This window comes from Anopheles arabiensis, chromosome 3, assembly GCF_016920715.1.
Source record: "Anopheles arabiensis isolate DONGOLA chromosome 3, AaraD3, whole genome shotgun sequence".
Taxonomy (NCBI): domain Eukaryota; kingdom Metazoa; phylum Arthropoda; class Insecta; order Diptera; family Culicidae; genus Anopheles; species Anopheles arabiensis.
The window spans coordinates 51,433,606-51,577,784 of NC_053518.1; the positions used below are offsets into that span (position 1 = coordinate 51,433,606).

General features: G+C 40.7%; 5 protein-coding genes and 2 long non-coding RNA genes across 12 annotated transcripts in view; 5 read left to right on the forward strand and 2 right to left on the reverse strand.

Moving 5' to 3' along the window:
* The first annotated feature begins 6,445 nt into the window (after window positions 1-6,445).
* Window positions 6,446-9,188, forward strand: LOC120904901 (tigger transposable element-derived protein 1-like). The gene has a single exon (XM_040315374.1). It carries the CDS (start codon window positions 6,644-6,646, stop codon window positions 7,634-7,636), a length of 993 nt encoding a protein of 330 aa, XP_040171308.1. The 5' UTR covers window positions 6,446-6,643; the 3' UTR covers window positions 7,637-9,188.
* Window positions 9,189-10,809: 1,621 nt separating this feature from the next.
* LOC120904902 lies at window positions 10,810-11,887 on the forward strand. Its single transcript, XR_005739844.1, has 3 exons — window positions 10,810-11,081; window positions 11,190-11,280; window positions 11,346-11,887. It is a non-coding gene; the product is annotated as an uncharacterized LOC120904902 (long non-coding RNA).
* Window positions 11,888-13,163: 1,276 nt separating this feature from the next.
* LOC120904903 lies at window positions 13,164-17,760 on the forward strand. The gene is made up of 3 exons (XR_005739845.1): window positions 13,164-13,979; window positions 14,069-15,271; window positions 15,415-17,760. It is a non-coding gene; the product is annotated as an uncharacterized LOC120904903 (long non-coding RNA).
* Window positions 17,761-20,947: 3,187 nt separating this feature from the next.
* Window positions 20,948-101,148, reverse strand: LOC120901741 (protein Malvolio). Of its 2 annotated transcripts, none has more exons than XM_040309908.1 (12): window positions 100,632-101,148; window positions 57,544-57,728; window positions 56,579-56,743; window positions 23,028-23,166; window positions 22,794-22,949; window positions 22,565-22,723; window positions 22,226-22,438; window positions 21,974-22,169; window positions 21,515-21,545; window positions 21,328-21,443; window positions 21,158-21,249; window positions 20,948-21,073 (listed from the first exon to the last, which is right to left on the reverse strand). In XM_040309908.1, exons 1-12 carry the CDS (start codon window positions 100,827-100,829, stop codon window positions 21,008-21,010), a joined length of 1,716 nt encoding a protein of 571 aa, XP_040165842.1. In that variant the 5' UTR covers window positions 100,830-101,148; the 3' UTR covers window positions 20,948-21,007. The 2 variants fall into 2 exon arrangements, with proteins under 2 accessions (XP_040165842.1, XP_040165843.1); XM_040309909.1 differs by having other exon boundaries at window positions 57,544-57,748; window positions 100,632-100,738.
* A 1,673-nt stretch (window positions 101,149-102,821) lies between these two features.
* On the forward strand, window positions 102,822-105,571 carry LOC120902939 (ER degradation-enhancing alpha-mannosidase-like protein 2). The gene is made up of 2 exons (XM_040312036.1): window positions 102,822-103,121; window positions 103,196-105,571. The coding sequence occupies exons 1-2, from the start codon at window positions 102,952-102,954 to the stop codon at window positions 105,441-105,443; spliced, it is 2,418 nt and encodes an 805-aa protein (XP_040167970.1). The 5' UTR covers window positions 102,822-102,951; the 3' UTR covers window positions 105,444-105,571.
* Window positions 105,572-122,419: 16,848 nt separating this feature from the next.
* Window positions 122,420-123,154, forward strand: LOC120904517 (polyprenol reductase-like). Its single transcript, XM_040314549.1, has one exon. The coding sequence runs from the start codon at window positions 122,672-122,674 to the stop codon at window positions 122,966-122,968; it is 297 nt and encodes a 98-aa protein (XP_040170483.1). The 5' UTR covers window positions 122,420-122,671; the 3' UTR covers window positions 122,969-123,154.
* Window positions 123,155-138,852: 15,698 nt separating this feature from the next.
* Window positions 138,853-144,179, reverse strand: part of LOC120902973 — a 7,133-nt gene continuing 1,806 nt past the window's right edge. For 2 of the 5 annotated variants that reach the window (XM_040312102.1, XM_040312101.1), the window contains 3 exons: window positions 143,601-143,802; window positions 143,229-143,536; window positions 142,387-143,163 (listed from right to left, as the gene is read on the reverse strand). In XM_040312102.1, the coding sequence (XP_040168036.1) occupies window positions 142,754-143,163; window positions 143,229-143,536; window positions 143,601-143,802 (920 nt within the window). In that variant the 3' untranslated portion in view covers window positions 142,387-142,753. Of the gene's footprint in view, window positions 138,965-139,042; window positions 143,164-143,228; window positions 144,007-144,179 lie in introns of those variants that run through there. The other 3 variants (XR_005739515.1, XM_040312105.1, XM_040312104.1) reach the window with 3 other exon arrangements.

A 144,179-nucleotide genomic window follows, 5' to 3' on the forward strand; every position in this document is an offset into this window, starting at 1 on the left:
TTTTTTTTCATGAATGAAAAACATGTTTTTTTCGTGCAGTTTTGAAATGTTCGGGTAAGACGGACACCTGATATGGGAAAGATGGACACCATGAAGGGTAAGATGGACACCTGTAGAAAAGGTTAGAAAGTAAAGAGTTTTACAGTATTTTAACAAATTCTATCGCTTTCCACGTCCTGGTGCGCTTATAAACCAATTCTTGGCCTATTGCAACGACGATTCATTCAGCCATGAATTTAGGAATTGTAAACAGCGCTTGTAATATATCGTAGAATGCAGCATCTAAAGCATTATTGACATATCGCGCACTTACAGCTGAAGTTGCTCCAGCTTACAGAACAACAGTCTAGAACTTCCTTTTAGGAAATTACTCCGCAAAAAGTCCACGACCCCAGTATTTATGAGGGACTTGTTAATAGTTTAAGCTATTTTCCACCATGTCAAAATTCAACATTTGATTTTTGTAATCCCATAGAATTTCTCATCTATTCCTGAACAATGTCCTATAAATGCCTCATCTTTTTATTGCTTAAAGATGTCCAAGTCTTGAGAAGATATTGGATTTCGTGAAGCGCCTCATCAGCGTCGAGTGAGTAATAGCATAACGAATGACTACTATTTTGACCGATGTTTCATTTCTCGCTTATTTCAATACTTTCTTTAGTTACTGATTGATTTATAGCATCGGAATACCCTTATTTAAGGTATTTGAAGAAATCCATTCATCACCAATTGATATAAGAAGTAAAAAATCAATAAATTCGGTGTCCATCTTTCCCTACAACAAGGTGTCCGTCTTTCCCGCTTTGGTGTCAGAATGTTTAAACCACCAGAAAACAATATTTTGTATTGCTTTTATCCTCGTTTTTGTTTTACGTTTTGTTTACCTTTACCTTTTTTTTATGTGTTTTACCTTCAGTTTGGATTCTACATTGTTGAATTACTCGAAAATTACCTTTTTCATGCATTTATGAGAAGTGTCCATCTTACCCGCAGTGTCCATCTTACCCGCAGTGTCCGTCTTTACCTACCTTCCCCTACTTAACAAAAGCGTCGAAAACTTCCGCCTTTGATTTCAGCACGTACACTGCTGTAAAATGCGTGTAATCATCAATAAAGGTAACGAACATCTTCTTACCATCCAAGGAAGCTGGTGTGAACGGCCCACAAACATCGGAATGGATCAATTCCAATGGTCGCGATGATCGAGGTCGAGAAACTGTTTCAAATAGTAGCCTTGTTTGTTTTCCCATCATACACGATTCACAGACTCCTGTGTGCGGTTTCACATTTCCACAGTTGTCGATTCCTTCAACCATTTCAGCTTGGATGAGCTTCACTAGACCCGTGTTTCCAATATGACCATACCGACGATGCCATATTGTCAGCAAATCTTCAGAATCAGTAACCATGGCAGATTCGATATTTGGTGTTAAAATATCCAATTCATATACAGTCCAAGGTGGAATGTATAATGAGGTGTAGTTATAGCGGTTTTGGCGATCCCCCCCCCCTGGGCTCCTATTTTGACAGATGGTTTTCCGCTTGTATATCATCCAGTTATCATTAAAACATAAACTCTCACTCCAAACGTCACTGTGACTGGTCGAAGATTCTCTGCGCTCCGACTATTTTCAATATTATTCCGAGAAAACCTGTATCTTTGCTGAACTTGTTGCTGGTGTAGGTGACTTCATTGCCTGGTTTTGTTTAACAACTGGATTATTCACCGTCAATCACCTGGAAACGTTTTCCGGCCCACAATCATTACGTCGCTTCAACATCACAATCAATCGCTCATCCACAAAGCAATGGCTGGTATTTGTTCCGCCTGCGCTAACGACATCGTAGCTGCTGATCGCATTGTGAAATGCCAGGGTTGGTGCAACTATGAGTTTCACTTCTCATGCAGCGGACTTTCTGAGGAACTTTCCGCTACTATAGAGTCCTGTGCACAACTTTTTTGGGCCTGTAAAGCCTGTGTAAAGTTTCACAAGGATCCGCGTACGGCCGTGTTGAGGTCATCCACCCCGTACACTCACACTTCTGTCGACCTACTGTCCAGCATAGCCGACCTTAAAGCGGGCCTCCGTAGTGAGCTGTCACAGCATACCACAGCTATTAAGTTAGAGCTTCTGGAAGTTTTAAAGGCGGAGATCCGTTCCTGCTTGCGATCGACGCATGCCGCCACCGATTTACCGTCTCAACGGCCCATTCATCACAATTCAGCGCCTAAATTGTTTAATTCAGTGGTCAAAAATATCCCCGGTACTATTACACCCACACTACAACAGTATCCATCATTAGCCGCTTCTCTTAGTGTGAGTGCGAACGAACCGTCATCCTTCACCAATATGCCACCAGTTTACAACCCGCAAACACCACTACTCAGAGGATCGGGATCGCCGCTCGATTCTGACACACTAGACACCATCCCACACACCGATACGCGAATGTGGCTATTCTTTACGCGTTTCTCCCCATCGGTTACCACTGAGCAGATTTCTCTCATGGTACAAGTACGGCTAGCACTCGATAAGCGGGATGTGTTTGTACACCGTTTGACGAAGCTTGGTGCCGACACTAGTACACTCTCATTTATCTCATTTAAGGTGGGCATACCAGCCACTTTACGCAACAAGGCTCTCTCACCTAACACATGGCCCTCTGCTCTTACCTACCGAGAGTTCCGTGACTATCGGACCAATAATTATAACACTAATACCTGTGCAACAACTGAAACAAATTCGATGCTCGATCAAAACGTTACTCCCGCTACCGACACTTATCATAATCCTCTCTCACATTCTGGAGGGAGTGCCGCGATGCCAACTACTACAACAGATACGCTCGCACAGCCCGTTACGATTTCCTCACCTGCCATGACCACTACAGACGCAGCTTTGTTTACAAACGAACCACATCTTGACCTTAATGAGCGAATGCTTGTTACTACCACACCTACTAGGTCACCTCCCGAATGCTTAGCCGCTCCTAAAAAACGACCGAAGCGAAACGCTAAACGGACTGATGAATCTGCTGACGCTGGCCCGTCGGATGAATAGCAATCTTGCACCGCATCCGGCGATGCACCTCGTTCAGCTCATCCCAGTCTCTCTATCTACTACCAAAATGTACGTGGTCTACGAACGAAAACTACAAATCTTCGCCTGGCGCTATCAGAATCAGAATATGATTTTATCATTCTTACCGAGACTTGGCTTACTCAGTCAATACCTTCCTCGCTCCTCACTGACGATCATTATCATATCTACAGGTGCGATAGGAATCTTTCCAACAGTGCCCTCTCACGCGGTGGGGGTGTTTTAATTGCAAGTTCCTCTTCAATACCGACATGTGAAATCGCATCGCCTAATACCATACTGGAACAACTTTGGATCAAAACATTGCTGCCAGGTGTCTCTGTTTACATCGGCGTTGTTTACATTCCGCCTAGTCATGCGAATGACCCCGCAGTGATGAACGCTTTACATGATAGTGTACGTGAAATTTCAAGCCGCATCAAAGAGAGCGATTTATTATACGTCTTCGGAGATTTCAATAAACCTGATATCAGATGGGAGCTGACTAATACATCAGAAGCCACCGATTGCTCTCCATGTTATTCTGTCATGCATTATGCGCCTTTATGCAATTCCGTGGCTAATACCGATTTCGTTGATGGGTTGCATAGTACCGGATTATTTCAGTTGAGTGGTATTGCAAATCAATCTGGGCGTCAATTGGATCTGGTCTTCGCAAACCTTGCCGCAACCAATATTTTGTGCGACTCAATCACACCTCTGCACTCTGTGAATGGTACTTCGGCTCTAGAGAACTTCCTCCCATACGTAACACACTGTAGTATTCCACTTCTCAGTGAGGACTTTCATCATCCTTCATTGGATATGATGATTTATTATCCCGTACAACTATCCCACACCACCAACAGTCACACTCGCAGTACAGTCAATAGAAATTTCTTCAAAACGAATGTGGAACGTATGAATGCCCTTATTGTGTCGTTTGACCGTAATTTTGACTGCTCCAACTTTTCCACTATCGACGAAGCCACCGATTGCTTTAGCGTTTTTATGCGCTCAGCGATTAATTCCTGCGTTCCTGTTGCTCAACGAAAGCCTGGCCCCGATTGGTCTAATGCATCTTTAAGACGGTTGAAAAAATAAAATCAAAAGCCTACGCGGATTACAGTAGAACGAGATCATCGCTGCATAGGAGAATTTTTTCGATGCACTGAACAATTATCGTCGACATAATCGTGTGCTCTACCGCTCCTTCATTCGCCGTACTGAAAGGCAGCTATTTTCCAAGCCGACACGGTTCTGGAGCTTCTGGAACAAACGGCGCAATATAAGAAGTATCCCTCCGTCAATGAGCTACAATGGCCAAACTAGTATCGATACATCCGATATTTGCAACACTTTCGCCAATCGTTTCGCTGATGCATTCACCCTTCCTGTTCACAATCCTAACACACTAGCTGAGGCCACTTGCAATACTCCATCGGATGCTATCGATTTTATTATACCCACAATTGACGAAGCATTAATTGCGCGCACACTCAACGATATAAAACCATCTACATCATCTGGACCTGACAATATTCCCGCATACATATTGAAGCACTGCCGTCAATCACTTGCACCCATTCTTGCCAAAATATTTAATGATTCCCTTATGCGTGGCAGGTATCCTGAGTCCTGGAAACACGCACGAATGATTCCTATCCATAAAAAAGGCAGTCGACTTCATGCTAGTAATTATCGTGGCATTGTATCCCTATGCGCTTGTGCAAAGGTGTTTGAGCTCATTCTATACAATCCGCTACTCACAGCAGTTCAAAACTATATGAGCCCTAGTCAGCATGGATTTCTCCCAAGGAGATCTTCCACCACAAATCTTGCTGAATTTGTTGGCTACTGCTTCGACAACATGGATCGTGGTACTCAAGTTGATGCAGTATATATCGACTTCAGGGCTGCGTTCGATAGTATTTCTCATGATATTCTACTTTCGAAGCTAAAAAAACTCGGTTTCCTCGACTGGCACATCACCTGGCTGCGTTCATATTTAACTGGTCGTTCGTACTACATAAGTATAGGATCTCATCGTTCTCACTCTTTCACCAGCTCCTCCGGTGTGCCTCAAGGGAGTAATTTGGGACCGCTACTCTTCCTCATCTATATAAATGATCTATCTTTCGTTTTACCGCCAGGCCAACACCTAATGTACGCCGACGATGTAAAAATATTCGCTCCAGTTAGAAACGACAGTGACTGTGTACGCCTTCAAACGATCCTTGAGAATCTGGATAGCTGGTGCAGCAGAAACGCTCTCCAAGTGTGTGCTGATAAATGCCAGTGTATATCATTTAGCAGAGCCCGTCACCCCATCACGTTTACATACACTATGCTCAACACGGCTTTGGCTCGCACGACATGTATCCGTGATCTGGGGGTGCTACTCGATCAGAAGATGTCATTTCGCCCTCACATTGATAGCGTTGTTGCGAAGGGAAATCAGCTACTTGGTTTAATTACGCGGACCTGTAGCGAGTTTACCGATCCCATGTGCGTCAAGTCGATCTTCTGTGCCATCGTAAGGTCGTGCCTGGAGTACTGCTGTCCGATCTGGTGCCCGCTTGGCGTTGGTGACATCAATCGCCTCGAAGCCATTCAACGGAGACTCACCAGGTACGCGGTTCGACTCCTTCCATGGCAATCCCACCACGCTCGGCCCACCTACCATCAGCGGTGTCTGCTTCTCGGACTTGAACCACTCTGCTCTCGACGTAAAAACGCCCAATGCCTTTTCATATTTCGGCTCCTTAACGGAGAGATCGATTCCCCGGCATTACTAGCCAGCATCAATTTGTTCGCTCCCTGTCGGATTCTTAGATCCAACTTCCATCTCCGTGTACCGCGTACCCGCAACAACCATAGCCAGGGACACCCTATTATACGTATGTCCCTCGAGTTCAATGAAGTGTTAGATTTGTTCGATTTTAGTATGTCTACTTCCACGTTCAAGGAGAAATTGCGTCTACGTCACATGTAATGTTTGCTTATAACTAGATGTTTATTTATATGCTCCTTAATTTAATTATAAGGTTGCCGATTAGACACGATGGTCCGTCGGTTTATATATGAAATAAATAAATAAATAAATAAATAAATAAATAAATAAATAAATATGTATTGATGGATTGTTTACGTTTTGCATGGTTAATATTTGGTGGAGATCAATTTGGGTGAATATTTTAGTTTATTAGAACACTGCCCGTGATTTAAAATGGAAATTTTCCTTCGAGAACTTGAAGCGTTCGCCAAACGCGGAAAACTAACTGTCAGTTTTCTTCGTCGATTCTTCTTCCACCTAGCTGTCAAAACGGGCTTATAACTTGACCTGATATCTTTACGGTCCTTGATACAGTCTTTCCCCGAGTTACGCGTCACTCGAGTTACGCGAATTCGAGTTACGCGAGTTTTGAAATTTTGACAGTTCGCTGAGTTTATGATGCACACTTTAATTGTCAAATCAAACTTCACTTGTCATTTGCATAATTTCATATCGTCATTTCACTCCATTCAAAACAAATCAGAATCATTTTCAGCGAGTAAAGATGTCGTCTATTCGAAAAAATACCGTAAAAAGAAAGAAAAATGTGATAACTTTTGCTGAGAAGCTCGAGATAGTGAAGTTATTCGAGAGTGGGAAAGGTTTCACTGCCATCGCCCGTGCTACAAATCGTCCCGAGTCGACAATAAGGACCATTGTGAAAACAAAGGAGCGTTTCCTGGAATCCGTGAAAAGCAATGCGCTGATGCAGGGTACAATCGTAACGCCGTATCGTGATGAAACGATATTGAAAATGGAGAGTTTATTGTTAATTTGGATAGAGGATCTAACAGCTAAAAAAATTCCCTTATGTTTAAAAAGTATAAAAGAGAAGGCTGTATCGTTATATCACGATATTAAACGTAAATCCAATAAGGAGAATATTGAAGAACAATCATTCAAATCAAGCAATGGGTGGTTTTCACGCTTTAAAAAACGAACCAATTTACGAAACGTAAAATTTCATGGAGAAGCGTCTAGTGCTGATGATGACGCCGCTAGCTATTTTCATGATGTTTTTGCCAAAATTGTTGAAAAAAATTCTTATATTCCAGAACAATTTTTTAACGTGGACGAGACAGCGCTTTTCTGGAAAAAAATGCCCACCCGAAGCTATATTTCTAAAGAAATGGATACAATGCCAGGTTATAAGGTAGCTAAAGATAGAATAACTATAATGATTGGTGGTAATTTAGCAGGTGATTTAAAGTTAAAGCCACTAGCCGTTTATCGGTCGCAAAGGCCACGAGCTTTTAAAAGCATAAATATTAACAATCTGCCGGTCTATTGGAAATCTAATACAAAAGGATGGGTTACTCGCTGTATTTTCGTTGAATGGTTCAATGAATGTTTTGTGCCAGAAGTGAAACAGTACTGCGAAAAAAAGGAAATATCATTTAAAGTGCTATTGTTGCTTGACATTAGCATCTTGGAAAGAAGTGAAACAAGCGACAATGCAAGCGGCATGGAAAAAGATTTACCCTCATTTTTTTGCTAGCAATGAACCACCAGACAGTAGTCAGGAACCTATATCAACTGTGTTAAGTGAATGTGTTTCCTTGGCACACTTTCTTGAAATAGAAGTTAACTATGAGGAAATGGAGGAGCTCGTTAATTGTGCGGGAGAGCCTTTATCTAATGAAGAGCTTATTAAAATGCAATCCCTAGAAATACTCGAAGAGTACTTAGAGGACGATAGTGAGGGCATGGAAGAGGAAAACAAATGTTTCTCAACAAAAGGTTTAGCTGAAGCATCCAGCAATTTGGAATTGGCATTATCAACCATCGAAGCGATGGACAGTGATGAGGAAAGATTTGCAAGAGTGAGCAACAGTGTACGCGAAAATATGAAAATTTATCTACAAATTTGGGAAGACAAAAAAAAATCTACAAAACAATTAACGATGGACAACTTTCTTATTACTTTGTAAATAAAAAATATGAATAATGAATTTGTGATCGAATAAAATTCGAATGTGATCGAATAAAATGGACTAAATAATTGGAGGACTTAAATTTGTGTGTCATTTTTCATGTTTTTTTAACGGTGATATTAAATATTCGATCTCTTAATACTAGGTATAAACCATGTGTCAAGCAGAACTCGACTTACGCGAAAATCCGAGTTACGCGAATGTCTCCGGAACGCATTATTCGCGTAACTCGGGGAAAGACTGTAATCGACCTTTTCGACTTGCAGTGCACAAAACTTTAGATCCACGCATGATTTTTGCACCATTTTTGCTGAATTTTACTTCCATTCCTCGTTCAACGACACGTTTCACGGAGAACAAATTCGCAAAAAGTCCAGGTACATACAATACATCGTGTACTGTATATGGCAACTGCTTGTCTTGAGTTTTCACAAATATCTTCAAATCTCCAATTACATCACTGGTTAGTGATACTCCCGACTTGGCCACATTTATAAAAATCGGTGAATTCAGTTTTCGAATATTCTGCAGATACTTTTTGTTGTTTACCATATGTTCCGATGCACCACTATCGAGTATCCATTGGAAATTTTCATCTAAATTCACATCACCAGTTATAAACGCCATGTCGTCTTGGTTTTCCGCATACCTAATGCCCGCTTGGCAAAGAGTAACTCATTTTGATTCCTCTGGCTACCCCTGGCCCTAGCTTTGAAGGAATCATGCGACACACTCGCACTCCACTACCCCATCCCATGGAAAAACGCTCCCACCATCGAGGTGTTGACCAAAATTTCGCTGTGTGCATGAGACACACACTCGCACTCCTCCACCCCTCCATAGCCGATCGCTCCCACCGTTGCGAAGTTGCAAGAATTTTTGCTCTGAGCGTGAGACCCTGAAGGACAAGAGATGACACTACAGTCAGTCTAAAAAGTATTCGTCTGGCTGAACATTTTAAAGAAAAAGGCGAATTATGGCCGCAATGCGTATGGGGCGATAAAACTAATGATGAGGTTTGATAAAGAGACCATCAATACACACGTACTGTTAAAAATGCGCATTAAAATAGTGCAATAACAACTAAATTATTTACAAAACAAAAAAAAGTCGTTTTATGGGCGCGCAAAAAGTATTCGTCCATCTAGCTTTTTAATTATTTACGCAGGACAAATACTACGTAGACGTGAATTAAATGTATTATTATCAATCTACTGGTGACTTCCTTCTAAAATAATGCATTTCTGTTGACTCAATTACACTTCAAGCGGTCAGAGAGGCACTAAAAGCGGGGGAGTTAAATGATTGGAGCATGAAAGCGCAAATCGTATCTTAATCCTATGCAAAACCTATCTTACCCATTTTTTAAGGTTACAAAATGTGTGGGAGGCCTCGTTCCTTCATTTGATCAATGTTTGGCCATTTTCTGACACTAATTGTGTGACAAACTGCCATGTAAGCAGCCATCCTTGACGGTTAATCTAACGAAAGAAGCGGTTTAATGTCCAAAAAATCAAATTTTACCATGGACTCAGTGCATTTTGTGATGGCCAATAAGAAAAGGGAAAGATATGGGTCACGTTTGGTTGATGGGTCATGCTGCATTTCATCGTAGCTGGTCATGTAATAGCTTGAATGAGTGAGTTGTTACAAACATGTTTTGTTTGAATAATACCGTACCCAGAAAGTGGCCAAATCTGTTAAGATGCATCAAATAAATCAGAAATTTGTTTCAAATTAGGCTGTACTAACATATTAAAACATGTTTAAATCGCCAAGGTCATACGGCCGACGTCTACTGTAGTGAAAACAGTCTACTAAGATGCAGCAACAAAATCTCGTGTAACGGTAGCACCATGGTGTCATTATACCAGGGCTCATGGAGGAAAGGTGAGCTAGAAAAATGATTCAAATTGATAGGAGACGAGATGGAGAAATATATTCTTGCAGTTTTTAAGTACTTTGGGTGCCAGTTCTGAGAAATTGTACTATAAAAATACCACATGTTTCAAGAACAGTCAAGCTGGAGAACATACAGAGCATTTTCATTTGCCCGAAACACCAAACCAGCTGAAACCAAACTGATGAAAATGAATTAATAGACTCTCAATATGATAGCAGTTGCCATTTTTTCAATGGAACTTGGCCACATGGCCCGGAAATGCAATCTCTCTACCAGCGAATAATTGGAACAAGTCTTGGAGGATGTGTGGGTCAAAACTACGCCTTTTTAAAGGTTCAAATGTGTTCTTGCGTTGTGCAAGCAGTAACCAATAGTCATAAATGCAATAAGAAACAAGATCAGGACATTTTTTGACTCCATAACCTTTGTTTTCTTACGCATATTACGCCAAAAGTCTGATGGACGAATACTTTTTGCGCACCCATCAAACGACTTTTTTTAGTTTTTTATGTATTTTGGTTGATATAGTACTATTTAAATGCTTATTTTTTAGCAAAACGTGTTTATTGATGGTCCCTTTATCAAACCCTATGATTACTTTTACCACCCAATGCCTATTGCGGCCATAATTCGCCTTTTTATGCAAAATATTCAGCAAGACGAATACTTTTTGGACTGACTGTATGTGTAAAGACGATCATAATTCGATATGGTCAAAATGCGTCGATTAGCGTTTCATTTATCTGGTAATGATGTTTTCACTTCATCAAAATTTTAAACATAATCAACTAGGCTGATAACAATAGTTGAAATTTCAATCAGAATAAAATCAATTCATTTGAAGTAAAATAAATTACATTATACTCTATTTTGACCATATGATCAACACTTGTACATAGTGCCATTTATTTTGTGTTCTTCACTCTCGCGCTGTGTTGTGATCGTTCGAAACTCATTGCCAGAACGAATGCAAATTTCATTTGGGAAGGATTGGTGCTGGAAGATGCAGCGAAAATCATGAAATGTTAATAGAAAAGTGGTTAAGTAAATCGTGAAAGATGTCAACGCAGGCGTAAATGCAGTATGTTTTGTTACATGATCTACGGGTAAGTGTATGCATAAGAAGAAGAATCTTCCAAATGATGTTTGTGTTCCAACAATCATACTGCTTTTAATGTTTGTTTAATCTTCTATTATTTTCCAATCACACGTAGCTATTTCATCACCAAAGCTCCTGATAACAGATCAAAGCAGGTGGATAGGGCATACAGAGTCGCCGTTTAATTTTAAATATCTTCGTGATCGGTAAGTTTTAAATAGTACTAGTTTTGTTCACCATTCTAATACTCGATTTATCTTTTATTCCTCAGGCAAACGCATCAAACAGCAAGGGTTTTTTTTCCAACACCACGCACCATCGGTGGAGCAAGCAGCCAACGTTTTGTTCGCCCAGCGCGCACCATCATGAATTGAAATATTCCCGAGTAGCTTTGTGAATAAAAAACTACACACTTACTGTCCGAATTTCCTGGAATTTTTTGGTCGGTCTACGCTCGCGGGAATGGTGGGTTCGTTGAGGAGAAGGAAAGAAAGGGTGGGAGCGAGGATTAACCAAAAACGCGTCATTGAGAATGAGGGGAGGTGCGCTCAGTGCTCACGCTGGGACACTCACGATGCTTGAAATACAGTGGAGCGCCGTTTATCCGGGTACCTTTTATCCGGATTTCCGTCTATCCGTGCTGTTGAGAAATGACAGTTCAATACAAAGGTGACATTGCGTTATGAGGAGGGTATTTAAAAAAGCGGTTGTAAGAGCACATCATAATAACAAAAAACACTATAAATCATGGCAAATTTCAAATATTCTAATGGAAAAAACATGAAGTTAATAAAAACTGGGTTATTTTTATCAAAAAATAGGAATTTTTTAAAGAACTAATCAGAAATTAATGAAATATATCATTTGACTCATTATTCGTGTTATTCGCTTATCCGGTCAAGTCCCGAGAAGCCCGGATAAACGGCGCTCCACTGTAAAATGTTAACAAGCATCGATTTCAAGCATGCATGTCGCGCGAAATTTTGCCAAGCGGTTGTGCCGTGCTTTTCTTCTTCTGATTTTCCGCTTTTACGTGCCTTTCATTTCCTTTGTTTTCCGGACAATTTATACGCTTATGACCAGGTTTTCCGCAAGCATGACATTTGAAAACAAATCTTCCAGTATTTCCAGGTTTTCCAACTCTTCCAGAAAAGGCTGTGCTGGTTTCGACTGTTTCCACGTTGAATTGTCGTTTAACGGCTTCATTCAGCAAACGTGCTTTGACAAATTCCATCGAGCACTGTTCAACCGGCAACGTTTCCAATACCGTAATCAGATGTTCAAATGATTTCGGCATCGATTGTAGCAAAAAGAATACTAATACCGACTTATCCAACTTGATGTTAGCCGATTCAAGTTCCCTGACGAGCTTTTAAAATGATAAAATATATTCTTGCAATGTTCGCTTTTCATCGAACTTCATCGTAGATAGCTGTTTCAGCAAGTAAAACACTCCGGAAACTCCTTTCTTCTCGAAATTTTCCTTTAACGTCAACCAAATTGCTCTTGGAGATGTTTTTCCTCGAACATATTCCAGTTGATTATCGGATATTTTATGAATTAAAAGCGATTTACATTTCGCATCTAGTTGCTTCCGTTTTAGCCGTTTTTCGGCATTAAACGGTTCAATTTCTGCCGTCGGATTCACTTGAAAAAAATCTTCTTCTTCCAGAGTCTTTTCGATACAATGGAGTAACCCCAATTCTTCCAGGTATAATTCCATACGAAAACTCCAATTCGAAAAATTCGTTCCATCAAAAAGATACACGCGTTGCATTCGTTCTTCCTCCATGTTGGTTTTTCCAGAGTACTTCAATAATATCGACCGGAATGAACACGACCACGAACAATAAAATTATCTTCAATGAATCCCTTTTACAGGGTTTACCAAGTCACTTTGCGATGTGAGCTGCACAATTCATCTCACTTGAGACGTATTTCTATTCTGACGTGCTACTTCATTTGGCCCGAAATAATTTTCTATTCCGCCGCATTCATTTTCATCCATTATATGAAGTCTTTTCACAGGGGATGTTAGCTGGAGCCGTCCGCGATGTTTACATTTTTTTTCAAAAATAAATTTTTGGGCTTTTAGTGCTGAATTGTGATACAACTATGTTGTTTAACAAAGAATAGAGGTTTATCTTTGCTCCGCTGTAGCATTCTAGCCGAAAAATGGATTATTCGTTGAGATATTAGCAGTTGAACCTGCACAGTCAAATCTGCTAATAACTCAATGAATAACCCATGTTTCGGCTAGAATGCTACAGCGGAGCAAAGATAAACCTCTATTCTTTGTTAAACAACATAGTTGTATCACAAATCAGCACTAAAAGCCCAAAAATTTATTTTTGAAAAAAAATGTAAACATCGCGGACGGCTCCAGCTAACATCCCCTGTGAAAAGACTTCATATAATGGATGAAAATGAATGCGGCGGAATAGAAAATTATTTCGGGCCAAATGAAGTAGCACGTCAGAATAGAAATACGTCTCAAGTGAGATGAATTGTGCAGCTCACATCGCAAAGTGACTTGGTAAACCCTGTATATCCGCGACACACTAGTTAGAGACGTGGAGAGCCCATAACCTAATGAGTTTAAAATGTGTCTCTACAGTTTATTATACTAAACTACTACATAACTGAAGCTCGCTGCTTCTTTTATACCCGTCGTATATCCTATGGTCTACTTTGTTTTTCCAACAGGTGGGACTAAGCTGGACTTCATTGCTTCAACGGCAGCTGTGAGGGCGGCTTGAAAGCCAACTTGCATACCCGTACACTTAAACACTTTGCTTCACGGATTACCAATCGCATTATTACACGCAATGCAACTCCAGTGCAGCGAAGGCATCCTTTTCACTTCGTCGATCACTGATATGGGCACTTTCGTGCACGCCAGATGGTAAGTACCCTCACAATACAGGCAGGTAATTGAGCCTTCAATCGGGCCCAGTGCATCAGAACATGCAAGACACACGTCCTCCATTTTAGATGCAAGCTGCGGATGAACGTCGAAGGAGCCACGAATAGCCGAAAATATCGTTAACACAGTAGTTATCGTCAGGAAAGCAATACTAGGATCGCGGAAACTGCACTTATGGACTCAGCAAAACTAGAATCAGTTAGAACGAAAACCGATTACACGGGGAAAATCGTGGATAAATTCGGAGCGTTAGCAGTAAACACACTAAGTTGGCAGCTGTCAGACTTGACTTGACTTGACTTGAGAAGAAACTATAAACACTACAACGCATGTAAAAGCTGCCAAGGAGCAGATGGTCTGGTTGTCGACAGCACGAGTTTTAGTGTGCAATGAACATGGCGAGGATGATTGCTAGAGCATTTTTAGATCAAGGATCCCAGTCAAATTTTATCAGTGAACAATTAGTGCAGCAGTTGAGACTGAGAAAACGACGACTTGCAAGACCATTATCGGGAATCGCAGCGGTAGAAGTAAGGGCTGTATCCGTTGTGACAGCAATCGTGAAGTCACGTGTAACTGAGTTACACGTACTACTGGTGGTAACTACTGGTTGATTGGTTGGTACTACGAAAGGTGACATCGGATTTTCCTTTCCGTACGAAAAACACGGAAAGGTGGAATATGCCGGTAGGAGTAACGTTAGCGGATCCAGCGTTTTTCCGTAGTGATATGATTGATATGTTGATTGGAGGAGAGCTGTTTGCTGAGCTGTTACAACAAGGGCAGTTACGTATTGCCCCACATTTGCCTAAGTTACTGGAGACGAGCTTTGGCTGGATAGTCAGCGGTAAAGAAGAGAATCAGCATGATACCAGCATGAGCAACCAGATGGCATAGTTCCTTCATCAATGAAGAAGAAGACTTGAGCAGCTTGTTGGAGAAACTGGTGAGTTTGGAAGCTATACCTGAAGATCGAATTCTTTCCAGCGATGACCAGGAATGGGAGAGATGGTACCAAGAATCTACCAAACGAACAGAAGAGGGAAGATACATCGTTTAGCTTCAAAAGTCAACTGAGGTGAAGTATTGCCAAGATATACGATCCATTAGGTTTTGTGGACCCTATAAAGATGGTGGCAAAACTTTTTATGCAACGGTTGTGGACGTTGAAGGAGGCAGACGGGACAATGTGGCCATGGGACAAGGAGTTACCAGGAGTATTGCAGAAGCAATGGGGAACGTTTTGCAGCCACTTGGGAGAGTTGAATAACGTAAGTGTTCCACGATTTACCAATCCTACGATGAGCGACGATTTACAATACCACATTTTCTGTGATGCGTCGGAGAAGGGATATGGGGCATGTGCATATTTGAGACAGAAGAAGTATGTGTGGCTAATCTGCTTGTATCTAAGTCCAAGGTGGCACCACTCGCGAAACGACTTACAATTGCAAGACTGGAGCTTTGTGCAGCATTTTTGGCGAGCAACTTATACAATTTTATTAGGAAAGCAAGATTGCCGGAAGCACCATGCTATCTGTGGACGGATTCGATGACCACATGGTATTGGATCACCTCACCTCATCAAGGTTGGAAAACGTTTGTGGCAAATAGGACGGCCAAAATCCAGACTCTTACTAATGGATGCCAGTGGAGGTAAGTCCCAGGCATTGAAAATCCCGCAGATTTGGTATCGAGAGGATGTCAGCCAGCAGCCTTAGTGGAGTGCCAGCTATGGTGGTCGGGGCCATCGTGGTTAGTAAAAAATGAAGATGGGTGGCCAAGATCAGCATTTACTAAACCAGCAGAGGCGACAAGAGAAGAGAGGGCTTGTGATTGAACGTCTCACTAGCGAGGAAATACAAGGGTCAGAAAAGATGCTGTGTAGAATGGCACAAATGGATGGATTTTCCCAAGAGATGAAGGAGTTGAAGGCCGGAAGGGGAGTGGCCCGTTCCTCGGCAGTACGAGTGTTGCTGCGAATCGTAAACAAATAGAGAACGGTCACCGCGGCTGACAGCAAAACATTCAGCATTTGCGATCGCGGAAGGTTCTACACTCTCACGTACAGAGGGCACTGTAACGGGTTCGGATACAGGGAAGGCGAATGACCTCAGGATCGAGAATCGGGTTCCTCGCCATCGCGATTGCATCAGCAGCATCACGACAGCGAGCGAATATAGTTGAAAAACTTTTTAAAGGTATACAAAAACTGCGATTCAATAAAGTTTCCACCCAAAGCGAAACTCAGCGTTTTAAGTATTTTTTGATTCCTACGAAGAAGTGAATACTATATCGCCACGCGATTAGTTCGGGAGCTAACAACGAGTATGTGATCCATGGATTGATGAGGAAGGTTTGATGCGCGTGAATGGCAGACTACGGCATGCGGAAACAAGCCATTCGATGAAGTACCCGATAATCATTCCGAAAGGACATATGTTGGCGAAATTGCTGGCATATTATTGCCACATAAAGTTTCATCATGCAGGCCCACAAATGATGCTATCTACATTGCGTCAGGAATTTTGGATCATCGGTGCAAGGTCAGAGGTCAAGACGATTTATAATCGGTGCATTAGATGTTGTAGGTGCAACCCGAAATCTACTGAACAACCGATGGGAGATTTGCCGAAATGTAGAGTTTCCCAAGCAAAGCCGTTTGCAGTATCTGGTGTCGACTATTGTGGTCGAGTTTTCTTGAAGGGGAGCCATCGGCGAGCAGCTCCAGTTTATTGCAGTGTTTGTGTGTTTTGTTACACGCGCAGTGCACCTGGAATTGGTGTCCGACCTAAGCACACCAGCGTTTCTGGCAGCATTACGGAGATTTATTGCTAGAAGAGGAACGGTAACGGAAATTCATTCTGACAATGGTACCAACTTCAAGGGAGCAGCGAATGAGTTGAACAAATTATATGAGCTATTCAACTCTACTGATCATCAGCAAAGTATTTGGGCTTGGACAGCTGAACAGCAGATCAGATGGAAGTTTATCCCGCCTCGCGTGCCACACTTTGGAGGCTTGTTGGAAGCAGCAGTAAAATCAATGAAGCTTCATTTACTGCGTGTGTTGGGCACATCATCGGTGTCACACGAAGACATGGTGACACTATTGGCCGAGGTTGAGTGTTGTTTGAATTCCCGTCCGATTTCACCATTGTCGGACAGTCCAAATGATTACGAAGTACTAACGCCAGGTCATTTTCTCACAGGTTCAAATATGCAACATTTAGCGGAAGTAGACGTAAAAAACATCCCCGAGAACCGCTTGAACCATTGGAGACACGTTCAACATCGACTACAGCATTTTTGGAAGCGTTGGCATGTGGAATATCTTCAACAACTGCAGACTAGCCCCAATTGAAAAGGCCCAGTACGACTGATCTGCCCTGGAATGATGGTAATCGTACGAGAAGATAATGTGCCACCGCTAAAATGGCCATTAGCGAGAATAATCGATGTACACCTAGGACCAGACGGCACCGTAAGAGCCCTACAGGCAAAGAGAGCGATATTTACAGGCGAGGGGCATGTAGAAACAGGGGGAAGGGGTTCGGTCGATTTTGTATTGGCCGCCATAGTCGAGCCGCAGTGATTTTTTTCCGAATTGAGAGTAAGCGCGCGCAGCGCTCTCTCGCATGCCTTCAAATTACACGGGGCGCTCTCGCTATACAAAACAGCTGATCAGCTGATACCCCCTCCCTCCCGTTTCTTTCCTCTCGCGATGCGCGGATCAGCTGTTCTTGCTCTCTCGCGTTTCTTTCGGTTTGCGCTGCGCTGTTGCCGCACTTGCGCGCTGCGCTGAACACCCCCTCCCGTGCGTTCTTTTCGGTTTGCGCTGCGCTGTTGCCGCACTTTGCGCGTAGCGCTGGACACCCCCTCCCCCACGTTTCTTACGTTGCGCGTTGTGCGCTGTGCGCTTTCGTTCACTTTGATTTGAAGCGTAATAAAATCGCATGCATCGCGCTGCAACTTAAACACATCAAACTCGTTTGATATTTTAACACTTTATTGAAAATTAAGGCACAGTTCCACACATCGCTAGCCACAATCTTGCCACAAAGCCACACATTTTTTATTATAAATAATAAAATAAAATCGTCACTTCAAGCACCCGATTTACTGCCTGTATGTTGTTCTTGTTGAATACTGTAAAAAAAGCATTGAAATAAAGCAGCGTAATTTACATATTCACGTTGAATTATGAAAGATTATCGCAGCTTTATTTCAATGCGCACAACACTTCATCAATTGAAAATACGGCCGAGGCCGTAATAATGTGAATTGAAATAAACAACACTTCAACACTTCAACACTTCACTTCAAATTACATCGAGCGCCCAGGACTTAGGCTAAAACGCGCGCGGCCTCACACTGCGAAGGCTTGAGTTGTACTGACGATTTTGTGTGGTAGCAAGAAAGGGAACGCACGAGGAACACTCGCTGCACTAGTGCGAGCGAGACACCGACACCAGCAAGCCGCTGCGAGAAAACCAAACTGAGCGCACTGGCTGAAAGTGAACGCACACATTCACACATGTGTGATTGTGTGAGTGCGAAAACTGTGTAGAAAGCAAAACACGCTCTCGCCGCCGCGTAATTCCGCGTATTTCCAACCGTCTCCCCCTGCTTCTACATGCCCCTCGCCTGAAAGACGCACACTTTTACATTCTCATTGCTAGTAGGGAGTAGTCACGTTACGTACACCACAAGCAAAAAAACTAAAACGGCCAGTTAGTAGAGTTTGCGTACTACCGTTGGAAGACAATGAACATTATACGATGAAAGGAAACACATGAACTGAGGCGAAAATCTCGTGCTACAGTTTTTTTGTCGAGTTAAACATTTGGTTAGTTTTTGTCGAGTTAAATTTTTTTTGTTTTTTTTTTTTTGCATATAATCTACGAAAGTGAGGAGCAAAATCTATTATAAAATATTATCTATTGTATTATATGAAGTATTATGAATTATGAAGCATGTTGTATGAAATCGAATGTGGCTCATAAATAGCACAGTGTTGATCATAGAAGTGAAGTACTTAAGGGATTGAATTATGTTGACGTGAATTGTAAAATTTTCAATTTTGGTGGTCGGGAAATGTTGGCGCTTAGATGTATGCAGAAAAGTAATAGCATACAAGTAGCCATAAATTTAGTCCATAACGATTAGAGTAAGTGTTAGTGAGAACGCGTACGTCTATCGAAATGATGAAATAAATGTTAGAGTCTAAGTTGAACCACCGTACAGAACACATCGGTTTTTGATTGAGCTATTGAACATTGATAGAAACCGTTCGACACCCTTGGCGTTTGAACACCCCTGACGAGACGAAAGTCATACAGGGCGAACGTCAAGAGAATCGCAGCGAAACGGGAGAAGCAATCCAACAAGCGAGGAGTAAGGAGCAGATACAAAGCCGTAAGAGTAACATGGATTAATAAGTAAGCGTTAATATTCAGATAAGTAAAGGGACGAGAAAAGTAAATGAAAAAATGAAATCAAATGTGTAGATCGTGTAGATTATACTATGTTTGAAATATAGTTTCAGAACCGTGTCAAAGGCGGTTAGCGAAAATTCATCCCAACAAAAAACAAAAAACAAAAAACAAAAAACAAAAAACAAAAAACAAAAAACAAAAAACAAAAAACAAAAAACAAAAAACAAAAAACAAAAAACAAAAAACAAAAAACAAAAAACAAAAAACAAAAAACAAAAAACAAAAAACAAAAACAAAAACCAAAAACCAAAAACAAAAACAAAAACAAAAACAAAAACAAAAACAAAAACAAAAACAAAAACAAAAACAAAAACAAAAACAAAAACAAAAACAAAAACAAAAACAAAAACAAAAACAAAAACAAAAACAAAAACAAAAACAAAAACAAAAACAAAAACAAAAACAAAAACAAAAACAAAAACAAAAACAAAAACAAAAACAAAAACAAAAACAAAAACAAAAACAAAAAAAAAAACAAAAACAAAAAACAAAAAACAAAAACAAAAACAAAAAACAAAAAACAAAAACAAAAACAAAAACAAAAACAAAAACAAAAACAAAAACAAAAACAAAAAACAAAAAAACAATCATTCCTTGAATCGAGGATCATTCATTTCATTAAACGAGAAATTAATAATTACAATTACAATTACAGTTGAATGTACCTATTGAAGCACTCACGACGATAACAAACTTACCTTAAAAAAATACGAGGATACATCAGAGTAGAGAAACTTCTTTTAGTAGAGAAACTTCTGGACAAACTGACTATTCCTAACACCCGGATGAGCGGGATAACAGAAAAAATAGGGCAGATCGAGATCGATGCGTAGATGGACCAGCGGAATCCACTTGAAGATGCATGTGAGCGTGTTGAAAGATACAGGTTTCCTCTTCACCTGTATTTCGTTATGCATTAATTTTTTGTCATGCTACACAAGCGGCGTTTTGCCGTCCAAAATCTAGTTGAAAAGACATGCTCTCTCGTTTTGGCACATTTTCCAATAACTTCCTTTTGTTGATTGGGTAAAGGACAACTACAGTTGATGAACGATGGAAACGTTAAATTATGTTTTATTTTATTAACAGTTTATAATTCAAAACTAATTTATTTGAATGGATAACCCAATACGTTTTACTTTCAGTTGCTGTATATATTTTAGGGCCGGTCTGGTGGTACAGTCGTCAATTCGTACGCCTTAACAACATGCCTGTCATGGGTTCAAGCCCCGAATAGACCGTGCCCCCATGCGTAGAACTGACTATCCTGCTATGGTAACAAGAAGTCACTGAAAACCAAGCTCATGTCACTGGTGGGTACAGGCAGGCCTTGACCGACAACGGTTGTTGTGCCAGAGAAGAAGAATATACGTTATGAATCCATTAAAAAACATAACACGAAAAAAAAAATCATAACTGTAACTACTTAGGCGCAATATCTCACATCAGTACGGTTTCTACTCACATCTAGTACATTCTGTTTATTGCAAAAAAAATATTCCTTTATTATTACATTCCATTGCCATTCAGATTTGAAAACAAATGGCTATTATCCAAAACAAACCGCTTTATAGCCTAAAAAAGAAAAAAAAAGTTTTTCTTTTTTTATTCAGGAGGAAGTATATCTTATATAATATATGACGAAATAATGAAACTTACCCAATTTGAAGCTACTGCTTTATTTCCTAAATTTACCATCATATGCAATAGAAGATACAAATTAAAAGCTATGTAAAACGTACCGAACAAAACTGGAACAAACGCAAGAAATTTGTCTGTGTTAATATGTCTGTGTTAAAGTTAGATCATTCAAGCATTGATTAACTTACCAACGCCAAAGATCATCAAAGGTGTTAAATTTACTTGCTCTAAATTGGCTACAATAAAATAAAGGTTTATACCAATAACAGTAAAACTGAGTGTGATAGAGATAATTTTTTCAAGTCTGCAAAAGGGAAAGGTATACAAATATGTTATATCATAATTAACAACATAAGGTGTAATATATAAGCTTACCTGCCATTCACAAAGTCTGCTTTCATCAATGCTATTGATATATAGAAAAGAGATAGCAATCATTAAGTAAAGATATATTACATGTTCGAGACGGATAATTCGTAGTGGAATCGTGGAAAAAACAGAGTGCGACTCCGTATCAAAACCGAATTGATTCCGCAACAAAGATACAGAATCCGATTGTGTCCGATTGTCTCCGATCTGGAATCTTCCTTCCCGATCAGTCCCCCCTCCCCCGATATTTATGTTATAAAAAATTTCTCATACGAGCTCAATCGACGTTTTATCGTGGACTCAATGAGTCCGATGCATGCCCAACCCTCTCCCCACTCAAAATAGCCAGAGTCACTTCGAATTGGATCAATTCGACTAAGCCCGGAATCGGATCAATCCGACGCCTAAAAAAACGGACCCATAACTATTACATATTTGGAAAATATTATTCATAAAACAACATACCTAAACTTGAAGAAAAGGCGACTGTAGGTATCGCAGCGAATGGAAGCTGTAAAGCCATCACGGCATTCAATATATCGTTCATTTTAGTTAAATCTTCCAATCTACTGAAGAAAGCAACATAAAACGCAGGCATGATTGCCACTGTTCTGGTGAACAATACACGCTTCCAACGTGCCCATTGCAGGTTAAGAAAACCCTGTAAAATAATGTCGTGTCAGATTAATAAATTCTTTGTACGATCACCAAGTTTACCTCCATAGCAAATTGTCCTGCGTATGTGCCAGTCATAGTAGAACTTTGTCCAGCTGCTAGTATACCAATAGCCCACACGTACATTGATAGTCCACCATAAAAACATCCAAGTACTAATCCGCCTTTATAAATGTTGATATCGGCTGTATAATTATTTGCTATAAATGCAGATATAATGTCATCCGCAAATGATGAATTACTGCAAGCGTCAATCTATAAAGTTATTTAAAATTTTAGAACTGCATCATGTACTGGGTACTAAATTATCAACTACTGCTTTTATTTTTTACTAAGTTTTAAAGCACCCGCCTTTCGAAAGTTTAGTAGCAGTCTACTTACCACGTCTTGATTAGTCTTTCCATACACATCATGAGCGAACACGGACACTACAAACACGTTAATGACAAAGGATACAGCAAGGGCAATCGATGCTTCTATAAAGTAATAACGATTTGCCTTTTTCACTTCTTTAACATTGTTTCGATTGATTGTACGAGACTAAAAAGAAAAAAAACTCTACCATTATTTCAAATCTTTCGTCGGGCAGCACTGAATCTATATGTTTTACCTTTACAAGCGCTGAATGTAAATATAAGTTGTGCGGCATGATAACGGCACCGATTATACCCACAGCCTGCAGCAATGTACCGGGGCGGTAATCAGAAGACCAAGGAAGGAACATTCCTTCAATTACATTGATTTGCGGTATATCAGTAACGATGTACTATGGCACAAAAAAAATCATGTGATTTACGTTTTACGTATGTTCCATTTTCTTTTATACGCATTGAAAAATGATTACCTGATAACCAAACGATACAGCCATTGTAGTGATCAAAAATCCAAACAATAGTTCCAGGCGTCTCAGTTTGTACTTATCCAAAAACAAGAAGGAAAGTGTATCTAATACAGTTATCAAAACCCCTATGTATAATGGTATTCTAGAAAAAAAAAAAAACAAAATTTGTTATTATTATTTTATTTGATAATTATCAATAGTTTATCGTTAGAGGTTTACAATTGTTGTTCTTCTCTTCTTCTTCGGCACTATAATTAATGCCGGTCAAGGCCTGCCTGTGCCCACGAGTGAAGTAGGCATGGCTTTCAGTGACTTTTTGTTACCATAGCAGAATAGTCAGTATGGGGACGTATGGGGACACGGTATATTCGTTGCTTGAACCCTTGACGGACATGTTGTTCTTACAACTACATGTTGTTACATTTCGAGGAATAGCGTAGCGGCGTACTAGTTCTGTTGGAAGTGTTATAGCAATGGTTCGCCGATACAGGGTGGATCCGAATCATCTAGAAGGTTATCATAGGCTCTCCATCCCCTACTCCTACTCAATACGACTCCGTCGTACAGAACGCTAATATGTCGCTCAATTATCCAAACTTGAATACACGGGGAAACACAAGCCCTTGGGCGGATGGGTTGCATGGATAAATTGAGTGGTGAGGTAGATGATTGATCCTCATGACTCTACTTGAGAGTGACTGTTCTCCATGTTAAGTTCGATTAAGATGTGGTGCTCAGCGCCATCTACATGTGAAACGCCATAGTTCAATAATTCACCTAACTATATTAGGCTACGTTATAGCGTTACTATAAGTCACTGTAGGTGTAATATGAGTCCGCACAAACTTTAAGGGTCATCTACTCCTGGAGCTAGCACCAATGTCGCACCAGGAAACGATGACCCTTTGGAGAGAGGTGTCTGCGGCCCTTGATGGCAAAGCAAAATGCCGTCCGCAGACACCCTCAGTGCGGGTGAACTGCACCAACATTCCGCCTGGCACTTCGTCCGAAGAAATTTCTTTGGAAATGAGTGCCGCGCTGGGCGTTGAAATTTTCAGCGACCAGATCACGACCGTAAAAACGCATTACGGTACGTTGGTCGCATTTTTCGACTGCCCAGCAATAGCGGTGACCGACCAGGCCCTGGCAAGGCAATACACGGTCGGTTTCAGCAAATGCTGCAGGCTTCGGCTTTTGGAGCGTCGGCGGCAATGCTACCGGTGCTACGAATACGGGCATACTGCTGCCCGTTGCCGTGGCAAGGACCGCAGTAGCAAATGCCATCGCTGCGCGGAAGATAAGCACGAGGGACCGTGCACTAGGGAGCGGAAGTGCTTGGGATGCGAGGGCCCGGATGCAATCGGGCATTCGCTGGGCCAGCGCAGTTGCCGCTACTTTGGAAAGGTAACCCCACAGCCCAGTCATGATTAGAGTGTTCCAACAGAACCTCAATCATGACCAAACGGCACAAGACTTGCTTTTGCAAAGTGCTCGTGCCGAGGGTTGTGATATTCTGATTATCTCGGACCCCTATTGGGTGCCGAATAATAACAGCAATTGGGTTACCGATACCACTGGTCGGGTAGCAGTGGTATCAGTTGGGGATTATCCTTTTCAGCGCATCATTGACAACCAACGCGAGGACTTCGTTGTGGTCGAGATGCGGGGAATCGTTTTTTGTTCTGTCTACCTACCACCCGTGGGTTCCGATTTGACTGTCGAGGAGTACAAACGCAAATGGACCGAAATCGTGTCTGTACTTCCACGGAATCGGGACACCGTGATCGGGGGTGATGTAAACGCCTGGTCAGGTGCATGGGGGATGGAGCGGAGGCCAAACGACGGGGAAAGGGTATCTAGGGGGGGAGTTGTGATGGATGCGGCGGCTGCTCTGGGATTGGTTCTCCTGAACCAGGGCAACCAGAGCACTTGGATTGGGGCAAATGGTCGCAACTCCATCGTGGACGTATCCTTTTGCAGCCCCTCCTTGGTAGGGGACAACAATTGGCGCGTGTGTGACGAAACCCCAAGTGACCACAATACTATCAAGTTTGTGGTCGGCAGGGTTCCGAGACAGCGCGCCAACAACGAGGTACACTCAGCAGCGAATGGGGGAAGGTGGTCCACAAGATTCTTCGACAAGGATTTGTTCGTTGAAATCTTGAGGGACCAGGACATTTTGGGCATGTTGCTACGCCAGAGGAGCTTACCCAGGCCATCACGGTGGCCTGTGATGGCACCATGCCTAGGCAACCCCCAAGGCGACAGGGCCGGCGGCCAGTTTATTGGTGGACGTCCGAGATTGATCGGTTGCGCAGCCATTATCACGGAATGAAACGGCGGTTCAACCGGGCCCGGACCGAGGAGCAGCGCGAGGAAAGGCGTCAAATGAAGTCGGACGCACGCGCTGCCCTGGAACGGGCCATCAAGCTCAGCAAGGACCAACACAAGCAGGATCTGCCGGAACAATTGGAACCGCACGGCTTTGGCCCTGCTTACCAAATCCGCAAGCAGCAGTGGGAAGGAGCTCGGGTTCCGATGGAACGGGATGCCAATAAGCTCCAGTTCATCGTGAATGAGCTCTTTCCCGATCGTCCCCCGATGGAGTGGCCCGAGACGGAAGTAGGTGAGGATCCACAGGATCCGGTCTCGGAGGAGGAGTTGGCGGAAGAGTTGAAGGAAATTGCCCGCTCACTCAACCCCAAGAAAGCTCCGGGGGACGACAATATTCCAAATATGGCTGGAGCTGCGGCAATTCTGGCTTTTCCGGAAGTTTTTGCCAAAAGCTACAAGCAGCTACTGGAGGCAGGCACTTTTCCCGACGCACGGAAGCGGCAACAACTGGTGCTGCTTACCAAGTCGGGAAAACCACCTGGGGAGCCCTCGTCATACCGGCCAATTTGTTTGCTGAGTGTGCTGGGGAAAATTTTAGAGCGGTTTATTCAGCGGAGGCTGACAACCCATCTGGAGTCGACCGGGGGACTTTCGGACGCCCAGTACGGTTTCCGTAAAGGGCGTTCAACCGTTGATGCCATCACTCGGGTGATGGACAATGGTAAAGTCGCTCTAGACAAAAAGCGAAAGGGGGATCGTCTCTGTGCGGTGGTAACGGTGGACGTCCGGAATGCCTTTAACTCGGCAAACTGGACAGCGATCGGCCAAGCTCTGCAGCGTAAAAACACTCCGCCTTATTTGCAGGCGTTGCTGCGGAACTATTTCATTGGCCGAACGCTCCACTACGATACGGATGAAGGAATAGTGTCGAGGACTGTATCTGCTGGCGTTCCTCAGGGTTCGGTTCTAGGACCGACACTTTGGAACGTCATGTACGACGACCTACTCCGCTTGCCGCTCGAGGGACTACGAGCGGACATCATCGGGTTTGCTGACGACGTGGCCTTCACATTTTTGGGAAGGACCACGGAACAGGTCAGCGCATTAGCAACGGCTAATCTGGAGAGGATCGAGCGGTGGCTGCAAGGAGTCGGTTTGGAACTTGCCCACCAAAAGACCGGGTTCATGATCTTTTGTACCCATCATGTCCCGCAGCTCGCAGAGCTTCAAGCGGGCGGTCACTCGATCCAATCCACGGAAACGCTGAAGTACCTGGGAGTGGACCTCTGCCGCAAACAGCACCACAGCCGGCATCTGGAGAAGGTGGTTAATAAGGCTTCACGGATTACGAACGCCTTGACCTGCCTAATGCCGAATAAGCGTGGTCCTAAGAGCCGCAGTAGGAGACAGCTCGTAAACGTTGGCAACAGTATCATCCGATACGGAGTTGCCACCTGGGGGCGATGGGTGCTCGACAAGGAGACCCATCGCAAATCGGTCCAAAGGGCGCATCGACCGGGGACTCTCCGAGTCGCCAGCGCCTTCCAGACCGTGTCTTATGATGCCGCTTCCGTTGTCGCCAACACCACCCCGTTAGTCCTCCTCATGCAGGAGGATATCCGCTGCCACGACGAAAAGGTAGCGAGTGGTGGTGTTCAATCAGACATACGAAAGCGGCAACGGGAGGAGACGATGAGGCGCTGGCAGGACCAGTGGACAACGGGTGCAGGGCAACCAGGAGCACCAGGACTGAAGACGAGGAAGCTGATTCCAGACATTAATCTCTGGGTCAGCCGCAAGCATTGGGAAGTCGACTTTTTCCTCACCCAGCTCCTCACGGGGCACGGGTTCTTGCGCTCCTATTTCGTCGAGAAAGGCATCCTGGAAGGCTCGCCCAACTGCCCCGAATGTGGGGACGCCGTGGAAGACGTTGAACACGTGATGTTCCACTGTCCACGGTTCGATCGGATCCGGAACGAGATGCAGCAGCGGTGCCATTCCCGAGTAACAATGGATAACATCGTCTCGGAAATGTGCACCCGCAGCGAAACGTGGGAGGCCGTCCGCGCCGCCGCCAGGACAATCTTCTCCACTCTCCAAGCGAGATGGGATGTTGAGCGTCCACCAACGGCAAGGCGACGCAGGCGGGCCAGACGGCGGGCGAGGGACGCAAATGGTGGTCCCTCAGGCCCTGCGGCACGGCAACAACCCGCGCCGCAAGGGCCACCATAAGCTGGAAAGTTACTAATCTTTTATCTCTTTTCTTTTCGTTTCTTCCAGCTTTCTTTTTCTCTTCTCTCATCTATTTTCAGCTTTCTTCTATCTCTTTCTCCTTTTTCTTGTTTCCTCTATCAAATTTCGTTTCAGGAGAACTGCCTTACGGGCTTGGAGTGGTGACCAACGATGCAGACCCCCCATTGCCCACCAGAAGCGTGGGCGATAGGACCAAAGGGACCGCGTCGCACCACAGAAAGCAGCGTAATAAGCAGAATCATCAGACCAGATCGCCGCAGAAGATGCGTGCGTGCACCCAGGGTGCAACCGCACACACGACTCCGCATGAAGTAATACGCACCACAAGCGTACCGGCCGAGTTAGGGGAGTCGGAGAGGGGGATGGAATATGCTCACTCTTCGTTAAAAAAAAAAAAAAAAAAAAAAAAAAAAAAAAAAAAAAAAAAAAAAAAAAAAAAAAAAAAAAAAAAAAAAAGGTGTAATATGAGTGCCAGGCTGAACTGTCCGTTCAGAATCCGTCCGAGGATCTGAATAAATATAATTTAAATTCTCAACTATACCTGGAGTATTACATTGGTGTCCCCGACGTGATTTCGCGTAAAAAGTGTGTAAGTGCAAAGTGCAGCTTAACAGAGGAAATCACCCCGAAATAGTGAACGCAGAAGCAAAATAGATTTTTAACCTCACTGGGCGTCCCCTAACGTAAAGCACAGCATCGTACTCACACCGAACACACGTTCGCCGCCCGTTGTGCGACGGAAGAAATCATGATGTTCGGAGAATTTTTCTTTCTTGGATCTTTATTCAATATCAAATCAATTAATTTATTTAGTGACTATAACTTCTGATTAAATGTTACATTACACGAACATTTTCTATATTTTGATTCAAAACTGCGTGATTCGACTTCCGAAATTAGAGATACAGGCGGTCCCCGAGATACACGGGACCTCTTATACGCGGATTCGGAGATACGCGGATTTCCAAATTTGACAGTTTTTTGAGCAAATTGTACTGATTTGACACATTTATTGTGAAATACCAAATAATTTCCGTATTGATCGAACGTGAAATACCATTTGAAAAGGTTTAAAACTGTTTAATTCAGTACAAACATCTCAAATAATTAATTTGGTGGTTAAATCATCCCCTACTTGCAAAATTGCACGAAAATTAATGATATTTTGGCTGGAAATCGTGAGATTCGGCTTACGCGGAAATTCGAGATACACGGTAATTTGCGGCCGTTTTCGGTCCCCATTAACCGTGTGTATCTCGGGGACCGCCTGTACTGGTTTTCGATAGCACTGATACTGGCCCAAAGGAACAAAAGTAGAAAGCTTGGAACAAAATAATCGTTTTTCTCCCTCTATCCTCTATCTTGCGCTTGCTTGCACTCATGCGCGAGCGCTCGAGTATATTCTCTCACAATCGAGTATTCGCAGTTCAAACCGTGCAGTGAGAATATATGTGTTAATGTGCAGCGAAATTTGTTTCTGTATTTCATTCTCCCTCTACGTACAACACAATACATGTTGCGAAATGAAAACCAACGCGGTGTAAATTCTTTGCCGAAACGATTTATTGTTCTACATTTGCCAAAAAATTTGTCTTCGATTCCCGTTTTTGGTTTAGAGACCTTCTCCGTGTCCTGTCGACCTTTTTATCCTTTGCTTGCCAAACCGAACGTGATCGGTTGAAACCCGAACCAATATTTTACATATTTCAAAACGCGCGTTTACGGCAGGTCGTTGGGTGCCTTGCGAAAAGGTTCCAACAATACAAAAAGTCGTTTTAACTGCGCGCACTGATCAAAGTCGCGATGGTTCAATCGGAACACCGACACTCCAAGTCACAGACTTGGTGTGAAGAAAAAGTTTTTCTGACCAAATCGACAACATACACGCGACGACACACATCGTCACATCGACCGCCGACATCGAGTGAGAGGGGGGGGGGGGGGGGCGTAGAACAGAACGTAAGCGTGAGTGAGTCGTCGCGTGTGTGAGTGTGTGTTGTACACTCTCGATAACTCATTTTTTTGCTCTTTCCTGGAACCCACATGTTCTACATTTTTCTGACTCTAAGCAACCAAAGTAGCGTTTTGAATCGCTTGGGGGACAGCCTCTAATTTCAATCGCAAACCCAATTCCAATCGCAATCAGAATCCCAATCACAATCCCAATCAGAATCAAAATCATTCCAATCTTTCGAATCCCAATCGAATCGCAATCCCAACCTCAATCAGTATCCCAATCGAATCGCAAACGAATCCCAATCAAAATCCCAATCGAATCCCAAACGAATCCCAGTCCCAATCGAATCGCAATCCCAATCCTAATCAGAATCCCAATCGAATCCCAAACGAATCCCAATCCCAATCGAATCGCAATCCCAATCAGAATCCAAATCGAATCGCAAACGAATCCCAATCCCAATAAAATTGCAATCAAATCCCAATTGCTAAGGAATCTTTTAGGGATTCAAATCCTACAAACGGGATCTGATCCGATCGCATCTTTCTAGGGATTGAATCTTCGAATCTTCAGAATCCTGAATCTCCTAACACTAGTACAAATGACTAAGCTTTTGCTTTCGTATGTAGTAGATTACACAGATATGCTGAGCCTTCTACGCATGGGTGTGAGTGTGCGTGTGTGTGCAACACTTTCGCCAAAGTGTTTTCTTCCGGAATGTTATGATCCATCGGTCAAAGAAAGGAAGGTGTTCATGACAGTGGTGGATTGGGGGAAGCGGGGGCCCTAGGCGGAAAGACGAGTTGAGGCCCCTGTAAATGGTAGCTGATGACCGGGAGGAAAGGATACTGGCACACAGCTGTTGGGAGATTGAACAGTATACGTTAATTGTCAGCGGAGGGAGGGAGGTGGGGTGGGCTTCGGCCATGGGATCCCTACGATCATCGGTCACAGGCCCTAAAACTATTGCCGGCATGAGGAGGGTGGGGGGGGGCAAATGGTTCTCCAGCCACGGGAACCTAAAGAACATCTTTCCGGGGGCCGTTGTCGCTAATACTCTGTCCAATTGTAGACATACGGCATACTACAGACTAGAGATCTTCGGCGATCGCCTAGTCCGCCTACCGTTATTGATGACGGTCCGCCGCTTGTTGATGACGGGGTTTTTTTTAACGTGGAGGTGCATCCTTCCCCCTGCCTGCGTATGCATCGAGCAGGAGACAGTGTGGCAGTATGCAAGTTGCACGTAGGATAGGAGCGGTTCCGCGGCACCGTCATCATTCCTCGCATCTTCATGCCCGTCATGGGTTCTAATCGCGTATGAACCGTTCGCCGTAGCAAGGGCTGACTATCCGGCTACCTGGTACTCAAGTCCTGAAAAGACCTGCACGGTCGCGTAGGCCGTAATGACAAGAATAATAATAAGCAAAGAAACTTGAGGCGCCATCCGTATCGGGGACGACTTTATCTTGACTTTGTTGCTGCTGGGTCTACCGCCGTGGCGTGACAAATGCACGGAATACACTTGACCAAAGGACATGATCCTACCGAGCTATACCCATTCCAAGGCATTGCCGGTCAATCGGCGTCATGATACCGACACTAAGCCAACAAGCCGCCAGATTCTGGACGGACAGGTGCAGCACCATACGCGCACCGTAATAAACAAATCTAGAATCCTCTTTTGTATGGATTCAATTCAAAATGTTGTTTCCACTTGCGTCTGCTAGCTGAATTAGAAATAAATGTGCAACAAATCACACGCACGTTTGCTTAGATCATGTGTCTTTTTAATACCCCCAACAGCAGAGCCGGTCGCAAAAATGGTAGTGCCAATGGTTGTGTTGTCTCTCAGGTAGCGAGATCGAAAATGCATGGACTTTGTAGCCGCAGTGGATGAAAATGTACGCATAAGAATCAAATAGTTTTGGAGTTTCCGCACAAAGAGACACACACACACACACACACACACACACACACACACACACACACACACACACACACACACACACACACACACACACACACACACACACACACACACACACACACACACACACACACACACACACACACACACACACACACACACACACAAACATTCGACCGGACGAAAAAATGGGCGCCAATATTTTAAATTTTTTTGACCGTTTTTTTGCTCCGCCGCCTAAAATAGTTCGTCCTTTTCGCCAAAAAAAGATGCCAAATCTGCGCAGGTTTGGCATCTTTTTTTGGCAGGAAACTGCTTGAATTTGCGCAGCAGGTAGCGGGGACGTTCCTGCTCGCTTATTCGATCGGTTTCGGCGGAAAGCGAACTAAAAACCGAGTTCAAAAACTGATCGATTTTGTAGTGCGGGCGGTGTTAAGTGCGGTTTACACTAGCGTTGAATATCCACATAACAAATTCGAGCAGTTTACGACCTCGCATGAGGCCTCGCCATCGCAATAGCTTTATAGCGCCAGTGACCTCGCATGAAAGCGGGTTTTAAGGATAAGCAGTTTTTTCGGCCATAGTTTTAGCAGTTAGAATTAGAGCATCCCGCAAACATTTCTTACAGCGCAAATTATAACTGGTTGGAGACTTAAAATGATATATTTTTTCTTGCAAATGCAAAGAGGATGTTATCATTTCAACAAATCACTGTGAAGAAAAAAGATTCTTTAAATAAAAAATAAAAAAGCTTAAAGTAAAATACAGTGAACCCTCTCTTATTTGACACCTCTCCAATTTGAAAAACCTCTCTTATTTGAACATTTTGCACAGTCCCTTGATTTCCAGTACATTTTTGTTCCTCTAATTTGGAAAACCTCTGAAATCTGTGTCCCTCTTATTTGTGTATGGTGTTGCCATGGTTATTGAATGATGTATGCTCAAATTGGCAATCCTGTTCGCAGTTTCCTATAGCAACAGTTAAGGCTGCATACTAAATGTTCTGTCTCTTTCTTGTTTGGATGGACCTTTCATTCACTTTCCACCTCTGTAATTTGAAAACCCCTCTTATTCGACAGTCCCATCGCCTCTCAAATAAGAGAGGGTTCACTGTAAATGTCGAGCAGGACGGACATACTTTTCGCAAACTTCGCCATGTTCAGCTGAAACCCTTGCGGTGTACGATGCTGTCACAAACATTCCAAGTGACAAAGCAGAGATGGTATGTTGGGCAGACGTATTTGCACAATATATTAATAATTACAGAGCCTTCACAATACAAAATAATAGGATCGAGTTTATTCACGTCTTAACGCTGATGATAGTTCAAAGCAAGTGAGAGAAAAAAGGAAGAAGAAAATGATGTGCACTTTAGGCGCGTCACACCGCATTGTTTATCTGTAAAACAGATGATGTTGGCAGCTCTGTTATGGCAATCAGGATTATGGCAAAGATCAGTTGATGTTTCAACACTCCTTCTCAATCGATAGTGCCATGTTTTTCCGATAGCCCTAACATTCCTGAAAACTTCCGTTGCTTTGTAGCTCCTAAAGGCTTTGTGAGGATGTCAGCTACCATGTCTTCTGTTGGACAAAATTCGAGTTTCAAAACTCCACGGTCAAACAAATCCTTCACAAAATGTCCCCTTGTTTCGATATGTTTTGATCGACGACTGGATCTTTCAGAGCCTACAAACGTTATGCAGCTCTGATTATCTTCTAACATACGAGTAGGTTTATCTTGGGGATTGTCCATCTCTTCTAGCAAACCACGTAGCCAGACAAGTTCTTGGCTTGCCTCGCTTAGAGCCACGTATTCTGCCTCCATTGATGACGAAGTCACACATGTCTGCTTTCGGCTGGCCCATGAAATTGCTCCTCCTCCATAAAGGAATACAAATCCAGATGTGGATTTTCTGGTACTAGTGTCGCCAGCCCAGTCAGCATCCGTGTAGCCGGTTAAACCGCTATCAGATTTGTCGTATAACAAACACCAATCGCGTGTCGATTTTAGATATCGTATGACACGTTTAGCTGCCACGTAGTCCGCTTGCGTTGGAGCTTCAACCTTCCTACCTAATATCGCTGCACTAACGGCAATATCTGGGCGTGCACAGACAGCGATATAAAGGAGTACACCTACAATACTTCTGTACTTAGATCCATCGGATAGAGCTTCGTTGTTGTCTTGAACTTTGATGTACCCGCTATCCATAGGCGTTCTTGTTCCTTTAGCATCACGAAGGCCAAACTTGTCCAACACATGGTCAATGTAACTGCTAAGACACAGGTTGTTGATCATGTCGAATTTCTTTTTCAGTGTGTCGTACGCTTCATCGATGATTTTCTCATCTTTTGCGCCAACCACGATGTCGTTAACATATACTAGCAAGTATATTTTATTAGTACTTTCGCCTTTCATATATAGGCAAAGATCAGCGCTGCTTTGCTCGAAACATATTTCTTGGAGAATACCACCCAGTTTGTGATTCCAGCAACGTGCTGACTGTTTTAGCCCATATATGCTCTTGTTTAGTCTGCACACGTAGTGTTCTTTGTCTTTTTCTTCGTAGCCAGGAGGCTGCTTCATGAACAACTCTTGATCATGATCGCCATATAGGTAAGCCGTTTTTACATCGAAATGTTTGAGCTTCATATTGTCATGAGAAGCCAGAGCCAGCAACAAACGGAGTGTAGTATAGCTCATAACCGGTGCAAAAACCTCGTCATAATCTTGACCGTACTTCTGTGAATATCCTTGAACAACAAGTCGCGCCTTGTATTTTAACAGTTGCTCTGTCGAATCACGTTTTATTTTATATACCCATCTGCAACCCACCGCCTTCCGGTCTGATGGCATCTCGACTAAATCCCACGTCCCATTGTCCGAGTGAGATTTTAATTCATCTAACATAGCAGCTTTCCACTGCGAATGGCTTGGGCATTAAATGGCTTCGTGAAAACTCCTTTGTTCACGCTCTTCTTCAAGGGCATTTCCGATTATGTACGCTTCCTCTATCAAACGAACCGGAGGAATTCCTTTGGTTGGGCGCTGAGAACGTCGTACATCTTCATCATCATGAGAATCACTGGAGTAATCTTCTCCTTCAGATGCACTGTCGTACGGCTCCGATTCTGAGTTTTCATTTGATATCGGTGGCGAACTTGAAAACAAATCATTGTTCTCTTCGGTAGTTGGTGGTAACACGAGCGGCACATGAAAATTATCACCAGATTCTGTGTGTACCTGTTTGACAGCTTCCTTGAAATTACAAAGCTCCAAAAACTTAGCATTCCTGCTTATCGTGATGTGACCTGTCATAGGATTTAAAAAAACGATAAGCTTTACGTCCATCGGCGTAACCTACAAAAATGAGTTTCTCAGATTTCATGTCAAGTTTTCGCCTTTTCTCCTATGAAATGCGCCGTCGATCCGAAGATGCGGAGATGTGCATATGACGGTTTCTTTTTATGTCATAGTTCAAAAGGGGTACAGTTCACTGTTGATGAAGGCAAAAGATTCTGCAGATAAACCGCCGTGCTGATCGCTTCGCCCCAGTATTTCTTTTCCATTTCAGATTCCGACATCATGCAACAAACGGATTCTACTGCATAACGGTTCCTCCGTTCAGCAACACCATTCTGTTGCGGTGAGTATGGGGCCGATTGCTCATGAATGATGCCGTTATCTACAAAAAACCTTTTCAGTGAAAGATTCGAATACTCACCGCCACCACCCGATCTAATCTTCTTTGTATAGTATCCAAATTGATTCTTCATGAGGTTACAATATTCACGTATCTTTTCCGCTGCGTCCGACTTATGCTGCAACAGGTACACCGTCGTAAAACGGCTGTAGTCGTCAACCATCATGACGTAAAAACGATTGCCTCGAGGTGTCGCAACCTCCATGGGACCGCCAAGATCGGTGTGAACAAGTTCCCCAACAGCAGTGCTTCGATTTGTAGACGTCTTTGGAAATGGGCCCCGGCTCATTTTTCCTTGGCAGCAAGACACACACACAGATTCCATGTCACAGTGGTCTAGCTTGAGTCCATGGCCAGGTTCGTCGCTCACGACTTTCATCACAGCATTCAGGTCCCGATGCCCAAGTCGACGGTGCCATAAATGCACACACGAAACACTGTGTTTTATTCCTATAAGCAGCACTTGCTCAGAAAAATGTTTTAGATTATAAAGGTTACCTGAGCGTTCTCCAACCAGCATAACATTTTCTCCTTTCACAACACGGCAGCCTTTGCTATCAAAAACGACTTCGAAACCTAAGTCGGTTATTTTGCTTACTGACAGCAAATTTGTAGTGAGCAAAGGTACATGATACACATTTCCCAGTGTCACGTTTACACGAGTACCTTTTCCGTTTACAGAAACTATTTTTGTGTTTCCCACACCAGCCGAGTTGATCGACTGTCCATTAGCTAAACTAATTGTTCATCTTTTCGTTTCATCAATATTTACCAGAATGGACGCATCGCTTGTCATGTGGGCAGTTGCTCCTGAATCAAAACACCACAATCGTTTATCAGGTGTTTTTCCGGTAAACAGACACAAGTCTTCGCTATTGATTGCACAATTTGCGTTTTGGTTAGTTGTGGATGTGTTGTTTCTTTTATCGGCCATTAATTTACGACATTCTTTACGGATGTGTCCATCCTTTTTACAATAGTGACACTGCTTTCGTTTGTTCTTTTCACGTTTGTTCCTGTCATTGCCAGACAGTAGCGCCTTCTCCTCATCTGAACCATCCGCACGACGTCGTCCTTCGTCGAGCAGTTTTCCCTTTACGAAATCCACTGTAAGGTCAGCATCCGGCCTACTCTCCAACGCAACGATCAAACCGTCGTACGATCTTGGCAGGCTGGATAGCATCAAAGCAACAAAAGAAGGATCCTTCATTTCCTCACCCAATGCGATCAGTCGGAGCCGCAACGTTGATAACTCTTTCAAGTGCTCGTCTATGTTTCCACCTTCCGGCATCTTGGTAGCAAACATTTGGCGCATGACATGGATCTTGCTTCAAAGGGAGGATCGCTCGTGGTAGCTCTTCAGTGCGTCCCACATTTCTTTTGCCGTAGTCGTCTGCATCACATGAATGAGTTGGCTGTCGTTCAAAGATAGGCCAATCAGTGCTCTTGCCTTTTCGTCTTCGGCGAGCCATGCCGCAGTAGGTGCTTCGGGCTTTGCTTCAGTCAACACAGACTTTACTTTCTCCCGTGACAACAGAAGTTCCATTTTGAACTTCCATATGGAGTAGTTCTTATCATTCAGCTTTTCCAAAGACACATGCGATTCCGCCATTGTGCTTTTTCTTTCTCCAAAGCACGCTCAACGCGGACAAATCGATTTCGCAATCTCGGACACTCGCCTTTCTTTATCAAGGAACCTCTAGACAATTGCGTCACCAAAGCCCTGGGCCCATAACCTGTTGGGCAGAGGTATTTGCACAATATATTAATAATTACAGAGCGTTCACAATACAAAATAATAGGATCGAGTTTATTCACGTCTTAACGCTGATGATAGTTCAAAGCAAGTGAGAGAAAAAAGGAAGAAGAAAATGATGCGCACTTTAGGCGCGTCACACCGCATTGTTTATCTGTAAAACAGATGATGTTGGCAGCTCTGTTATGGCAATCAGGATTATGGCAAATATCAGTTGATGTTTCAATATGGTATACTTTAATTATTTAGGAATAATGAATACTACAACCGATATGCAATTTTGCTTTGGCAAATTTGCAGTTTTACGTTCCAAAACAAGCACATATGCTTGCTTAGATATTGGTAATATAAGATACAGCTCACATTTTTGTTTACTGAAGTTTTCCGTTCAGCTTGCAAGTGTTAACGATATTTTTCGTTACGGTGTTTTTTACGGTCTGTCTGGCATATACTGTATCTATTCTATGCTATTCTATTTATATACAGAGGAGCGCCGTTTTCCCGAGTTTTTAGGGACCCGACCTCGCCCGGGTACTCGAATAACATGGATAGTAAATCAAAGTATATTTTTTATTACAAATTCTGGAGTTTTTTTTTTAAATTTGTATTTTTGTTTGGTAAAAACTAGCCAGTTTTATTAACTTCATCCTTTTCTAAAAAGAATATTTAAAATGTGTTATGAATTAGAGCGATTTATGTTATGACAATATGCTCTTAAATCTGTGTTTTTCAAATATCTTCCTCAGCACTCAATGTCACTTTTGTATTGAACTGTCACTTTTCAACAGTACGAATAAACGAAGAACCGGATAAAAGGTATCCGGATAAACGGCGCTCCCCTGCACGAGATTTGTATTAGAGATCAATTTAAGTTAATAAAAGAGAATAATTTTGGTCCATTCTGTAAACCGTTGCTTTACAAAAGATTATGTGCAAAATGTGTCATTATCATTGTTTTATTTCCCTTCCCCTTCCCCCTACGCGACGATTGAATCGAAATGGAGAACAAATTTACAGCCCAGGGCAAAACACTGTATGGGGTACGTCAATGATATGAATTAGTGTTGGGTAAAAGAGCACAATTAGGTGTGCTGTGCGCACACGCACGCACATCTCAGTGTGCGGTGCACATTTCGCACTGTGCGCGCACTCCGCACTGTGCGCGCACTCCGCACTGTGCGCGCACTCCGCAGTTTTCGCACGCTTCGCACAGTGCGCGCACTTTTCGGCTAAGGTCAATATGCTGAACAGGATTTTAACTCTTCGATTGATTACATTCATTTACTTACATCACTGCACTTCAACTTCAGCAATATTATTAGTCTATAAACTATGCACTGACCAGCGAAATGGAGAGATCATTCGCAAGTAAACAAACACACATATACACATATTACACATGAATGTTTTACAACAAACCAACTTAAACACACACGTTTAATTGTTTCCTTTGCACAATTAAATCACATTTTATCACAGGTGAAACATGTTGAGCAAATAAATTTCCCGAGCATAATAACTGACTTAAACAACATTGAAGTGGCTGCTTCTGTAGCCGTGTGGCTTAACCCACCAAACTGATAGTTTTTTAGCTTTGTTTGATGGAACTGGATTTTTAGTACAAGAAATTGGTGGCGTTTTCGGTATCTTGGTTATATGGGTATTCTTGAACATACAGTACCGAGAAAAGCCGTAGCACGAAAACCTCCCTGGGCAAATCGTTTACTTAGGCAGATGAAAAGACATGAAAAAACAGCGCTACAACGGTATCAACGATGAAAAAACAAGGCTAATCGCAATTCATATCACACTGCTTCCCGACGTTACCGAACTGATAACTGAATGCTTCACGATAATTACGTTGCCTTACGAGTTCAATCCAGTCTCAGAAGGAGCCCTAAATCATTTTGGGCTTATGTAAAAACAAAACAGAAAAACAAGCAAACGATTTGTAAATTTCATAAGTCACAAGTTCACAAGTGTTTTCTATCCGAATCTTCAATGTAGATCAAAGTGGGTAGAAAGGAGGGTGTCGTCATGTCATCCACACTCCATAAATCGGCATTTTACACGTTATAATGCTGCTGCTGCCTGTAAACAAATATCGACGGCTGTTGTCAAAATGAATCTCAAAATGGCAACATGCCAAACGCTAAGAAGACACCTCCTCTATATTCCACCTTGATGTAGATCAGCTTTTCCAAGGACCGTAAAGATATCAGGTCAAGTTATAAGCCCGTTTTGACAGCTAGGTGGAAGAAGAATCGACGAAGAAAACTGACAGTTAGTTTTCCGCGTTTGGCGAACGTTTCAAGTTCTCCTAGGAAAATTTTCATTGGAAATCACGGGCTGTGTTCTAATAAACTAAACTATTCATCCAAATTGATCTCCACCAAATATTGACCATGCAAAACGTAAAAAATCCATCAATACATCTACAAGCGGAAAACCATCTGTCAAAATCGGAGCCCAGGGGGGGATCGCCAAAAGCGCTATAACTACACCTCATTATACATTCCACCTTGAGCTTTTCTTTATTTTACTTTTTTGACAGTTCATATGACATTTTACATCAAGGTTGTTCGAACGAAACGGTAATATTTTAAGACGGTACTTAAACTAAAGGTATGATCTCTGCCAAGGTGGGCATATTATACAGATGTGATTTTGTATATTCTACAGATTAGAGAAATATCTTAAAATGATACTACAGCAACTACAGAACAGGGCTTCAGTGAAATTTACGCAACTTTTTTTCGCGATGCCTTGCAACCTCGTAAATATGATCAGACCAGAATAGAAGAAGCAATTTGCAACACTACCTATAATATTACAGTGTTTCACTAGCCAGCTCAACATTGTAAGCTTCATTACCAAACCGTAAAACTCCTATTCAACATTGTATAATGAATGTCGTGCATATTCCGAGCAACCAATGACAGATCATTTGAGTTTACTTTGTTATTGTTGAAATGTATTTTACGGGATTTAATTTTTCGTTTCCAATGTTGAGCTGGCTAGAAAAACCCTGTATTGATTTACCATTGTTTAACATCGATACCAATACAGTGCAATTTACGTTGTCTAAATCCAAGGCCAACATTCACACCTTCCCACAGTAAGGCACGTTTTCGCCACTCCTCATTTCACCTAGTTAAATACTTGGTTATCGCGATCGAATGCTATTATTCTGAATCAGAACACATACGTTAAGAGCGTTTCACACTCTACCCGATATTCTTACGTGGATACAATTGTTCACTGCATTACTTTCAAGTGAATTGTGCATCGTATTTACGCAGTTATTGAGGCGGTTTCTAATGACCGATCGATGACGACCGATAGTTCATTCTGTGCAATGATTCAACGATGAAGGTTTTTGGTTCATTTTTAGCCAAAGTTTGTCCACTGGGGGACCGTTGAAATTCATTTTCATTCAGAGTCATTATAACTCAACTATCGATCATCATCGATCGTTGGTCAGAAAGGGCTCCATTGACTCGGAGTGCGTTGTCATGGCGGACCTGTGTCTATCGTGTGTACGTGCCGCCGCTTCCGAAGATCCCATCTACATATGTGACAGCTTCTGCAAGCGATGGGTCCATAGTTCGTGTCTAGTGGTTGTGTTCACAGTGCTCCGCTCATCGTCGCGACTGCAGTTCCGTAGCGATCATGGATATGACAACAGCGCGGGATGACCTTAAGGCCCAACTGATTTCAGAGATTGCTTCTCGCCTTGAAGCAGCATCTGAATCAATGAAACGGGCTCTAATTTCACCGTTCGATCAAGTTAAAGATGTTCGCACCAACACACATTCTTCTTGGGCCAACCTTCGAACATCACACACACCATTTTCAACAAATACTCCTATAGCTGAACTCACCAATCCAGCGAAACGTCGCTTAGTCGACCGCTCTCCCACGTCTAACGCAACATCCTCTCCACTTCTCTCTGGTACAGTACCCATCGCAACACCATCTCAGGCCGCTTTGTCCCTGCCTCCCGAAACGTCAAAATTCTGACTGCATCTATCGCGCTGTCGGTCGTCTGTTACTGTATCGGATGTTTTGACTTTCGTCAAAGAACAAATTGGCGTCGCGATGTTAGAACGAAGCTTACAGATTTGAAACTCTTTCTTTCCATTGCCTCTCACGACATTATAATACTCACTGTAACGTGGTTAGACGATACCATACCTTCCTCGCTCTTCGCGGACGACAAATATTCTATATATCGCTGTGATCCTTCATCCGTTAATAGTACGTTCACTCGCGAAGGTACTATATTATAGTACTAATACTATAAGCTATAAGCTATTCCCTCTATGTCGGTGTTATCTATTTACCCCCCGGCATTAGCACCGATACTGACACTCTCGATTTGCTTTTTAGTGCTATAGCTGATGTACAGAAACGAATGAAGGAGATGTTTTTATGCAGTGACTCCCTGCAAAGAGACAGGTCCTGAGCGCCCAGTAATCACCGACGCACGCGCTCTGTTTTTCATCGCAGAGTATTCAAATAGGCGGCAAAGGCCTTCCGTATCTACAACCGTGCGCAATATAATCTATACCTTGGCAGACTTCCACTCTTACTTCATTTCCATCCAAAATATTTCTGATCCTATGTAAATAGTTGCAGAAAATGCTCCCTTTATCCTTCTATAATGACACTCGGAGCAGCCACCGCTAACTCGGAAGCCGATATCTGTTCGCTTTTTGGTCAACACTTCTCGAGTAATTTTTCTGTGGCTATTAGTCATACGAATTTATCATTACCATTATATTCGCATTCATCTTCTGCCACTAGTACGGCCTTTTTTCTAAATTCTATGGATTTGGAATCGGTCCTTAGTGCTCTAAACGCTTTAAAATTTTCACATAAACCTGGTCCCGACGGTATTCCGGCCTCATGACTAAAAAAATGTCGTCACACATTTGCTCCGTTGCTTGTAAAACTATTTCGTTTATTCATTTGTTCTTCGTCTTATCCTTCTATGTGGAAACAAGTTTGGCTTGTACCTATCTGCAAAAAGGAAATTCCGCGTGTATTACCAATTACCGTGGTATAGCTCTTTTATGTGCCACTGTGAAAGTGTTTGGGCCGGTCTGGTGGTACAGTCGTCAATTCGTACGACGTAACAACATGCCCGTCATGGGTTCAAGTCCCCAATAGACCGTGCCCCCATATGTAGGACTGACTATCCTGCTATGGTAACAATAAGTCACTGAAAGCCAAGCTCACATCACTAGTGGGGACAGGCAGGCCTTGACCGACAGCGGTTGTTGTGCCAAAGAAGAAGAAGAAGTGAAAGTGTTTGAGTCCATCGTTCATTCCTTTCTCCTTTCTAGTTCCCGTTCAGTTAATCCCTCAAAAACACGGTTTTGTCTCTAAAAGATCTACTTCATCAAACCTCATGTGTTTTACTTCTTTTGTCTCGTCCAATTTGGAAAATTCATTACAAGTCGATGCAGTCTACACCGACTTCAAATCAGCATTCGATCGTATTTCCCATTCTTGCTCATAAACAAACTATCCCGTTTGAGCATTCATCCCTCCAGTATTTCTTGGTTATATTCTTTCTTGTCTAATCGCTCCTATCGTGTTAAGTTTAATAATCTTTTCTAAGCTCCTTTATCCGCTTATGCTGGTGTCCCTCAAGGTAGCGTTTTAAGCCCTTTGTTGTTCGTCTTATTCGTTAATGACGTTATCACTGTTCTTACTCCTGAATGTTTATTTGTGTTATGCTGATGACCTTTAAAATATTCTACCCTATCTATTCTCCAGACGATCTGTGCCCTGGTCAGGCCACTACTTGAGTATTGCTCAGTAATTTGGACACCTTCCGGCAGGGTCCATATTGACCGTCTAGAACGGCTGCAGAAATCGTTTACTAGGTTCACTCTTAGTAAATCCCTCGAAGTCGGTTACTCGGCACTGCCTCCTTAAGTAGACAGATGTCGGTTGCTTGGCCTGCCTTCTATTGAAGCACACCGTTTGAATGCGCAAAGAATTTTCATAGCAAATATTCTTATGCACATCACTGATGCGCATGAGTTGCTATCCTCGATACTTCTCTACGTTCCTTCTAGTTCCCTCCGCACTCGTCCTCCCCTATATATTCCCCCTCGCCGTACAGCTGTCGGTCGTAATGATCCACTGCTGCGCGCAATACGCATTTTCAATTCCTCGTCTAACCTATTCGTCTTCCACCTATCACCCTCCTCCATCCGTTCTCGTCTATCCTTCCTCTCCATTATCCCTTCTCCTTGAGGTCTAGCTTTGAGGTGTAGCAATAGTATATAAGAATTTAATTTTGTTAATCCATACGGCGAACAATTATAATTTTTTTTATTCAGGAGTAACGGTCCAAAAAGGCCGTATTGCTTAAACAATTATAATTAATAAAGATAAACATAAACACAAACATAGTCCTGGGCCCGACGGAATCCCATCAGCAGTTTTGAAGAAATGTGTCTCTTCTCTTGCACCGTGTTAAGCTCAGCTTGTCCGGCTTCCATATTCTCCTGGGACAGTGCCAAAATTTTGGAAGACTACGTGGAGGACGCAGCTGTCAAAAAAAGGCGATCATTTGCTAGGATCCAGTTAGTGGAGAATAACCTCGATGTGTTCATCCGCTAAAGTGTTGGAAATCATTCTGCAGGATAAGCTACTGGACGCATCCCAACGATACATTAGTTCGGTACAGCACAGGTTCATGCCGAAGCGTTTAATTTTCACAAATTTGGTTGAATTTATTTCGGATTGTCTTAGCTTCATGAATGTAGGTCAACAAATGGACTGTGTTTACACAAATCTTAAAGCTGCTTTCGATAGTATATCGCACGATATACTGCTAGCAAAGCTTAAAAACTCGGTTTGCCAGAAAGCTTCTTTGTGTGGTTTAGATCATACCCCGTCCGGCAAAATGAGTGTATTTTTTGAGTGATTTGAGTGACGCTAGCGAAATACAGTAGCCGGCATCGCGAATAAATGAACACATTTTAACAGTCGTTTAAAGTTCATTTTGGTTTAACCGAGTTCATTTGTTGTTCATTCCTGTTAAAATAAACGATCGCCAAAACAGTTAACGACTGCTCGATATTGCATACAGGCAAACACGGGGAAAAAATTGAGCAGTATAATTAAACGACTGTTAATTTACATCGCATACTCTCTTGACAGTTTGTTTAACGGCGGCATATGACCAGTCTTTAAAATAACAAATGAACTCAATGCGTTCGCGATGCCAAATTTTAGCAATTTTAAACGACTCTGGTTAATTTTTAACGACTGTTAATTTTAAACCAATTCTTTCGCGATGCCAGCTAATGAGACCCCAAATTTTGAGTGATTCAGGCCGAGGGGTATGATGAAGCTTGAGGAAGCAAGGAGAAACGCGCTGCGATGAGAGTTCGCATTCTGTTTTACATGCGCGCTTCACTAGCACCAATACAAATACCGTGCTTTGACGAGCCGTCTGTGAATGTGTGTGTCTTCTTTCAGCGAGCTCAACAACTTGGATCTGCTCGTCACATCGTGTTGTCTCGCTTACCCGGCGCTCTGGCACTAATCGAACACGACATCGAACATCAAAAATGTATGGGATTTAACATGTTTGTATTGTTTGTTTGTTTATGTCTGACAGTGCACCTCCATATGATTATATGGGTTTGTTCGTGTCGGATGTCGTGTTCGATTGCTGCTAGAGCGCCGCCTTAGGCGCCAGTATCAGTGTACTGGTGATGTGACCTTCAAGAGCTTAGCTGCAAGTATTGCAATGCAAATATCTGCCCGTCTTGAGGTGGCACGGAATGAAAATTTTGGTCACGGAATGGCGAGACTAGATACAAGGGCCCCAGCCTTTTGGAAAGTGGCCAAGGTTTTGAAGAACAGGCCCAAGCCCGTTCCTCCTTTGGTTCGTCCCTCTAATAACCTGATCTTGGTCACACCCGTAGCGAAAGCAAATGCTCTTGCAGAGCAGTTTGCCAGTGCACACATGCTGGGCTTAAATATGCCAACCCCCTTTGAGGCTGAAGTAGATGACAGCTTGTCCGTTGTTGATGAGACACAATCATCGATTCCTCGAGATAGTAGAGTCACGACTGGGAAGATCCATTCAGCGTTGAGGCGGCTGAACAACATGAAGACCCCGGGGTTTGATGGGATCTTTAACATACTTCTAAAGCATCTACAGAATAAGGCCATTTGCCTACTAACAAACATCTTCCAGAGATTTCTTGAGCTGGGTTACTTCCCGAGTGCATGGAAGTGTGCAAAGGTGGTGCCCATTCTCAAACCTGGAAAAGATCCGACAAACCCCGTGAGCTATCGCCCAATCCGCCTGCTTCCATCGCTGGGAAAACTTTTTGAGGGGGTTGTATGCGGGCTTTTACAGGCTTCTGTTGAAGATCGAGAACTTTTCCCTTCAGATCAATTTCGTTTTCTGGTCATCAATTTTCTGGTCACTCTACTGTACATCAGTTGCTTAGGTTAAAACATTATTTCGAACAAAATAAGAGGGTGAGCAAATCCATCATGGTCGCAATGTTGGATGTTGAAAAGGCATTTGACAATGTTTGGCATGATGGACTTGTTCATAACCTTGTCACCTTTGGCATTCCTATGTATCTGGTAAAATTTATTTCGAGCTATCTGCAGCAGAGAACTTTCAGGGTAGCGCTTTGCTCGACATTATCGGACTCCCATCCAGTCTCGGCTGGTGTGCCTCAGGGTAGTTTATTGGGACCGCTATTGTACATATTGTACACTGCGGATATTCCGATGCTCCCTGATGGTAGCCCGATGTTCTTGTTTGCTGATGATACTGCTATCGCGGCAAAAGGTAGGTCTCTGGTGGAAATGAGAAGACGAGTACAGTCCTGCTTGTACACCTTTGTGCAGTATGCTGCTAACTGGAAGATTCGTGTTAATGTGGCTAAGACTCAAGCCATGGTTGTGCCACATCGACTAAAACAATCCTTGATCCCAACATGGTAAACCAGATTGATGATCAATGGTTTTCCGACTGAATGGACTGAAAATGTGAGATATCTGGGACTTATACTGGATCGTAAGATGCTCTCTCACGGTCAAGTGGAGAGAGTCTTACACCTGAGACATAAGCTCATGATGAGTTTATACCCATTAATCTCGCGAAGATCCAAACTCTGCTTTGAAAACAAGCTGTCAGTTTACAACCAAATTATTAAACCAGCAGTCCTCTACGGTTGTCCAGTATGGGGATCATGCGCTAGGATACATCGCCGACGTATACAGGTGATGCTAAATAAGATTCTGATGATGATAGCACAAGTCGACATGTACACTAGCAATAGGACATTGTACAAACTCTGCAGGACAAAAACTCTGCAGGACAAAAAAGCCAGTTGAGGAAGAAATCCTTAAATTAACATCAAATTTCCTGAACAAATGTTCCACTTCTGTACATAGAACTATCCGGCTAATTGCCCAATCGAATCTAGGAAATAGGACAATTTAAAATTAAGTTGGATTAGGATATACTAAGCGTAGATTATAAGTTAGCATTTTCCTTCATCAGATAGCGTAGCAAACAATTTTCAAAGCATGCTAGACCTTAAATTAACGCAAAAAATCGCCGCAAAGTACAACACTCTGTTAAGCATAAGTACTGAATCTTGTGACACTAACATGAACTAATAAATGAAAGGAAAATAATAAAAAAATGAAAAAAAAAATAAAAATATAATAAAAATAAAATAAAATTTGGAGAATTACACTCGAAGTCATTTAGTTGTGCGTAAGGCGTACCTCAAGGGAACAATCTAGGACCGTTATTATTCGTCTTGTAAGTCAATGATGTAGCATTTGTTTGTTAGAATAGTAACCATCGAATTGGAGTAGCCTTTGGTTATGTGTTAATAAATGTTCATTCTGTGTTACACCTCCAAACCTTACAGACGTAATATTCAATAGGTTATGGGCCCAGGCTACGAATCTGGTTTTTGAAGAAATACTCAAGATACGGTTCTATTAATAAGAAAAAAATGTCGAAAGCATTTTTGTGAAGCATGACGAATCCGAGACAAGCAGGAGGATCATTTTCTCTGCCTTTGCGTGAAATACTTCGAGGATCGGAAAACTACAGCTCTTGGTCTTTCGCCAAGATGGTCCTGATTAAGGAGAAGACCTGGTGCGCAGTGAAGGAGTTAGCTGAAGGTGAACCGGCAGTAAGCGAAGAAATATCCCAGCAAGCATTGGCTACAATATGTCTCAGCATTGATTCGAGCATATATGGACTGGTGCGGGATGCTAAAAATGCGAAAGAGGCGTGGGACAATCTTCGGAACACGTACGACCATAGTGGATCAACCAGGAAGATTGGTCTACTGCGACGGCTCACAGGTATTCGTTTGGTTGGAGCTGAACGAGATGAAGACATCATTTGTCAGACGACTCAGCAGTATGTGAAAGAGTTGTTCACGACGAGTCATCAGTTGGCAGAAGTTGGATTTAAGGTCGATGACGCTTGGTTGGCCAGTTTGCTCATGAAAGGCTTGCCAAAGCAAAACGATCCTATGATCCTTGGCCTGGAGTCATCCGAAATCAAACTGACGGCGGATATAGTGAAAGCGAAAATCTTGCAAGATGTGAAAGTTTCGAGCGAAAAGCAGGCTGTGGAAGCATTCCTGAGCAACTCGAAATCGACGATGAAGAAGCGTAGCGATAAATCTAAATCTAGTATACAGTGCTACCGATGCAATAAAATTGGGCCACTATGCATCTCAGTGTTCGAGTCAATCATCTGACAAGAAAAAAGAAGAGAAGCACAGCAGCAGTGGTCATGCTGCATTTTTCGCAGCTTTTAATGCATGTCAGTCGCCTGCAGCAGCGGAGGAAGAATGATTTTTTATTCTGGCGCGACGTCTCATTTGTGCCGAAATGGCAACTTGTTGGTTGATGCAGAGAATGTTTCGTCAAGCATCAACGTAGCCAACAACACTGCTGTTCCAGTGGTTGCTAAAGGTTTGGTGAACGTATCGGCAGATGTTGGAAGATCAACGTGTGAAATTTCGATCAACGATGTCCTGTTTGTACCGGAATTGGCAGTGAATCTTTTATCCGTTAGCAAGATGTGTCAGAAGGGCTACACAGTGACGTTCCGAAAACAGACGTGTAAGGTGGTCAGTCCAACTAACGAAGTGGTTGCGATCGGTCAAGAATCTGTCGGTTTGTACAGATTGAAAAGAGCAACCGGATCATCGGTGAACATGGTCAGCCGGATGGATGACAGCTTTCAACTTTGGCATCGTAGCCTGTGTCACATGTCTGTTGGATGTATGAAACGGCTTGGTAATATGGCAAGCGGTGTTGAATTGAACGTGACGAATGGAATACAGTGTGTACCATGTATACAAGGTAAGCACTATCGTCAACCGTTTCATTCCAAGGGACAACGTGTGAACCGTGTGTTGGAGCTGATTCATTACGACTTGTGTGGACCCATGGAGACAGCATCGATAGGAGGAAGTCGATATTTTCTCACTTTTATTGATGACTCGAGCAGAAAAGCGTTTGTTTATTTTCTAAAAACCAATACTGAAGTTTTAGAAGCATTTCAACATTTTAGGAGCTTTGCCGAGAATCAGACGGGTGAGAAAATAAGCGTCTCAGATCAGACAATGGGAAGGAATATATGAATCGTGAAATGAAGCAATTCTTTTGTCGGTCCGGTATTCATCACGAGACATCCGCTCCATACACTCCGGAGCAGAATGGATTAGCGGAACGTATGAATAGGACAATTGTAGAAAAGGCGAGGAGTATGCTGTGTGATGCCAATCTGCCGAAGCGTTTTTGGGCTGAAGCAGTTGCGACGGCATCGTACGTGATCAACCGATCACCAACTATCAGACTGCAAATGACATCTGAAGAAGCCTTTACTGGAAAAATACCGAATTTGGCGCATCTTCGTATATTTGGAGCAAAGGTGATGTGTCATGTTCCGAAAAAGAAGAGACAGAAATGGGATGTCAAATCCGAGTATGGCATTTTCATGGGATACAGCAGCAGTTCCAAGGCGTATCGAGTTTACAACTCGAAGACGAAGAAAATCATCGTCAGTCGGGATGTCATATTCCTGGACGAGTGTGCAACGAATCAAGCTCCTGAGGTGAGAGAATCATCGTCTGAAGTAGATCTTGGAGAATTTGTATGTACAGCCTGTCATACAGCATCAAGAAGAAGAACGTTTAGAGACAATTGAAGATCGAAATGATATTGACGACGATGACGGCGATTCAGAGTACGATAATGCTAATGGCGATGAAGCAGCAGCTGTTCAACATCATTAACCAATCGAGCTGCTTGCCGCGCTCCCTCCACAAATAGAGGACCCACATAAGTTGGTAAGGCGCAGTGAGAGGGAGCGCATTACCCCAGGCAAGTACCGGGATTTCGTAATGAATTGCAGTGCCGCGGTTAAAAATTCTTCACAGTTTTCAGATACGATGCGAGATTTTGGTGAATCCTGTACCGTAGTTTCGGTGATCGCTGATGAACCTAGTACGTATCGAGAAGCTGTTTCCAGTGAAGATAGCAACCGTTGGAAAGAAGCTATGAAATCCGAATTTGATGCCTTGCAAGACCTGACGATTTTGCCTGCTGGTCGTAAAGCCTTACGATCGAAGTGGGTGTATACGGTGAAAACCAATGCAGATGGCTCGGTGGAGAGATTCAAAGCCAAGTTAGTTATAAAGGGCTTCTCTCAAGTCAAAGGTGTCGATTACAACGAGACATATGCACCTGTTGTTCGATTGGCTACCGTGCGATATTTAATGTCCTTGGCTGTCAAAATGGACCTGAAGATACTGCAGATGGACGCAGTGACAGCGTTCCTCCAAGGAGATCTGGAGGAAGAGGAAATATACATGGAGCAGCCAGAAGGGTTCGTGAGTAAAGAAGCACCACACAAGGTCTTTAAACTGAACAAAGCGCTATATGGACTGAAGCAAGCTAGTAGAGTATGGAACTTGAAGCTAGATGCTGAGCTGAAACGCATTGGGTTGAAGCAGTCCATTTACGATACTTGCGTGTACTATAAGATTAATGATAGAAGCGTTCTTATAGTAGCAGTTTACGTAGATGATTTGTTGATCTTCTCGAACAATGATAGCTGGGAGAAGAATTTAAAGAAACAGCTGACGAAGCGTTTTAAAATGAAGGACTTGGGTCTTGCTAACAAAGTTCTTGGAATACGAGTGACCAGAGCGGATGGCGTAGTAATGTTGGACCAAGAACAATACATAAATACGCTTTTGAATTGTTATGGTGTAGCACAGGGGTCTCCAAACTACGGCCCGCGGGCCGCATGCGGCCCACAAGAGCCTTTAATGCGACCCGCGAGGACTGGGTTAAGGTTAAATTAAATAGCTTGTTTTACTTCTCAAAGATGAAAATCAAGATTCAATAAACGAAACCTGCAGAAATTTTATTTATACAACAGTATTTTCTTATTAAAACGAGGTTTGAACTTATACTCATTCTAAGGGTAGCGTCAAAATGGCCCTCAATAAAGTTTATTGTGAAGCAATGCGGCCCGCGAACTGAAAAGTTTGGAGACCCCTGGTGTAGCAGATTGCAACACTGTGCGTACGCCAGCAGATCCAGGACAGAAACTGTCCAAGCAGATGAGTCCATAGACAGAAGAAGAGCGCAAGCAGATGGAAAATGTACCATACCGGGAACTAATAGGTGGCTTGCAGTACTTGGCTCATGGAGCTAGACCAGATATAAGTTTTGCTGTGAATGCTGTGAGTCACTACTGCAATGATCCTGGAAAAGCCCACTGGATTGCAGCGAAACGAATGTCTTCGTTATTTAAAAGGGACAAAAACCATGAAGCTTATGTACAACAGTACAAGCGATGGAAATTTCGAAGGTTTTTGTGATGCAGATTGGGGCAATGACACAGACAACCGTCATTCTATCACTGATTATGTGATGAAGCAGTCTGGAGTTCCAGTTGCCTGGAATTGCCGTACACAATCAACAGTAGCACTTTCAACGACGGAAGCTGAATACATGGCAGTTTCAGCAGTTACTCAGGAAGCTGTTTGGTGGAAAGGGTTTCGAAAAGAACTGTTGGGATGTGTAGAGCCAGTGACGATTTATTGTGATAATCGGCGTGCTATCCATCTGGCAGAGAAGCAAATTGATTACTCATCTAGAAGTAAACATATCGATATACGACACCATTTCGTCAGGCAGAGCATCGAAAGAAATTTAATACAGCTTGGTTATGTGTTAATAAATGTTCATTCTGTGTTACACCTCGAAACCTTACAGACGTAATACTCAATAGTTTTGCACAATGTCAGATTTTTAATGTATGCTAATGACATAAAAAGTACTCTACCGTAAATGAATCAGCAAACCCTCAGGTGGCATTAGAATAGTTCAATGTGTGGGGTAATCGTAATGCGTTAAGTTTTTGCGTTGACAAATGTGTTGTTGTGTCGTTTACCCGTGCACGTACCCCTCTTATAAGGAATTATGCCACCGCTGAACAAGCCTTACAACGCAGATTCAGGACTGTTACAGAAGTCTCAATTTAAAAACCGCAAAATCCGCGCCAAAATTTAAAATCCGCGCCAAAACTTAAACTCCGCGCTTATACGAAAGCAACACATATAATTGTTGAATCAGGCATTTTTTTTTTGTTGAATCAGGGAACTACATTTTTCTGTTCTTCAACTTCCTTTTTCTTACTGCTCAATCCTAAATCTGCATTCTTCTTTTCTTGTTTTTCTTTTTCAATTTTTTCATTGTGTGTCTGCCTAGCCAGTTTAGCTTTTAATCATAATTCCTTTGGTGGAATAAACTTTTCTACATCATTGTGGAAAAATTGCATTCCATTGATAATGTTTTTTCGATGGTTGAAGAGTTCTTCTAACATATATGAGCTTTTTTCTGTCATCACCAATTTGAAAGACGAGAAGCGTCGTTCAGCCTCAGCATTGGAATGGGAAATGGTGATGACAATTTGGAACAGTTTTTTGAGTTCAATGAAATTATGCTGCCGGAAAAGAACAGCATAAAACTCCAAACCATCATTATAATGTGGAAGGGAATGCTTAAAATTTTTTAGTATCGCAATTTCTTCAAAAACACGAACTTTGTCGAGTTTAAAACCGATCTTTTCAGCTAGTTTCAACATTTTTTCCTCTGCTTTAATGGAGAAAACCTTTGTAGGTTTCATGTATGAAACGAGATGGTAATAAAATTCGTGGGGAATGTTATTCTCAAGCAAATATGTTAATAATTTTACCACATACTTTTTCATACCTTTTTTAACAGTGGTTATGAACAGTGAACAAATGAACAGTCTCATACTTAGATAAATAACTGGGCAAAATTATCTTGTCAACTTCTTTTAAACCACTGTCTAAGTTCAAATGTTTAGTTTCAAAAACAGACTATAGCTTTTCGATTTCATAAATTTTTGCTAACCAACACGACATAAAAGATTTTATATATTCGTAAATTTGAAAAAGTACGAAATCATTGGTTTCCAGAAATTTAATTAACTTTTCGGCATCACTGTACACCTCAATAACAAACCGAATTACGTACTTGATACCTTTTATAGACAGTATCCTAACAATGATCTCTTCATAATAACTATTTTTTTCCTTTCCGAGTGAGTAAATTTGGCTTTCAATGCAAAAAGTTCGTCTATGTTCGCTAGTAGGACCAGCGTGCATTGCCTAACGTTACCCAACGTGTTCCACCAAATTCAAGAACTTTTTTGGTTTTTCCTTGCAACTTTTTTTGAATTCTTCCCACTTAGGGTAAATGTACCTATAGTGGTGGTAGTACCAATAGTGGTGGTATTGCACTAAAATGCGGTTCATACGGCAAATTACAAGTAATTACGTCATTTACGTTAGTGTGAAATGTTCTTTAGCCTTTTACAAAGGTTTTAAAAGTTAAATGGGACCATTCCGTTTCTTCGTGACCGAAAAATCCATTATTTTGTGAAATGTGTCAACATTTTTCCAAAATCCTTAGGATTTCATAACGAAACTCATTTTTCTGTTAACGTTCTAAATGACCACATAACCACGCAATTACTAGTTTTTCAACATAACTGTTATGAAAAGTTATTGTTTTACTAAAATTATTTGCCTTTTGACCATATTTATGCATTTTTAAGTGTTTTTCACCATAGTGCCATTATAGGTACACAAAACAGGCATGTTCCTATAGTGGTTATAGTTATAAAATCAATGAAAACAGGTCGTTTTAGATTTTTTCGAGGATATTTTTGACATGTCGTACTGTTTTCACTAAAATAAGCAACAGAAATGAGTTTTATGTAGGTAATTTACCAAAAACAGGCCAAAATTCGCTTATATGGCTGAATAAAAATTGATTTCAAATCAATCACACTCTTCCGGGTGTAGGTTGACGACAGGTGTGATGCAGTACTTTTGTCAATAGTTTCATTGATCAAATTTATACATTTTTTTTAAGATCAAATTACGCAAGAAACCTATATTATGGCAGTAAGCCTTGCTATTCATACGAAAACAGCTTCGAAACTAAGTTTCATTGATATTATACACCGTTTTTGATGCATCTTTGTTTACCACCACTATAGGAACACAATACGACGACTATAGGAACCATACCACCATTATAGGTACAACGAAGCAGTCACAAAAATATGCATTTTTCTTAAATTTGATGTATTTCATGATAAAAATGGTTGTGGTTGCGTAAATAAAACATATTCCAATTGGTATGTGTTAAAATATTCAGAAATTGTCCTTCCTGACACTTTAAATCCATTAAAACACATCGGCACCACTACAAATTGCACCACTTTTGGTACATTTACCCTAGATGGTACATCAAAATAGTAGTAAACTACCTTCGCCAACTCAGACACCTGAATCCCAAACTCTTTCAAGGCATACTTAACAACATTGTGTATGATATGGGCTGGGCATGATCCTGTGTCAACTAGCTGGAATCCTCTTTCTTTGGGCCATCCCGGCTTACAGGGTTTCGAATCATATAAGGGAATAGTTCAATCACTTAGGGGAATGTTGCAAATCGGTAGGGGAATATTGCATGCAAGCTGTGGATGTTTGCAATCACTTAGGGGAGTTGTGCAATCGATTAGGGGAATGTTGCATGTATCTATATAAACAGTAATATGTAAACCCAAGAACTGATCTTCATAATTGACAGAAAATAGAAAGCGAAAGTAAACCCAAAATCGAACCGAATAGAAATACATCGTATAAATAAAGATGCAAGATAAGACAACTCAAGCACTCAAGTACATACGCTCTACGCACTTATTCGAATGAGTACGATCGTACAGTTCAGACGAGCCGTGTTGGTCTAATCTTAATTCGTATGAATAATACAAATGTATTTAAGTTAATTTATTGGTGTCAACTCGTTACCTGAAGCCCCGATGGCTTCTAGTAATCATATGAAACTCTGCTTCGTACTGACAAATCGACCCGCGAGTGATGTTAAATATGGCTCCGTGGTAATTAATTAAGTCTCGGAAGCCTGTATCTGTATAGGCCGGCATGTTTAGGACGTTACGCCAAATAGATGAAGTTGGTTTTATTACCATCAATTTCATTCCAGTAACGAACATCGTCCGCTAACTAGAGAGTAAAAACATCCCAGTTAGCGAACATTTATTGTATATTGCCGATACATGATACAGTTACTTAGTTACTGTTAGGTAGTCCCCGAGATACACGGTAGCTCTTATACGCGGATTCGGAGATACACTGTTTTCTAAATTGTAGCAGAATTTGGGGCAAGTGTGCCACCTTAAGCATTTATTTCATGTTATAACTCACTAAGACGTGTTTGTCAAAAGCCGATTTAAATCTCATAACCATTTTACGTCTTTTTCCTAAGAGTACCACTCGTATGGGGCAAGACGGCCAACTGGTTAAAATAAAGTTATTTCTTCGATATTTGGAAATTGTTACGTTTGTGGCGCTAGAATTCTTGTATGTCTTCATCACAAACTGTATCGTAATATGATTTGTTGCTGGTCTGTTTTTCGTGAGGTGGCTCTTTTGCCATTGTTTTTTGTTGTACTTTTTTTGAATTTGGGTTATTCATATATTCATACATATATATTCATACATATATATATAAATAATTATATTCGTGTTGTTCGTCGAGCGTTTATTCACCAAAAGAGAACGAGATCCTGACATTCGCTACGCTCTGCACCTCGCCTGGCTTGCATCGCCCCGGTTGATACGCATTGAAGTTTAGGTTTACATGTGGTGATCGAGGAGCTTAGCTTGGGTAACGCATCCCATAATTATATATATATTCACGATGAATAACTTCGAAAATTGGAGAAAAAGACAGCATTTTCGCGAGGTTATGTTGGGTCATTTTTTTGCAAAGAAAACTGCTACAGAAAGCTTTAGTGAAAACAAAATGTTTTGAATGATTTCAACGCTTCAAAAGTGGCAATTTTGACATCAAAGACAAAGTACGCCCAGGACAACCAAAAAAGTTTGAAGACGAAGAATTAGAGATGCTTCTCGATGAGGATTCGTGTCAAACACAAGACGAACTTGGTAAATCGTTGGGAGTGACTTAGCAAGCCATTTCGAAACGTTTGAAAGCAGCCGGATAAATTCAGAAGCAAGGTAATTGGGTCCTCTATGAGTTAAAGCCGAGAGACGTTGAACGGCGCTTCTGTATGTCTGAAATGCTGCTTGAGCGCCATAAGAAGATTTCGATCGAAGATTATTTTTGCATCGGATCGTGACTGGGGATGAAAAATGGATCCATTATGACAATTCCAAGCGCAAAAAGTCAAACGTGAAGCCCGGCCAACCAGCCGAATCAACGGCGAAGCCAAATATCCATGGCGCCAAGGTTATGCTATGTATTTGGTGGGATCAGAAGCGGCCGTTACATTATGAGTTGTTGAAATCGGGTCAGACGATCTCAGGTGACCTGTACCGAACACAATTAATACGTTTGAATCGTGCCATCATCGAAAACGCCCGGAATATGCGACCGGACACGAGGCTATAATTTTTCATCACGACAACGCTCGGCTGCATGTTGCAAGACCCGTGAAAAACTATTTGGAAAATAGTGGATGGGATGTTTTGACTAACCCGCCTTATAGTCTGGACCTTGCTCCGGCTGACTTTCATTTATTTCGCTCGATGCAAAACGCCCTCACCGGAATACGCTTCACTTCAGAGCAAGGCATCCGAAATTTGATAGATTCGTTTTTGGCCGGCAAGCCAAAAATTGAAAATGATGAATTGAAATTTTTTTTTTGGGATGGAATTCATTAATTGCCTGAAAGATGTGAAAATGTTATAGCTTCTGACGGGCAATACGTTGAATAAAATATATTGTCAGATTTTTCCACAATAAAGCATAAAATTTCGCTGAAAAATTCCGGTTTTTAAATGTACACCCAATACTGAGCTCCAGTATTAAAAGTAGGAAGATTTCGAGTCCTCAACAATATGAAATGGTATATATATATGCATATAAAAACATATTGCATTATGTGAAGCAAAACTATGTGTCATAATCGTATTAAAATTACCGTTTAGATGAGAGAAGGTAGATAGCGATTGCAGTTCCAATTACTTCTTGCATATCAGATCCAATAATAGCAACTTCCACCATCAGCCAAAGTATCAAACGTGGGACTGTTTTGTATTGCTTACAGCACATCTCAGCTAGGTCCAACCCGGTAACAACACCAATTCTAAAAAACAAAATGTTTTAGCTTTTAAAGGATTAATATATTAAGCAACATGGCCTTCCTCGGACCGTTCCTACTGAATAAAAAAACTTGGATTAATATAAACAATACGGCCAAAGCCGATCTTTCTTAATAAAAAAAGGATTAATATGTGCAGTATAACCTCACTGACTTTTTAGTTGAGTTGTTTTCAAGATGGCACTTCAATATTTTGGATGTCATCCAAGGTGGATTTAAAAAAAAATCGGCATGTCATGGTCATGGTGTTGTCATGGTGTTTTGATGAAGCATAACCGTTGCGATGAATTTCAGTTTTGTTCACAAAGGTTTAGGCCGCTGCCAGACACCAAAAATCCACCGTAACGAAAAAAATCACAGATGAAATATAACGCATCATAACCCTCATGTTTTCATTCGATCGATTTCAGTCCACCCGTACTTGAGCGAAATCCTATCGAAATTGCTGTTAGTATAGTTCTGCAGCACAAAATAACATTTTAACATAAGTAAAACTTAAGTATTCCTGTTATTTTCAACATAGTTAAGGACAAAAAAACTCACATTTTGTTTGTTTACAATAACAAGCGTTATTTTCGATTGTCAGACTTTTTCGGTACGATGACTGTTCGGTGTGTCTGCCAGCGGCCTTATGAACCATTTTTTTGTTTCGTTTTTAATTTATTCATCACATTCGCGGTATGTCAAACAACCCAACTATCGAATGCGAATACAAACTAGTTGGCTCGCAATCGTAACGGAACCAGTGAGGTCATATTGTGTATGGCATAAGCAGGTCTACTCACTTCACTGCTAATCGTTGCATTGCTAAGCCAAGCAGCGTAGCTCCAAGTAGCACCCATAGCAAGCTGAATTTTGCCACAATTCCACTCTGTAAATCTGACTCGATGTTTCCCGGATCCAGATAAGCAATAGACATCAAGAAGCCGGGGCCTGTAAACGCCCATAATTCTCGAAAGCTGAAATTAGTCTGGAAATAATCAACAACGGCTGTAAGTGCCAAAACTACAACTTTATTCTTATTCAATTTGCAATTTTTGTTCACTGAGTAAAAACGTTGTTATAAATACATTAATTTGCTTAAAAACGGCAAACTATTTAAATAACTAACACAACTAACATTAAACAAATAATCATGGCAATTTGGTATAAGATCGTTTTCGAGCCATTGTACAATTGTAACATTGTAAAATCGCAACTAAACATTTGCTTTCCCCAATATTAACATACGTTTAGATTTCCCAGAATCGTTTCTTCGCTGATCATTTTATTGCAATAATTTTTTTTTGCAAATTCATGTTATTTGATTTTGTTCTTATTTCAAAGAAAATATTTGTTTTGATGGCATCGGGATAAATTATGGACCAATACATTAATTTTTTTTTTGCAAATCAAGTTAGGCGAAAGCGGGGCAAAATGGGCATGTGGGGCAAAATGGGCACAATCTATTTGCCCATTTTGCCAATTATCTAAGGATTAATTGACTACAAAGATTCTTTTCAATGCTCAAGATGTTTTCATTAGAGTGTTCTATGAACGCCATGTAAGTTTCATAACCCTTACATAACAATTAACCAAGAAAAATGCTAAGTAAGGTTTAGTAGCATATTGATGTAATTTTGCCACTATGAAAATAAGCTTAAACCAGTGTCACAGGGATGCGTTGAAGTTTTCCATGATATATTTTTAAAGATATGATATTTCTTTACAATTTGTCTCAAGAAAGCAAGACGATTGAATGCGTATTTTTACTAATATAACAAAAAATACAAAAATGCTTCACGTGGAGCAAAATGGACAGTTACGCTTGGGGCAAAATGGGCAGATGCTTTTAACATACGGCGCTTGGTAAGGCTATGGTGTTGTATTTGTCGCCTCAATAATGATAACAATCACAGCTTCAAAAGATTCGATTTTGTAGATTTAAACGTGTAAAAACTGTTTCAATTTTGATAACATATTTTTGGATGAATTTTAAGGTCTTTTCTGACAAGCAAAACAAAATATAGGACGAAAATACATTTAACGAAACGTGCGCAAATGCAATAGACCATTACCTAAGCGCAGTTGTTGTAGCCCATTTGACCCCAGTGTTTTGACGTTTCACAGTTTGTTTACATATGCCCATTTTGCCCCAGAGCTATGCCCATTTTACTCCGCGTGTCAAAAAAGCTTCTCCTAAAACATCAACTTTTATTTTACATTATTTTCATGTTTTTAAGTTGTTTTCATTCTATGTGGCAATTTTAATCCAAAGATAAAGGGTGGAGGCATACAATAATGAAAGAAAAATGGTGTTTTGTGGCATATTCAACGGAATATTCAGTAATCTGCTTAACATGCCAACCATTTTGCCAACCAACAAAAGTCTCAACTCCATACAGAAAACGGATAAAATTAGGGGTATCTCTTGTTTATTTACGATTGAACGAAGTTCAGAAAAGCATTAGTAATTCAGTTAGTTCAAATGAATGCAGGACGAAAACGTGCATATGTACCAGGTAATGAATCCTTTCAGTTGCCAACCCAAAGCGAGGACGTCATAAAATTTAAAGTTTTCTTAGGATTAATCTAGAATGCGTGGAATTGAAGCATAAACATAGCAGCATATAAAAACATAAGGAACATAAAAAACATTGCATGGATTTCAGAAAAAAAACACGGTACTTTCACACATACTGGGGCCAATACATTTAAACAACGTGTACGGACACGTTTCAACACCATCAAACATGTTAGTAAATAAGAACCAATTTTGTTTAATAAACAGATCTGATTCAGAAACTAAACGGAGAACGTCTCGATTTTCTTTTGAACGACTTGGCCTTTCCTAGGATTTGCTTTAGGTCTCATCCGGGGCACTCTACCCCATCCGAAAAGTTGTTGTATCAATTGTGCCATTTTCGCAGCGTAAATTGCCACGAACCGAGAATACTAGCGAAAACTGTGATGCACTATTTGTTATAATAACTCCTTTCGGGCAGAAACCCATCTTTTCTTATAAATCTGTTTTCGGTTGGAACTTAGGACTCTGAAGGCCTTTCCTTCGCGTTGCCTTTCCCAAGTTCCGCCGTCATCATAAATTGAGTGCCGGTGAGACCAAGGATTCGTCGGTAATGGGGTCCCGACGTCTATCGTTCACTGCACCCTATTCGCAAAAAAAACCGTTAGATCCACCGTTTTCAATAACAATGATGTTATATATGATAATCATGCAACCCATGGCAGATACTCTTGTTAAGTGACTAGTTAGTTTGCCCCGGTTACAGGGCAATGCAATATGATTTTGGCAATATTTAATATCTTTAGGATTGTTACGTTTTCGTGGATAATAGGTTTGAGAAATTCAGGGTTTCAGGAGAGGGGGTGTGGAATGGAAGAAATGGAAGCAATTGGAAAGCAACTTGGCAATTATGTTGGCAAATTGTTTTATACGGGCCAAACCGGACGTTGACATTGCAATTTGATGCGACCGACGATTGATTTTTCATTTGTTTGCAAGAGAAGTTATAAGTGATACACAGTCTTAAAATATTCATTTTCATCGAGTGCGAGTTCGGGTAGGATATTCAACCTACTTCTCGCACCTACTGATAATTCGAGTCAACCCAAACTAGCTGAACCCAAGGGTCGGACTGATCCTACATTTGCCCGACCCCATCCGAAATCGTTGGTGCATCGTTGGGTTGAAGTCGTTTATGGTGTCTTGCACCTACCGGAATCGTTACACCAACTGAACCTAATGTTTCTTTCGGGTCGACTCGTACGACTCCGGGTCGCTTACGGATGGGTCCGGCCCTGTAAGTTTGAATTGACCCACCCATCAATAATACAAGTACTTAAGCGCTTTATGCTAGGAGTTGTAAATTTAATGTTTTCTATGTTCTACATTTAATATACGTTATACTGGAATCACTTGAAATTCGTGCATCCATATGCTTGGTTTTACACGTAAATTTTCTTTCCCGAAATTTAATATAACCGATTTGGTACATCCCTGTCTGGAAGGTGTGATTGGAAGCGCGGGGCTAGACAACGACATCCGTGGCACGATCCTCTACCGGTCTCTCCAATTTCTTGGCTTCACGGATGACATCATTGGCAGGACAATAGCGAAGATGTGTGAGGCGTACCTGACTCAAACGCGAAACGGCAAGAATTGGATTTAGAATCAATGCGACGAAGACGTAGTACCTGCTTGCCGGGGACTCAGGCCATCTGGGAAACAGTGTATTAGTTGTCGGCGGCAACCTCGAGGTAGTAAAGGAGTTCTGTTATCTCGGGACGGTCGTTACCTCGAACAATTACATCAGCAGCGAAATCCGGAGACGCATTGTGCAGGGGAATCTTGCATACTATGGGCTTCACCGACTGCTGACATCCAGAAGACTTCGAGTACGCACGAAATGTGAGATATATCGCACATTGATTCGCCCAGTGATCCTCTATGGACACGAGTCCTGGATTATCCAAGCGGAGGATGAAAACGCTCTGGGCATGTTTAAGTGACGCATCCTCCAGACCATCACAGACGGTGTGTTTTTAGCAAGGAGTATGGAGGAGAAAGATGAGCCACGAGCATGCTGAGCTGTACGCCGAAACGAGTATCCTGACGCTGGCGAAGGCTGGCAGGATACGATGGCTGGGGCATGTCATGAGGATGCATAAGTAGGGCAGTAGGGCATAAGGCGCAGGAGAGCACAACGAACGTTGGCTGGATCAGGTGAAGGGAGACCTGTCGGAGATTGGATATCTACATGTATGGGATGACCGGGCCATGTCACACCGACATGCTCTATCGTAAGCAGGCCAATAATAGAGAGGGAGGGAGAGAGAGACATAAAGAGAGAGAGAGAGAGAGAGAGAGAGAGAGAGAGAGAGGTCTTCCGCACGAAATGTTCGCTGAACAAGATGCTGTTGTGTGTTGAAGTGTGAAGTGTGTGTTGCTTAGCTCCCATCTTATTTGTGCTTTTGGTATGGTTAAAGCGCGTTATTTGTCTTCCTCGTTGTAGACAGTCGTCTGTGCCAAAGTAGGTTACTGTTAGTGTGATTATTGTAGTGGAACAAATATTCACACTAACATGCAAAAATAGAGCTTATGCTGAAAGGTGTAATTTTCTTTGTATGCATTTATGTAATGATGTGGTGAAGGAGTAGTGTTTGTATTAGTGTGCAAGGTACTTGAATCGAAACGTTTGCTTGTCATTTGCGTGTGTTGCTGCTAATGATTCTGCAATAATTAAGCTGCAATTGTTCTGCAATAATTATGCTAAATCCTATTTCATGGATGTTCCACGGTCAATGACCCGTTACATAGTGAATAGTTAGTCCGAATAAATTGTATCGCGGATTAACTACTATTTTCTACTAACGATCCTAAAACATGCACACTTAAAAATATTTCACGACCTCGGTTTAAAAAAACTGCCGAAATCCGTCGGCTCTTTCGATTCTTGCTGATATGTCAGTTGAAAAATCCCAGTAGCCGAAAATTAGTACCATTTAAAACTAAAATATCAGTTAAATAAAGATTTGAACCGAAACTCGGCAACATAACATGCCGAGAACATACGTTAACACAGCTGTCAACGAGCTCATCCGTCAAAATAACCGAGATTTCAGCTTTACTATTTGGATTAGCCGAGGCTCGGTATTCTACCTATCATTCGCCATTCTGTTAATTTCGTGCTAATGAAACGAAATCTTTTCGGAATGATGTTGGGATGTAAAATTAAAAGTGTAAAAAAAAATAAGTAAAAATGAGTCTTTCAGCGCGAAAAAACCGAGCATCAGTAGCGTGCGATCGAGCACGGCTATGGAGCGGGGTTGGGGCTGGGAAGCTCCATCAGCGCACGTAGCCGAGCGTCGCTCGGAGCAGTCCCTATTCAAGGATCAGATGTGGAAGCTAATCGGATTGGTTCAACTTTTACCAGACCGTTCAGACTTCCAGGATTCATTTCCGGCCACCTACACGAGGTAAGTATCATCACTCGACCTCGTGAAATCCAAACAGGGTTCACTCAGACTTCAGGTTCTTTAAAAAAATATATTTTTACAGCGCTACAACCGAGCGCTCCATAGCTGGATACAAAACTCCATAGCTGTTTTGTACACTTCTCTTGAGCGTTTAAAATATTCCCCTTTATGCTTGCAACTTTCCATCGCAATGATGCAAACATCCCCTAACGTTTTCAAATATTAAAGCTAGTGGATCAAGTAGCGCATGGTATGATTCGCAATCCTGTACATATCTGCAAAGGAATTTCGTTTAGGCAGAGTTCTTACTGAATCTTTGGAATTAGGAATACAGTGGCGGCCACCTAAAGAAAGACACCTCATAATTTCACCTATTATATGACTTTGCTGCACCATGGACAGTTCCCTAGACCACTTATCGGATGTTTTTTCACTCTTTGTTGAAACTTCCCAGCAAAAAAATCAAATCGATATCTTTCACAATCTCTTAACACCATGCATAAATTATTATTACATATTAGTATAACATAATCTAGGCCTAGCACTCTACGGTCCGGATTAACTAAATTAAATAACAGAGTAATTTTGGAGAGGGTACCATTGTTTTTCAGAATTTTAAAGTAATGAAATCATTTGAATTTACCATCATTGAATACATTTTCCAAAGTGATTACCGAAAACCAAATAGCACAATTGCTCATATTTCAGTTAGCCGATCGCTGCATTGTCAACTTTCTCAAAGATTCTCAAAGATTCTCAAAACCGATTTTGTTCCGATTCGACAAACTCTGAGAACGAGGATTTCTCAAAAGCACACATCAGTGCTTGAGAAAATGAGCGTTGAGAATCCCCATGGCCCCGCGGCCTTAGAACAAGTTTTGAGTGCTTGAGAAACTTTAATGAGTGTTTGAGAAACTTTAATGAGTGCTTGAGAATGTTTTCTCACCTTGAGAAAGCCCCGTGGCCCCGCGTCCTTATACGCACCTGGGGGAATAACGAGTGACAGCTACCGGATGCCGACGGCACATGGGAACAAAGTGTATAGGGTATAGGGACTAGGTGGGCTTATAGGTTTGGTGGGAAGGCCATATTGGACGAACGAATGACAGGAGGGGATTCGATTGTGATATGTAGTTTTTCAGCCACACTACAACACATCAACCAAAACAGCCATTGGAATTCACACGCATACATCAACAAATGATCGAATCTCCTCCTGTCATTTCGTTTTCATTTTTCTACAGCACGGCTGTCAATTTGTTCGGAATAAGCCCACCTGTATAATATACCCACTTGGCATGGGAATAACGAATTACAAATATAACGAGTATACAAGAAAACGTAACACTCAGTAACCAAGCAAAGATAAAAAAATGGTCAAACAATTCGAAGCCGTAATTATTCAATCTAAATAATGAACAACGGCATTTAGGTAAATCTTAGTCTTAATTGGCAGGTTAGGCAGTGCATTTTCACTTCTCATTCATTTCTGATAGTTCTAAAAAAATAACTCTACAATTATGAAAAACTTTAACATTCTCTTTGAAATGACTAAACTACTTCTGTTGGAACCTTTCAGAAACGGTATTTGGCTGATTAACGCTTGGCCTAGGTTATGTAATACGCAGATGACCACCCAAAATAGTCGATGGCCCAATAATTACTGATATTAAATTATGTTAGCCTCATATATGCTAATATCGGCCAATTACGTGGTCATTTTGCTACGAAATTAAGACTGCCCGACTTTCAGTGGACCGCATGCATTTCATACCTTTTAGCACATTTATGCATGGTGTTAAGAGATTGTAAAAGATATCTATCTTATTTTTTTGCACGGACATAGCTGTAGAGTGTTCTCAACGATGGGTGAATTTTCCGGAAAGTAGTCTAGAGAACTGTCCAGAATGCAGCAAAGTCATATAATAGGTGAAAATATGATATGTCTTTCTTTAGGTGGCCGCCATTGTATGTAATCTGAAAAAAGAACTTAGCTTTGTGTTAGAAAATACACTTAAATCGACATTAGACATTAAATCGACTTGCATGCTATGGTCACAGTCCAAAGAGAATGAAGTGTTGTGTGCAACTTCTGTTCAGGAAACCAGTGAGAAAATACTATGGGCAACCCCTACAGGCAAAGAGCGTGATATTTTATCATGGTGTGCGTAAAAACCTAGAGTTAAGCGGAGAAAAGATTTAAAATACAAGGATACGAAAGCGCGTTTTGGTTTCTACACATTTTTAACACTAACACAGTTACAAATGTGTAAATGTGTGCGTTTACTTTCCGCCAGTGCGCTCAGTTTGATCTGCTCGCAGCGCTGTGCTGATATCAGTGTCTCGCTTGCACTGTTGCACCGAAAGTTCTTCTGTGTGCGCTCATTCTTGCTACCACACGAAATCGTCAGTACAGCTCAAGGATCTGCAGCGAGCGGCCGCACGTGTTTCAGCCTAAGTCCTGGAAGATTGGTGTTATGATTTTGTGTTTGGACACTTGTGTTAAGTGTTCAAGTGTTTAAGTGTTGTGCGAATTGAAATGAAGCTGCGCGAATGATTCGTAATGCATGTTATGAACATCGCGCAGCTTCATTTCGTACCTTTTTCACAGAAATCAACGTGTACAAAAGGATCTACGCAGATATTCGGTCACTTCAACGTTTGCATCGATGGAGCTATCAATTTTATTTTAGTTTAATATTGTGTATGTAAATGTGTGAAATCGTGTAAAGTTAAAATGTAAATGTTTCAATAAAATGATGAAAAAAATCTACGCGTGTTTGTGTTTTTGTTTAGCTTTAGATAACAAAAAAATACGCAGCGAGTGTGAGCGATCGCTGAACGAAAGAACCGCACACAGCGCAACACGAAAGAAACTAACACAAGCACACGAAAGGATAGGCGCGCATAGGCGCGAGCATTGAGAGAGCGCACCGTGTATTTTATATGGGAGCGGGAGAGAACCGTAGTGCCCGGACGAACTGTCAAACTCATGTTGCGGGAACATTTTTGTTGCAAGTGAAACAAATCGATTTGTTTCATGTTTATATGTTGCAGGAACATTTTCGGACTTGTTTGCTCACCAAAACAGATAAAAAATAATGTCAACTTAATTTTAAAATGTTTTTGTGAGCAAATTTGTGCACAGTTTTTGAAATAAATAGGAAAATCCAAAAATGTTGCCGTTGAACAAATGTTGCAGCAACATGTTCATAGACCCAGGCCTTAGAGATGACAATAATGTTACTACCACCCCCTGTGCAAAGCGACGGAAGAAATCATTGCCTTTCGTGAATTCGCAGTCGTGTGTTGATCGTGGTCCAGTTCAGACGTGTCCGTACTACGCTCCCCACTTTGAAAATAAACAAAAAAAAGCCAAAAGCCGCAATACCGTATGTGTGTGAGAAAGTGTGTGCAGGGACTTTCCAAGAATCAGTTTCAGCACGGCAACGAATACGAAACGTGTGTGATCGTGTTTTTCTGGATTGACTGTAGGGGAACGTAGGTAAAGACGGACACTGCGGGTAAGATGGACACTTCTCATAAATGCATGAAAAAGGTAATTTTCGAGCAATTCAACAATGTAGAATCCAAACTGAAGGTAAAACAACACATTTGAGAACATTTTTGGCATAAAATATGTAAAATTGGTTAAATCCACGAACAAAATAAATTTTCAATCATGTGCACCCTTGTTGATCTAATTTGACTACTGCCGATCTTAAGCTCTACAACTTGTATTGTTTATATTTCCAGAAGTTTTATTTCATGAATGGGTTGTCGCGATCATTAATGAAAAAACTGGCGAAAGAACGAGAATGAAAGCAGTACAAAATCTTGTTTTCTGGTGGTTTAAACATCCTGACACCAAAGCGGGAAAGACGGACACTTTGCTGTAGGGAAAGATGGACACCGAATTTATTGATTTATTTTACTTTTTATATCAATTGGTGATGAATGGATTTCTTCAAATATGTTAAATAAGGGTATTCCGAAGCTATAAACCAATCAGCAACTAGAGAAAGTATTGAAATAAGCGAGAAATGAATCACCGGTCAAAATAGTAGTCATTCGTTATGCTATTACTCGCTCGACGCTGATGAGGCGCTTCACGAAATCCAATATGTTGTCACGACTTGTACAACTTTAAGCAATAAAAATATGAGGCATTGATACGGCATTGTTTAGGAATAGATGAAAAATTCTATGGGATTACAAATATTAAATGTTGAATTTTGACATGGTGGAAAATGGATTAAACTATAACAAGTCCCTCAAAAATACTGGGGTCGTGGTCTTTTCGCGTAGTAATTTCCTTAAAGGTAGTTCTAGACTGTTGTTCTGTAAGCTGAAGCAACGTGTGCTGTAAGTGCGCGATATTTCAATACATTTAAGATGCTGCATTCTACGATATATTACAATCGGTGCTTCTTCTTCTTCTTCTTCTTCTTTGGCTCAACAACCGATGTCGGTCAAGGCCTGCCTGTACCCACTTGTGGGCTTAGGCTTTCAGTGACTAATTGATTCCCCCCATAGCAGGATAGTCAGTCCTACGTATGGCGGCGCGGTCTATTTGGGGATTGAACCCATGACGGGCATGTTGTTAAGTCGTACGAGTTGACGACTGTACTACGAGACCGGCTAAAGCGGTGCTTACAACTCCTAAAACCACGGCTGAATGAATCGTCGTTGCAATAGGGCAAGAATTGGTTTATAAACGTACCAGGACGTGGAAAGCGGTAGAATTTGTTAAAATACTGTAAAACTCTTCACATTCTAACCTTTTCTACAGGTGTCCATCTTACCCTTCATGGTGTCCATCTTTCCCATATCAGGTGTCCGTCTTACCCGAACATTTCAAAACCGCACGAAAAAATCATGTTTTTCATTCATGAAAAAAACACAAAAATCAATGGAAACTTAGAAGTTTCAACACATTTTCTGATAAAACATGAGTGTAAGATAATGTATGCACATTTTCATGGTCGTTGCACTTATATATCCCTAGATTTTTCCCATTTTCCTTAACGTGTCCGTCTTTACCTTCCTTCCCCTAGTTTGCAGGTGGCCTGTTTTTTTTTCTCTCCCCTCACTTCTGTGAAAAAAACGAACAGCTAGTGCTTAGTGTAGAGATGATGGGGCCCCTGCCCCTCCAAGGGAATCTTTTCCCATGGAAAATAGAAACCCGCTAATGTCGATATGGATGGACCGTACCGGTAATTCGGGCGTACTGAAATATTTGGTCATGAGTCTAGTAGAAGCTAAAACCTTCCCAAACAAATCTTTTCTAATTGGAAAAAGTATCGAAAACAAGATTGGAAATTTCCTACCGGCAATCAAAATAGAAAACGGCTCTAAAGTACTGATAAAGACCCGTTCCGCTACACAGTTTGAAAAAATACAAAAAATGACACAACTGATGGCACCAAAGTCTCAATTGTACCGCACGCAACGATGAATTCGGTTCAATGTGTAATCTATGCCCCGGAATTATCCGGAATGCCCGATAGCGATATCATGGAAGAACTAAAAGAACAGAATGTAGTGGAGGTTCGGCGCTTTTTAAGAAAAACAAACCAAGTGATCACACCAACAAACTCTTTTCTTCTGACAATCGAAGCTCCAAAAATCCCGGAATTTATTCGTCTGGGTGCCTTTCAGGTAAGAACAAGAGCTTATTACCCACGCCCAATGATGTGCCACAAGTGCTATCGCTACGGACACACAAAAACCCGGTGCAACACAAACCAATTATGCAAAAATTGTGGCGAATCTGAACACGGTGAATGTAATAAATAAGCGAAATGCCCAAACTGTAGCGGAACACACAATGCATACGATAAGAGCTGCCCAGTCTACATGAAAGAAGAAGAAATAATCAAGTATCGAGTAGACAATAATCTCACCCACAGTGCCTCTTTGTGGGTTTATGGCTTGTCAAACAACAAGCTCAGTTCAAAATAGATTAAATTTTGCACAAGCTTGCATGAACAACAATAGTGACGATAAAGACATAATTATCGAAAACCTGTCTCGCACTATCGTTGAACTTATCAACGAACTAAACAGTATGAGATTACAAATGGAAAAAATGTCAAAAAAATTAAACAAAGCCGACAATAAACAGCCACAAATTCAAAATCAAGAAGAAACCAATGGCACTGACACCACTACAACAGAAAAAGAAACTGAATCAGCTTCATCATCTAAACGCAAACGACAACGCAACAACAAAAAAAGAGCTTAGAAGAAGAATAACCACTCCCCTCCAAAATACATCTCCAATCTACAACTCCACCACCAAATCTCCACACTACCACTCCCACGCATGCCGTCCCACCTAAACCGCCCTCACGCTTGCTACCGGAATGCAACATGGATTCATCTTAACCTCGCGGTGCAAAATATGAGAGCCCCACTCATGGATCTCAAAGTTGCAGTGTTTCTCCCTACCTCCGCGATATGTTTTACCCTGTTGGTCCAAGTTCTAATTTGTCGCGCGATTACATTTTTTCTTACTCCATGGTTTGCTTGGTTTTTTGTTATTTTCTCGTGCGAACTCACTTTGTGCTGCTTCTTCTAGTCTTAGCTTGATTCTTTTTCACGAAGAAGTTGTTTTCACCGTGTGTTTTGACAGTTTAATTCTGTTCCATTTTCCAAAGCGGTAAGTTCCGTTTGCTGCATTGTCGTATTTATTACTAAAGTATACTTAAATCTATTTTAGAATAAACCATCATGTCTAAGCGTTCGAAACAGACGGGAAATTTTTATAAGAAGCGGGCTTGGTTGATGGATGAGGTCGAAAGGAACGTCGATGCATTAAACATCACGCTTGAAACAGCTTCGACTTCTGTTTGGCCGGACCTTGGAGTGGGTAAGTAGAAACAATGAAATTGAATGTTTCCAGCAATCTACGAACAAATCAGCTTAGCCACCGTTAGCTTAAAGAAAGTGATTAAAATAGTCTTGTGTGTGTATGTGTGGCGAGGGGGGAGTTAATTTTTTTATGGAAAAGATCCGTTCATTTGTTGGGTATAACCTGGAATTCAGGATCCATGTAAGGCGAGGTTTAGTCAGGTCCTTGGTACATACAAACCATCATTTTTAATATTCCCTTTTATTTTCATCTCTAGAAGTTACACCAGAAGATTTGAAATTGTTGTTTGCAGGATGTAGTTCGGCAGAGCCAACAACATCTATCACTACAACAACATCGAACACAACCACGACATCGAACGATTTTCATGAATTTGAAGATATTTATGATTCGGCAGATGTTGTGACTGATGGCAATGATCGCTTCGAATTCATAAAAAATTTGAATTTGAAGGATGCACTTGTGCATCTTCAAATTCTTGGCCGTGCTTCACGTTTTTTGACAGAGGGCTTCCTTGCCATCTTAAGAAAGTTCTTTAAAGCTAAAGTCCCTAAAACAAAAAGAACTTTGCTAAAAACTGAAGCCGATATCAAATCAGAAATTACACCAATTAATGGGGATAAATTATGATACCGTGGCATAGAAAAAGTGCTTTTTAAATATTTTGAGTAAATATTTTTCAAACATATTGGTACTAAATGAAATTTCTCATTCGATGTGTACAGTGTGTATATTACAGAGATATTGATCCTGAACCGGACATATTTACCATCGATGTTTCTATCGACGGGCTTCCACTTTTTAGAAGTTCCCGTAAACAGCTTTGGCCAATACAAATAAGGGTGGTCGAATTACCAAAAGTTCCACTATTTGTCATTGGAACTTATGAAGAAACCCCATAGTATTGGAGAATTTTTGAATCCTTTGGTGAAGAAAATAAACGATCTCCAAAAAAGAGGCCTTCAGTTTAAGCATAAGTTGGTGCCAATGTTTCTTTGGGCATTTATTGCTGATTCGCCGATGCAGGCCACTTTGAAAGGTATGTTTATGATTTTACTATGGAAGTAATTATAGCTTCCATACTATATGTTTCACCAACTTTTCCATCCGTATATTTGCAGCTACAATGAATTTCAATGAAAGACATGGATGCTTGAAATGCACATGTGTTGGGACAACAATTCAGGTTGGACCTAATAAAAAAAAATATTTTAGATTCTATCGATGCACCTCAACGCACGAACGTTGGATTTAGGCAAAGAGATGACAAAGCTCATCATAAAGAATGGTGCAGTCCTTTGGAAGCCATCGATGACTTTGATATGGTCGAAGGAATGCCAGTGTCCGACAGGTTGCATTTATTGGATGAGGGAATATTCAAAAAAAATACTAGTAGGGTTTTTGAACAACATTTTCGAACTATTAGGCCATATTTATCCTCGTCAGAAGTAAGTAGTATCTGCCTATATAATCAAAATTAGGCTTCTCTATGAAATACCTCGTAGAATCCGGTCCGTCGATGAAATTGCTCAATGGAAAGCTACTGAATACCGTATCTTCTTCCATTATTTAAGCGTAGTTATACTAGAAGATTTTTATCAATATGAAGGTTCATTGAACCATATTTTGATGTTATTTTCTGCGATAACAATATTTTCTTCAAGGGCCCATCAACAATATTGGTCTCTGGCAAAAATAATGTTGGACGAATTCTTTAGACACTTTGGGAAATATTATGGACGGTCTAACATAACTAGCAATGTTCATAACCTTCAGCATGTTGCTCATGAAGTTGAAAACCTTGGGCCTCTGGATTTATATTCCGAATACGATTATGAAAATAATTTAAGATTTATTAAGCAAGACGTAAAATCAGGCACTAATATAGTTGAACAAGTAGCTGGTCGTCTAACCGAACGCAGCCAAGTAGTAAAAGCCAAAAATATCACGAAACTTATATACCCGAGACTTAGACCAAACGGCCGTTTCTTTATAACCGAGGATTTTTCCCTTCACACACAGTTCCAGAACCAATGGCTTTTAACTGAAGAAAGGAATATTATTAAATTTGTAAAAGCAAAGAAAGATGCTTGTGATTCGTTTATAATTGTTGGCGATTTAATCGAATCATGTGAGGAACTGTTTAATGTAGTGTCTGATGAGGACAATGTGATAACAGATATACACTTATCATCGACTGAAATTTGTATCTACAAAGTTAAGCTTAATGTTCCTACAATAAGAGTAGAGGTCCCCTGTACATCTGTGCTATGTAAGCTTGTTCCAATTTTTAAACCATCGCGGTCTTTATTGCAAATGCCTGTAAGGACAACACCCCAGCCAAATTCAATAGCTTGATTTCCTTTGTTACACACGCTTAGGTACGCATAATATGTAAAATAGTTTATTAAAAATTATTCAACAAAAATCAAGCCGTTTATTTATTTACCAATCGTGATTTTAACTTTAATAACTGACATGAGTTTTATTAATTTAAAATTTTAATTAAATAAATAACTTTGGTTTTTGCGACACCGCATCGAGTAATAGTCAACAATACTAAAATAACTTAACTAGTTCGTTTGTTTTTTGTTTCGCTGGTGCGCTTTATGCACTACGCTTTTAGTTATTCCTCTTGTTAAGCTTGCACTTTTTGCATTATAATTTTGTTTTTTAAGAATTGCTCGACATCTTTTTCTGTTGTCTGGGCACCTCCTACCCGTTTGAAGACATTCAGAATGTTTCGGTATGCCACTGACGCTACCTTTTCCGAGCCATTTCGCGAAACACCTCTCCAATTGCACTGTACCACAAACTGACGACAGAACACATTGTAAAATGATTCGTGAATCCTTTGAAATTTATCTGTTGATTGCATTTGTGCTTTTAACCAGTTTTCTAACGCTTCTGCATTAGATGTTAATGAAAGACTGGACTCTAAACTGTCCAGTTGTTGCTTGTTGGTAACGACCGCAGGATGAAACATCGGTCGCTGGACAGTGCTTTCTGTTTCCAGGTTAGTTTCGCTGCTTCTTTCCTTAAATGCATTCGTATTTACAATATCCTTTATTGCAACAGAAATGCCAGCCACCACCGTGGTCATTCGTGCCGTTTGCACAAGATTTGCTTGTGTAGCAGATTTGATAAGCTGCAACTCCTGCAAAATGTTGGATTGTTGTGCATTGTGCAAGGATTGTTCGCCATTTTGTTCTTGACTGTAACATTACCAAAATATTAAATGGAAATATTTTAACAATTTGTGGTAACTACTTACTTTTGTGAACTAAATTATCGTTTAACTAAGCGTATTGTAATCGTAAAATTTAAGCAGTTCACAATCTGTTTCGGCGTACATAAACAAGTGCATTCACGTTTGAATCTTCAACATTGAATGGAAAAGGTTTTGCATAAAAAACAGTCAACCTTATGTCATATAGAGGCTAATTCAAGTGAATATTTTCTTGGAGCTTGTTAGATTATTTCGCCGTAAAGTTATAATATAGAACATATATTTATTTCTGATTTAAATATAATTTTAAATAATGACGACAATGCCATTTTTCAAATAGTTTTATGCTTTAAAAGGAAATATAACACACAAACACCATCAATAATATTGACATTATGGCTGCTGTCACAATCATTGACCGACCTGTCTCAAAGCAATAGCTGGCATCGCGAAAGAAATGGTTTAAAATTAACAGTCGTTAAAGATTAACCAGAGTCGTTAAAAATTGCTAGAATTTGGCATCGCGAAAGCATTGAGTTCATTTGTTAATTTTAACGCATGGTCCTTTGCCGCCGTTAAACAAACGACTGTCAAGAGCGTATGCGATACAAATTAACAGTCGTTTAATTATACTGCTCGATTTTTTTCCCCGTGTTTGCCTGTATGCGATATCGAGCAGTCGTTAACTGTTTTGACGATTGTTTATTTTAACAGGAATGAACAACAAATGAACTCGGTTAAACCAAAATGAACATTAAACGACTGTTAAAAAGAGTTCATTTATTCGCGATGCCTGCTAATGTTAGTGCGTTTGACATTTCCATCATTGGGGGCCTTCACGATTCTATTTAGTTTTTTGTATGGAGTTTGACAGTTGGAGGCTGAAATCATGTAAACAATCCATACAAAACCACACAAAAAACTAGCCTGCGATTTTCAGTCTAGAAAATTTTAGCCTAAAAGCTAGAAAAGGCCCGCCAACAAATAATCAGAATCTACGTAGGCGTGACGTGCAGATAGGTGAACGCACTTTTGAAGTCGTCCCACAATTCACCTATCTGGGATCAAAGGTCAGCAACGACAATAGCATGGAAGCTGAGTTGCGCGCAAGGATGCTGGCTGCCAACCGTTCATTCTACAGCCTGAAAAAGCAGTTCACCTCAAAGAACCTGTCGCGACGGAAGAAACTGGGACTATATAGTACCTATATAGTACCAGTGCTCACATACGCCTCTGAGACATGGACACTGTCCAAATCTGACGAAACCCTCTTAGCCGCGTTCGAGAGGAAGATGCTCAGAAGTATACTTGGCCCCATATGTGTGGAAGGACAATGGAGGAGCCGCTATAATGACGAGCTATACGAGATGTACGGCGACCTCACTGTCGTACAGCGTATAAAGCTCGCCAGGCTCCGGTGGGCTGGCCATGTTATACGCATGGAAACGGACGACCCAGCCCGTAAAGTCTTTTTAGGCCGTCCACAAGGACAGAGGAGGCGTGGTAGGCCCAAATTGAGGTGGCAAGTTGGCGTGGAGGCGTCCGCCATTAAGGCCGGGATAACGGACTGGCAGACGAAGGCGCGAGACCGTGAGCGGTTTCGGACACTCCTGAGGCAGGCCAAGACCGCAAAGCGGTTGTACTGCCGGATAAGTAAGTAAGTAAAAGCTAGAATTAGATTCGAGTACCTGCTCGAAAACACGGTGTTCCCAGTCAGACAGCCTTCTGTTAATTTACCCATTCGAGCAGTTTTGTGTCTGTCATAACAGTAATTTAAGAGCAATTTAGCGGTACGAAGTGTTGTTGTTTGTTGTCAGTAAAAAGATATAAATTAGACCAAAAAGAGTATTGTTTTAATGATATTTTAGTGGAAGAAGACGTCGGCGGTGTGTTTAAAACTGTAAAATGTAAAAAAAAACAGCCGAGAAATAGTGTTTATTAGTGCTATTTGTGCACCACCTTCTCCGGGTGAAGCGGCTGTTCAAGTCGAGTTTGCTATAAAAAATTCATTGTAACCGTTTGTAAAAGTTAAGGAAAATGATTGAATATAACCAGTAAACTGTAATATCATAAATTTCGTGTTATTTATTAACAATTTAGCCGAAAAAAATATAAACAAAATAGAGGAAGGAATAGGATCTGTCAAAACTGCTCGAATGGGTAAATTAACGACTGCTAATTTACCATTAAATTACTCTTAAATAACCGGTAATTAAGCGGTAAGATAGGGGTAAATTGAGTCCGATTTGTCTGACTGGGTTGTTTACATTTATCCCAAGGTGCATTAAAGAGATCAGGTGGTGGAATCTGGAATCAAAGTGTATGTAGTCCAGGTGGTCTCATAGCATTTTTTCATAACCAAATTTTAACATCACTTTTTGGCAGAACGGGTGAAAACTTTTTCTCAAACAAGCTTTCTGGGGGCTTGACGAATACTCAAAACACTCTTACAATCTTGATTCAGAAGCAGAAGCAATAAAAATCAGCCTTCTAAATTCATACACCTTGGGATAAGCCCACCTGTATATTATACTCACTTAGATAGCTGCTCGAAAACTGCTATACAATGCAAACAGCTGACAGGCTGAAATTTAAGCCTACGAATTTCAAACGGAAAGGGCCCCATTGTTGGTGTTTGCAGCAGCCATGGCGAGCAAAGGAAATCTGTTTGCCAAAAAAGTTGTCTTTACAAGGAAAAATAGCTAGTTCATGTAAGTTTAATTGTAATATAATGTATCATAAAGTATTTTTTAACAGGTGTGTCGCAAATTCTAAGCGTGATGTGAACAACAAGACGGAAAAAGGATCCTCGAAATTGCTCAACATCAAGCAATCAACAGCACCATGGTATGTGGGAAAATGTCTTTCCCGATTGTGTTTATTTCCTAATTTGTTTGGATTATTTATTCTAGCTTCACTGCATTACCTATAAATACATTTATTCTACGCTGTGCCATTCAACTATGGTGTAAAATATTTCATGAACACACGGAGGAAATCATCACACGAAGAAGTGCCGGTACAGAAGGAAAAAAGCCCCCGAAAGAGTGATAAATTAGTCGATGAAGTGAAGATTATTATTATAATACAACGCATTATAATTGCTTATTGTTAGAAACTGCCGTTCTAACTCGGAAAAATTGAATAAAATGAATTTCTTAGGTTGGCACTACAGGTGCACCAAAAAATTAGTTTACTTTTATTCTTGCTATTGCTTATTCACTTTTGGATATTTTCTTGTTATTGTCCTCGTTTATGTGATTTCCTTGCCTTTTTACCTCTTTTCGCGCGCACAAAACATCGCCTTGGCTGACAGTCCGTTGGAACCTTATAACAGTTTCCAACACTTATTGTTACGTTAAATGTTAAAATATATCCCTTTTTTGAAACGACTAGTTAAAATGGCCCGGTTACAGGGCTACGCAACGTTTATTGGGCGGTATATAAGAACTTTACATCATTCAATCATTTCGATTTTGGATCCTTTGTAAAAAATTTTTGTTCTTTGCTTATATTATTTTCTTCTATTTAATATACTACAAATTAAATTATGGGTGGTGTACCTGTTGGAATAAATATTTTTTTATCCAAATTCACACTGTTTGCGATAAATTTGCTTTACCTTTTGGATCATATGTTCCAGGTAATATCAAGTCCCGTGGTATCTTGGCATACGCCTTATCGAAACCCGGGAATATCATATGCCGTACGGAAATACGGAGCAGAAATTTTGCGAACTCTTTAGGCTCTTCAGCATCTTGAACTGTTGAACTTGAACTGGGCTGTCTGCATACGCATGTTTTCCCGCACACGCAATACCCTAAATTTTCCCAACAGCATGTTGAGTCGGATGCACTGCTGCAGGACCTGGTAATTAATATCACGCGGGATGATTGGCAGTATCCTTCGGAAATCACCAAATAGTAGAAGCATCTTATTACCGAACGTTTGGCGATTACCCATAACATCCTGCAGGATGCGATCCAAGGCGCGAGCTTCTAGAGCATAGCGGCTGCTCATGGATGTCTCGTTCCATACGATCCGTGATGCCTGTTTCATCAATTCAGCCTGTGCTAACTGTACACGGATGTTATAGGAACTGTTCCAGCGTCCAGCAAGTTCGCGTGTACGCAAAAATAGTTTCGAGCAGAAACGGGTTCACAGTGCCACCAGGACCATCAAGGAAAAATATTTGTCCAGTATGTGTCTCCTCTCGGATTGATTGTTTTGTCAACCCGTAGCTGTCCACTGCTGCGGTAATTACATCTTACACCGTTTGTAGTTCGTTGATCAATCGGTTCACGTTTACTACAATAATATGTTGTCCAGCACATCGAAAGCATAAGAGTGCTTCACGTTCACCAGGGAAAATAATTCTGCAGCGGATATGGCGCATTGTAGCAGGTCTGGCTGTATCTGCTCAAAGTTATAAGTGCGGCATACTCGGAAACATCGTCAGCGCCTTCCGCGGCGTCTTTTCGCACAGGTACTGATTAATAAATCGTAGCGCTTTGAGGTTCTCGGCAGCTTGCTGCAGCCAATTCTATTTGGTGTCTTCGACGGTGTACTGATCCTGATTTGTCGGTGAGCAAAGTGGTTCACGTCCAAGTCCTACAATAACCAAGGATTCTGGGACATTCCCTTCGACAATTTTTTTTCGCGTCGTGTATTTGCCTTAGACAAATGGAGGCCTTACACAACTTCATATACGTATGTTTGTTTATGGCTTGTCGTTTTTCGTCCAACGCCTACATCGATGAATCGGTATGTTGGTGCAAAGTGTGCAAGAAAACCAATATGGTATAAAAATCATCCAAGCTATCTGCACCTAACATCAACTCACTAACCAACATCGTCTCACTATAGAGTGAAAAAGTAACGCTCTGTAGTGAGAGATTGAAAATGAGAACCTTTTTGTAAAATTTGTTATAGGATGCAGTGTTTCATTTTGCATTTCGGGCTAGGAGCGGGTGCTCCGGGGTAGGAAACGAACGAAAAAGCGAGGAAAGGGGGCGCTTGGGCACTCAGAGACACTCAAAATCACTCATCGTCACTCAAAATCATGTCGCGCGCTTGCTTAACCGCCGTCTTCCTTTAAGAAAATGTTAAGCAAAGGTTAAGCAAACGTGTGACGCGATTTCGCGTCGCGGGGAAGTTTTGCCATGAAAAAGAACATTACCACCGTTTTATATCTCTACGACCTTTTTATTAAAGCCAACAAAAACAATTCACCCCTCTCTTCCTCTTCGCATATCATAGAAATTCTAACAATAACCAAACATGTTTCGCTCTCTCATGGAATACAAGAGGTCTTATCACAAATCTAAACGAGCTTGCTATATTAAAAAACAAAAACAACCCGTTAATTATTGCTCTCCAAGAAACTAAAAAAAATATTCCTCCAAACACCTGCCCGTTTAAAAACTACACATGGTACCCTAGTACAACTACTAATGACAATCTAAATAGCTCTCTCATTGGCATAAAAAAAAATCCATCACAATATTTTCAAATCAGCTCACAATTTCCAACAGTAGGCATTAAAATCAAAGCTCCCATTGAATGCTCTATAGTTTCCCTATACATTCCTTTCAAAAATATAAATGATGCAAACATTTTGGAAGATATAACAGGACTACTCTCACAACTCTCTTCTCCAGTAATACTACTAGGAGATCTCAACGCAAGCCACTATTCATGGGGCAATAAATCAAATTCAAACAGAGGCAAATTTTACAAGAAGTGTTCTACCATCAAAATATCACTCCTATACCAAACTCAAAAATAACAAGATTATGCCCTAACAGAGGAACTGGAAACACCTTGGACCACTGTGTTATGCCTTCCTCTATGCTCTCTAATTTTAACCTGAAAATAGTTCCGGATGACCACGGAAGCGATCATTTTCCACTCCTAATTTATTCCGATATGCATGTGCATAATCCACCAACAAAAACTAGATGGAAATTAGAGGAAGCTGACTGGGATCTATTCCAGATGAAGCTTACCCAACTAATCCCTCTTGGATACAGAACAACTACAGCAGTTCATCCTAACAGCTGCCAACTTTAGTATCCCTAAAACAAGAGGAAAGCCAAGCAAACGAAATTCTCCATGGTGGAACAAAACTGTAGCTTCTTTAATAAAGAAAAGGAGGAAACTACTTCATGCTCTACATAAAAGCAGCAAAATCAAAGACAACTTAAGTACTCATATTCTTGCGGAAGAATACCGCAAAACAAACAGATTAGCTAAAAAAGTACAGTTGGGATACCTTTTTGGACGAAATTAACTTTCATACAGAAAGCCGGAAAATGTGGAGTAACATCTCGGCTCTACGTGGCAAGCTAAAGATTTCAACCTGCTTCATTATACTGCAACAATATTCCTCTTTCCTCACTAATCCTAAAGATGTTGCGCAAACTTAAGTAAATCACTTTTATGAAAGCTCTGCATCATCCAATTATTCCCCAACATTTCTCTCTCATAAGAATACCTCCGAAGCCAAACCAATAGCTTTCCCAAACCTTAATCATCTCCAATACAATCAAGACTTCTCAATGCCTGAACTGGAATGGAGTCTAAAGAGATGCTCAGGAAAATCTGCTGGCCCGGACAATATACCATACCCTTTTTTACAAAACCTCCCATACACATGTAAAAAAACACTCCTCCACTTGTACAACAGAATATGGGATGAGGGTAAAATACCCGAAGACTGGAAATTGAGCATCACAATTCCTATACTGAAACCAGGAAAGGATCCAACCGACCAAAACAGCTATGGACCTATCTCATTACTAAACTGCATCAGTAAAGTCCTTGAGCGAATAATAAACAGGCGTTTAATGCATGAGTTGAAATCAAGAAAACTCTTGAGTATAGACCAGCACGCTTTCAGGACTGGCAGAGATACTGAAACATACTTCGCTGCACTGGAAGGTTTTCTGATCGCAACTCAAGAGAAAAAACAAGTGACAAGTTATTGATGGTGGAGTTATTGATCTATCCAAAGCGTTTGATCGCACTTGGAGATGGTCTATTTTTCAACAGCTCAAAAACTGGGGTTTTGGGGGGCGCCTCACAGCATTCATCCAGGACTTCCTCAATAATAGGTTCTTCCAAACTAGGGTTGTAAAGTCTCAAATTTCAAGTTGATGGAAAACGGTGTACCACAAGGTGCCATCCTCTCGCCAACGCTTTTTATGGTTAGCATAGAATCCTTACTCCACTGCATTCCCAAACATACCCAAATATTCATATACGCTGACGACGCTTGCCACTTTCTCAGGCTGCTGCAGAACAGCAGAAAAAAATATTACAGAGAGCATGAGAAGGGCCAACCAGTGGACAAAACGTTCCGGACATGATCTTAATCTAAACAAGTGCCACGTACTACACATTTCACGTCCATCAAACAGCAATTGGACAAAAAATCCAAAAACCCCGATAAAGATAAACAAAACAAAGATTCCATTCGTTAATTTAGCCAGAATTTTGGGTATAACAATTGATAACCGTCTAACTTTTGCAAAACATTGCTCAAATGACAAAAAAGAATGTAAAAATAAACCAAACTTACTCCGCATGATTTCCTGTAGCTCTTCCCATCCCTCCCGTTCCACCATGCTCAAAATCATCAAATCCTGGCTTCTTCCAAAAATATTCTATGGCATTGAACTAGCATCCTTACAAAAATCACGTTTTATCAAAGCTTTAGGTCCAATATACCATACAGCTCTGAGATATGCCACCGGAGCTTTTAAATCAAGCCCGATTGAATCGATCATATGCGAAAGCAGACAGTTTCCATTCGATCACCTAACAACACTAAACATGACAGCTATCGCTGGAAGACTACAGGAGAAAAATATGCCAATGTTCAGCTTTATTAGCAGAACACATGAAGAATTTTTAAATCTTACAAACTATCGTCTTCCAAACGTCATTAAACAACCTCGTCACGGGTCTCGACCATGGTACCAACCACAACCAATAATTGATTGGAATATGGAAAATCTACACAAGCAAAAACCCAACAGAACAATAGTTCAACAACATTTCAATGCGCTGATCAACACAAAATATTCAATTTATCACCATATATATACAGACGGATCCGTTAAAGACGACGATGCCGGTTGTGGTATAACATCAGCCACCAGTAATTGTGCCATAAAATTACCTAACCATACCAGCATCTTCTCTGCAGAAGCTATAGCAATACTCATAGCTATGGAAGATCTCAGCACTGAAAAACTGAATGTGATTTTCACATTAGAAAAGACCAAAAAGTTTTGGCTAGACTGCGGATAGGTCACACACTCCTCACCCACAGCTATCTAATGGAAAAAACAGTCCCCCACTATGTAGTTATTGCGGTGTCTCCATTACCGTCAATCACCTTTTGGTTGAATGCCGTGGTTACGAATATAAACGCATAGAATACAACATCTCAAACAACATTGATGATGCTTTGTCTTATAACAAACTCCATCAAAAGAACCTCCTCTAATTTCTGAAAGACACAGACCTATACAAAACCTATACACAGACCGCAAAATCGAGCAGTTTCCTGCGCCGGAAATTGGACAAAATCTGCGTAGGTTAGCATAGCATGATGATCGATGTTGTTGATGGTTTGCTTTATTTCGTGGTTAACTTTATAGTTAAGCTTTATGAAATTTGATTTAAGCTATCCTATACACAGCTATACACACCTGTGTTGCGTGCGCCACTTCGAATAACCAAGATACCGAAAACGCCACCAATTTCCTGTACTAAAAATCAAGTTGCATCGAAAAAAGAGAAAAAAACTGTCAATTTGGTGGGTTAAACCACACATCTACAGAAGCGGCCACTTCAATGTTTGTTAAAGTTAATTTTTTTCATCCACGGTTAATTCATTTGCTCAACATGTATCACCCCAAAATGCGTTTAATTGTGCATTTATTGTGAAACATATTTGTGTTCTTACTTCGTGGAAGCGTGTGTGTTTACTTGCTAATGGACTTTTTCATTTCGCTGGTCAGTGTACAGTTTATATATTCATAATATTGCCACAGTTAGGCTCTGATGTAATGTGATGTTCAGCATATTGACCTTAGCCCGCACTTGATCCATCTTATCCTCGTCAACATGTTTGGATAGGTGGTCCAAGCGCGTGCAAGGTCAATACATATGATCGGAACTGACAGCTCCGATTGTTCTAAAATTTGGTGGGTTAACGACTGAATCGACCACCACTAATCCACGTGGGTTTAAAGTGGCTTTACAGTGGGTTTGAAGCCAATTTGGTTATTTGGGAGAGTTCTGCGCGTTGCACAGCAAACCCTCCAGCGTGAGCTAGCGATTCCTTAGTCATTTTTACATTGCAGCGATTGAACTCATTGCACTTTTTTGGTTTTGTTGCGACGGATGTAGCTATCTTTTTATTATGAGTAGCTTGGTAGACGTTTTTAGAACTGGCATTGTGTATTTTCATTTATTGCGCAATTTAAAAATTCGTCTGTTCTTTCTAGCTAAACTTTTGCTACTGCCGCGATTTGCGATGGTGCCCTGTTCCTCGATCAGCTGTGTTACTTGACCCTGCCTGACCCCGCTTAGTGAACTTAACCGAACTTTTATCCAATTGGCCCTATTTATGATATTGGCCGTTTGGCGTACTAACACATCCAAGCCTTCGACAGCACGCTCAGAAAATGCGCAAAAGACGTGACGTGGACAAAACCACAATTAAAATGTTGCCTGGAAATATTATAATACGGACGTCAGAGCGTTTCTACAAACACCGAGACTGCAGGTGAGAGATGGCTGTAAGATAATTGACAACCGGTTTCTCACGCAGGCGTGTGTAGAAGCTCCTAAAAGCGCCGAGTGAGACTTTTGAAACGATGCCGAAAAAATCTATAATTCAACATCAGTGTTAAAATGAAGTAAAAAAAAGGTTCTTTTCTTTTATATTAATATTTCTATGTTTAATAAACTGCAAAAAGATTAACTATTATTCTTTGTTCACCATAAACTGCCAATTCAATTTTTTCTCAGCTCCATCGTTCTTTGCATGCGAGCGTTTCTACATACACCGAGAAAGGAGCTGAGAAAATAACTGACAGCATGCTTTGACAGCGACTGACAGCATTTTCGGTGAGAGAATTCTCCTCGGCATGCAAAGAACGATGGAGCTGAGAAAAAATTGAATTGGCAGTTTATAGCGATCGATCAATTATAGTTTGCATTTTTGCCGTCTAATAATCGTAGATATATTATTAAAAAGTAAAAGACACTTTTTTTACTTCATTTTAGCTATTAAAATGGATTTTTTGAACATCATCTTAAAAGTCTCATCTCAGTGCTTTTCAGAGCTTCTACACACACCAGCGTGAGAAACCGGTTGTCAATTCTCTCACAGCCATCTCTCACCTGCAGTCTCGGTGTATGTAGAAACGCTCTCACAACCATCTCTAACCTGCAGTCTCGGTGTATGTAGAAACGCGAGCGTATCTACTAACACCGAGAAAGCAGCTGAAATAATAACCGTCCAAATAGACATACAGCGACAACGTCGCGCACGACAAAAAGTAGCTCAATTTTGCAAACAGAGCTACTCGTCGCGCGCGACAATTTTGCTTCATCCGAAATAATAGAATTATCTAGTTTTTTACAAGCCAGATTAATACCAAACACAAAATATTAGATTTGAACACATTTTAACCTATTTTTGTGTGTTTTCAAATATAAAACAAGTTGGTTGACTGAGTCAAATGAGCTACTTTGATCTACACAGAGTAAAATTTAGAGCTATTTTTCGTCGCGCGCGACGTTGTCGCTGTATGTCTAATACGGACGTCACACGAAGCGTAAACTTTGGCGTAAACTGAATTTCAGCCATACAACCCTGAAATCTTTTGACAGGAAGTTTACGCTCTCCCATACAAATCAAGCGTAAACTTTTTGAGTTTACGCCTCGTGTGACGTCCGTATAACTGAATGGTAACTGACAGCATGGTTTGACATCGACTGACAGCATTTTCGGCAAGACAAATCTCCTCGGTATAAGGGCAGTGGCAACGCTCATCGGATGCGATTTTATCGGACGCGATTTATATGGGATTTGACAGATAACGTCGGACGACGAAATCGCACGTCCGACGTTATCTGTCAAATCTCATATAAATCTCGTCCGATAAAATCGCATCCAATGAGCGTTGCCACCGCCCTAAGGAGGTGAAGTGTTGAAGAGCTTTCTCCTTCCCTCTGTACTGTTGTATGGTTTCGCATTGAAGTTATATGCTTCGCTAGAACTAGAAAAGCGATATGATTATTTAAATACTAAACTCCAATGCGAATCATTTGTACAAGAGCAAGTGAGATTTGAGTAATGATCATTGGTGTTGATACCCTTGTATCTGACCACACGACCATTCATATAGATTTTTGATGGGAAAGTTAGAAGGATATAGGAGGTTATGATTGGATGAAACTTGTCGAAACACATTGCAAGAAAAGCTATTGGGCAAGCCAATGAAGCTATGGAGATTTCTTTGTTTTCTATAGATATTTGATTTTCCAGTCGTTTAAGCTTAATCTGTGGTGCTTGGGTTCTCCATGATGGCGCCCGGCAAACGCGCTAATGATTCACCTTCTAAATTAAAGTCTTTGTATTATACAGAGCAATGCATATGTCTTTTTTTGCACTAATACAAAGATCATGGATTTGACAGTTGCCTCGTCCATTACTACACGCATGTACACAAGCCCGAAGTTAATGAGGTGTTAATTTGGCGGATATTTTTACTTATTTTGGAGCTTCTTAATTTTTTTTTTTTCGTTTTTCTTCATTTAATAAAATTATGAATATTTTCAAATGTGTTCTCCCAGCGAAAAATCGCACAAAGCACATGGGCTTTACTGAAAATTAACTGTTTTCGATGCGCCAATTTCTTCACAATACCACATGAATTTCTGCGTTTTTGGGTGTGTGGCTCTCATATATAATTATTACACTTTAAATATCATCGAGGAATCGTTTTTAGAATTTTTACGGTAAAAATTCCAAAATTAATGAATCGGATGCCATACAAAATGTAAATAAACGAACTGAACGAGGCATCTGTCAAACCAAAATATCTTCTACTTACAGGGTGTTCGAGATAAATTTGACAGTTCCTGAGGGAATAGGAAAGGAATTTTTATCAAATTTATGTTTAATATTAAAAAAAAAATTCAACACAGTTTAGCTTACCATGTTTGCCGCATTTTTTATTCGAAATACTCCCCCTCCGCGTCGATGGCCTCCTGCACCCGCTTCCGGAACCGCGCGCAAGCCCGGACAACCATGTCTCTGGGGATGGCCGCAAACACGGCCTTTATTCTGGCCACCAGCTCCGCTTTGGTATTGCAGGACGCCCTTTTGGTGTCCCGCTCAACTGTGCCCCACACAAAGTAATCCATAGGATTAAGGTCAGGGGAGCTGGGTGGCCAAACGTCGGTGCTGGTGCATCGGTCGAAATTGGCAGTGAGCCATTGGCGTGTTTTTACGGCCGTATGGCATGGTGCAGAATGCTGCTGCCGAACGTACGGCTGCCCATTGGCCACCGTATTGTTTTTACGGTGTTCAGCGAACACATCACCGCCTTCTTTTAGCAATCGAATGACATATCAATCATTTCGATACGTCAACTCAACCCTGAGATATTAACCCAAAGGCCAGGTGTCAAATTTAGCCCGCACACCCTGTACTTTGCGGGCATGCATCGACCTGTATCCTATATGAACTTTGTTCTGCATAAACACACCTTGCTCGACATGCAAAGAACGATGGAGCTGAGAAAAAAATGAATTTTCAGTTTAAGGTGTACGATCAGTTATAGTTAGCCTTTTTGCTGTCAATACGCACATAATTATTCATTCATTCATAATTCGCAAAACAAAGTTTTGGATTCATTTTAGCGATTAAAATAGATTTTTTCCACATCGTTCTCGGCGCCTTTCAGAGCTTCCCCAATTGACATTTTCGAGCACGAATAACCGGGAATTTGAGAAAAGTCCCTTTAACTGGTGCCATAAACTTCCCTTAAACTGCACCATTTTAAGGGAATTTAGAAAAAATTCTTCAAAATCAACTTTGTTGCGGCTTTCTCGTTGTTTTCTTCTAGATTTGCTCGAAAGTGATGTTTCCTATCGTTGCAGTTACATGTAGCCGTTTTATACTTAAATAATATTGATTTTTTTATAAAATAATGTCACACAAAATAAGCTTTTATTTTTTAACAAAAATCGAAGCTACGAATGTGAAATGAGCTCAACGGCATCGTCCATCGATAAAAGAAAGTCTAATTTAAGAAAACACCAAATCTTAGCACTTTCAACAGACTTGATCACACACATATTAACAATTTCAGGCATATCAAGTACTAATCGAGCAGATATTTTCTTCTTCTTCTTCTTTGGGTGATGGAGTTTGTTCTCCTATGTTGTTGTGGGACACCATAATCAGAGGTTGACCATCTTGGTTGTTAGAGAGACCTTGCAGTCTATTTCTCTTTAACCTTTAAGTTGGCAACCGGATACCCGGGTATTTTTTTTTAACTTTAAACTGAAATAACTTTTGATTCATTGCTTTTATTGACCTGAAATTTTCCGTAGCCTCCCAACTTTTAATTAGTTAGTTTCCTTCCAGTTAATTTCCTCCTGTTTATATTGCTCCATTTATTTCCCTATTTAATTATGGTTATCTATGCCATTGTTTTTTTATTGTTTTTTTTTGTGTTTTTTTGATTTTAGGGTGATTTTTTTTTCTTCAAATGATCTTCCATTGCAGGAAGAGATAAAAGATGTTTCTCCTTTTCCTCTCTTTTTTTCATATTTATATGTGGTTTTGTTTTATGAAATTTGTAATTTGCTTAATTGTTTTTCCCGAGGGTTCTCTCCATGTTTTTCAGAAATCTTCAAATTTTGTTCAATTGTTATTGTTATTATTATTACTATTATTATATTTGGGACCATAAAAAATCAAGTGCCATCCTGTATTTGATATTCTGCAAGTTTTACATTCGCCTTTTTGGGTTATTTTCATTTTAGCTAGCCAATAATCTGAATAATCATGCCCGGATAAAATTCTGTTCATTATTTTTATTTGTATCCCGCTAATTTTTATATTTTTGTGCCAAATTTCAGTTTTGAATTCAGTTTGGAAATTTAGGAATTTCTTCCCTTTAGTAATGGACTCATTTGTGTACCATTTTGTAGCATGTTTTTCCATTTACTTAAGGTAAAAATCTTTGGCATCAGTAAACCTTATTTTATTGTCTAATTCTAAACTTGTTAGGCATCCTTTATTCGCTAATTCGTCTGCGACTTCGTTTCCGTTTATTCCTACGTGCGATGGTATCTAAACAATTTGTGTGTTAGTGCTGGTGCATTTTTGTAAGATGTTTTATATTATTCCTTTTATTTGTGGTTCGTTTTGTGCTTGTTTTAGGATGTTACATGAGGTTAGGCTATCAGTATATAGTGTTATGTGTTTCATCTCATGTTTTTAGCTATCTCCAAAGCTTTTTCGATGGCTATCAGTTTTATTGTTGCTATTGATCCTATGTTTTTAATTTTATATTCTTTTTATATGTTATGTTTTCTATCTTCTAAGTTAATTCCTATTGCCGCCTGATTACCTTTTAAGCTACCGTCCGTAAAAATTGTTGGTCCATTATTGTTGCAGTTTTTCATCTTTTCTAAGGTTATTGTTTTAATCGTCTCTTTATTTTTGTTTGCTTTGTTTCCTATTTCTTTATTAAATGTTGTGTCTATGTTTATTTTTGTTACAATGTTGTTCTTTTGGATTATGGATAAATGTTTTAGTATGTTATAGTCTTCTTCATATATTTTTTCTTGGTATGATTTTAAGTTGTTATTGTAGCTATTATCTTTTACCTTATTTATTTGTTTTCTTAATATGTGTGAATATATTATTATTTTTGCTAGCTCTTTACGTGCTATGAATTTAGATCTGAATTGGAATGGGATTTCGGCTGCAATAGCATGCAAGGTGTTAATGGGTGTCGTTTTAGTGCATCCTGTAGCTTTGCGTATACCTTGGTTAATTATTGTGTTAATTTTTTTCCTGTTGCTTTTGTTGCTATTGTTTACGTATGATGAGCCCGTTTCAAATATGCTTCGAATAGTTGACCTGTTTACTATGTACTGTGCTTTTTGTGGATCTAGATTGTTATTTTTTGTGCATAGAATTTTTAAAATATTTAGTCTATCTATGGCTGTATTCTATGTGTTTATAAAATTTAAGCTTATTGTCTATTATGGTGCCGAGGTATTTGTATGTCCCTACTAGCAATGAGAATGAAAAAGTGTGCGACTTTCAGGCGAGGGGCATGTAGAAGCATGGGGAGACGGTTGGAAATTCGCGGAATTGCTCGGAGGCGCGAGCGTGTTTTGGTTTCTACACAGTTTTTGCACTCACACAATCACACATGTGTGAATGTGTGCGTTCACTTTCAGCCAGTGCGCTCAGTTTGGTTTTCTCGCAGCGGCTTGCTGGTGTCGGTGTCTCGCTCGCACTAGTGCAGCGAGTGTTCTCTGTGCGCTCCCCTTCTTGCCACCACACGAAATCGTCAGTTCAGCTCAAGCGTTCGCCGTGAAAGGCCGCGCGCGTGTTAGCCTAAGTCCCGGGCGATCGAAGTTTCGCTAAGTGTTGAAGTGTTGTGCACATTGAAATGAAGCTGCGCTTTTCTTTCACCATTTATCTTAAATGTGTGATATGCGCTGCTTTATTTCAATGTTTATTTTTGCTGTGTCGAACATCAACAACGGGATCCACGCAGTTTGACGGCTCTTTGAAATACGACGATTTTTTTATATTAAGAATTTGTGTGATTTTGTGGCAAGATTGTGTGAAACTATGTGTGAAAAAGCCCCTTTATTTGCAATAAAAGTGATAAAATATAAACCAAGTTTGATGTGTTCAAGTTTTTGTTTTGATTCGGGTGTACCAAGTCCGAATGAAGGAAAGCGCACAGCGCGCTACGAAAAGAAAACGAGCGGGAGGGGTGTCAGTCCAGCGCAGCGCAATTCGCTGGAATCAAGTGGGAGGGGGTACCAGTTCAGCGCTGCGCAAGCCGAAAGAAACGGCAAGGAAGGGGTATGAGGAAAATACGATGAAACAGCGCGAGCGAGCGTTCTTTACAGCGAGAGCGCCTCGTGTATTTTAAAGGCAAACAAGAGAGCGCATTCTCTCCGTGGTAGCGCTCCATCCGCCATTTTAATTCTCAGCCCAAAACAACGGACTTCGGAACCGTGCTTGGGCCGGACCCCCACCGCGTGTTTTCTACCTACCCCTCGCCTGAAAATTTCGTTCTCTTTGTCTGTCGGGGTGTTTGTTATTTCTATGTGTGTGTCGTATGTTGAGGTTGAAGTTATGGTTTTTATTATGAAATATCATATATTTAGTTTTATCCGTGTTTATGGGGAGGTTTAGCTCTTCTATTTCGTTTATGAATGAGTTTAAAACTGTTTGAAGATTGGTCTTCAGTTCGTGTTGGTTCTTTCTTCTGGAAATTATCACAAAATCATCTGCATATTGTATTAATTTTGTGTTTTCATTTGTTATTTTATTGTGTATATCTTTGGTATATAGATTGAATAGAGTAGGGGACATTACATCTCCATGGGGTAATCCGTTAGTGACTAGCATTTTGTTATTTGTGTTACTTTCTACCTCTACTGTTCTATTTTTAAGGAAATTAGTAACCCAAGCGAAATTTTTCGGGGATAATGAACACAAACTCATGCCATCTCTTTCTATTCATTAGCCCTACTCTCTCACACGCATCGATGAACTTTTACACATCTCTTTGTTCATTCAAAGGGTTTAAAACTGATAGATAACGATTCATGTAGGATAATTAGTTCTGAATTTTCAAATTCTTCAAGAATGATTTCCCCTTTTTTATCGGTTTTATCATCTCCCCAGTATCTGTGGTACGCATTGAAGTCGCCCACTATTAAAACTTTTTTCTTATCTTTGGTATTGTGTATTATTTGGCGTATTGTATTTTTTATCTCTATATTGCTCACCTCTGGTGCTATGTATATTGATATAATAGTCATTTTTGTTTTGAGTGTTACTATTGCTGTGGTTTGAATTGTTTCGACTTGATTTGTGATATTGATTTTTTTGTATTTTATTCCTTTTTTTATAAGGATGCAGCTTCCTCATAGCCATCTGACCTATGTGGTGCTTTAATGGTGTTGTACCCTAGTATTTTAATTTATTTTTTTTGGTCCATGTCTCTTGTAGGCATATTCCATGAATGTCTTGTGTTTACGTAAGATGTTTAAGCTCTTCTTTGTTTTTTTTCTCAGTGATTTTATGTTTACTTGGATAATATTGAAAAAAAAATCATTTTTCCTCCTAAAAACTTGTCTATTCAAATTATTCAATATTTGGCGGGTTTGTTTGTTCTTCTTCGTTTTCTGGTTCTGACTGGTAGTTGTTGTGTCGGTATGTTCCTTATTATTTCTAGCTATTGTGTTCGCGAAGGTTTCTTTTAGGTATGTCCTAGGAATTGCAGGCACTGCGTCTCTGCGTATTTTTCGAGCTCCTCTTAGTGTGATTCTATTTATAGTTTGTATTCTTTTTATGTCATACTCCTCTTTAAATATCGGGCACTCTTTGTCTAGGGTAGAGTGGTTGCCTCCACATTCTGCACATTTCGGGGAATTGTTACATGTCTGAAAATTTTCGTTGCACTTGGCACATTTTTTCCATAAAACATTTCGCTTTGATGTGACCGAGCCGCATGCATTTCATGCATCTCATTGGTAGAGGGATGTATAATTAAACTTTTTCCTTAAATTATCCTATGTTTATATCCTTGGGCAGTTTAGTTTTATCGAATGTTATGATGGCTGTTCTTGTATCAAAAAGTTCTCCATTTAAGTTTTTCCTTTTGAAAATATATACCTCTGGCACATGATCGTTGATTAGTCCCTCCTTCAATTCATTTTCCGTCATAAATTTGAAGGCATCACATCTCACTATCCCCTTGCAAGAATTAAGGTTTTTGTGTTCTTCTACTTTCACTTGTATTTCCGTTTTTCCCCAACTAAGTTTTATTTTTATTAATTTTTCTGCATCTTTTCTGTTTTTCACCTTGATGAGAATCTTCCCATCTCTAAGTAATGTAGTTTGCAATGGCGCATTTCCAATGGCATTTTTGTCGCCTTTGCAAAGAGAAAAAGGGTTGTATGTGGCTAAACTTTTGCCTTCTGTTATACTTTCCACGATTAAAAGATTTCTTCCGGTTCATATGAATCATTTATAATAATTCACTCACCTCTGTTATTTTTTTTCCGTTTTTTTTGTTTTACCGGAATCCTCACCAAGGATTCCATAGTAGGATCCGAAAATCCTACTCCCCCCGGGGGTCCTCCCCATCTTCGCCACTAAGTTGTTTTTTTCTTAACACCTTATTTTCTGTATATTTTATATTTTCGGAATATTGAAACTGTGTGTAATATTTGTAGTGTTTAAATGTTCGTGTATATTTGTGTTACTTCGTATCAAACTCACTGTGTGAAAAAGAGATGATCAACCACTGTTAGAATGAATGGAGCAGATATCCAAAAAAAATTTTGAGGAAATGTCACTTGAGTCTACACACACCGGCGTGAGAAACTGGTTGTCAATTCTCTCACAGTCATCTCTCACCTGCAGTCTGGGTTTTATGTAGAAGCCCCAAATAGACCGTGCCGACATACGCAGGACTAACTAGGACGTACGACTATCCTGCTATGGGGGGTAATCCAAAAGTCATTGAAAGCCAACCCCATAAGTGGTACAGGCAGGCCTTGACCGACAACGGTTGTTGAGCAAAAAAAAAGAAGAAGAATCTCACGGTGTATGTAGAAACGGTCTCACACGAAGCGTAAACTTTGGCGTAAACTGCACACTAAAAAAATTTCACGACCTCGGTTAAAAAAACTGCCTAAATCCGTCGGCTCTTTCGATTCTTGCTGTTATGTCAGTTGAAAAATCCCAGTAGCCGAAAATCAGTACCATTTAAAACTGAAATATCAGTTAAATAAATATTTGAACCGAAACTCGGCAACACAACATGTCGAGCACATACGTTAACACTGCTGTCACTGAGATAATCCGTCAAAATAACCGAGATTTCAGCTTTACTACTTGGATTGGCCGAGGCTCGGTATTCTATCTGTCATTCGCCATTCTGTTAATCTCGTGCTAATGAAACGAAAACCTTTCGGAGTGATGTTGTGAAGTAAAATAAAAAATGTAAAAAAAAGTGAAAATGAGTCTCTCAGCGTAAAAAAACGAGAATCAGTAGCGTGCGATCGTGCACAGGTATGGAGCGGGGTTGGGGCTAGGAAACTCCATCAGCGCACGCAACCGGTGCTCTTCAGAGCGTCGCTCGGAGCAGTCCCTATTCAAGGATCAGATGTGGAAGCTAATCCGGTTGGTTCAACCTTTGCCAGACCGTTCAAACTTCCAGGATTCATTTCCGGTCACCTACACGAGGTAAGTATCAACACTCGATCACATGAAATCTAAAAAGGGTTCACTCAGACTTGTTTCACTCTGCCCGCTTTACAGAACCGTGCCTGTACCAGTGCCCGCTCCTTGTCTGGCTCATTTTCCTGTACCGGTACCACATCCAAACGCTGTACCCCATCCGGCGGTTGAATCGGCGCCTGTCCCAACGCTTTCCATCACATCAAAAAACCCATTTGATTGATACGCAAATAAAATCACTAAAATAAAAATAAAATGTTTTTATATTTAGCCGAAATCTCGATTTGCTCTAACCGAAAATCTCGGTTAAACGTAAACGTCAAAACAAAATGACATTAACCGAGATGTCGGCAACAGAAATTTAACCGAGATCTTTGCCGAGATCTCAGTTGTGCAGATCTCGGCAAAAATTAACCGAGATTCGGCAAAAATTTTTAAGAGTGTGGATTTCAGCTGTTCTTTTATCTTTTGACAGGAAGTTTACACTCTCCTATACAAATCAAGTACAAATCGTATTACACGTACGAGAGGCATTTTTGAGCCAAAGCAAGGTGAATTTAAAAATATCAGGTGGTGGAATCTAGTGCATTTTGACAATTCGTCACTTGATGTAAGGTCCCCAGGATTCAAACTTTGTGTACATTAATTAAATTTGTTCATATAATTTATCTACCCCATTTTTTCGATGAAATATTCTTTAAAAATATATTTTGGACTTTGCGAGTTCTTATTAAATCATAGATTAAAGTGTGTTATTTTGTGTTATTCCGTGAATTTATTCTATAATTCATTATATTTTCAACATTTTTAATGATAAAAACTAAGAAATCATATTTTTTTCAATTTTCACATTAATTCCTCATTATCTACGAGCCGCATGGACAATTTACGTGAGATTAGAACTCTTACTCACATGATTTTAAATTTCGTGCATAAACAAATCATCAAATCTTTTGTTAATATATCTAATTTTTTCGATAAAATCAGTAGACACACAAAAATGCACGTAATAACAAAGAAGTCTGTTCTATTTGCTAAGCTTTGTGAGCGGAAACCAATGGTTAACGGTTTTAAAATGACGTAAAGTCCCTCAACTATGGCGACCCCTCAAAGGCCCTTATCCACCACCTGATATTTTTAACCTTTAAGTTTTCAACCGGATACCCGGGTATTTTTTTCAACTTCGAACTGCAATAACTTTTGATTCATTGCTTTTATTGACCTGAAATTTTCCGTAGCCTCCCAACTTTAAATTTATGATTTTTTGGTGCGTAAGTTGTAATTTTAAACAGCCTGTAAGTATTTTATTTAGAATGTTTTTTAACTTTACCACGTAAGTTGGCAACCAGCATACCCGGGTATTAGATACATTTTGTATGGAGAATGACGTTTCTCTTCTTCTTCTTTTCGTATCGTGCTTATTTTCGAGTCAAATTCAAGCGATTCCAAATTTCAATTTCACTGTTATTTTCATAATAAAATGAAAAAACTTAACGAATAAATGAAATAGAAGAGAATATATGGTCGGCATTACTTGCTTACAGCATTAAAATATAGAATTAATATTGTATTTGTATAGAATTGTTATTGAATTGTATACATTGTTTACCTATGAAAATCCTTATTTTTTGCATCAAAACGGGTGGAATACCCGGGTATGCCGGTTGCCAACTTACGTGTGTAAATTTGGTTGCCAACTCTACGGTGAATCCATCTTGAGCCAAAGTCTTAGTTTGACAGATAAATGCCAATTGAGAAATGACAGTATTTTTCTCCATCTAATAAAACATCCTAGATGGCCAAACCGATTTTGTCTAATACTGTACCTCGTTCCTATACAGTCCTTGGTTCTTACATAAGCCTTGGTCGGAGGTGCGATTTCGTCGTCCGGCGTTATCTGTTAAATCCCATATAAAAATTTGACAAGCCTTCCGATAAAATCCCCAAGCGCCTCAGATTAAGCTTCAACGACTGTAAAATCGAATATCCATAGAAAAAAAAACCGAAAGCTCCATAGCTTCATTGATTTGCTCAATACATGGCGTATTACAACTTATCACTATATTGCTGTCCTTTTCTTGCAATGTTGTTTCTACAAATTTCATCTAATCATGACATATATAGCCTTCTAACTTTCCGAGCAAAAATCTTTATGAATGGTCGTGTGGTCAGATACGTGAGTATCAACACCAACGACCATTACTCTAATCTCACATGCTTCAGTGCTGGTGGTTCCCATTGGAGTTTTGTATTTAAACAATCGTATCGCCGTTCTAGTTCTAGCAATGCATAACTTCAATGCAAAACCATACAAAAGTACAGAGGGAATGAGAAAGCTCAAAAAGCGATGAAGCTCCCACTGCACAATGGGCATTTGCCGGGATGAAATTCAAAACATCAACTTTGTAATAGCGCAATTCCAAAACATTGGTTTTAATACTTAGAGTTAAACTAAGAAAAATATCAAAATTGCCAATACTGGCACTGCCAATTATGATGGGAATCACACATCTAGTTTTGCAACAAACCAATAATGTAGCGGGTTACAAGACCGCACCAAACCGTCCCACACAAACACCGTTTAATGGGTACAATGGAAATACAGCAAGTAGCAATGACCTATTTGCACCGAACGAAATAGCCCCAATTGTGGGAGAAGTGTTTAACCGATTACAAAAATGTAAATCAAAACAAGACGTTATCACAGCGATCTTCGAAGTAGTCAGCAAATTTTGTTTCTCCCGATGATTGATTCAAGTGAGAAGATTAGAGTCGTAAACTGGAATGCAAATAGCATTCTTAATAAAAAAAAAACAGAGCTAGCCAATTTTTTGAAGTTGAACAACATTCACATCATGACCGTTACAGAAAAATTCTCAAAACCAGAGATTAATTTTTGTGTCAATAATTATGCTATACATAGAGCTGATAGAACTACAAGTGCAAAAGGAGGGGTTGCAATTTTAGTTAGAAAAGATATCGCTCACCATAGAGTAAACACGCCTGTGCTTAGAGTAATGGAAGCAGTGCAAATCGCAGTAAAAACTGAGGATGGTAACAACATTAGGCTAACGGATGCATACCATCCTGGTTCAAACAAAAACTACAAAGATTTCAGCAATGACATTGCCGTCATGACTCGATATCAAAGCAGTTATGTTATATGTGGAGACTTTAACGCCCATCACAGATTTTGGAATTGCTGCAAAACAAACTCTTCAGGAAAAATCCTTTTTGATCTGATGCAAAAATGTTCCTTTTCCGTGCATTACCCTGACTCACCAACGTTCTATCCTTCCGATTCGAAACGACTACCGTCTACTTTGGATTTGATTCTCTCTAATAATCTCATGATATCTCGACTCCTAAAACCTTAACTAACTTAACCTACGATCACCTACCAACAATTTTCAAAATTAAAAAAAAGTGCACCATGCTTTAAGCCACCACACAGTGTTTATAATTATGCAGCAGCAAATTGGGTAACATTTAAAAATCATATAAATGATAAATTAAATCTGCCTTATATCAATCATAATTCTAGAGTTACTCATAGGCAAATAGACAATATAATTACTAAACTAAACTTAACCTTCATTACAGCACACAATTTGGCTGTCCCTACTATTATTCCAGGTCAATACAACTTGATTATTCCCGAAGACATTCTAAAATTAATCAAAATTCGTAACATGTATCGTCAAAAATGGCAAAGACATAGAAGAAATAGAGAATTTAAAAGAATTTATTATGGCCTGTGCAATTTCATTAAACTTAAACTTAATAACCTACGGAATTCTAATTGGAATATGAATTTAATTGAAATCAACAGATATAAAGATAAAAATAGGTTGTGGAAATTTGTTAGAATTATAAAAAAAAACAAAAAATATACCATCCCTTCACTACAGTTAGAAAACAAAACACTAACGAGTGCGCAAGAGAAATGCGAAGCACTAAAAGAGAAATTTGAAAACGCCCATAAAATTACTTTCAACTTGAATAGCCCGATAGAACGAAAAGTGCTATCAGTAAATCGAACTTTTTTAAATAGGCAAAACATAAATAATCTCACTCATGACAGCTTGGTAAAACCCATTGAAATCAAACGGTTACTTAAAATACTCAAAACCAAAAAATCAGTCGGTCTCGATAATGTAAATAACCGTACATTAAAAAGATTACCTAACAAAGCCATTGTTTATGTGACAATAATTTTTAATAGCTGTCTGAGGCTTGGATATTTCCCAGAAATATGGAAAAAATCGAAAATAATGACAATATCTAAACCCGGTAAAGATTCAACAAAATCAGAAAACTATAGACCAATCAGTTTACTCAACTGCACAGGAAAGATATTCGAAAAAATAGTATCATCACGGCTTCGCTCGTTTACTGATGAACATAACATCATCCCTAAATACCAATTCGGCTTTCGGCCTTCCATGTCAACTACACATCAAATAGATAGATTAAAACAACAGCTTCTAAAAAATCGATCAACAAGGAAATCAACCAGCCTAGTATTACTTGATGGTGAAAAAGCCTTTGATGCCTTTGAGCGAGACCTCCCCTTCCTCCATTCGTCATCCATCAATTTTTCTCCGCGCACTCACACATCTACACGCGCAGCTGTTCGTATGGCAACACGTGAGATGCGTGACATGCTTTCTCGCCCATCACGAAGGATTTGCTTCGAAAGAGTTCGGTTTGGTTGGTTGGGCTGTCCCTCTCATGTTAGTGGTAAAGATAGAATCGTATGCAATCGGCTCTGTATTCATTCGGGCGTAGGCAGGCCCGTGGGCGCCGTTTGTACGCAGACAACCAGTCCGCTTTGAACAGTTCGCTCCACCTCGTCTCATGTCAGTAAAAACTGACTTCTCGCAAACATAGTACTCGACGGCCCCCGCGTTCGTTCGATCACATTACAGGAACATTACAGTATATTTTAAAATGGTTTATACTTTACAAACAACAAATAAAAGAAAAACACATTCAAAATTAATAAAACTAATCAAAGTACCCTTAAAACACTATTTTATGTAGCGCCACTTGGTGGTATGGATGCGAACTACATATAAAATAATAATTTAATTTAAAGTAATTTAATATCATAAAACTTGACCTTGAATATCATAAAAACTAACAATTTCTGCAAAAATAATTTTATCCCGAAATTTGTTCTAAACTGCCCATTGTGCACTGGTTTGATATCCCACAAACAGATGGCGCCACCAGCTTTTTGCTATTTTTAGAATGCATGAGTCGTTTGCCGTCGGCTAAACGAAGTCTTTCTATATTCCGTTTAGGTTGAGAGCTTGAGCCGTTTAGAACCCGTTTAGTGGTCGTTTAGTGGATTTGTGGCACTTGGATCGCATGCGAAAAAGCGTTGCCACTGCCCTGAACACGTTCACCCCGGCGCTGATTTTCACACACTTTCCGTTCCGCCGGCATCTTGAACGCAACCAGAAGACTTAGACCCAGAAATATATGTAGAAAAAATGAGTTTTTTTGCTATAATTTCAAAACTACTCTGTTCATCAATACAGTTGTGTGCAGGATGAGTTTTTTTTTCAACCGTGGGTGGGTAGAGAACAGTCGTGCGCAATGTTTGTGTTTCCCTAGCAAATGATCAAAGGCACGTCCCAGGGCCTGCCACCGGCATACGAGGAAGTTCCGTGGCAAGCTCTGGGGCCTGGCAGCCTGCTGAACCTGTTAACCGCGGTCGGTATTTTAAGTGTGTTTGACTTACGCAGAAATTCAAGATAGGCGGTTTCTTCTTTTATCTACAACACCATTTGCGGACTAGTTTTAGAGTGCCCAGGAAGCTAGACTCTGAAGCCGAACCCCGATACAACCCCCTTAAGAGACGAAGAAGAATAAATAATTCCTTCGGCTTGCAGAGCGAATTGGCAAATAAAAGAAACAAACATACATTTATTACTGCTTGCAGGGTGGCCACTCGAATCAGGATTTTAAATTCCCGGTTTTTTCCCGGTTTTCCCGGATTTTTTTGGAGTTTTCCCGGTACACCATGCTTCGCCTGCCGGTTTTATCGATACTTCAATTCCAAATTAGTATGTCATAGGTTTTCAAAAATCGTTATCTAGAAGATGGTAAGTAAACACGGGCATTACGGGAAAGGTGGACACTTGTCATTAAAACTGGATAAAAGTTATTAGTGAATTATTCAACAATATAATATCCAATCTGGAGGTGTGACAACACATTTGAGAACCATTTTTGGCATGATTTCTATCAAATTTGTACAAACCAAATTTCAATCGTGCACTCGTTTGTGGATCAAATTTGGCTACTATGGATCTTAAGCTATTTAAATATGAATTTCTGTATATTTTCTGAAGTTTAATATGAGCAAAATACTGATGAAACAATGAAAAAAAAGCTTTACGAATATTGCCTTTTGGTGGTTTAGCATCATGACAATAACGTGTAAAGACCCCGTGGCATAGATATTTTTCATCTGCTATCAATTGTTGATTAACAGATGTCATCACACAACCTTAAAAAAGGTAAACCGGAAGTCATGGACCAACCAGCCACTGGAGAAAGCATACATATCTGCAAAGAACGGATTTTCGGTTAAACAGCAGCCATGCATTATGCTGTTACTCGCACGACGCTAATGATGCATCTCACGAATAGATGCAGGAGATTTCAGTGGGTTTTTCTTAATTTTGGGACACTTTCTTGAATATGTTTTACGGGAAGTGTACTTTATGTGATAATAAAACAAAGTAGTAACGATCGAACTGCAGAAGCGACGCCACCTCAATCATCAGTGCCAGCCAGTGTGGGAACCCAGTCACCCGGGCGGAATGAAGCTACAGGCCCGGAACCAAAATGCAAAATGCCAATGTACAGGCGATGTGTGATTGGGTAACCTTAAAATTGCTAAAAAGGACAAAAATTATCAGTTATGTTCAAAAATTGGGATCACCCACTAAATCCACCGTTAAATTCGACATGACCGCAACTTCACGAGAGATGAATAACAAAAGACGAGTGCAAGGTAGATCAAATAGGCACACCATACCCGAAATATGCAAGAACCGATATCGGTGAATGTAAGTATTGCACCAGTGCGAACGAGAAGTATAGTACATCTATTGAGTACCATATGTGAGAAACGGAAAATGTTGTCCTTACACATTAGTGTGATGTTGCTGGCCTGTGGTAAGGTAACGGTTAGAACCTCACCGCATGCGATTTTGCCGCATGAGGCAAGAAAAGAGTTTTCTCAATTTTCTAGCTTTTCAAGGTATTATTATGATATTTTGTTGTTTCTTTATAAAGATAATCATTATTTTATATGATTTTAGACATTTGACATCTGAAACAAAATCGCATGCAACGATGCGGCAATATCAAATGATTTTGATTTTGCCGCATCGCCACATGCGGCAGATTCGCAAGTGCTGTCATTGCCGTTAAATCCCATACAAAAGCTTGCGGCAAAATCGCATGCGGCTAGGTTCTGACCGCTGCCTAAGTTGGGAACAATATACAAAACATCCCATTACAGTGGAGCGCCGTTTATCCGGGTACCTTTTATCCGGCTTTCCGTTTATCCGTGCTGTTGAGAAATTACAGTTCAATACAAAGGTGACATTGCGTTATGAGGAGGATATTTAAAAAAGTGGTTATAAGAGCACATTATCATAACAAAAAACACTATAATTCATGGCAAATTACAAATATTATCATGGAAGAAACATGAAGTAAATAAAAACTGGGTTATTTTTATCAAAAAATAGGAATTCTTTAAAGAACTAATCAGAAATTGGTGATTAAATAAATTATTTGACTCATTATCCGTGTTATTCGCTTATCCGGTCGAGGTCAAGTCCCGAAAAGCCCGGATAAACGGCGCTTCACTGTAATTGAAAACGCACTTAGTACGTTGGTTAACGGTGATAGCCAAAGTTTGTGATAATTTCCCGGTTTTTTTGGAGAATTTCCCGGGTTTTCCCGGTTTTTCCAGGAAAAATAAAATTCCCGGCTAATTCCCGGTTTTCCCGGTTGAGAGGCCACCCTGTGCTTGTGAAACTATGAAAGCATGAGAATTATCATCCTAAAATTTCCGCATGGGTTCCGGACGCCCTCTAAAATGTTAGTTTATTTAATATTGTTTCTTGCCAAACATTTTATTATTGTTAAAATTGAGGATACATAACGATAATAAATTATGACAGTAAATTTCGATTCGCATATTGCTTACCGTTTCAGTTGTAAGTGTGACACACTCTCCTCCGTAAAATAAACCTGAGGCGTTGTTCAAGGAAGAATCTTCTGATGGTTCTATTAAGCTGTTGCTTGAATTCGGAGTTGTAGTTGCCGAGGATGTTTGGCTTGCTGATTTATTCACTGCTTCAGCATTTCGTGCAGATTCAAACGAAGAGGGCTCGTTGAGGCTCATTATTTTAAACAACTACTACAGCAAACCACAGAAATCCTACCCTTATCTATACTACCCTGATATCAGCAAAATACCAGTCACGCAACGACGGCAATTAAGAAAAGCAACCACAGTGTTATAACTTGGCATAACATTTGCCGACGAACTTAAATACCGTGTTAAGTTGCTAATTTTCGTGCACTTGTTGATGCCTTACGATTATATCATTCTTCAAAGCAATGGAAATATTCTACGAACTAAAAAGACAAAAATCACACGCTGAACTTATCAGCACTTAATAACAAACAAAATACCAACGACAGCTGATCGGCGGACACATATACAGGTATTCCCCGACATACGCTCTTACCGTCCAAATAGACATACAGCGACAACGTCGCGCGCGACAACTTCGCGCGCGGCAAAAAGTAGTTCAATTTTACAAACAGAGCTACTCGTCGCGCGTGACAATTTTGCTTCATCCTAAATAATCGAATTATCTAGTTTTTTTTACAAGCCAGATTAATTCCAAACACAAAAAATTAGATTTGAACACATTTTAACCTATTTTTGTGTGTTTTCAAATATAAAACAAGTTGGTTGACTGAGTCAAATGAGCTACTTTGATCTACACAGAGTGACATTTTGAGCTATTTTTCGTCGCGCGCGGCGTTGTCGCTGTACGTCTAACTGAACGGTTACCGATCAAATAGACATAGAGCGGCAACGTCGCGCGCGACGAAAAATAGCTCTAAATTTCACTAGGTGTAGATCAAAGTAGCTCATTCTACTCAGTCAACCAACTTGTTTTTTATTTGAAAACAGACAAAAATAGGTTAAAATGTGTTCAAATCTATTTTTTGCGTTTGGCACTAATCTGGCTTGTAAAAAAACTAGATAATTCGATTATTTAGGATGAAGCAAAATTGTCGCGCGCGACGAGTAGCTCTGTTTGTAAAATTGAGCTTCTTTTTGCCGCGCGCGACGTTGCCGCTCTATGTCTATTTGATCGTTAACCGTTCAAATAGACATAGAGCGGCAACGTCACAAGTGACGAACAATTGCTCAAAATTTCATTCCGTGCAAAGTGGGTAGAAAGGAGGTGTCGTCATGTAGAACAATTGGGCATCGCGGCTTTAGAAAAAAGCACAAAACCAGGATCGACGGCAGTTGTCAAATGCGATGAATGTTGCTGGTATTTAGATATGATATATGAATTGTTTTCGTTTAATACATATTTTTTTAGCTTTAAAAATTCGTATTTTGCATCCACACATAAATCGACATTTTACACGTTATAATGTAGCTGCTGCCTGTAAACAAATATCGACGGCTGTTGTCAAACCGAATCTCAAAATGGCAACATGCCAAACGCTAAGAAGACACCTCCTCTATATTCCACCTTGATTCCGTGCAAGCAGCTGCATTATAACGTGTAAAATGTCGATTTATGGAGTGTGGATGCAAAATACGAATTTTTAATGCTAAAAAAATGTTTATTAAACGAAAACAATTCATATATCATATCCAAATACCAGCAACATTCGTCGCATTTGACAACTGCCATCGATCCTGGTTTTGCGCTTTTTTCTAAAGCCGCGATGCCCAATTGTTCTACATGACGACACCTCCTTTCTACCCACTTTGATTCCGTGTATATCAAAGTATCTCAATTGACTAAGGCAAACAACTTGTTTTTTATTTGAAAACACACAAAAATAAGTTAAAATGTGTTCAAATTTATTTTTTTGCGTTTGGCATTAATCTGGCTTGAAAACAAAGTAGATAATTCGATTGTTTAGGATGAAGCAAAAATGTCGCGCGAGACGAGTAGCTCTGTTTGTAAAATTGAGCTACTTTTTGCCGCGCACGAAGTCGTCGCGCGCGACGTTGTCGCTGTATGTCTATTTGGACGGTAAAACACCTTCCAACCCTTTAATCTTTTGACAGTAAGTTTACGCTCTCCCATACAAATCAAGCGTAAACTTTTTGAGTGTACGCCTCGTGTGGCGTCCTTATAACCAGGCTGTCAAAGGGCCCTGATTAATGTAAACAAATAGGTACATTTGTACATTGGTTGATCTCGATTTTTTACATTATTTATAGTTTCTTGTGAATTGATTCTTCCTCGTTATTGAATGAAATGCAACTACCAAAAGAAAAACATTTTACTCGAAAAATAATTTGTTCTAAGCGTCCTCCGCGGGCACTGGTGGTTTTGGTGTGGTGTTGTACAACTGGGTTGATTTTCCGATTAGTCTCCGAAGCACATGGATTACGAAAGTTTTCATCATCGGATATGTACCGCATGCGGTAAGATTTTCTTGTTTAAAAAAGTGGATAATTAACTGGAAAAAAATACTCGAAATCATTGTATCCTTTTGCAGAGAAAAAGTTCGCCAAATGTTTCAGCATGCCTACGACGGCTATCTACAATACGCTGCCCCGTACGACGAATTGCGTCCATTATCATGCGATGGTATCGACACTTGGGGTAGTTATTCATTGACATTGATCGATGCTCTGGATACATTAGCAGTCATGGGTAATTACACAGAGTTTGGACGCGTGGTACAGATGCTGCAAGGTCGATCATTTGATGCAGATATTAACGTTTCGGTATTCGAGACCAATATTCGTATTATTGGGGGTCTGCTTTCTGCCCACCTGCTTTCTAATCACGCCGATTTAAAATCAATGGGGCTCGTAGAACCTGGATGGCCTTGCCAAGGACCTCTCCTAGACATCGCTGAGGAAGTTGCACAACGTTTGCTTCCTGCATTTGATACCGCTACTGGTATGCCGTATGGGACAGTAAATCTACGACACGGTGTACCGTATGGAGAAACAACCGTTACATGCACAGCCGGCATCGGAACATTTATACTGGAATTTGGAACCCTCAGCAGACTTACGGGGAATCCTGTCTATGAAGACGTGGCTATGAATGCTTTGTCTGCATTGTACAAACACCGATCACCGATAGGACTATATGGAAATCATATCGATGTACAAACAGGTCGGTGGATAGCACAGGATGCAGGTATTGGAGCTGGAGTGGACTCTTATTTCGAATATTTGGTCAAGGGCTCAATTTTATTGGAAAACCCTGCTTTGATGGCGACTTTTTTCGAAAGTAAGGCATCGATTGATCGTTACCTTAAACGAGAGGATTGGTATGTTTGGGTGAGTATGAGCAAAGGTCAGCTCACCTTACCTGTGTTTCAATCGCTAGAGGCATACTGGCCAGGCTTATTGACTTTGTATGGCAATACTAAGGAAGCCCTAAAGGTACTACACAACTACCAAACTGTGTGGCGGCAGTATGGGTTTCTTCCAGAGTTTTATAATATTCCTACAGGAGAAGCAGGTGCAAATCGGGAAAATTATCCTTTGCGACCAGAGTTAATCGAATCTGTTATGTATCTTTATCGCGCAACAAGCGATCCATTTTTACTACAGGTAGGTGAAAATATACTGGAAAGTATAGAGCATAGTGCGAAGACGCCTTGCGGCTATGCGACTATACGGAACGTTCTGACCCATCAACAGGAGGATCGAATGGAATCGTTCTTTTTAGCAGAAACCACAAAATATCTTTACCTACTATTCGATCCGAATAATGTTTTGCATAATGATGGAAGCATTGGTAATGTCGTAAAAACAATATTGAACGATGGCGTCACAAAGGAACACAAATGTGTGGTAGGTGCCGGGGGATACATTTTCAACACGGAAGCCCATCCAATGGATCCTACTGCCCTTCGCTGTTGTGAAGCAAGACATATCAATATTTTTGCTAACGCGCTTGTCGAAAATCAAATGAATAAAAAAGAACGTAGAGGCAAACTGCTTTTTGCAAAAGGTCAACAATACTTGCCCAACACAAAGAATAGACAAGATAAAAAAAATGAATGGATGATTACAGAACCTAAAGAGCCACCAAAAATGACTGTTGTTAAGGTTGAATTAAAAGGGGGAGAAAAGATGGCTACCACAAAATTACCTATCAACACGATAAATCGAGAAATAGAGGAAACTGAGAGCGTTTCGAGAGGAATTAAAACAAAAAATATGTACTCAAGCGATTCTATATCAAAAACGAATCATATGAAGTCAATCAAAGAACAATTTTCACAGTCATTCAAAGACGAAATCAATCATGCAACCGCTTTTTCGCTTTTGCCTGTGGATAAAGCTACAACGAACGCTGCCTCTTCGAATAAAGCGAAGAGCAGCAGTACAAAAAAAGTGTCGGAAATATTGTTGATGAAAAAATCGGAGGAAGAATTTACACCTGTAACAGTACAATCTTATAGTACCACAAGATACTCCGCTTCAACTAAAGACAAGAATGGAAACGAGGAGGACACACCGATGGCAACGATGCTTAAACTTGTACAAAGCATGTTTCATACCACTGCCAACCTTGCCCAAAAACGATCTGTATTCGACCTTGAAAATTTCTATCAACAAGTAGTGAATAATCGCTTATTGAATGATGAAAGTGGAAATTTTAACATTTCGGGGATGTCTTCACCATCTTATAACAAAGAGAAAATACTTAACGGATTGCTCACGTGTCGTTCACAACCCTTTCTACAAAGGCTCACTCTCATCGGAGAATTCTATTGAAGGGTATTGCATACCCTGCGAAGATAAGAAGATATAATACGGGAATAAAAATAAAGTAATACGGGAGGTCCCCGAGAAAAACTGTTAACGGGGACCGAAAACGGCCGCAAAATACCGCGTATCTCGAATTTACGCGTAAGTCGAATCTTGTGATTTCCAGCCAAAATATCACTAATTTTCGTATAATTTACAAGTAGAGAGGGGGTCTTAGCCACCTGATTAATATTTTTATGTGTTTCTGACTGAATTTAACCAATTTAATCCTTTTGAAATGATTTTTTACATTCAATCAAAAGAAAAATTATTTGGCATTTTACAATTGATGTGTCATATCAGTACAATTTGCCCAAGGAATTATTAAATTTAGAAAATGGCGTATCTCCGAATCCGCATATAAAGGTCTTATTAGACGGAGGAAAATACTCAGCCGCAAAGTGGATTAAAAATATCAGGTGCTGGAATCTAGAGCATTCTGACAACACGTCACTTGACGCCAGGTCCTCAGGATTTATTTATTTACAGCAAGGTGGATTAAAAATATCAGGTGGTGGATAAGGGTCTTGCACACAAAGCTTGACAAATAAAACAGATTTCTTTGTTAATACGTGCATTTTTGTGTGTCTATTGATTTTATCGAAAAAAATGAGATATATTAACAAAAGATTTGATGATTTGTTTATGCACGAAATTTAAAATCATGTGAGTAAGTGTTCTTTTCTGACGTAAATTGTCCATACGGCTTGTAGATAATGAGGAATTAATGTGAAAATTGAAACAAAAAAAGATTTCTTAGTTTTTATATTCAAAAATGTCGAAAACACAATGAATTATGGAATTAATTCACGGAATAACACAAAATAACACACTTTAATGTACGTTTTAATGATAAAGTCAACTCGTACGACTTAACAACATGCCCGTCATGGGTTCAATCCCCAAATGGACCGTGCCGCCATACGTAGGACTGACTATCCTGCTATGAGGGGAAATCAATTAGTCACTGAAAGCCAAGCCCACAAGTGGTAAAGACAGGCCTTGACCGACAACGGTTGTTGAGCCAAAGAAGAAGAAGCAGAATGTTAAATAAGAACTCGCAAAGTCCAAAATATATTTTTAAAGAATATTTAATCGAAAAAATGGGGTAGATAAATTATATGAACAAATTTAATAAATGTAAACAAAGTTTGAATCCTGGGGACCTTCAACCACGTCCACGTCAAGTGACAAATTGTCAAAATGCACTAGAGTCCACACCCTGATATTTTTAAATCCACCTTGATTTACAGTAGAACGTCGATTATACGGGCAGCTCGGAACCGAACGGTTGCCGGTTAATCGATATCCACGGATAATAGTCCATTAAATGTCAAATTCATTTAAAAGTTATAAAATTCACTGGTATTTCCAACAATTTACTATGATTCATTCGATTAATCAATATTAAAATATAATTTTCATCATCAACTAACTGGTTTAAGTAGGTTTAACAGCTATTCATGAAGTTCGAAAATAGCACTACCCAAGCGCCACTGGTTTAAGTAGGTTTAACAGCTATTCATGATGTTCGAAAATAGCACTACCCAAGCGCCACAGATTAAGCTTAAACGACTGGAAAATTGAATATCCATAGAAAAAAATGAAAGCTCCACAGCTTCATTGGTTTGATCAATAGATGGCGTATTACAACTCATCATTATACTGCTATCCTTTTCTTGCAATGTGTTTCGACAAGTTTCATTTTATCATGACCTATATAGCCTTCTAACTTTCAGAGCAAAAATCTATATGAATGGTCGTGTGGTCAGATACGTGGGTATCTATTAACAGAGCTAAAACACCTTTACTGGTTGATGGTTGAAAGAGGAATGAACATTGTATTAACTACATTCTGTTAACACTATTTCATAGAGTACTATGATCAATTGTACACCAGTATCTCATAGTATACTTAAATCAATTGTAAACTTCAACATCCCGCCTCAATTGATCAATCCTAGCATCGTTCGTAGTTTTCCAAATCTTGGTGCAGGAAGACCTTTCGTCATCATGTCAGCTATTTGTTCTTCAGTTGGCTGATATTGAAGTTTGATCTGTTTCTGTTGAATAAGGTCTCTCTCCTTTTGACCAGGTCTCTTTCCACTTCGTTCAAAACTAATGCTAGTGATGAACGTATGGAATCGCAAATTCCAGCTCCGAAACGCCTGTTTCTATCCATAAACGGCTTTTTTTTAAGTTTGCAGACCAGTCCATTTCCCGCCTCAAAACCAGACGGTTGCCTCATATAAATTTCTTCGGTCAGGCCGCCATTCAGGAACGCAGTCTTCACATCCATTTGATGAACATGTAGATCTCGCTGATTTGCCAGGGCCAACAATCTTCTCAAGGCCGTCATCTTCGCCACAGGAGAATATGTTTCCGAATAATCTAATCCTTTCATCTGCATCTGCATCTGCAACCCCTTTGCAACAAGTCGAGCTTTGTACCGGTCAATTTTTCCTTCACCATCACGCTTGATAGTGAACACCCATTTGTTGCGACAAGGCGTCGACCAGCAGGCAGTTCTGTAAGGGTCCACGTTTGATTCAGCGATTCCAATTCGGCCTCGATTGCTTTCTCCCAAAGTGACCAATCATCTCGCTTTTTCAATTCGTCTATATCACTTGGAATGCTGTCTACATACTCTTCAGCACTCAACGCAAACGCTGAAATATTGTAGTCCTCGTGCCAGTCAGGAGGTACACGATTTCTAGCACTTCGACGTACACCGTTTTCTTCGCAAATACCTTCAGCAGTTTCGTCAACCAACGTACTATCCAAATCTTCATCCGAAGTAGCTTCCACATCATCGTTGTGTTCTGATAATACATCGTTGTGTTCTGATTGTACACCGTTGTTACAGTTAACTGCCTGAACTAATTCTGGTGGTTGGACTCGTTCATAAAGTACAACTTGTTCATCTTTTTAAATTTTCATGTTATTAGATGAAACGTCTCTGTTTATGCATTCGTTGAAAACAATATCTCTTGCAACGAACACCTTCTTTCCGTTCCAAACGCGATACCCATTTGGAGCGTAGCCAACAAAAATCGCCTTCTCGGATTTCACATCCAGCTTCTTGCGTTTTTGCTTGGGGATATGAACGAAACATTCTGAACCAAAAATGCGAAGGTTACTTACATTTGGCTTCCTTGCATTCCAGACTTCAAAAGGTGTGCGATTTCCATCCAGGGCAACAGTCGGGCTGCGGTTGATTAGATACACTGCCGCATATACCGCTTCACCCCACAAATTTTCCGATACGTTACATCCAGCCAACATTGCACGTACTTTTTCGACAATGGTTCTATTCACCCGTTCACTCAATCCATTTTGCTCCGGTGTATACGAAACCGTCATCTCGAGCCTGATGCTACGTTGCCGACAGAAAGATTTCATTTTCTTGCAGCTATACTCGCCTCCATTATCACAGCGAAAACGACACATCTTGGTTTGGAAATGTGCAGTAGCCATAGCTTCGTACGTCTCCAAATAATCGACAGTTTCATCCTTCGACTTCATCAGATAAACAACTGTTTGATGACTGAAGTCGTTCGTGAAAGTGATGAAATACCGCATACCGTCCCACGTCGAAGGTGAGATGGGACCACAGACGTCGCTATGCACTAACTCTAACGGACGTGTAGTCCGCTTTCCTTCACGACTTACTAACGGTTCTCGAGTTTGTTTTCCAGCCAAGCATGGTTCACATATCACTGATTTCGAGCTTTCATAATTTTCGCTGCCTTCTAGATCCAATCCATCTACCATTTTCTTGTCGATTAATTTCATCAGATTTCTATTCCCAATGTGTCCGAAACGTTGATGCCACAGCTGCAACTCCATGGAAACCTTTCCCGTTACCATAGCAGCATTTGGTGTTGCTAGGTAATGAAAGTCCATCGCGTACAGCACACCAACCTTCTTACCGGTAGCAACGACACCTTGATCAGCATCTTCAACGGTTACTTTGCCTTTATGGAAAACCACCTTCTTTTCCGAATTTTCCAGCCGACGTAAAGACATCAGATTCAGCGTCAGCTCTGGAACAAAAAGAACGTTTTCCATGCGGATTTCAATTTTTTTACCATCAACAAACGTGTAAACGTTGATCTCGCCGCGTTGTTTAGCAACCAGGTTGACGTCTTTCTTCGCAGTTGATATGCAGACGTGCTCATCTAGCATTTCCAGGTTTTTGAATAGTTCTTTTCGATTCATTATATGATCTGAAGCTCCACTATCCAGATACCACCGTTGCAATTTTTCATTCAACGTCGACTCTGATCCCATCACTAATACAGATGTCGTAGCAGCATTGGCCTTCATAGGTTTTCTTTTTTCAAAATTTTCTGCATGCTCTTCACGATGTTCGTTTTTCGGACAATCAGTTCTCTTGTGCCCGAATCCACCATAGCTGAAGCACTTCAGACGAAATTTTCCTCTGGTCTTTCCAGCAAAAGCAACTTATTCTGAATTTTGAATGCTCGAACTTTTTCCTCTCCGTTTCGATTCGACATCCAAATACTTGCTTTTCACAAATTCCAGGGTCAGTTTCTCTGATACTGCTTCCATCGCTGTGTTCACAGACTCGTATGAAACCGGCATGGTCAGCATTAGGTGACACACAATGTCATTAGTGTTGGGTAAAGTAGCACAATTCAGTGTGCTGTGCGCACACGCACTTTGCCCTAAGTGTGCTGTGCGCACTGTGCGCACAGTGCGCACTTTCGCACAGTGCTAGCACAGTGCTAGCACTTTCGCACAGTGCGCTCTCTGAGCACAGTGCGGTTGTGCTAGCACAGTGCTAGCACTTTCGCACAGTGCGCTCTCTGAGCACAGTGCGGTTGTGCTAGCACAGTGCTAGCACTTTCGCACAGTGCGCTCTCTAAGCACAGTGCGGTTGTGCTAGCACAGTGCTAGCACTTTCGCACAGTGCGCTCTCTGAGCACAGTGCGGAAGTGCTAGCACAGTGCTAGCACTTTTCGCACAATGCGCACAATTCGCACAGTGCGCACTCTTCGCACAGTGCGCTCTCTCAGCACAGTGTGCTCTCTCAGCACAGTGCGTTCTCTCAGCACGGTGCGTTCTCTCAGTAAGTTTGCATGCAGTGTGTGTTGCATTGCAGTAAGTTCAGAGAGCGTACTGTGTGAAGAGAGCGCACTGTGCGAAAAGTGTGCTCAGAGAGCGCACTGTGCAAAGTGTGCGCATTGTGCGAAAAGTGCTAGCACTGTGCTAGCACTTCCGCACTGTGCTAGCACTGTGCTAGCACTTCCGCACTGTGCTAGCACAATGCGCACTTCAAGCACTGTGCTGTGCTGTGCGCACAGTATGATGTGCTGTGCGCACAGTGCGCACAGTAGCACTTTACCCAACACTAAATGTCATCCTCGTCCATTTTCGCACCGGTCGACTTGAGCTCTCGAATCAGTTTATCGAAACAAAGTGAGATTCCAGACTTGAAGATTCGTCATGCTTCATCTCCAGAAGTTTTCGCTTAAGCATGAACCGGTTGGTCAAGCTCTTCCATTCGAAAACTTCATTCAGTCCATCCCAAATTTCCTTCGGACTCCTCTTGTCCTTTATGTATTCCAGGTGACTATCGGCGACAGCTCCGATCAGGACCGAACGACACTTGTCGTCCTGCTTCTTTCGGAACGCCTTCTGCTCCTCCTTTTCTCCTTCTTTACAGCCGCTGTATCCTCATGCACGATTTCCCAGAAGTCTTCCTCCTCCGCTTCCTTCTCGACACAGTGCGCGATTTCCAACTGTTCCAGGAACGCCAATATCCTGAACTTCCAATTATTGAAACCCGTTCCGTCGAAAGGCTTGATCTTGAGGAACTTCTCTTCGTCTCCCATCGTGAGGATTTATTCGAATGGCTTAAAGAATCTTCTAGGCTTGAATTGAGTTATCCTGGGTTATACTGGGTTATACTGGGTTATACTGGGTTATCCTGGGCCCATAACCTATTATCAGAGCTAAAACACCTTTACTGGTTGATGGTTGAAAGAGGAATGAACATTGTATTAACTACATTCTGTTAACACTATTTCATAGAGTATTATGATCAATTGTACACCAGTATCTCATAGTATACTTAAATCAATTGTAAACTTCAACAGTATCAACACCAACGACCAATACTCAAATCTCACTTGCTTCAGTGCTGGTTGTTTCCATTGGAGTTTAGTATTTTAACAATCGTATCGCCGTTCTAGTTCTAGCGATGCATAACTTCAATGCGAAACCATACAACAGTACAAAGGAAATGAGAAAGCTCTCCTCCAAGCGATGAAGCTCAACGGGTTGGGGTATCCCACCAACAGAGAGCGCCACCAGCTTTTTCCGTTCAGCCGTTTAGAACCCGTTTAGTGGTCGTTTAGTGGATTTGTGGCACTTGGGTAGACATTAGGTAGCTGCACAAAAATAATGTTTACGAACTTTACTACCGCTTTAAATGTTCGTCACGATTGCAAAACTGTCAGATTTATGCGCACGGTTAAGCCGTCCGCCGGTTAATCCGTCCCCGGATAATCGACGTTCTACTGTATTTCATTCAAACGTTGTTTACATTTTTAATTTGATAGTTGTTATATAGTGAACTACTACTACGATATGACGAATACGATATGAACTGTATTAGTATACAGGGTTTTGAATCATATAATGGACTACTTGATCCACTCGGTGGAATGTTTCAAATGGTTAGGGGATGTATGCAACGTTGCTATGGAGGTTTGCAAGCATATAGGGGAATATGTCAAACACTTAGGAGAAGTGTGCAAAACAGTTATGGAGTTTTGCATCCAGCTATGGAGCGCTCGGATGTAGCGCTGTAGAAATAAATCCTAGAATTTTTTAAAAAGCACCGCGTGATGATTTAAATGTTTGAGGTGATTAAACACATGTTTTTGATATTGTCAAGCAACATAATAATTTATTTTTAAATTGAATTTGCTATTTAAACAATATTCTTTGTCAAATTCTCTACTCTACTATTTTTTTCTTTGCGGCAACATTTTTCCTCATATTTAAACACGCATATTCAAGTAACGTTCATCATAGTCCTCCTGCCTAGTAATAAAATTACCACCCTTCTTTAATCTTACTTACTTACTTATCCGGCGCTACAACCGCTTTGCGGTCTTGGCCTGCCTCAGGAGTGTCCGAAACCGCTCACGGTCTCGCGCCTTCGTCTGCCAGTCCGTTATTATTATTATTATTATTATTATTTATTAATCTTCAACGGGCCGTATGGCCTAATTAAGATATAACAGTTCATTAAAAAAAATACATAGCAAAAACAAGATTTGCATCGCAATTCACTGCGGCCACGGCAAAAGCCGGAGACGTTCCTTGAAGCACTGAGTTGAGATGTCGAAGTCGAAGCAATCCGAGACAGTGTTGAAGACAGCCGACATGCGGAACATAGGGTCTGACCGACCAGCACTGGAACGGGGTTGAGCGAGCCGTAGAGTTTCTCTAGACCTAAGTGTTCGGGATGGTGCATAGATATCGACTCGATGCAACAATGGCGATGAGTCGATAGAGCCATTTAGCAATCCAGCGAAGAAAGAACACTGTGCATTGCGTCTTCTAACCGAAAAAGGTTCAAGACCTAGAAGACGGCACCGCGCAGCATACGGAGGAAGATTATTGCGATCCTGCCAGGGAAGTAGGCGTAGGGCATATCTCGTGAGCTTACGTTGAATCGCCTCAATTCGAGCAATTGAAGAAGCGGTAGTTGGGCTCCAGACTACGCACGAATATTCCAGAACCGAACGAACGATGCTACTGTCGTTTGACAGCGTTTCAGCACGGTAGAAGAAATTCCGTCGGGTCCAGGAGCGAAGGAAGGCTTTAGTTGCGCTAGGGCAGATAAAACGATCTCACTGTCGATGAAAGGAGTGCTCATGTTAATTGCGCCAGCCGGAGTGTTGACGAGAGCAGCATCAATGGTATCGGTATCATTCATGGCCGGTGAAAAGCAATCTGCGAAGCGATCCGCGAAGAGATTGCACATTTCATTAGTGTTGGCACTTGTTGCTCCTTTGTACGTAATGGATTTCGGTGTATGCGTGGATTTTGTTTTGCTGTTGTAGAAGCGCCAAAACGAGTCAGGCCACCTGCAGAGGTTACATTGAATTTTACTCAAATATCTGCGATATCGAAACCTGTTATAGCTGCAGTATAAAGAGTGCGTGTCAAAGTAGATCGAGCGAGATCTTTGGCAGCGGCGCGTTTGGTAGTGACGATAAGCAGCTCTTTTTACACGTTTGAGTCGTTTGAGTGTGCGGTCCGCCCAGGGGGGGTTAGGTTTAGGACGCTGAACTGGGACGCATACAACAAAAGCTTGCAGCATGAAGGACGAGAATGAACATACTGCTTCGTCAAGTGAAATAAAATTGGAACAATGAAAGCTATTGTTAAACATTGATATCATGTCGTTCAGTTTCACATAGTCAGCTTTAGCAAAGTTATAACGATAAAATGCGGTTGTCGTCGAGATTTGTCGAGTCGTCGAATTGCGTCGGGTCGACGAGTTAATACGTATATTGAAGTCAAACGCCGGATGGTAGGAGTCAAGAGGTACAAGCGGAACAACACTTGGAAAGACAGGCGAACACAATTTAGCTGCATTGTTAGCGTAGAGCAGGTCAAGCATGCGTCCGTGCGAATTATTGATGTGATTAAGTTGCACTAATCCGTTAAATTTAAATCCATCCACAAAGGTGTTGTTGGCCAGTGAGCGCGCAGTTGGTTCATAGTGCGTGATTGATGAGTATGCTGGCGAGGACGAAGAATCAGCTGTGGACCAGCTTATGCTAGGCTGATTGAAATCGCCAATAACAAACAGCAGATCCGAAGGCTTCAGTGTGAGAGTGAAGCTGCTGATACAATCATGTAGAGAGCGAAGAGTCGATATCTCGGAGCTAAGCTGCGGTGGAATGTATACTACCATGACGTACAGATGTGCGTTATTACAGGCGACGCGCACACAAATATACTCGAGAGAACGATCACGGGAAGGTAATTCTATCGACTCGTATGCGTTAGAAACGGCTAGCAAAACACCACCACCGCGAGAGCTAGAGCCGCTTAGAGAGCGATCACAGCGGTAAACAGAGAAGTTGTTGAAGAGAAGAGCAGATGGAATGTTGTCAACAAGCCAAGTTTCCGTGAGTGCGATGAGATCGAAGTCAGCCTCCGATACAGCTAAGTGAAATTCTTTTGTTTTAGTACGCAAACCTCTAACGTTTTGATAATAGCAGCTTAAATACTCAGCGGTAGCGTTGTCATTGTGGCGGTTGGATAAAGCGGGTCAACGGTAAGTCAATTGAGCTGCGTTGTCAGAGCATGAGGCTTGGCGTGTTTGTTGCGTGCAATGAGCGGAACTTCGTCTAGTTGAGAAAAAAAAACGATCGATTGTAGACTGGTGTAGGTGCGGAGATGAAGCACGGTGGTTTTGGGGCGGTCCAGAAACAAGTGTTGAGTTGGGTGCTTCCAAGGTATCATTCACCGGGGGGTGACACTGTTGTGATGATGTTGTTTCAGGATCAGGTGGAGTAGACGTGCGTGCGGCTAAACGGTGAGTCGTTGTTGGTGTGCGTGTGGTGTAGCGGTGTTCAGTACTAGTTGCTGGTGTGCGTGTTGTAAAGCGGTTTCGGGTGGCTATAGGAGATGAGGTTTGGTGGTCGTGTTGACGGGATTGAAAAAACTCACGTACACCGATACCGACGGGCCAGGTGGATGGTGTGAGTGCCGCATCTCGAAGGATAGCCGGGACCCCCACTTTGAATGAAAGCCAATTCATGCTGTCCACACTAACCCCTCTTCTCAGCAGGCAATACGCTATAACGTCATCGGTGGCTAAGCGACGCTTTACAGAAGCGACCACTTGTTCCACAGTGACGGCCGTTGATAAGCGGGATAGGCGGATCCAGATCCTATCTGTGAATGGCTCACGAGGTGCAGCTTGAAGCGGTGATGATAACGGATCGGTTCCCACCAGTTCATGCGGTTGTGTAGGTGCCGGCTGGACGGCAATCGTGGTGTTGGTGTATGCGTTTGGCGATGACGCGGCACAAAGGATGTTGCCGCGACTGTTTACAATTTTGTTTACACCAGGAGATGCCGAATCCTCGATTATACGCCTCCGCTTTCTACCAGTAGCTGGTCGAGGATCAGAGTTCCGATTGTGAGGCGTGGATGCAGTTTGAAGGAGGGTAAAACCACTGCGAACTTCGGCGACAATAGGCTCAACGAGCTTGCCAATAGCTGCTACAGCTGAGTTGAGGGCGGCTTGGAAACCGACCTGGGCGCCTATTTCTTTTACCGAACGGCAGCGCGGACTTTTAAGCATGTTAGTGCAGCCAATGCAGCTCCAGTGCAGGTCGACATTGGACAATACTGCGTCAATCAGCTCGGGGGGCAATTTGCAACAGCCGCGGTGGAACGTAGCGTCACAATATGCACAACTGATGATGCAGCCGGTGGCCTCTAGCGGTTCAGCACACGAGAAGCAAATAGCCGCCATCGCGAAATCACGCGTAATCACAGCACAACACTGCTAAGCCGAGCAGGAAAAAACAGCAGGAAACCACAGTTGTGATGCAACTAAACAATTCGCCAAGACGAAGCGATGATGTTAAACAGTTTAATAGTCCGTAGAAAAGGCAACAATGCGATGCGACGCAGAAAACACAAGAGAATTATTGAAAAATCACGGAGCGCGACGGAAATGCGGCCAAACAATTAAACGTCAAACGTCATACTTATCTTTATCCCGGCCTTAATGGCGGACGCCTCCACGCCATCTTCTTTAATCACCCGTGTTAAATTTAGAACCAACTAAGAACCAGCCTGAAATTCCAGAAAATAGTAAAGCATATCGCGGTGCTTTTTAAAAAATTCTAGGATTAATTTCTACAGCGCTACATCCGAGCGCTCCATAGCTGGATGCAAAACTCCATAACTGTTTTGCACACTTCTCCTAAGTGTTTGACATATTCCCCTATATGCTTCCAAACCTCCATAGCAACGTTGCATACATCCCCTAACCATTTGAAACATTCCACCGAGTGGATCAAGTAGTCCATTATATGATTCGAAACCCTGTAAGTTAGAGTAGTAATGTGAGTGCGGACTGTTTTTGGCTATTGTTAGAATTAGTATAAAAGGGGCTCAATCCTCATCTCGGGATCATTCCCCGACAGTAAGTCGAATAAAACACATTAAAACACAACACAGTTTTGGCGACGAGGATATAAGGTAAACGTGTGAAACCTCTCTCTAATCAGTCGTGCGTTTTGATCAACGTCGGATCAAATCGTTATCAGTCCAGTCGGTGCAGTGTAGTGTTGTGTTAGTGTGCAGAGGCAACTTAGGATGCCCAACGGGGAAGAGCCAAAGCCGTCAACGTCAGGCTTAGGGCATATGAAAATGGCAATGCCAATGTTTGGCCACATGGAACCGTTCGTCGTTGGTGAAAATTTCGACGAATATGAAAATCGCCTGCAGCAGTTCTTCATCGTAAACGACGTAGAAGAAAGTAAAAAAGTGCCAATGCTGGTTAGCAGAAGCAGAAGCTGGGAAGCGGCGGAGCACGAGTGTAAGGAGATGCAGGGAGCATCAAAACTGGCAACGCTAAAACCACGCACAGCTTGGAAGCCGTCAGAGAAAATGCCAGCTAAACAAAATAGAAACGGGCCAACGCATGCGGGATCTAAGCCTTCATCGGAACGCGTCAAAAATTGTTTTCGATGTGGTAGGGCTCACAACCCAGAATCTTGTCATGCCAAACAATGGACGTGTTACGCATGCGGAAAGGTTGGTCATGTGTCATCGTTGTGTCGGTCAAAAAACAAAAAAAATCGAGTGACGGAGCTCGTGGACGCTACGGAGCAGATGAACCTGAACCAGTTGAAAGATGCTGACGATACATCGAAACCAACAACGTGCCCCAACGAGAAGTTCACCAGTACGATTTGCAGTGCCAGCGGTGCGAGTTCAACGCGCACAGATGTACCAGCGACAATGGAGCTGCAAATTGAAGGTGTGATGGTGTGTTTCAAGGTGGACACCGGCGCGTGCGAATCGGTGATATCGAGAGAGACGTACGAGGAGAAACTCTCTCACATGCAGTTGCGGAAGACGACAAAGGTGTTTCAAACGGTGTCAGGACAAACTATTCGTCCGATAGGAGAGCTTCTAGTACAAGTGAGGAACAGGTATGGCAATCTCGTTTGGCTAAATATTTTTGTTCTAGAACCAGAAAAAAATAAGGTGCTTACACCGCTCCTCGGTCGCTCGAGTTTAGATATCATCATGCCAGAATGGAGAAAATCGGTAAGTCTCAATTTTTCGTCTATTGATGCTATTCAACACAATTTTAAGTCTGAAATTCAACACAAATACCCATACGTAATTACGGGGGATGCCAGTCAGGCAATTGAAGGGTTTACTGCGGATATAATCCTTAAGCAAGATGCGGTACCCATATTTCATAAACCATACACTGTACCGTTCAAATTTCGTGAAAAAATTGAAAAGGAACTAGATAGCATGGTGGAAAGCGGAATCTTAGTCCCAGTACGTACGTCCACATGGGCTAGTCCTATAGTAATTACACCAAAAAAGGATGGAACAATTCGAATTTGTTTAGATGGGAAAGCTACATTAAATCGATTTATTTCCACGGAACATTATCCGTTGCCGGCTATTGATGACATACTAGCCAATTTGTCGAATTTTATTTATTTTTGCAAAATCGATTTAACCAGGGCTTACCTACAGGTACGTTTGTCCAACTCAGCGCAAGAGTTATGTACCGTAAATACCCCTCGAGGATTGTTCAAATATACAAGAATGCCTTTTGGTATAAGTTCAGCGCCGTCTGTATTTCAATCTATAATAGATCAAATACTACTCGGGACAAAAGCTATTCCTTATTTAGATGATATTCTAATTGGTGGAAGTACCATAAGTGAATGCAAGGAAAATTTATTCCAGGTGTTGTTTAAATTAAATAAACATAAAGTCCAAATTAATTGGTCTAAATCGCGATTTTTCCAAACAGAAATCGAACACCTCGGGTTCATGCTAACAAGCGAGGGAATACGTCCATGTAAAGGTAAAGTGGAAGCAATCTGTCTTGCTCCAGCACCTAAAGATATTGGTCAATTACAGTCATTTTTAGGTCTGTTAAACTACTACCACAGATTTTTGCCGAATTTGTCATCGGAGTTACATCCGTTATATAATTTGCTAAAGAGAGATAGCAAATTCACATGGTCCAACGAGTGCGAGACAGCGTTTAAAAATTGTAAGGAGCTCTTGGTTTCTAACGATGTGTTGGAACCCTACGATCTAAAAAAGCCACTTATACTAACAACGGATGCCAGTTCGTATGGGGTAGGTGCCGTGTTATCGCACATAGAGGATCAAGTAGAGAAGCCTGTGTACTTTGCCTCATCAACACTAACAAGCGCGCAAATGAACTACGGGCAAATACATAAAGAAGCTTTAGCGGTTGTGTTCGGCGTAAAAAAATTTCATAAGTATTTGTATGGTACGAGTTTTACTCTCGTTACCGACAGTTCTTCGCTGAGGCAAATATTTAACTCACACAAGGAATCGTCCGCTGTCGCAATTTCTAGATTGCACAGATGGGCAGTAATTTTGTCGAATTATTCCTACAACGTAGTACATAGGCCAGGTAAATGTATTAGTCATGCCGATGCATTATCTCGTCTACCATTGCCAATCGAAAATCGTATTGAGCACATATCGGTTGCAGATAATAACCTGCAACAATTTATTGGTGTGGAGGAAATAGAGGAAGAGCAGCACAAGGATGCTGTTAACAGTAACATTATTAATTGGACTATAAATGATTGGCCAAAAGAAGTAGTGGAAGAAATTAAACCGTATTCAAAAAAGGGAAAGAATTTTGAGGTCGAAAATAATTGTCTCTATTTTGAAGATCGGGTAGTAGTGCCAAAGTCACTACAAAGTCGAGTGTTACAAAAATTGCATGAAAATCATGATGGGGTTATAAGAATGAAAATGATCGGTCGATCTTATTTTTGGTGGAAAGGTTTTGACAAAGATGTACTAAATATACTTAAATCTTGCCCTATTTGTAAAAAAACTCAAAAGGTACCAAAAGAGACAGTTACATCAAGTTGGCCTTCAGCTACACATGCCTTTGAACGCATTCATTTGGATTTATTCTATTTTGATGGAAATACTTTTTTGATAGTAGTGGATGCTTATTCAAAATTTATAGATGTTAAATCATTACGTAAAACGTGTACGGAGAGTGTATTGGAGCATTTAGATGAAATTTATACGTATTTTGGGTTCCCAAATGAAGTGTGTTCGGACAATGGTCCACCCTTCAACTCCTCAGGTTTTATAGAAGCCTGTAAGGCAAATAATATAAAGGTTTTGAAATCTCCTCCTTATCACCCCCAGTCAAATGGATTAGCGGAGAGGGGAGTCCAGACAATTAAAAAAGTGTTGAAAAAGTATCTGATTGACGAGCGATTGAAACAAATACCACTTCAGAAAAAATTAACAAAATACTATTCAATTATCGCAATACTCCATCTACATCTACTGGTAAAACTCCTTCTTCATTATTATTCAGCTATGTGCCACGTACATTATTAAATACGAGCAACCCGGTTAAGCTATCTATACAAAACGATAAAAGATGCGTAACTATACATCCCAAAACGAATTGCATACCTAAAAAAGTAAGTCCCACGCATACATACAGCCGCGGAGATAAGGTATTCTATAGAAACCATATGGAAGAATATGTTAGATGGATAGCAGCGGTGGTATAAGAGAAAATAAGCCCAAACACTTATTTGATTAATTTACATGGCAATGTGAGAATGGTTCATACAAATCAGATTCGATTTTCTGAGCTTGCAGATCAATACCATTCAACCCTTCCGTTAATAGAAAGTAATTCAGTTCCAGAGACAGTTCCAATCACCAATCAAGTACCAAGCATACCTTTAGCAAAACAAAAAATAAGAACTACAAAAAGAAAACGAAGTGAGTCTTCTTCACCCAAGTTACGCAGGTCAAAAAGAATCAAGGATAGGCAAAGAAGAAATAGCAAGCGTAATTTTGGATTATAAGAGTAGTATGTAATCCTTAAAAAAAAGGAATCTCTAAAATGTCATTTAAATCTGGGAGAAGTGTTATATAGTGAAGTACTACTACGATATGACGAATACGATATGAACTGTATTAGTATAAGTTAGAGTAGTAATGTGAGTGCGGACTGTTTTTGGCTATTGTTAGAATTAGTATAAAAGGGGCTCAATCCTCATCTCGGGATCATTCCCCGACAGTAAGTCGAATAAAACACATTAAAACACAACAATAGTATAATTTATCTACCTTATTTTTTCGATTAAATATACTTTAAAAATATATTTTGAGCTTTGCGAGTTCTCATTGAACATTAAAACATAGATTAAAGTGAATATTATTATTTTATTATTTCGTGAATTTATTTTGTAATTCTATATTATTCATCCACCTAGACTCAGTTGTATCAGGGAACTCATTCGTCGCTCATGAGTGGACAGGGTTCCCAAGCGCCACCGATTAAGCTTAAACAACTGGATAATCGAATATCCATAAACAACGAAAGCTCCATAGCTTCCATAGGTTTGCTCAATTCAATATACAGTCTGTTCCCGAGTTACGCGGTTTCTGCGTTCCCGACGAATCCGCGTAACTCGAATATCCGCGTAAGTCGAATTTCACGTTTTTGGACTAAATACTATTTATTACTCGCAGTTTTCGATTTAAATTAATACTTTTATATACTTTATCATTTATGTGATATGATTTGTGCAGAAAATTCTAATATTGGGGGCCTTTCCGTTTTAAGCTCGTAGGCTGAAATTTCAGCCTGTCAGCTTTTTGCATTGTATATCAGTTTTCGAGCAGCTATCTAAAGGCGGTGGCAACGCTCATCGGATGCAATTTTATCGGACGCGATTTATATGGGATTTGACAGATAACGTCGGACGTGCGATTTCGTCGTCCGACGTTATCTGTCAAATCCCATACAAAAATTTGACAGGCCGTCCGATAAAATCGCATGCGAAAAAGCGTTGCCACCGCCCTAAGTGGGTATAATATACAGGGCTTATCCCAAGGTGTATGAATTTAGAAGACTGATTTTTATCGCTTCTGTTTCTGAATGAAGATTTTAAGAGTGTTTTGTGTATTCGTCATACCTTCAGAAAGCTTGTTTGAACAAAAGTTTTCACCCATCCTGTCAAAAAGTGATATTCAAATTTGGTTATAAAACATGCTATGAGACCACCTGGACTACATGCACTTTGATTCTGAATTCCATCACCAGATCTCCAATGCACCTTGGAATAAATGTAAACAAACCCGTGTTTTCGAGCAGGTACTCGAATCTAATTCTAGCTTTGTGACTAGAATAATCTAGACTGAAAATTGCAGGCTAGTTTTTTGTGTGGTTTTGTATGGAGTGTTTACATGATTTAAGCCTCCAACTGTCAAACTCCATACAAAAAACTAACTAGAATCGTGAAGGCCCCCATTTCTGGCTTTTAAGCGGTTTCAATTTGTTAGCATAAGTGCAATTTATACCGAACTTGAAGCAAATTGTACTGATTTGACATCTAATCTGTCAAATTTAGATAACCGCATATCTCCGAATCCGCGTAAGTCGAGAACCGTGTAACTCGGGAACAGACTGTATGGCGTATTACAATTCATCACTTTTTACTGTCCTTTTCTTGCAATGTGTTTCGACAAATTTCATCTAATCATGACCTTTCCGAGCAAAAATCTTTATGAATGGTCGTGTGGTCAGATACAAGGGTATCAACACCAATGACCATTATTCAAATCTCACTTGCTCTTTTACATAAATTTGCATTGGAGTTTAGTATTTAAACAATCGTATCGTCGTTCTAGTTCTAGCGATGCATAACTTCAATGTGAAACCATACAACAATACAGAGGGAATGAGAAGGCTCTCCTCCTAGCAAGGAAGCTCCACTGGGTAAAAACCCAATTCCGCGCTGTAAATAAACCAGTGACAGTTCGAACATGCGACCTGGGCACTGTGGGCCGCTCCACACTCTTTTTGTCAGTTTAAATTGGTGTTGTTTTCATTTATGGCGGTTTGTTTACAGTTCGTTGCGGTTATCATCAGGATCCCGTGGTTCGATATTCGGTCGAGTTTTCTTTTCGTCAACCTTATCGTGACGATCGTGGTGCTTGGTGGACTGTTGGCAACGATCGAAAAGCATCTGCCCACTGCCATCCGGCAGACGTTCCGGTATGACAAGCATGCACTGAAGGGATCATCGGACCGATTGGTGTCCCTGCTGGAGATCCTGAAGGCGCGGTTCATACATTTCTACGTCTTTGCTGCCCTCTGGTCGGTGGCCGGATTTGCCGTCATGATGTAGCCAGCGCGGGACTACGTAATCGCCTTCCTCGATACGTTGGCAACCAACAAGCGTATGGTGCGCACCACGCCTACCGAGACGATGATGGCTATGACGCTGATCACGCTGCAGTGTTTGCGCCGGTTCTACGAGACCTGGTTCATGCAGGTGTTCTCGAGCAAGCTGAAAATCACCCACCAGTGCACATTGGGCACACGCCTGTATAAAAATCGAAAAACCAACTTCATCGCAGTTTAACACCACAATCATTTTCTTAAAATAGATACTTAAACTTAGTTGAAACCAAAATATTTCACGTTTTTATCTTAAACTTACTGAGATATAGGCCATTAAAGTGTAAACTTTATTTTTTTTTTGTCCCAAATTGGAGCTATTTTTCGACCGAACATAATGTTGGACACAGGACCACCCTGTGTGCAACGCAGGACAGTTAGCTGTCACACCTCAAAATCTGAATTTCCCTTGTCCGAACGACACACCTCTGCTGTATGAACTCCGACCATTTTGTGTCAAATAAAACATCCTTCTTCATCATTACTTCAACCGAACCACACGTGCTTCTGTCTATTCCTAATTTCCCTGCGGCACTGCAAATCTCTAACCATCAAACATAACTTTGTTGACTTTACATCACAATGTCTCCGTAACATGGATAGCAGGATGCAAACAGATGCAGTTTATATGGATTTAAAGGCTGCTTTTGATAGCATCGATCACAACATCCTTTTAGCCAAGATGAATAAGTTGGGACTTGGGCGAAATTTTAGAATCGTACCTTTTCAATCGATCGTATGCTGTATCTTTCTCACGGTGCCATTCAAGGTCTTTCATTCAAGGTGCAATCGAAACCGCCTGAGCCTCTGCATTGAAAAATGCCGAGTCATTTCATTCACACGAGCACGAGAAATTAAGAACACCAACTACACAGTTAACGGTTTACCAATAGAACGCACTAATGCTATGAAGGATCTCGGAGTCATACTTGATTCAAAGCTGTCATTTGACCAGCAAACAGAGGAGGTGATTACCCGAGGTAATCAATTGCTTGGCATGTTGTTTCGGATAACAAGAGATTTCAAAGACCCAGTCTGCATCAAAGCGTTATACTGTGGTATTATCCGCCCGGAACTCGAATACGCCTGTGTCGTCTGGAAGCCCTCAATCCAAAGACTTTCTGAGAGAATGGAATCGATACAGCGTCGCTTATCCCGATACGCAACACGCTTGTTACCTTGGCCACCTGGCAGTCAGTTACCACCTTATGAAACGCGACTTCTGCTCCTTGGACTGCAACCGCTCCACATCCGACGCCGTACCGCACAACAACTATTTGTGGCTGGTTTACTGCAAAGTAACATCGACTGTCCTTCCCTACTCCAGCAGTTAAACTTTTACGCGCCTGCTGTTCAGCTTCGCTCTCGTCCGTTACTTGCCCTGAACCGTAGTCGAACTGGATATGGATCTAGAGACCCCCTCAACTCCATGATTAGGGTGTTTAACGAAGTTCGTCATTTGTTTGATTTTGGAACCTCAGTGCAATCCTTTAAAAACTGCCTTAGAAGCGAGTATCATACTTAGCGTATGAGTGCTAAGTACGACACCAGCATCCAACGCTGGTGCATGGTTCCAAAATATGAAGCCGTTACTTCGATCCCATTCTACGTGTGCTTCGACTTGCTGATATGTTAAATGGTATGAAACATGAACCGTTTGCAATTTTATCTCCTAGCTTCGAATAACAAACCAAACCGTTTTCCGCTTGCTATGCCTCTTGAAATGTAAATATTAAACACACATCATCCAAGCCCAAGGTGTATGCAGACCAGGCTGCTCATAGCCTGTTTTTTAATTTCCAAATTTGTACGACACATCTTAATATTAGTGACTTAATAGAATGGCATATTATGGTTGAAACACCGACAAACCGACGTGACACTGGCGTTACAAAAGTGTCCCACACGAAAGTACTGTCATTTACCAGTGAGGCGATCACTTCAGTCAAAGTAAGCGCTGTTCACTGCTGCTTCGATGTTAACAACTTTTCTAAATACAAATTGCGAAGGATGTGTGAGGCAAGATTTTGTGAGAATTATTGGATAAAACACCCAGGAAAATCATTTTATAAGTTTCCAAATCAATGTAAAAGATGTGAGAAGTACATAAAACAATACGCATTGGAATTTGCGAAGAAAAACAAAAAGGGGATTTAGCAGTTTCTTCTCTGTGTCAGTGTAGTAAGCGAATCATTATAAAGATGGCGCTAGTGTTTAACGTATTTTCATTTGAAATAAGGAGACAACTTTTGAAGCTCATTTTGTTCGAAGTGTCGGTGGTTGAAACCCGTAACCGTTTAAATAGACTTAAAGCGACAACGTTTTTTGCGACAATTTCGCTCTCGTTTTTGATGAATTGCATTGATAAATTTGACACCGAGTAGATCAAAGTAGCTCAGTTTACCCAGTCAACCTGCTTGTTTTTTTGTTAAAAAAAACAATAAAAAAAAAGTTGAATTGTGCTCAATTTTATTTTTCTTTTAGTTTGGCATTAATCTGGCTGGTAAACAAATTGGATAAATTGATTCTATTTGGTGCAGCAGAACTATTGCGCGAGGCAAGTAGCTCTATTTGCAAAATTGGGCTACTTTCTGTCACACTGCTCGTATCATACTGTTCAATCTTCCAACAGCTGTGTGCCAGTACCCCCTGCTCCCGGCCATGCGCAGCGGAAAGGAAAGGTACGAATATGGAGGAGGGAAGGAGGGAAGGAGGGAAGGAGGGAAGGAGGAAGGAGATTCCCTTTCCCTCTTTCCCTCCTTCCCTCCTTCCCTCCTTCCCTCCTTCCCTCCTTCCTTCCCTCTTTCCCTCTTTCCCTCTTTCCCTCTTTCCCTCTTTCCCTCTTTCCCTCTTTCCCTCTTTCCCTCTTTCCCTCTTTCCCTCTTTCCCTCTTTCCCTCTTTCCTCTTTTCCTCTTTCCCTCTTTCCCTCTTTCCCTCCTTCCCTCCTTCCCTCCTTCCCTCCTTCCCTCCTTCCCTCCTTCCCTCCTTCCCTCCTTCCCTCCTTCCCTCCTTCCCTCCTTCCCTCCTTCCCTCCTTCCCTCCTTCCCTCCTTCCCTCCTTCCCTCCTTCCCTCCTTCCCTCTTTCCCTCCTTCCCTCCTTCCCTCTTTCCCTCCTTCCCTCATTCCCTCATTCCCTCCTTCCCTCCTTCCCTCCTTCCCTCCTTCCCTCCTTCCCTCCTTCCCTCCTTCCCTCCCTCCCTCCCTTCCCTCCCTCCCTTCCTTCCCTCCACCTCCATATTCGTACCTTTCCTTTCCCGCTGCGCATGACCGGGAGCAGGGGGTACTGGCACACAGCTGTTGGAAGATTTGAACAGTATACTTTTAAGTCGTTAATTTATTGCCAGCGGGGAGGGAGGGGGATGGTCATGGGATCCCTACGATCATCTTTCCGGGGGCCTTTGTCGCTAATACTTGTAGACATACGGCATATCAAAGACTAGAGATCATCGGTGACCGCCTAGTCCGCCTACCGTTAGATCCACCGCTGGTTCATGACGGTGTTTTTTTATGGTGGAGGTGCATCCTTCCCCCTGCCTGCTGCGTATGCACCGGGCAGACAGTGTGGCAGTATGCAAGTTGCACACTGGATAGGAGCGGGCCCGCGGCACCGCCATCATTCCGCACATCTGCATGCCCGTCGTGGGTTCTAATCGCGTATGAACCATCCGCCGTAGCCGTTTGTCTTGACTTTGTTGCTGCCGGGCTACCGCTGTGACGCGACAAATGCACGGAATGCACTCGACCAAAACATGAACCTACCGATCCGAACCCATTCCAAGGCAGTGCCGGTCGAACGGCGTCATGATACCGACTCAAAACCAACAAGCCACCAGATTCTGGACGGACAGGTGCAGTATCATACGCGCACCGTAATAAACCAAACCAGAATTCTCTTTTGTATGAGTTCAATTCAAGTTTTGTTTCCACTTGCGTCCGCTAGCGGAATTGGAAAGAAATGTGTAACATATCACATGCACGTTTGCTTCGATCGTTTGTCTTTTTAATACCCCCAACAGCAGAACCGGTCGCAAAGATGATGGTGCCAATTAAATGGTTGTATTGTCTCCTAGGTAGCGGTAATCGACCGGGCGGCGTACAGTGCGTTTTCTGAGAAGGCATGGAGTGTGTAGACGCAGCCGGTGACAATGCACGCATCAGAATCAAACAGTTTTGGGGTTCCCGCACGCACACACACACACGCGCACGCACGCATGCACGCGCGTACGCGAGAACGCACCCCCGAACGCGCGTACACGCACGATCAATTTCCGCTACCTTATCGGTAGAATTGCTGGCTTAACTTGTAGCGCATCCTCATCCAAAGCACCGGGAGGGGGATCGCGGCATGATAGAGTGGACGATCTTTTTCTCGAAAACTCGAGACAAATTCCGGCACATTGAAAAAACAATATTTTGTATTGCCACTATACACCGTGCTACACGATGTTTAGAAGGTCGTTGAAGCATCAAACATGTTCAGATTAAAAAAAAAAATAGATCAGTGTTAGACGTTCTCGTACGCTTGAAAATGGCTTCTTCACCCTCGATTGGCACGGGCATTAAATGGCCTCATCAGCAGCGGCACGAAATAAAATAAACCATCAATACACCGATAACACTTTAAATCCCAAAATAAACCAGCTTCTCCCGCATCGTCAAGGTCACACACGAATAAATAAATACTAACACCCACCAATTACTATTGAATATTACGTCTGCAAGGTTTGGAGGTGTAACACAGAATGAACATTTATTACCACATAACCAAAGGCTACTCCAATTCGATGGTTACTATTCTAACATCCCCCCTTAATCGAGAATTGGCTTAATTCCAAGAGCCTCTCGACCAGTTTCAAACTTGCTTATAGGAAGTACCTTAGTTAGCAAGTCTGCTTCTTGATTTTCCGAGCAAACATGTTTCAGCTGTATTAAATTTCTTGCAATGCTCTGCCTGACGAAATGGTGTCTTATATCGATATGTTTACTTCTGGATGAGTAACCAATTTGCTTCTCTGCCAGATGGATAGCACTCCGATTATCACAATAAATCGTCACTGGCTCTACACATCCCAACAGTTCTTGTCGAAACCCTTTCCACCAAACAGCTTCCTGAGTAACTGCTGAAACTGCCATGTATTCGGCTTCCGTCGTTGAAAGTGCTACTATTTATTGTTTACGGCAATTCCAGGCAACTGGACCTCCAGACTGCTTCATCACATAACCAGTGATAGAATGACGGTTATCTGTGTCATTGCCCCAATCTGCATCACAAAAACCTTCGAAATTTCCATCGCTTGTACTGTTGTACATAAGCTTCATGGTTTTCGTCCCTTTTAAATAACGAAGAATTCTTTTCGCTGCAATCCAGTGGGCTTTTCCAGGATCATTGCAGTAGTGACTCACAGCATTCAAAGCAAAACTTATATCTGGTCTAGTTCCTTGAGCCAAGTACTGCAAGCATCCTGTTAGTTCCCGGTATGGTACATTTTCCATCTGCTTGCGCTCTTCTTCTGTCTGTGGACTCATCTGCTTGCACAGTTTCTGTCCTGGATCCGCGTAGTCCCGCGCTGGCTAACGGCAAATCCGGCCACCGACCAGAGGGCAGCAAAGACGTAGAAATGTATGAACCACGCCTTCAGGATCTCCAGCAGGGACACCAATCGGTCCGATGATCCCTTCAGTGCATGCTTGTCATACCGGAACGTCTGCCGGATGGCAGTGGGCAGATGCTTTTCGATCGTTGCCAACAGTCCACCGAGCACCACGATCGTCACTATAAGGTTGACGAAAAGAAAACTCGACCGAATATCGAACCACGGGAACCTGGGAACCACGCAACGAAATGTAAACAAACCGCCATAAATGAAAACAACACCAATTTAAACTGACAAAAAGAGTGTGGAGCGGCCCACAGTGCCCAGGTCGCATGTTCGAACTGTCACTGGTTTATTTACAGCGCGGAATTGGGGTTTTACCGCCTCCTTGCACGGATCACGCGATAGAGGGCGCTGCCGGTCGCTTCGAAATCAATCGGTTTATCGAAAACCGACCAGCGACGGCACGAACCGAAGCCCTTAGCGGGAATGACCGGCGCAGCAGGATGACGAGCAGATTCCTTCGCGCATCCGATCATACGCACGTGATGTTTTAGCGCCAACTTGTGTATTAGAAATAAATTATACACGTTTCTAATTTCGGCTAAAATACGTTTTATTGATTTTTGGGTAGAAAGAATCGGTTGCTTCGCAACAGCAACCGTTATGTAATTTTAACATTGTTTCAACACGACAATAAGACTTTCGGAATGAAGGAAATCGCACACAAAATTTCATATTGATGAGATGCACTGAAGACTGGTTGCAATAAATTTATTTAAAGTGTTGCATGCGACTTTGCGATGGGAAAGCATTTGACTTTCGCCAACGCAAAACATGCAATAGAAAGTTTTAAATATAGCGAAACAGCTCCATAAATTTTCACGAGATATTTTTTTTTTGTTATGCTTCCCTACCAGCATTAAACGGCTTTGAAGGCATTCAAAAAGCATTTAAGGACTTAGTCGCCTTAGAAGGCGAATAAAGGTTACAACCGAAACTTTCACGGCTGTAACGGGTTCGCTGTAACGGCTGTAACTTTTTGATTCAACGAGAACAGATAGCTTGCCGCCATCTTAGCTGGTTTATATTCCGGTTTAGTAGCATTATTAATGTAACTTCCAAATAGAGCAGTGACAACGGTTTTAGTTCCGAACCGAGAAAGCGTGTGTTCAAATCCTGGTTTTCATGATCTTTTTCTGTGTCAATTATTTTTAAATTAATATTTTCTTGCTATAATTAATATGAACAAAATTTATATGAAGCAAAATTTAAAAAATAGCTTAAAAAAATGATTACACCATGTTCACCCTTCATTATCAGGATGGGAGAAATATTTATCTCATTTCTCCTTTTATTAGAGTTATCGAAATGAGTTTGATATATTAAGACCTTTCAACGGGTTGGTCTTTAACAATCGAATAATGCAAACCATCTTTAATTAAGTGAAATAGCTCAGAGCTTAACGCAAGAGAACATACAGGGTTTCACACTTTATCTCAAGACCACGGGACCCCTTCTCAAATCTGTCTTAGCCAAAGCCAAGACTGCGGTATGATGTTTGAAAACGTTGATGATACCTGAATTTATCGGATGCAATGCTGAATCTGCGGCACATTTCTCGAACACACTATTCTGCGCTGAGGACATGCGGTCGAATATTTTTTTACACGTATAACCTTTGTGTACGTCAGTGTATTAGAAACACCCAGTGTATTAGTGTTTCCCCGTGTTTGCCTATATGCCATTTCGAGCAGTCGTTAACTGTTTTGACGATCGTTTATTTTAACAGGAATGAACAACAAATTAACTCGGTTAAACCAAAATGAACTTTAAACGACTGTTAAAATGTGTTCATTTATTCGCGATGCCGGCTACTATCAGTGGTCCGACGCCCATCGCAGCACACGTCACGCCCCAAGGGCGCACATCCCACATCAAGGTCAAGGGACCGAAGGAGTTCATCGGGCAGTTATCGACAGCCGTTCTCATCCCGCATCCGTAGATGGATATGTTGGTACCAACTTCAGCATGGAGCGAAAGCGGAAAAATGCGAGAAAGAGAAGGAAGGCGACAGCAGCAGCCCATGCATTTTTTTCGAGGAAAGTATGCCGGTATACTCAAGGAACAAACCGTAAGTAGTTCCAACCGCAAACGCGTATCATTTTCTTTCGAGTCCGATCATTATAACTCCACAAAAGAACCACTCCGAACTAATCTGCACAACACATTTATTAATAAGAGCCAGGATCACACTAACCATACTTCCGGTAACACTCCGAACCACACCCCCGGTAACACTCCGAACCCTCTTCCGCTAACACCCTAAAACATACCGCTACACAAGTGCCTATACACATTCGTAGAGTTCACATAGTAGATAATAGCTCGTGCAATCGCTACCTGATCGATTCCGATGCCGATATTTCGGTCATTCCCCCTACCGCGCGTGAACGAACCAAAACTTCTAAACGAACACTATTCGCCGCGAACAATACATCCATAGCCATCTACGGCACTAAGCGTATGACCGTTGACCTCGGATTAGCACGGCAGATCACATGGGATTTTGTCATAGCGGATATAAGAAGCCCAATTATTGGCGCAGACTTTCTTGCTCATTTCGATTTACTCGTTGACGTGAAAAGAAAAAGATTGGTCGATAATAAGACAAACAGTGAAATATGCAACATAAATGCAGTAGATATACCCACCATAAAAGCTTTCTCGACCGAACATCGCTTTGTGACAATATTAGAAGAGTTTCGCGATATAACGAAGCTGAACACACTAAAAAAACCTTGTCACCAAGTTGAACACCAAATATTAACAACAGGTCCGCCAATTTTTAATCGCCCGCGTAGATTGCCACTAGATAAAATGAAAAAAGCAAAAACTGAATTTCAGTTCCTCGTCAAGCAGGGTATTTGTAGGGCGTCAAAGAGCAACTGGGCAAGCCCATTACATGTGGTCAAAAAATCAGATGGCTCGTGGAGACCGTGTGGAGACTAGTCCCGCTACATTCCCAAACATTCAGGACGTGAGTAATATTCTCAGCTGAGCTCACATTTTCACATGTATTGATCTCCAAAGAGCGTATCACCAGATATCGGTAGCGAGAGAGGATATACCAAAAACTGCCATAACAAATCCGTTCGGCCTATATGAATTTATGTATATGACGTTTGGCTTAAGGAACGCTGGGTAAACTTTACAACGGCATTTACATGCAATTTTTGGCGACCTAGATTTCGTTTTCCCTTATATAGACGATATATGTATTGCTTCCCCAAATGCCGAAAAACATAAAGAGCATATTAGAACCGTTTTTAAGCGATTACGCGACACCGGGCTAGCGATCAACGCCGACAAGTGTCAGATAGGTCAATCAAGCGTAAACTTTTTAGGGCACACCATAACCGCCAAAGGCATAAACCCCAAAAAAGATAAAGTACAAGCAATGGGGTTAGGCTTCACGATTCTGGTTAGGTTTTTGTATGGAGTTTGACAGTTGGAGGCTGAAATCATGTAAACACTCCATACAATACCACACAAAAAACTAGCCTGCAATTTTAAGTCTGGATTATTCTAGCCTCGAAGCTAAAATTAGATTCGAGTACCTGCTCGAAAACACGTCAAGGTACATTAAAGATATCACGTGGTGGAATCTAGAATCAAAGTGTATGTAGTCCAGGTGGTATCATAGCATTTTTTTATAACCAAAATTGAATATCACTTTTTGACTTCGCCATTTTGCTTTCCAATGAAAGATTTTCGATGTCGATATCGATAGAAATAGGATCGAAAGTTAATGAACTTTGCGATAATTCTTCCGTTGAATTATCTGAAATAGTTATTTCAGAATTGCTTCTCCACATCAGGAGCGGACAGGTTAAATGCCCCGCTCTTTGTTCACTTTTGTTAGCGCTTAACACGTGCTGTTAAAAGCTTACCTTACCGTTCCGTTCGCTTGTGTGAGTGAGGTCGTTAACGTCCGGGTGATAAGAAACGGCGGTATCGCAAATCGCCGTAGCTTTAAAGATCGCTATGGGACGGAACGAATTCCGGATACACTTATTGTGAGATTTTCACTTCTCTACACTTGCACTGTTTTTTAATCTTACTAAACAGATCACTCTCAGCCTCCGACCTGTTCGGACGTGTTCGGTAATAGTGCGATACAGTTTATCTTCTGAGAGAGAAAAACACCAAAAGAGAAACATTCGAGTTAAATTACGCAAACGCCTAGGCGCTCGGCTACCCAGGATGGCCCCACGAAAGAGAAACGTCGCTCGTCGTGGAGGCTCAACGTACTCGCTGTCCCGTTTTCATAGTATGGGTCAGCGTGCAAAACCAGAGTACGCACCTCAGGTGTCGCTCAATAACGCATACGACATCCTAAGTGAAGACGAAGAAGCCCCGTCATCGCATGTACAACCACTACAACCAAGCACGAAAAAACATCGCGTACCTCCGATCATAGTGACAGGTACGACAGTAGGAAACGTCCATCGACTGTTCGTCGCTACAGGTGTAGTGCACTACTACACAAACACCTCTACAAAAGGTATAAACGTTAGCGTATTAGATACGAACGATTTCAAATTAGTGGTAGAATCGTTCAAGAACAACAAAATCAACTTCTTCACGCACCAACTACCAGAAGAACGCACAACAAAAGTGGTCATTTTTGGCCTGCCTGAAATGCCGATAGACGATTTACTCCCAGCTCTAGGAGAATGTAAAATCAACCCCACTACAGTGAAGAAGCTACCAATACGTAAAAAACGATACGATGACCAGGCGATGTATTTGTTACATTTTGCCAAGGGCTCAATTACGTTAGGCGAACTAAAACAGGTGCGCTACGTAAATCACCGTAGAGTGTATTTTGAATACTACTCACACAAAGCAGGCCCAATACAGTGTAGAAATTGTCAGCAATATGGGCATGGAGAAGCAAACTGTTTCCGTGTACCGGTATGTGTGAAGTGTGCTGAGCCACACGCGTCTAACATGTGCCCTTTGAGCAAAACAACTACCAATCCAGACGGCAAAATAGCACCGGCTAAACTTCGATGTGCAAATTGCGGAGAACATCATACCGCTAGCTTCCACGGATGCCCTGCCCGTAAGGTTAGCAAACCCACGACAAGATCAGCACCCAAACCAACTTTTCAATTAACTAGTGAAAGTTTCCCATCGCTACCACAGGTTACTCGCACAAACACGAGCTATCGTAACTCTACGAGTTACGCAAACCAGCTCAATAATAATGAAAACATTAAGTCTAACCTTAGTGACATTAACCTAGATGAAATAGGACAGATTGTGGAGGATGTGTTTGTACATCTATCAAAGTGCAAATCTAAGAAAGACCTAATTTCTGTGACAGTCCAAATCACAGCAAAATACTGTTTCAAAAATGTATAGTGTAGATAAACTTCGAATATTATATTGGAATGCCAATAGCATTACTAACAAGCAAACCGAGTTTTTCAACTATCTATTGAAGGAAAATATTATGATATCAGCTATCTGTGAAACCTTCCTAAAACCAAATATTAGTTTCTCACATCCCAATTACTCGATATACAGAGTTGATAGAACAGTAGGTGAGAAAGGAGGTGTTGCAATCATAATTTCTAAGCAATTAAATCACGAAGTTTTACAACTGCCTTAAATAAAGAAGATAGAGGCTGTTGGTATTAGTGTATCAACGCAAGCTGGTAAATTTAATGTTGTATCTGTCTATAATCCTGGATCCAATTCAGACTACAATAGTTTTAGACGAGACATTATAGCTCTATGCAATATTCCAGGAAAATTTATTATTTGTGGAGACTTTAACGCGCGGCACCAGCTGTCGAATTGTGTACAGTCAAATAGGATAGGAAAAACCCTTTTTGAAGAAGTACAAAAAGGCAATTTTTCAATTTATCATCCGCAGAGCCCAACTTATTATCCGTGTGATGCTAAGCGCTCACCATCTACCCTTGATCTTGCTATTACTAACATTCACAATAATTTTTCTGCATTTCAAACTATCACGAATTTTGACTCCGATCATCTTCCAGTTGGTTTTGAAGTTAGTACATCAAAAATATATGTCCGTAATCATCAAAGCATTCCGGATTACCAACACGCAAATTGAAAAGAGTTTAGAAAATTTGTTGATAGTAAGTTAAATGTTACTAATACAAATTTGCAAATAACAACAGATCATTCACAAATTGATTTATTAATTGAATACATTACCAACTTAATAAGTAATGCACATGACTTATCGGTCCCATTAAAAACACCTGACCACTGTAAAATAATCCTTCCCGACATAATTTTAAATAAAATTAAACAAAGAAACTTGATCAGAAAACAATGGCAGAGAAATAGAAGGTGTTTATATCTTAAATCTTGGTACAACGCCTTAGCTAATGAAATCAAGAACGAGATAAAAAAAACTCGCAACACTGCATGGCAGAGTAATTTATCCAAAATGAACAAAGGCAAAAACAATGATAGACTCTGGAAATTCGTAAAAATAATGAAATCCGATTGTAAAATTATCCCTCCCTTAAGATCCAATGATAAAGCATATTTAACTGACAAAGAAAAATGTGAAGCTATCCTATAACAATCCTATAACAAATCCTATAACAAATTTTACAAAAGGGTTCTCATTTTCAATCTCTCACTATAGAGCGTTACTTTTTCACTCTATAGTGAGACGATGTTGGTTAGTGAGTTGATGTTAGGTGCGGATAACTTGGATGAGTTTTTTACCGTGTTGGTTTTCTCTAACATTTTACACCGATATAGCGATTCATCGATGTAGGCGTTGGACGTAATACGACAACCATGTTTACCTCAAACAAACATACGTACATCGTGCATACGTGTATGAAGTTGTGTAATATGTATGAAGTGATACAAAAAACACAAATATTACCGCGCGGCTACATGAGGTGAAATATACAGCGAAATTAACTATTTGACAGGTGAAATATCTGACAGGTACAGCTAAAGGGTTGGGCAGTGTTGTTAACTGTTGACATTTTTCATGACAGTCACCGTAAACAGCCGGTCAAAATAATTTTTGGCTGATGACATTCAATGCTTCCACGACACGACTGTCATTAAACGAAATTCATTCGTGTCGCTACCGTCAGGGCTGATCCAATGACATGAAATGTAAACAATGTAGTCTGAATGTCGTTTGACATTTTTGAACAACACAAATCGATACGATCGGAGGATTATGAAGTGTATCGTCGCTGAATATGGGGATTCTAGTGAAATAGCAAAAACTAGTGAAACGAAAGCCTTTGCACCGCACGCTCTGTTGTAGTTTGACATGAATACGGCCGTTTGCAATACGACACAGTTCACGATTCATACAGGTTGGCGAATGTCAAATGAATGTATCTTGAAAATGTCTTCATGTCAAATGACATTTTTTGACGGGATTGTCAAATGACAGAGAGAGATGGGAATGGGAAGCTTCAAATCGAATGAATGTTTACAATTTTATGTCGATGAACGTCACCGTTCGCAACAATGGGGTTGGGGGAGACACAACATCCGCTTTCGAAATTCTATTAACCTTTAAGTTGGCAACCGGATACCCGGGTATTTTTTTTTAACTTTAAACTGAAATAACTTTTGATTCATTACTTTTATTGACCTGAAATTTTCCGTAGCCTCCTAACTTTTAATTTCCGATTTTTTTGGTGCATAAATTGTAATTTTAAACAGTCTGTAAGTATTTTATTTTGATTTTTTTTAACTTTACCACGTAAGTTGGCAACCAGCATACCCGGGTATTCCATACATTTTGTATGGAGAATGACGTTTCTCTTCTTCCTCTTTTCGTATTGTGCTTATTTTCGAGTCAAATTCAAGCGATTCCAAATTTCAATTTGACCGTTATTTTTATAATAAAATGAAAAAAAAACTCAATGAATAAATGAAATAGAAGAGAATATATGGTCGGCATTACTTGCTTACAGCCACAAAATATAGAAAGCATTGTTTACCTATGAAAATCGTTAATTTTTTGCATCAAAACGTGTGGAATACCCGGGTATGCCGGTTGCCAACTTACGTGTGTAAATCAAGTTGCCAACTCTACGGTTAAAAATAATATCTTCTCAAGCAGAACATTCCCTAATTGGAAGAAATTATAATCTGTTGACTGAAAATTGACGAAATACTCAATATTGAAGTTATTTAATGGATTAAATTACGATTTTGTGCACGTTATTTGTTTGCATTGCACATCAGCTGGTTGCTGTGATGCGTTATCCGTCAGATATTTCGCCTGTCAAATAGTTCATTTCGCTGTATATTTCACCTCATGTAGCCGCGCGGGTAAATAATTACAAGTAAGCTTAAAATTAATTGCAGCAGCTTCCATGGTATGTTGGTACGAGTAACCCGTGAATCGTGCGCCACCGCCAGACTAATATCGTTATTGGCTGCATGGTGTACTGTTGATGTTCGGATTACTGCAGGACGACACCAAAATATCCAGGACCCTACAGGAAGCAGTCTCATTTAAAATGCTCAACATCTGCGTCACCTATTTGCCCCTATATTGCCGGAGGGAATGTCCCAGAATCCTCTTTTATTGTAGGACGCAAACGTGAACCGATTTTGTGAATACTTTTACCGGCAAAATCAGGGCCGGTGCACCGTACACACTCCCTACAGAATCGGCTGCTGCAAGCTGTCAAGCACCTCAAAATGCTGCAACTCATTGATCAGCACCTGCGCTAAATGGCGCCGCAGAAGACGCTGACAATATTTCCGAGTATGCGGCAGTTATCCGACTTTATGCAGATAGGACCAGACCTGCTACAATGCGCCTTCCCAAGCGAAATTTTTCGGGGATAATGAACATAAACTCATGCCATCTCTTTCTATTCATCAGCTCTACTCTCACACGCATCGATGAACTTTTAGACATCTCTTTGTTCATTGTGCTATATTTTAAGGGTTTAAAACTGATAAATAACGATTCATGTTCATGAACTAGTAATGGTCAAATGGTAATGGTGTAATGTTTGCACCATGGTCGACATGAGTTCAATTCCATTTTTTATTTTTTTTATTGATGATTTAAAGTTTTATTTCTTTTTAAAACATGCAGCTCCAGTAACTTCAGACCCCTTTACTAATTGTTAGAAATGCGTGTTTAATAGTCAATCTATTATTTTTATTGTTTTATTTATTTCTTTTAATTCATTTAGTATCAGTACCCCTTCATACAACAAAACAAGCAAATAGCGCGATCATGAATAATAATATGGTGGCGCAACTGGCAAAGTGATTCGAAGTAGAATTAGGCAGCGGTCAGAACTTCGCCGCATGCGGCAAGAACAGAGTTTTCACAATTTTCTAGCTTTTCAAGGTCATCTCAAGGTCACATCATTTTAGTATATTTTGTTGTTTCTTTATAAAGAAAATCATTCATTGATATGATTTTAGGCATTTGACATCTGAAATAAAATTGCATGCGGCGAAGTTCTGACCGCTGCCTTAGCGATGTGGTTGGTACCCAATCGACAAGTGTGCTCGAATTTGGATGAATTTCAAGTAGAATTCATGGCTTCATAAGCCGCTTCACATGGGCTTCATAGCAGTTCTTCTAAAGCACTTCTTGAGAGTGTGTGCGTCATTTGTTCATTTTGTGCTTTTTGTTGCCCATGTAGCAAATTTTTTTTAATTCCAAGCATCCTCTTACAGATGCAAACCATTATTAAAGTAATACCAAAAACTATTCAAAATTATTTTGTTTTATTCGATTCCCAATCTTTGTCAGTGGAGTAACAATTGCTATGCAGAGATTAGGCAGCGGTTTTCAAACAGTTGAGAATTTCCTTCAAGGGAGGAATTTTAACTTTTTGGGGGAGATTTTCGATTAAAAATTCGAAGTAATATCTAAGCATTGGTTGCCACGCTCTCCCTCTGCCCATGAATTTGTGAGTGGGGAAGGAAATGCTACGTGCACCCTACATGGGAGGAATGCTGCAAATAGCTATTCTCTCCGTTGCCGTATGCTGGACTTGATTGATATCAAGTATCTTCATTCGCATGCGCAGCCTTGCTGTATTGTAAGTGTTATCTCTTCTAAAATAAATGCTCCCTCGCTCCTCACATCAATTCTTTTTGTATGAGTATGTCTCATCTCGTCGTCTGCGTTCAAGACCTACTATATTTATCCGTTCACGTCGTTAGGCATTTTTTAAGAGCATGCGCTTCATTTAAAAGAGTCCATGAGTTGTTTGATAATCACGTTAGAATTTTTGTTTTTGCTTTCATTCATGCCTTTCTGGTGAGAAGAAACCTGCAACAAAATTGATGTTTAAAATTTCAGCACTAAGAGAAAGTTATAATAATTGTCTATTTTACATGTAGTACTTACAAACTCATTTCCGGAAAGCTGTGCGCCTATCAGCTAGTAGATATGTCACAAAACTGTGTATCATATTTGCGGTTCTAATGGGCTTTCTGCTACATGAAGATTCTTATTTTGATAGCTCTTTCCGGCCTTTGCAGCTTTCCTAAACTTAAGCTTTCCTAAGCTATTTTCAACCGGGTAATCTTCATACCTCTAGCACCTCTGACCTCATGACCTCTGGATCTGTATGATGACAAAATTCCTACAATTCAAAGAGAAAAGTTGTTTACACAATTCAACTTACCAGAAACACTTTGCACTTTCCTTTTTTGCTTTAAAGATGCGGAATTAGGGTGTACAATCATGATTGGAAATATATGGTACGGGTGTAAAGGAAACAATATAAGTACATAACCTCAAATTTTGGTTTACATGTTCTTTACAAAAACACGTATGTTCTATGGCCAAAACGTGGACTGCCCCTTAAGTAGCTAATTAAAATAATATTGATTACTGTGCATTCTAACCCAAAATATTACTTTCATGATACATTATATAAGGATCAATTATTTTTTAACTAATACATCACATACACGCCGCTTGATTGCATAAACAAACTACTGTCAACGCACTTGTTTACTTCTAGCAAACAAGGTGATGAAATAATTGTGGGTGAAATTGTAGCCGCCATGTTGGTTTGAAATATGACAGTTGGTTTCCTATAGTAGAAACAATTTCTTACAATTTTTAAATGTAACTCTATGTAAACATAAAAATACACGACGTAATTTGTATAACAAAATGGTTCATTAAAGTTTTAGCAAGTGGTAAGCAATACTTTTTTTTAATTCGTGTATGAAGGAGTGTATTGAATCTCTCTGGCTGTCAGTGGAGTTTGGTTGGTATGACCTGTATGCCAAAAATCGCGTTATGTTTTAACTTTTTTTCTCTCACGCCGAAAACAAGCAAGTACAGCGAAAGTCAATTTTAAGAAAGTGATTTAACGATACAACGTGTATATTTGGTTAAAGATGCTTGAAACATAACGCACTTGGCACTAAACTAATAAAACATACAAGGTAAATTAATGAAACAGACGATACTTTAAATGCTACTTAAAATCTATGAATAACATCAATTTGCCCCTTACAGCTTATAGAATGGAAAACATCGATTCTTCAACAATGACATGGTTGAATATCATGAAACAAAGATTACCTTACTTGACTGTTACCACTCAGACAGTACCTTTAAAAACAACGGTGGATTTGGAGGTTGCGTCTCCTCGGCGTATTCTTTCGTTAGCTGGTTCGAGGCACATAGACAATGCGGCTGCAGTTACTACCATTTCAGCACAATCATCCTCCAAACCAAATTCCAGCGCTACGACGCAATGTACGTTGTACAGAAGTTACTGATATCCAAAATCAGAATATAAAAGATCTGACATCCTCACCTCGAAAAATTGTATCAACTAATGTTACTGGTAGCAGATGCATTGAAGGTTCAGGGAGTAGTGCGCATGAGGCTTCGTTGTCCCAGCCAACTCTCTCGTTAGATGTTAGCAACAACTAACGCGTTATTCGTCCTACAGAACACAAAGAAAATGTCATTGAAAATCATTCCCCACGTCCAGTGCCATTGCCAAATGATACCGATGATAGATGCCTAGTACGTTGGACAATTACCGATGTCAATGATAATGAGGTTTCTTTTACACAGTCTATTCAGTCGTCAAAAATGTCCGACCAAAGGCATCAGAATTATTTGGAAGCAGCCAACACTTATGAAAATACGGCTTTTCTCGTTAAAGATCCGAAATCATCTTCTCGAGATGACTTTGAGCAGCATGTCACGAAAGAATTATCAATCATAAAAAAGCGTTTCCACTCTGAGAATACAATTTGATAGTTTTGTTGAAAATAGGGCACAAACTAGATTGACACATTGCACTGAAGTGTTTCCTCACATTACTTCAAAAGTAGAGCTGGATGAATTTGAAATACTTCTGGGCTCTTCTGATTCGTTCAACAATATGGCAAATGGTCTAATTCGTAAGTTTCAAGGTTATACAGAACCTAGTTCTATAATGAACGATTGTTTAAGATTATTATTTAGCAGAGTTTTGTTGGTGCAGTGTTGTTGGCGGGGCGGTGGACAATGTACGAAAATTGCATTTAATAGTTATCCTAGAATATTAAAGTTATTCAAACAAGTAGCTATAAAAAATATTTTCCTTGTAACGGATGCCGAAGTTGAAGAATTTATGAAGAAAAAACTAAAAAACGCTCATAGTAATTATAAAAACTATAAAAATGTTAGAAAGGGATACTGTAAAAAACCGTACACGCGTTGTAATTAATCGTAGGAGAATGAGCGGGTGGTGAAATACTAGGGAAATATTAAAAATATAAGTGTGTTTCTATTTTCTTATTGCCAACGCACGTCAAAATAAACACATAACTATATGAATTATCAATATTCAATCTTTTTTCTAAGTTTTACATCATCTTTATTATATATTTAACTGTCAATAACAAAAGTATGCAAAAGAGGGACAAACTGCTTTAATCCAGGGTTTGCCGGGGAAGTCACAGCTATCAGCTTACATCTTATATGGTGCAAAGAGAATTCTTCTACTGCTGTAGGTATACAATCGTCAGCCTCGTAGATGTAGATATCTGCAGATGATAATTCGATCTCCTCATCGTTTTCAATAAGACGTATATGAAAAACATCAGTTACATACTCATATCGCATTCCAACAACGAACAACGAGGGATTAGTATTAAGTTTCATAAATTTGACGACTTCGTTACGTTTGGTTAAAAACCATTAATCTCTTGTTGATGCTCTCAACAAAAAGTTGGCAGTTAATTGAATCCCATTACAATTGTATACTATCCGAGGATATTGACAATCGGAATGATTGGGCGAATGCACATTAGCACGTTCCTCAGACCGAGCAGCAATTTGTACACCGCATTTAAATCCGGAACGTACAGAGCGTTTTAAAATGCCAAGATAGTTTTCAAAGTCATAGCTTGAAAAATTATCCAATGGTCCCAAATTTTCAACATCTTTAGCAATATGTTGAAGGTTATGAACATTGCTTGTAACATGTTCACTACCATATATTGCACCAAAGATACGGACAAAAACATTTAAGAACACCTCTGCAGTTTTCCAATGCTTGCGATGGAATTTTGTTGAAAATATAGTAATCCCGCAAAAATAAAGTAAATAATGATTGTATACCCTTTCAGGTACAAGTTCTTTAATAACTATAACGCTGCAATAATGCAAAAATGTTCTAAACTGCGTGCCCTTCCATTTGTGCATATAATACGTGTCGTAATCGTCACACATTTTAATTATTTATTCGGCTTTTTTTATTCAATTTCTTTTTTTTTATTGTATCACGCTCAACCGATCTCTTTGCGATCAACCACAAGACTGACCCGAGGCTCCTTTATTTCTCCCTGTCGCCTGACTTGTCTTCTCTCCCTGATCTCACGATCTGTCCCTCTCTCACACTCTCTCTCTCGATTCACTCTCGGAGTTCACTCTCTCTTGATCCCAGCTACCGCTAGCTACCGGTAGACGTCCGTCTCCTTTTCCGCGCGCCTTCTCCATCTCTATCTCTGCTTTCGTCCAATCTCTCCTCTCTCATCCTCATTTTTGCATGTTTCAATTTTTCGCTCTCTCTGATTTCACTAAACTTCTCTCTCTCTCTCACTCTTGATCCCTACAATACGGATCGTGAATTTTCCTATTGATCTCTGAGGGAAGCTGCAACGCAGTAAAAAAAATCGTTGCTAACTCTTTCTGAGCATCAGACAATCTAGAAAGGGATACTAACTTTCCGATCCATATTCCATAGATAATTTTTCGAGTTACACCAAGATCAATCAAATGCAAACGGTCACTCGTAGGAACGTGTTCAATCATATCAAAAAGCAACAGATCTTCTAGAGGCGATCGCAAAGGCTGATGGTGTGGAATGCATTCCCTATCTCGGAATCCATCATCGGTTCGTAATGGAGCCCCGACACAATCGAACACCACCTTATGTCCAGTGGGATGGTACACACCAACGCAAGTGCATCTCAAGCATCCATGTACAGCATTAAAATAGCATGTTGCTGCAAGAATAAAAATGTTGCTAAAAATGCAGTTTCATATAACATTTTCAAACAATAATACTTACACTTTATGAATGCTCTTGCAAGAGAATCTGCTATAAAAGCTCGGATTTCAAATTTGATTGTTTTATCTCCTATGCAAACTCCATTAAGATAAAGTTTGTTTGCTTCCTCCACAAGTTGACGTAAGTATTCTTCAACACTTCTCGGTTTTTCGGTACCACAAAATGCAGCAACCATCATTATTGGTGCATTTTTTACCTCTTCCACTTTCATTAAAATGGGCCAAACTTGCATTCGTCCACTTTTATGCAGGGGAAGGCCGTCAACAGAGAACTGGATCGTAAATTGCTCTGCGCATGGAGTAGAAGATCTGAATAAAGATACATAAACTTTAGGATATTTTCAAATGACCTATTTTCGATTGTAAAACTAACTTGAAATAATTTTGCAACGATTTCTCGATGCCTTTATACCAAAACTCCCCACCTTGTATACTTTGCATCTCTTTTCCAATATTAGCGTACGTTTTAAGAAGGGTTCGACAGTCTTTCGGTAGGTCCATATTGGTGTTACTTCTCAAAATTTCCAACATCTCATTAACCGTATCTCGAGGCAGATTTCGGGTGATGGCAAAATGTCTCAAGCAAGCGTACTGTGGAGCTGTCATCAGACTGTGGGTGCCGCTGTAAATACCTTAAAATATTTTCGTCAATCTTACTAACTTATCATGTTTACTTATGACTCCGCAGCAGGATTTATTTAGTTTATCATGCGTACAGCAGAATCCCACACGAAAACAACTCCAAACGATGTTTTTAAAAAAACATCAGCGGTATCAATTCGTAGCTTTTTACACCGGCATCCACAGTCTGATGACAGCTCCACAGTACGCTTGCAACATTCCCCTAATCGATTGCACAACTCCCCTAAGTGATTGCAAACATCCACAGCTTGCTTGCAACATTCCCCTACCGATTTGCAACATTCCCCTAAGTGGTTGAACTATTCCCTGT

What these genes read in the sequence shown, in the direction of transcription:
- LOC120904901 (XM_040315374.1), top strand. Translation starts at nt 6,644, where the DNA reads ATGTCGTCTATTCGAAAAAATACCGTAAAAAGAAAGAAAAATGTGATA.
- LOC120901741 (XM_040309908.1), bottom strand. Translation starts at nt 100,829, where the DNA reads ATGAGCCTCAACGAGCCCTCTTCGTTTGAATCTGCACGAAATGCTGAA. An exon ending in TACCTTCTCTCATCTAAACG is followed by an intron (nt 23,167 to 56,578) that starts GTAATTTTAATA and finishes TTTTTTTTCTAG; the next exon opens with AATACCATTATACATAGGGG. An exon ending in CTGTATCGTTTGGTTATCAG is followed by an intron (nt 22,950 to 23,027) that starts GTAATCATTTTT and finishes TTTGTGCCATAG; the next exon opens with TACATCGTTACTGATATACC.
- LOC120902939 (XM_040312036.1), top strand. Translation starts at nt 102,952, where the DNA reads ATGCAACTACCAAAAGAAAAACATTTTACTCGAAAAATAATTTGTTCT. An exon ending in TCGGATATGTACCGCATGCG is followed by an intron (nt 103,122 to 103,195) that starts GTAAGATTTTCT and finishes ATCCTTTTGCAG; the next exon opens with AGAAAAAGTTCGCCAAATGT.
- LOC120904517 (XM_040314549.1), top strand. Translation starts at nt 122,672, where the DNA reads ATGGCGGTTTGTTTACAGTTCGTTGCGGTTATCATCAGGATCCCGTGG.